The 144179-nt window shown below is 39.6% G+C and overlaps 3 protein-coding genes and 1 non-coding gene across 6 annotated transcripts; 3 read left to right on the top strand and 1 right to left on the bottom strand.

Annotated features, from left to right (window-relative positions):
• Window positions 1–3008: 3008 nt before the first annotated feature.
• LOC139694463 (U1 spliceosomal RNA) lies at window positions 3009–3170 on the top strand. Its single transcript, XR_011702141.1, has one exon. It is a non-coding gene; the product is annotated as a U1 spliceosomal RNA (small nuclear RNA).
• Window positions 3171–51998: 48828 nt separating this feature from the next.
• Window positions 51999–67432, top strand: LOC139694441 (uncharacterized). The gene is made up of 9 exons (XM_071593029.1): window positions 51999–52395; window positions 55639–55785; window positions 56749–58338; window positions 58959–59650; window positions 60390–60651; window positions 61077–61161; window positions 61858–61993; window positions 63255–63384; window positions 64440–67432. Exons 1-9 carry the CDS (start codon window positions 52084–52086, stop codon window positions 67179–67181), a joined length of 6096 nt encoding a protein of 2031 aa, XP_071449130.1. The 5' UTR covers window positions 51999–52083; the 3' UTR covers window positions 67182–67432.
• On the bottom strand, window positions 61063–81384 carry LOC139694442 (probable RNA methyltransferase CG11342). 3 transcript variants are annotated; one of them, XM_071593031.1, is made up of 4 exons: window positions 81180–81384; window positions 76053–76501; window positions 71011–71208; window positions 61187–61218 (listed from the first exon to the last, which is right to left on the bottom strand). In XM_071593031.1, the coding sequence occupies exons 1-3, from the start codon at window positions 81354–81356 to the stop codon at window positions 71019–71021; spliced, it is 816 nt and encodes a 271-aa protein (XP_071449132.1). In that variant the 5' UTR covers window positions 81357–81384; the 3' UTR covers window positions 61187–61218; window positions 71011–71018. The 3 variants fall into 3 exon arrangements, with proteins under 3 accessions (XP_071449133.1, XP_071449132.1, XP_071449131.1); XM_071593032.1 differs by lacking the exon at window positions 71011–71208 and having other exon boundaries at window positions 61063–61218; XM_071593030.1 differs by lacking the exon at window positions 61187–61218 and having other exon boundaries at window positions 70798–71208.
• An 18447-nt stretch (window positions 81385–99831) lies between these two features.
• Window positions 99832–125196, top strand: LOC139694079 (uncharacterized). Its single transcript, XM_071592504.1, has 6 exons — window positions 99832–100479; window positions 104764–104863; window positions 107803–108362; window positions 115311–115554; window positions 116454–117344; window positions 123069–125196. Exons 1-6 carry the CDS (start codon window positions 99937–99939, stop codon window positions 123185–123187), a joined length of 2457 nt encoding a protein of 818 aa, XP_071448605.1. The 5' UTR covers window positions 99832–99936; the 3' UTR covers window positions 123188–125196.
• The last annotated feature ends 18983 nt before the right edge of the window (window positions 125197–144179 follow it).

The raw sequence follows: 144179 nt of genomic DNA, 5'->3' as shown, positions 1-144179 counted from the left end.
TTGAGAACTAATCTAAAACGACATCAAATAATTATTCCCTAGACGCTGAGGGTGGCAAGTGGAATTTTTGCCATCTATAACCCTGAAGTTGCTATCCTGTATTGTCCGTGGGAAAAAAGTTTTGGCTTGGGATTTTTAACCATAATTGTCATATCGCAACAATTTCGACAATGAAAATATTCTCTAACAAGCAATTATTTTACATCTACATAATACCCCGCAAGCCGCCGCAAGGGCGTGTGGCGGGGGGTGTTAGGTCACCAACCGTAAAAAGGAGCAATACCACATGCAAAACAACAACGTGGAAAATTATACCCAAAGCAGCGCAAACCCTCATGCAACAATCCCTTCATCCAACACTCATGGAAACATACCGCAAGCCAACAAAAAACTGCACTCCAGGATGCAGCACGAAAGCCATCCTACTACGTGCAAGCCAGGACACAACAAGCAAGAATGTGAAACACCACTACCGCATGAACATGCACCACAAAACACTCTACCCCCCGAGGAGACACTAAAAGGCAGGAAAAGTGTATGTTTTAAACATAAATCGGCTCTGCAGTCAGTTTACTGGAATTATAGCGGTGGTTCTGCCCACCAATGTAATATAACGTTATTAAAGGCTAAATGCCTTCTTGTTTACGTTAATCAGGAGCTAGTTATTAATGCATTATCTTTAAGAAGGAATAATAAAGAAAAGGGCGAGAAGTGCTTCGTAAATTGAGAAATAAGGTCGAGATATTGTCATTCAACACGTTGCAATTTTTCTGCGTAAACCAAGCAAAATGTGACCAGACGTTTTTATAATGAATACTGTATTCATAAATGTGCATGATTTATGTAACAGTTACACGTTATCTATGTAGAAAATAATAATTTGGAAGTAATAAATGTATTTATTTCAATCATTATTTTGTAAATTAGGAACGTATTTTAGCAACCGCTGTCAGTTCGTTCGCTTTGTTGGCCTTGGATCGGATTCCCCCTACAATTATCATACTTACCTGGCGCAGGGGTTCAACCGCCGCGCTGAATCCTGCCGAGCTGAAGTCAGAGACCACGGATCCCATCGCCATCCACTGCGGAGTGAGGCAGGGTGATCCGCTGTCCCCACTACTCTTTAACCTGGCTATCGAGCCACTAATCAGAGCAATACTCAACACGCGGGGCACCACGGCGTACCGCTTTGGGCCGACGTCCCTGTGTGTTTTGGCCTACGCCGACGACCTGGTCGTCGTGGGCAGGAGCGCGGGTATGCTTCGGAGCATCCTGCACGTGGCTAGCACAGCAGCCGACTGGTGCGGGCTCCAATTCAAGCCGAGGAAGTGCGCGAGCCTACACCTCGACTTCCGGAAGGGTCAGCGAAAGGTGCAGTCCACCACCTTCTGCATCCAGGGTGGTGATATAAGAGCGCTGAAGGAAGGGGACCACTACATGTACCTGGGTTCCCCCGTGGGATTTAAAACATGTACATCCCCAACCACCACCCTGGAAAACCTTATGGCGGACCTTGCATGCCTCAAGGCCAGTGACCTCCTCCCATGGCAGAAACTCGACGCTCTAAGGACTTTCCTCCTGACCAGGATGTCCTTCCCACTGAGAGTGGCACCGGTTACCCGCAAAAACCTGGACCAAGCCGACAGGGCTATCCGGAAGGGGGTCAGGTCCTGGCTCTTCCTCCCGGTACGGGCCAGTACGGAGATCCTCCACCTTCCAAGCCATGCTGGGGGCGGAGGCTACATGCCACTACCGCAGGAAGCCAGCATCCTGGCTATTGTGCAGGTGTACCGGATGCTCACCTGCAAAGACGCTACCATCCGAGAGGCAGCGTGGTATGGCCTCCGAGACTCCGTGCACAAACGCATGGGGAGGAGCGGCCCTACTCCGGACAGGCGGGTAATGTGCCTCTATCTCTCAGGGTCGATGGAAGGCGACCTGGGAAACGACGCAGGAGAGATAGCGTCCACATGGTCGAGGGCCAGAAAGGCCACAAGATGCCTGGCCCCCTTCTGCGCTCCAGAGTGGGAGTGGAGTGAGATGCGACGGGAGATCTCCCTTCGGGTGAGAAACCCCTCGCCATCAACCGACCTGTGCATCATCCCACCATCTGCCCGGCACCGACTAACCGCCGTCCTCAGGGGGGCTGTGTCGGAGTGCTTCCGCCGCCGCCTGGTGGCAAAACCCGACCAGGGCAGAATGATGGAGGTGGTCACAGCGAGCGCGGAGGGGAGCCACTTCATACTGTCTGGGGAGCACACTCGCCTGGTGGACTGGGCCTTCGTCCACCGAGGAAGACTCAATGTGCTCCCCTTACTAGGCGCACTGAGGGGGAGCGCGAGACCAGAGTCCACCCTTTGCAGGCTCTGCAAGGAGACGGATGAGACTCTGGTCCACGTCCTAAACCAGTGCCTCGCCCACAGGCAGCTCCGCATCGCCCGGCACAACGGGATCCAGGAGCTCCTACTGGAGTGCCTCCCGCCCTCATGGGAAGTCGCTGTGGACAAGAGAGTCCCCGGTCAGGACTCAAGGCTTCGTCCTGACCTGGTGATCCGCGAAGGGGACAATATCCATATCGTGGATGTTACGGTCCCCTTCGAAAACCGGATGGCGGCTTTCCGAGTGGCACGGGCGGTAAAACTGGAAAAATACCGTGGGCTGGCCGAGAGCATTCGCGTCGCCCACGAGTACAAAGTTACTGTCCGCCTGGGTGCCATCATCGTTGGGGCCCTCGGGTCCTGGGATAGAAAAAATGATGCGGTTTTATCCCGACTCGGCATCCAGAAGGGCAGGGCTCGTGGGCTGAGCAGGAAAATGTGTTCGGCAGCCATCGCGGTATCAACAGATATATACCGGAAGCACATGAAGTTGCAGGACCGGTAGCGTGTAGTGCTATAGTGTAGTGTTTAAGGGACATGTAGGTTTTCTTTTATGTATTCATGGACTTGTAGGGACACATCCATTGCCCTTGGGACGTGGATAACTCCACCTGGAGGATAAATTTTGTTTTATGTACATGTCACTAATTATGTGAATAAAAAGAAGGTGGTTCCCTCAGGGTGAGGCTTGTCCATTGCACCCCGGGCGAGCTGACCCCTGCGATTGCCCCAAATGTGGGTAACTCGGGCGTAAAATTTTTGGTAGTAGGGACTGCGTTCGCGCCGTCCCTTAATCTGTGGTCATTATTTTGTATGTTGGATTCTACAGTCCTTAGGTGGGTTGCGAAAGCTGTGGCATCTCATCACGATAGCCATTAGATCAATCTACGAAATACGGGCAATTAGAACGCCGTTAATGCGGCTTGAAAGTATAGGGAACTGAAACGGCGTGGAGGGTTAAGTATAAGCTGTATGGGTGTTTTACTTTCCTTATGTGAATGTAAACTCGGCCGTCTCACGCATTCATGAGCTGTCCCATTCTTGTTCGCATTTAAATCAATGATATTAATTGTGAAGTGATGAGCAGCGTCATGTTATGTGACGAGGAGGAGACTGTGAGGCTCTCAGCAATATTAGGTCTTGGTTTCAAGAATGGGATTTCCAATTAAATTATTAATTTTCAGTAGTGCATATAATAGAATCAATTCACAGTAATATCGGTAATACACGTTAAAACATGTATGTGGCTCCATGCGAAAAATTAGTGAAGAGTCCTCATCTCACGTTGGCGAGACCTCAATTTACGATTCCGTCCAGGATACCAAGAGGTACCATAAACTTTTAATTATTACTAAATATTAATCGAGATAGAAGCTTATTTTTTATTCTTAAGACTTCTCTCTTCTCAGAGATTCATTGTAGGACTCAGCAGATTGCGTTCAAAACTACTGTTCCACCGCTTGAATGACGTCATTTGTTTCTCCAAATCTCCTACCCTGCAATGGTTTTTTGAGTTCTGGGGGTAAGAAAAAGTCTCTTGGGGTGAGATCGGGAGTATAGGGCGGATATGGTAGATTTTTAAAGCTTTGATTGTCGGTCGCGATTGCAAGTCGCACCGTGTTTGCTTCTGAAAAGGAGTCAGTAGTCGTGGAACCCAGCGTGCTGACACCTTTGACATGTATGTACAGTGACGTGTATGACATGTATGTTCGTGAATAATTTTCCACACATTGCCGTCACTAAGATCAGTCTCATTCATGATCATTTGGATGGTTCCTCTTCGGTCTAATAGGATTAAGCCCTTCACTTCCTTCACTGTTCTTCCACTTCTTGGATCATCTTATGAGGGACATGCGGTCAGTTTGAAAATTCCTTATCCACCTCACAACTGTGTTAGATGACGGGCTATCATTTCCATAAACAGTCATCATTTCTTCGTAGATTTGCGGGGCACTGCAAAATTACATGTATGCACATAAAGATCAATTAATATTCAGATTAACGTTAAGATAGATATCTCATTTCATAGTATTAACTACTTAAAAACGATACCCCCCTTACCCATTCATTTCCTCCCCCTACCTTTCATACCTAACATTCTTCCCTCCACTACAGTCTTCAACAACGTATCGCTAAGTAAAATACTCTACATTAATTTCCTGACTCTTTTTGATTTCTCCCAGTAACCCTCTCCTCCATTGCTCTGTAAAGCATTTCTTACTTTACTTTACTTTGTGTCAATTTTACTTCTTCCATCCTTCTCCATAATTAATTAAATACCTCCAGTCTGTCTTGTCGCAATGACCCAGTTTCCGCGCCGTACAAAACTACGATCCATACCAAAGATTGCATTAACCTTTTATTAACACCCTTACTCAACTCTCACCAATTCCCTCCTTGTGAAATTTACTTTGCTTTACGGAATTCTTCTTCTAACGCCCCTACCACTCAGAACATCTGATCCAAAGCACTTCCACTAGAGGTAAACTGTAGTAGTAGTAGTATTTAGGGGAGGCGACCGACAGCTAAGGTAATTTGCGCCATTAGGGATGGACAGGAAAGGATGAAGGGTGGATAGAAACCCGGTGTCTGCATTAGCCTACTCTTAACGAAAGGCGCCAAGGGGTCCGCAGCTTATCATCCAATCCGACAGACGTTGTACTCACTCAAAGTGCCCTCCACAAAGCACCTCAAGTAGCGATCGAGATACCACTGAAATATATTCAACACCGCCGGGATTTGAACCCGGGTCCTCTGGTTGAGAAGCCAGTACGATAGGTAAACTGTCCCTTGTGTTCTAGTTCATGATCTCTTTATTGAAAATTTAACTTAGCCTACATTCAACTGGAAAACTTTCATTTTGTTTCCATTTATTCTCATCTCAATCGAACCACGGCGATATTTCAACTCGCACAGAAACGATTTTACTCCTTTGGCTGGTTGGCTGACTTACGCATTTGAAAGCATTATCATACAATAAGCATAATTAAAGTCTCTTTGCCCTTGTATCTCTCCCTATCACTCACTATTGCAGCAAATGATTTAACCGTAGAGCTGCTTGTTTTTTGGCCCGCTGGGAAGAAGTCTGCGGCCGGCGTTGACGTGTGGCAACGGTCCCACCGCAGGGAGACCTTAACCGTATGTGTCGTCGCGTGGCGTCCATGCCGAGCGCAACCTCGGGGTCGCAGTCTCGGGGAAGCTACCCGCGGAAGATTGTTTGGTCAGCGAGCGCCATGAAATATAGTATAGGCCGGGTGTGCGCGCATTCACGTGTGCCACCACCTGGACATACACGGTGGGCGTACGGTTTGGGAGGAGAGAGAAAAAAAAAGACGGCGTGGGGACCTAGCGGAAGACAGCCGTCTTCGCTCATGCTTCACAAAAGGAAGGCGCGCGAAAGCCCTCGGACGTCGGGGAGAGCAATCATTGCACATAGAGGAAAATCCCTTTCCTGTAAAATACCGAGGTTTGTCTCTACATTGCATTCGCCAAAGCATACTACATCTCACAGGTTGAGATGTCGTCAAATCTCCAATTATAGTTATATTTCGGACAGCCCCTAAAAACAACCACATATTGTCTTGGGCTTCTCTCTCCAGCCTCCTCTTCTGTTTGCCCCAATAGCGGATATAGAAATACTCTATTGAGGTGTAGTGATATTTTCATATACGAAGTAAAATAATTTTAAAATTTTTTTCCTGGATAGAAAGCTGATAATCATGTTTAAAATTGAAACTTTTGGCATTAATGCAGAGATTTCAACATACCCTACTGTAGATAATATTTCCTCTGGGTATTGCAGACATTCAAAATTAATTTATGGCATATAAGTATGTAATTTTGAATGTTATTAAAGATAAAGGGATAGTATATTTAAATTGAGGCAATAATTATTGATATTCTATAGTAATTAATTCCTCACTTATAATTATTCTCCCTAAATATTTCTTTATCTCCCCCTAACGTTTTCCTTCACGGCCTTCAACATCCCTTCTACCACTCAATCTCCCCTTCGCATACTTTTTCTACCTTCGTCTAATTTTTCTCAACGGTATAGTATCTTCCCGCATCACATGTTAAATTTTCGTCGTGCGTGTTATTCTCTATATATACAGGTACATGTAACTTATTATCCGTTATTCTCAAAGCCCACATCCGAAATGCGTGATGCGCTCGCTCATTTACGTCCCTCAGAGACCAGGTCTTGTAGTCGGGCGTAGTCTGGATCAGAATGGTTCAATTTATAAACATGGTGCCGATATAGTTTCTTTCTGGATGTGATTCCTCTCCGTCAGTTAATCATCAAAATTATACATATGTTAAACATTATAAATTATGCATATGTTGCTAAAGCCCTCGTCACAAAGAAGATTTGTTATCGAAATTACGAATATGATAAAAAATATTTTTGGAAACAAGCTGTATCAAGTTTCAAGTTTTCTGTACGTTTGCCTGACGAGATGTCGGTATGTGTTAAAAAAACGAGAGTTAAGTAAAATAATGGTGATAGACTAGGTGCAAAAGATAGTTTCCTGAGCGCCTTATCGTTCGTGGGAAGGATGATATTTTAAAACCGTCGCTACTACTATCATCTTAACCATTCCATTACTAAATGCATTGAAAATCAATTGCTGGTAAAACTGGCTCTTCATTTTATGGATGGATGTACATGTATTTTCCTATAGAGGGATTTCTTTAATTTCAGAATCTCTGCAAAATATTATGCATATTTGCCTTTAATCACATTATATCATACCCACTTTTATTATATTGTATATATTCAAGTGAGCACAAAATAGTGTCGGCTTCTGAACGTATGCTTGCTGTGGAAGGTCACTTTAAAATTTCTCCGCTTTCCTTTTATTAAATCAAGCAACGACTACTTTAATGTCAGCAAGTTTACGTGACCAGCGAGAATAAATTGCATTGCATTAATTCAGTAACTTGCAAATACAGTTACTTAAGAAAGTTGAAGTTAGAAAACATATTTGTCAAAGATGTAGTAAACAAATTTAAAACAATTATATTAAACAAATATCGTTATTTTTTTGGAAATCAGCCATTCTCTACTGTGTGAAAAACTTACGATAATCTCACACGCTTTGAAATCTAATGCTAACTATACTCGTGCTTGCCATTCGGTTCCGCATCCATGACCCCCTAAATTTCTAGTTGATTTTTGTGATTATTTCTAAATATAATCCACGCGCATCATTCATAGGACAACCAAGTAGCGGTTTTGTTTACATTTCCTATGTTGAATAATTTTGCTGATCAGTCCCGAGTCACTTCTCCTTCAATCCAATCCATCATTCATTCCAAGTGTGGAAGATTTGCATGCATTTGTGCGGAGTGGACGGTGATCACAACTTAATCCGATTGAGTCGTTCGATCGCCTGCTTGATTTGAATTTACAGGCGTTCGATATCGCTGTTCAGGGTGAGAGCACGGAGACCCATTCAGTCGTTCGTTCTCTTTATCCTTCGTCCTTCCTCGTGTCCTTCGAAAGGAGAGGATTCACCTCTGGCGAGGAAACCGTTCGATTTTTTTTTTTGGGCGCCACGAGATGAATATCTGGGCTCTCAACCAACGCGTCGGATCCTTTAAAATAGAATTCTCTCAGTGATGATTCGCATCTCGCAGATGCCCACATTGTTTTCTCCTAGTTCTTGTTGCACATGGTGCATTAAACTATTCATATGACATTAACGTGAGACCTATGAAAGGTCGTTCCTTTTTGGGTTGGAAATGGATTGGATTTCTGTTATCAAACGCGGAGGATAAATTGAAGAGTAGGTGAGGCTGAGCTTAGAAATGTTCCTTTTATCTAGGAAGCTTAACTTCAGAAAACACACACCTAAATCGTCTGTTTGTAATCAGTGGTACGGGTGAAACTGCGATGTAGGAGACCCGCTGGGAATATCTGTCTGCGCATCACCCTCACCATCACCCCACACACTTACTTTCAGCCTCACTCCCCCAAGCTCTCCTTTGCCTTCGATATTCAGTTGCTCATGGAGCTTCCCTGCTTTGACATAACCTCTCTTTTGTTTCTATCTTTTTCACTTGAGTAATACGATCAATTTTGGAAAAATTTAACTATAAAGGGTGCGTTCCAAAAGCAATGCAATTATTTTTTTGTGAGTAATTTATTGAATAGATTTGCACAAACTCTTACAATTCTTCAAAGTACTCTCCTTGGGCCTCACAATGTTTTCCAGCGACTCTGCCATGACCGGTAAGCGCCCTGGATGGCGTCTTCGGCGATCTCTCGCGAGGTCTTCGTCACGGCTGATTGGATGTCTTTTCTCGTCTAAATCTACTGTAACAATGGGAAACAAAAAAGTAGACGACAAGTTCAGTTCATTGGCAACCATCTTGACGTTCAATCGACGGTCAAAGTCCAACAATTGTCGAACACGAGCAACATTGTTGTCGGTTTTGCCGGTTGACGGCCGCCCAGAGCGTTTTTCGTCGTGAACATCTTCCCGGCCCTCCTTAAAGGCCTCCTTAAAGGCAAAATACCTTGAAATTTGTGAGTAGGACAGAGCAGAGCCCCTGTAAGCCTAACAAATCATAGTGTTTTTCTCCTCAAGAGATTTTTTTTCAGTTTGGCACAAACCTTAATCACGTAACGTTGCCTTATCATCGATTCCACTTTTTTCGTGGCACGGTCGGCGCGCAGAGGTTTAAAATAACTGACGTCCTGCCGCTTCGACAGCTTGGAGAGCACTGAGACTAGCTTTAGCACTGAGACCTGTAGCTACAACTCTCCGCAAGATAGTCATCGGAGGGCAGAGGAGATGGCGAAGCGGGGATAGTTTGCTTGCCTCCTCAGCTTTTACGGGAATGTCTTCTTCTTTGTGGTTTGAGTATGGGCTACCCTGAAAGGTGGCTTCGTTATGGCATTTTAACGGTGTACACGCAAAGAAAATATTTTTACAGGTCGCTTCTGGTATTTCAGATAATTAAAACCGCTTCTTTGACTAAGATCTAATATACCAGAAGATATTCAAGTGCAGGGTCGGAGTAGTGAAATTACTGCCTTCGCATGTCTATTATTATTGGGTTTATTTTACCAAATAAAGAAAGAAGGTTGAAGATGTAAGGGAAAATTATGCGTAGCAATTGTTATCTTCGATCGATTTCTGTTGATTCCAGTCTCCTCCTTCCTGTCGCAGTTATTTTTTTTGTTTTACACTCATAGAATAATCATTTTCTTGCGTTCTATACGTGATTTAATCTGATAGTAGACTTTAACTTTGGTGGAATTCCTTTTTTTCTGGACATTTGTGTTCAGTAATTATCTTTCTCCCTTCCGAGGTGACAAAATTCTTGTTTTCGTTCCAATTTTTCCTCTCTAATGAATAATTCTTTTTTTTTCGAGTAAAGAATGTGTTTTTTTTAATCACTCGAGCATACAGTATTTTTTTTTAAACATTAATGATTAAAATGTTGCCCGCCGTAAAAAGAATATTATTTCCCTCGATAAGTCATGCTTTTGGCATTGAAAACTTTGGCCTAGGAGAAGATCTGATAGCGGGAATCTCTGCGCTACCACAACTCATTAACTCTATGAGCGTTCGTCAGAAAGCCGTTCATTCTTTTATTTTGAATTGGTGTCGTTTAACAATTTTGATAGCTCTACGCGAATGGTGACTCTGGTACGTTTTTGTCTTGAGAATGGAGTAAGACTCGATCTCCCCTTTTAGTCGGGCAGCGCATTCTAGCGGTAGAAGGTGACCAAAAACTAAGCAATTACATCCTGGCAAAATTCCATCGAGCCAGCCACCCTGACTTGGCGGCTGGGATCAAGGAGAGCACGTCGAAGAGGGGGACAGTCGTGAGCGACGGAGCCCAAATTTCTCGGAGTCGACCGCCACGGGGAGAGACGTTGATCTAGTCTCCTCGGGCGTGTCACTCGTCCATTCGTCGTTCCGGTGACCGAATCCCACAGAAGGCGGAGCACGCATCTTCGTCCGGCAGCTTTTGCGCCGATAAAACATTAAAACATTGTTATAAATCGATCAATACATCATAAGATTTATCTACTCGGTAATTGAAAAAGAGAGGGAGAGATTTAGGTATAACTATTGAGAACATTATCTACCTCCATTTCTAAAAGGCATTCAGTAGTTGAGATTTTTCACCGGTTAAAATGGAATTGACCTTTCTTTAGAGAGGGTGTGCAGTCGTCAACGTGTCCGAAGTAGGTCCGTGAACTCGGCACTTAGTCAAAACCTTGAGTTTTCCGTATTAAACCAGGGGAAAATTGAACCAAAAGATTTTATTTAAAAATATGGCGGTGCTTGGAATAATATTATTTCGGTAATGTCCGATTGTTGGGAGAAATTAAAAGGAGGCAGATGAATAAATAGCATTTTGATTGGCGACGGGAGGTTGGAGACAGGAGAAGAGGGGAGAATGTTTGTCAGGCAAGGAAAGAGAATAAATTTGGTTAGAAAGGATTGGAGGAATGGAATGTACAAGGAATTTCCGACTTGTATCAAAGGGACTTCTGTATGGAATATAAGAGGGTTTTTCGTAGTGTGGGCTCAGGTCGTGTCCTGTTAAGCTAGGAAATGCAGGTGTGTTGGGTATGTGCCCATCCAAAACCTACCTACCTGAACGGTAGACTACCCAACAATAATAATAATAAAGTCCGTTGTTGTTTCGTCTTCCATTGGGTTGTGAGAAAATTGATTCATTCCCCCTTCAAAAATTTTAATAACACAGATTGAGTTGCTAGATTGAGCAGTGTGGTATTCTTCCGATATGGATTGCATGCGCGTGTAGTATCTTTACTATCAAGTCACGATAGATTGTTTGACAGACAGACATTATAAATGGCTAAAATTCCATCTTTGCGGACAGGCAAAGGAGAGACAGTCAGAGTCAGTGCATCCAGATTTTGCTTCAAACTTGTTAATTAGTGGATGTTTTCAACGTGGGCGAATAAGCGAATCGGGAAAAGTGAACGGAATCCTTGATTAATTTTTCAGCCAGAGCGAAGTTAATTTCAGCGGTTCCAGGGTCAACTTTCAACAACCACGGCAGGCTGTAATAGCGACTCCTTGTAATTTATGGCTTCATACTTTAAATTCTCCGCCCTAGTGCTGTAAAATAAGTGTAAAACTTTACTGGGGACTTTTTATAGGTTTAGCCTTGACGTAACATGGATTTTATCTGATATATTTATTTTAGTAATAACTGACATAGAAGAGCCTACTATCGAAACATATATATATATATATATATATATATATATATATATATATATACACACACACACACGAGGGTCATCCGGAAAGTAGTACCCGTTCGTGAAATAAAGACACAAAAGTAAATATTAACAAACATAAAAAATTTTATTTGAAAGAGGATACTTTAAACTACTTCTCAACATAATCTCCAAGCAAATTAAGGCATTTGTCATAACGTGTGACAAGTTTCTGTATTCCTGCTGCATAGTCCTTCGCCGCCAGCTCATTGAGATACGCGAGGGACCCATCTTGCACAAATTTTTGCATAATGCAGATGGTGTTTAACAATTTCATGAACAATTGTTCGAGAAACATTGGGAAAATGCTCACAGATGTCATCAATTGTGACGCGCCGATCGTTCCTCACGAATTCGTCAACTGAGCTCACCAGTTGGTCTGTAATGACAGACGGTCTCTCCGAACGCTCATCGTCGTGTGTGTTCCCCCTCCCCATGTTGAAGTTGCGACACCACCGCCGAACAGACGACTCGTCCATTACATTGTCTCCATACACCTCCTTTAATTGGCGATGAATATCACATGGGCGAACGTTTCTTGCATTGAGGAATTTAATCACTGCCCTCACTTCACAACTGGCGGCGTTCTCAATTTTTTTAAACATTGTAAACAATCACAGAAACAACACAGGCAATGCTAGCGTCACGCAACTTGGCTCAGAGAAGGCAGACAAGCCACTGAAGCTATCTGACCTCGTCCAGCGGCTACTCGCGTCGTCAGCACTTCATGCGGCACGAACGGGTACTACTTTCCGGATGACCCTCGTGTGTGTGTGTGTGTGTATATATATATATACACTTTATAAAAGTGTATATATTTTATAAAAGTGTATATATATATTTTATACATACACTTTTATAGTACACTTTATAAAGTGTATATATATATACACTATAAAAATCACTTTAGCTTGGGTGGAGCTGCAGGTACCCAGAGTGCCTTGCCCGGGAATCGACCCGGGACCCTCCGGTCAGCAGTCCAACGCTCTACCACTGGACTACCGCGACCCACATATATATATATATATATATATATATATATATATATATACATACATACATACATACACACATGGAAATAGATAACTATCCGTGTTTAAGGCCCGGACCAGGAAAGTTTTTAACGCTTGTCACCTGCTCGATTCCACCTTCCTCACCATTCCTGTATTTGTCCTTTTGTGTTTCTGTCCCTTCCTTATATCTATATCCATGTGAATGAATATGTGCTTGCCATTCGACGGGTTTCCGTGTATGTAACTAATTTATTTACTTATATATATATACATTTCTATGTTTGTATATTTATTTATCAACATATATATGTAATTTACGTTTCCTCAATAGCTCAGTGGTTAGAGAATCGGCCTGGCAAGTTGAAAGATACGTGTCAAGTCCTGGTCAAGGATATATTTTTCGCTTATGATTAGCTCGAATTTCTTGTATGTGTGTTCCTATCCCTTTCCCTTATGCAGGTGCTTCATCAATGAAATAAAGTTACTGTCGTTATGTGAAAGCTATTTCTTGAATATTTTTTAAAGTCCGTCTGGATTAAGGTAACTATGAGCCTTGTAGGTTAATCATGACACTTGGCCTTTTAATGAAAGAGCCAACTTTGTCTATCTCAAATTTCGACTTTCATTCAAACTCCATGTTGAAGTGTTCAATTTACATTCAACAATCGTCTGTTTCACATTTACATACATAGTTTACGGTTGCATTCGGGCATTACCGGAGGAGCTCGAATGGCGTCTCACAATCAAGTGATGTCGATGAACACCCCAACTATAGGCTAGCGGTGAGATTTTTCGTGTACCTAATTTCCCTCAGGCAGAGTAGAAAAGGGAACTTACCTCCGTTATGTGTGTGATTTTGCTTGTACTTTGTTTGCTTATGCTTTGATTCGCTGTTGTTCTCAACACGAGATTTTATCCTTAGTTGTCGAACCACGCGTCGTCCTGATTAATGTGGCTATGCTCAATTCATTTCTACTCTAGTACTTAAATACGTATTCTTTTGAAAGCTAATGTATTAAAGCTATATTAAATGTGGTGTTTGATGGCTGCGTATATATTCATAGAGTCCTTCCTCCCATTTTTCCTTAACCCTTTAGTCATTCCCTCGGAAAATTATCTATTCTTACTGCATACTCGACTTCATCTCCCGTAGCGCTTTTCCTATCTCGGGATCTAGTATTCCTGGAGCCAAGCTAACCTCCTCTACGTCGAATTCCCATTCCATTTATAAACTGGTGGGCCGGATATCTTTTACATCCCTGAATCTCGTCTGGCGGTATTATACGTAAAATCCATTTCTTATACCTTATGGTAGGCATAGTTTTTCCTTTGCTACATCCTGACATATCTCTTACCTTCTCATATAGCTTCTCAATTTTCTTCTACTTTTCCTTGTGTTGGAGAATCTCCGCTATCATCTCACGGATATTTCCATCGCATTTCCTAGGTGGTATTAGCTTACTGCTCAAGTTTTATTTTCTGGCCTCAAAAATTTTAGAAAAAAAGTCTTGTATCTTTGCTAGGTCAGAAACCTTTCAGACCCCCCTCTTACTCGTATTTATGGTAAAAATTGTGTTTTTCATACCTAATGATGTCGGCTGTTCGGCGAAATCAGTCATCTTAAATGAAATCAATGGAGCTCACAAAGTTTTTATTTTTCCACTTTTTCAGTTTCACGCTTTCACAAATATATTCCGAGAGGTAGGGAGCAGGAAGGTTCTAAACACGAATTTATATGCTTTGTTCCTAAAAAATTACAGAATCGACCCATCAGGCGGTCCTACCAGTATCATATGTATATTTGCTTCTCCAATCGAGTCATTTGTGAACTTACCTGCGCTAACGGACGGTTTTCTAAAATTTCTAATGGTATTGCAGGGACAGATTGTAGATGTGCCCGTCTCCACGGAGATGCTATTCAAGTAATGCGAGGATATGGCGCATGGATAAAGAGACGCCAGAATGTTTTCTAATTGAAAATATGTTAATTTTTAAAATACTCTAAACTACATGTAGTGTAAGTTTCAATGATATCTTCAGTTTAGCCACCAGTGATAAATATTAATTTTTATTCTATCTTAAATGACACTGATATTGAAGAAAATAATTTAATTTCTTTGTACGACTCTTAATAATTATACCCGGGTTCCAATGAACCTAACTCTGGCACAAATTGAATGATAATACCCATTCGACTGGTTCAAGTAGAGAAATATTTCTCTTCAATAAAAGTGGCGCTCGAGAATCGGATTTATTGATTTTTTTGCCAACTAGATTCTTTTAGAAATGCTGACACCATTGTCTCACCTCTTTTCGTGCACGAAGACCGCCTTAATTAATACTCCCCCTCATCACACTGCGAGCTCTTTCATCTCTCTCATTGATTTCTGTCGTAAAATGATTTGCATAAATGTATTTCCCATCAGAATCTCACAGAGCTTTATCGTATCTTTTCTCAAAGAAGTTCTATCAAGTTCGGTCTCGTTAATTTCGTGTATGATTCAAATTTTGACAAAAGTTGATCAGTAATTTTACACTCTCCGTCGTCTTAAACAGGATTAAAGAATAAAAGGGTAACTTCTCTTTTACGTGCGTGATCATCCATTATGTATAGCAAATAAGCAAGTCAAATTGGGACCACAAGTTAAGTTTTGTGTTTACGCAGAAGAGACGGATCCATTAGGACTGGCGGGAGGCCTATGTGAGAACTAAAATTTCCGAACAACAATCAAGATAAACCCTAGGGTCCGGATAATTTTTTTAGAAAAGTTAACCAAACTCAATTCGGAAAACAAAATAATTTATGATTCCTCAATCGGTGGGACACTTTCCGCTTCAGGGACTTGAATGTATAGTACTGGGTTTTAGGTCTCATGCGAGGCCCGAACAGACTCAACTCGATATAACTTATAATACCAGCCACCCTAAATGATTTATCTTTTGACCGAAAGAAAAGAAATCAAACTTATAAGCAGAAAATTCTGAATACTGCGTCAAAAGTCCCGTCTAAGCTGTACCCGAATCACTAAAGAACAACAATTCGCACCTTAACCCATTTGGCGTGTGCCTACTGTAATAAGAAAATGTCTCCGGCATATTTCAGTCTTATTGATTCATGATAAAAGGAACAAATTGTTCTTTGTAGTTCCAATTTAGCTTGGTTTATTTAAACGACCAGGTTTCATCGCTTTTCAGCGTGTTTGAGACAACCCCAAGTGATGGCTATCGTTAAAGTGGTGAACGTTGAGATACAAGAGGATAATAATTAAGAACCATTTAAAAAAATAAGATATTGTTGAAGGCTTAAATTCCAAGAAATATAAATTATCATTTCAGGGACAGTCCATAAAAAATAGGATGACACAATCTCGACGTTGAATGGGTACTGGTATTGAAATGCAGAGTTGGATAAGCCGACAACGTTCTCCTAATGAGGGGGTTAGGAGCTGAAAAAGGAAATCATCTGAGAGTATTAACCATCGTACCAGTGTGCTTTGTTCATAGTGATTGTAATAGTTTTCAAGAGAGGTGTACAAACGTCTCTTTGTAAACGGTTAATTACCATTTATTGGTAGTTCTACTATTACTGTGATATAACTGAAGTTCGTGAACTAACCGTTAGGATATCAATTAGCCATTAGGGTATTATGTTCTTCTACAAAGAAGGAAATACATCAAGTCATCAAATCACGATACCTATCCATCTATTTAGCACACTGGTTTCTGATGATACCATACAATAAGAGTTTTTCGTATTCAGTCCATTAACGTGGATTTTTTTATTTGATTCCAGTTAATATATTAGCCACATCACCATGGAAACGTTGGAGAATATCAAAGGAGTTAGTGAAACAACTGTTTAGAATTCTTTTTACGAATTCCCCCTCCCATGGTTAAAGCACTTTTTGAAAAGTCTTCAGACCTCTGACTTGCCCCTTAATCTCCGTAGTTTAATTAGTGTTGGTTAAGACTTTTGGATCCTCCCCGCGTTGAATGAATACGTAATATTTTAATGACCTTTCAGTTGCTGGAGAATCTCATTATGTCGTGAAAGTTCAAAATACTCGGAATTGGTCTGCTTACGCCACGAAGGTTGCCGAGCGAAATAATTAAACTGTAGTTTTAAATTCTCTTAGAAAGGATTTGTGTACGCTACTAGCCCATCCCAGTCCATCACTCTTCCGCCAGGTTTCCCTTTCTTTAACCGCTTAGATCCTCCACTCTGCGACACTCCCCTAACAGTCTTTCTCCAACCGCCGCTCCCGAAAAAATAAAACTGCGGGATATATACCGTCATCACCCCCTCCCCCTGTTCCCATGTGAGAATGTTTATGAGTCGTAAAACTAGCAGCTGAGTACTTCATTGAAAATCGTGTAAATGTATCGGAAGTTGCAGTGAAAAAATCATCTCCTAGAAAACTGCAATCTTATCTCTTGCCGTAATCTAAAAGTTCCATTACATCACCTCGGGCATCGTAAAACTCGTATGCGTTTACCGCCGAGTTCTAGCCAAGGATTAAATGACGTCGCCCAAATTTTTTGTATTGATGGGGAAGTCGTCTTCGTTAGTCCGTATTCCCTGAGTAGCAGCTGGTTATAAGTAATTGTGATGCCGACTTTAGTTTGTGGAAATATGTCATAGAGATAAAAATTATTTGTAATTGTCAGCAAAATTTATTGCGCAATGCGCGTTTCAATGCACATGCGCCATCTTCTTGTTTAAACAATGAAAACACGGAATTGTTCTAAAAAAAAGTTGTAGTTGACACCTGAAGATAACTCATATGCATTGAAACGCGTAGTACTCAATAAATTTTGCAGAAAATAGCGACTAACTTTCATCATTAGGAACTGGTTATATTCTCTATGACCCTTATTCGAAGAAAAAATAGCGAATTTTCCAGCTCTATGCATGAGATAATTTCGTGTTTCTGTTAAGTATTCCATCCATGTCTTTAACTTGGCTGTGCGGTAATTTTTTATATCTCATTGCGATGTTCGTTGCGATATTTCATTTCATCGTTGTTCTTATTTCAGTTGCATCGTATTTCGATATAATTTCGAAACGGTTGAATATCGTCAACGACCGTAGTATGCATTCAAGTGTTACTTTGGTCCGAAACAACCATTACCAGGTGGAAGTTTAAAGGCTCAATCAATTATATCCATATTTACGTAAATGCTTTCAGTTGATTCCGGATTCCAAATCTCAGCATTTGTCACCAATAGACCCACTTAGTTTTGTCGATAAAAAGAGAGGAAATGTTTCCAAAGTCAAGGGATTCAAGAACACTTTCCTTCCGTTAACGACGAGCGATAACAACAATTACAACAGAACAAAATTTGCGACATTCCGTTATGAATATCGATCCTTGCTTATACCGAAATATCTCGCGTAATGAGGAGCTAGATCGACCAGTATTGGTAATCGATGACGGATGTAAATTGACACTCCGCAGAATCTCGTCGCATATTATGTACTGACGTGTATGCCGTTTGAATGAGGCGTTGTAAAATGAAATACGATTCAAATGCCTAAACTTTTAAAATGTCAAATCCATTACAGTAATCAGCGTCTCGATTTGTCTAACACAAAAATTTCAAGACTTTGGCTAGAACAGGATACCATGTTCTTCCCCGAGAATGTCAAATTTTCAACATGCCTACTTCGTTCGTGTTAATGCGGAAATCGCTCTCGCATTGGACATCGTTAAAAACCCAGCGATTTGGCTGAGTTGGAGCTTAGCAGCTCTTCTTTTACCAATAGTAGTCACAAGTGCACGTTTATATTTGATTGGGTTGGATTATTCCTCTCTCCCTTTACCTCCCACCCCCACGATTCTCCTTTCGCCGAAGATGCTTCGTCGCCTTTTTTCCCTTTTCGTGATTCCTTTCGCTTGCTTCCGTCCACAGTTCAACGACGACCTCTTATCAGGAAGCAATCAAGCGAACCAATTGGGTTAAAAACATTAACGGCTTGTGGATTGCGGAATCTTCCCTTTCGGGCTGATCCAATTGTGTGCGAAATTTCAATCGGCGGTGGCGAATCAAGATTTTAACGAGGGGATGAGGAACAGGGAATGCGGACGAAGAAAATAATTTTTATGGAAAAGTTTTTCAACGTTTGTTAAATGAAAGGGCTGCGTGTTTCTTTGGTTCTTAAATCTACTCCTAACTTCCTAGGCATCTAGAGGTTTTTAATGGAGGATGACGTAGAATCTAGTCGATACTTTTTCAGACGGTGATCGGAAAGGTTTTCGGAATCCATATCTCGTATAAAACTTTAAAAAATAACAAGTGCATGCCACTATCGTAGCTTGAATCGGCATTTGCGTGAGTTACAGCGAAAGACTGTGGAATGAAATCAAAGAACTGCGGGAGATACCTCGACCATAACTTTTTAACGGAGTCATCCGCTAATATGCATTAAAATGCAACAATTTCAAAGCGTAAAAATTGTGAGTCTTCGACTAGTGCAGACAGATATAAATTGCCATTTAATTAATAGATTCAAGATTTAAGACAGTAAGTTTTCATTCTCAAATGTTCACGTTCAAATAGTACACTTCAGCATCATCATCGAAGCAGATAATCGGAGTTACAAATGCATATGGGGCCAATGAAATACTTCTAATGAGCATTTTAAACCAGAAGTATTGTCAGAGAATAATCGTTGTCGTTTCTGGTAACATTGGTACTTGGGTATCGATATATGTCTACTACTGCGAATCTATTGAATAATTATCGGTGAGGCGCGGAAAAGTACCAATTGAACGTTACTCAATTGTATTTGTTGCGAATTACGAGTTCGTATAGTAGTATTTGGAGGATTAGCAAAAAAGAAGCTTCAGATTCCTCAAATGGCACACGACGCCGGAAAGTGCTTGGTCGTCGTGCTGAATGTCTGCTTTCCCGCTAGGCTCCTAACTGTGCTTCCTATCCTTTCCTTTATCCCTCCGTTCTTCCATTTGTTCGATCTCCCCGTTCCCGTCACATAAGTGCTATCTCTGTTTGAATTGAGCTCGGAAGCCTTTGGTGGGCAAATACGCCCTGAAACATGCTCTTCATACAAGGCTGCCAGATGTTTTTGTGCTACGCCACCGAAAGTACTCAAGTTGACCAAATTTTCGGGATATATATTTCACCGAAAATCTATCTAGTATGGTCTCCCCGACGTAATCGACTATTGCAGAGGTACTTAACTGTCCCCACTCACGTGCCGCACAGAAATACCCTGTCAACTTCAGTAGCGTATCTAAAACCGCGTAAGGGAGATTAAAAAGATAAATTTTAATTTATTATTGGATAGGTTTTGGATGGACACCTCCTCCATCCCGCATGCTTCCATCCTCCCTTAATTTCGTTGCTCATTAAAGAAAAATATTTTTTTAATTAATTGAAATTTCAACTGTTGGCAGTAATTTAGCGACCGTAACGGATTTCTTTCATTACTCCAAAACGAATTCCTATACTTTGTGTCTTTTAACTCTCTGATAAGGATACTATCAATGGAAGTGGCAAAGTATTTTTCTAGTATGTTTACCTGAGTCCTGTATTTCAGATACAGATCCTCTTATTTTAAATATTATTGCCCTACACATATCTGTATTGATTTCAATACGTTTCTCATATCTCTGATTTTGTTCTTAAACTATTAGTACGAATTTCCCAAATGTTTCTCCATCAATTTACGAGTAACATTCACACGGAAATCAACGGCAATGAATTAAAGTCCGCAATGCACCCTACAGCAGATGCTCAGGTATAAATTATAGCTACAGTAGATACAGTCATGTTAAGGGGACAGCTGCCATTGAACCATTTTCGAGCACATACGTAACTTTTAACTTTAATAAAGCCAAAAACATTCCCCGGGAGGTGATTGGATATATCCCCAGGAGGATGGGATCCACACCCCTCGTCAAGCTTGCCATTATTAAGCCACAGTTAAACAGACAAATAAATCACTTTAATTGGAGTTTGGTCAGGTCTCATATCACTATTATTATTGTAGGTATTCTGCCGGTTAATATAGGTCTTGGATGGGCACCGCCTACACTATTCCACATACTTACTCCCTCCCTTCATCCCATCCAATATGTCTATTCAATTCCATCCTCTTCCTCGTTTGCCCAACAATCTCCCCTCTCTGCCAGTCTCCAGCATCCTATTGCCAATAACAACGCTCTGCATCCATCTTTCATGCCTTTTATAGAGGAAAAATAAATCTATTTACCAATATTTGAATGCAAAAATTTTTCAATGCTAGCAAAATATTGCTGCTGATAGTTCTTTTGGTGTCCTTCAGTACTCGTAACAGAAGGGTCGCAGACGGAAGTAAAACCCAAGTGTCTCTCAAAAATTAAAAAGCCCGTTATTTGTAAAGATAATGTATTTTTATGAGTTTAACGTCTAGTTACCATCTAAGCATTACTATTTCACATCATATTGACCTTTCGGGCATGCAATATATTTGAATTCGTAAGCAAAGAAATTGAATGAATTGATTCTATACAAATCTGAGACGAAATTTCCTTTGCAATATTGTTACTCTTTTGGCGAAGCGTTATTCATGTCGTATTTTGTTCCAAGATTGCTCCAAATAACTTATAATTACTTAACTAATGATATTAATTATTATTTAAACTTAAAAAAACTATTTTTTCAGCTGAAAATCCAATTTTAAAGTTATTTTTAACTCATACGCGCGTAGGGAGCTCTGGAGAGGATACTTATGTTTTCATGTTTTGTGACAAAATTACGGCCGCTTCAGATTGGTTATTTATATTGAATGCAGTGAAGGAAGTAGCAAAAAATTTAAGGCACCGGAAAAATATAGCTTCGATGCACCTATATTTGAAAAAATGTACTCTTTCTACGATAAAAATTGAACATATGTTATGCTTCCGAGTTATCCTTTCCTTACATCGGATGGAGGTTTAACCTTTCAAATAAAATTTTTTGACGAGAAAAGTTAGTGTTTCAGGTTGTCTATATAAAACTGCGGAAAATAATGAAATTAAGGTTATGAGTACCAGATCAAAAAATTACGAAATTGAACTTAGTGAAATTGAATCTTGCTATTATCTATAATCGTCTGACAGCTGCCTGCCATCGCTAAGTCCGCGGGCCTAACGTTTTAGAAAAATAAGTTAGACCGTTGCAATTTTTTTCACGAGGTTCTTCCCTCACCATCGCAGGAATGGCTGAAGTGATTCGGTCTGCTCCATAAGCCTGGGCTATGTCCATTTTCATGAACTCTCACGGAAGGGTCTCCCCTCCTGAGCCAGCGCTTTCCTGGCTGTTACGTCCATAGACCAAAGAAATGCCCACCCCATGAAAGCATCTTTCCATTAAACACCGTAGTTGGATTTTTCTTCTTGATTTGTATCTCGTGTTTCTGCAAATGAATGCTAACGTCTTTACTTATTTTGGCATTACGAATATTATATCTCATCTATCGAAAATTTCCATGCAATTTTGTTGGCAATTTTAGTACTTTCTATGGTGTGGTGAATATGTACATATTTTAGCTACCGCGCACTCAAGACACCAAGAACACGTCAATAATTTAGGTACCATGAATATTGATTGAGTTGGAATTCATACTCAAGTAAATAAATCGATCAATGACATTATAATCTCTTCGTCATTGCAATAATTTGCATGTCGCGGTTATTATATATTAATGCTTTATGTTGTTTATCATTGAGTACCTTCCTTTTATTCCATGGTAGGATTACTTTCCTGACTATGTCTTTCAGTCTTAAGTCCTCTTAAGCATGTTATATTATTGTATTTATCCTCTTTCTATCCAATTGGTGTTGTACGTACTCCAGCTACTATTTTTTCTTTGGATTCGTTAGACCTTAACCTCGGGATATTGTCATTTGCTGGTCAGGGAATTTTGGAATTTTTAGTGTGTAAATAACTGGTATGTCGAAAATTGTGTCATATGTAAGCTGTTATATTTCGTGAAAGAAACCAGATAGAAGTGGGTGGATAATTTCTTCCGAGCCAGACTATTGATGATACCCTCTCAATGGTAGTTTCCGACTGATTTGAGATTTTTAGTCATTACGTTTTTCATGGACTAGGAATAATTTTTCTCATAGCCCACTAAAGAAAGAGCAGTGCGTTTGCTCGTATCTTTGCCATCCAACTAATTTCACCGAAATAAACCACCTCTATTTGACAAACGCATCTGTAGTTCTATATTTGTGTGTTAAAATCTCAAAAGAACAACCAGAAGTGGGCAAGTTCTTTTGTGACGGGCAAGTAATTTAAGGGAATATGTAGTTGAGTGTATCTTTTTTTAATACCTCGCTACCCCGAAGAACCTTGTAGTGCCCAGTTCTTGTGTGCCCCTTCTTGCTTTTGAAGCTTTTCGTTAATTTTTACGCTTTGCTTTGGATTATTTATGTAGGTTTCAAACATTCATGTGCAGTTTCTTATTTTCCAAAATAATCAATTCATAAACTGAATCATGACTTGAATTAGCAATGAGTTCAGTGCAATTGATATATGCAATTCATTTTTCTTCCTTTTTTCATGACTCGTTTCTTAAATTTGAACATTCTATAACAATATTTTTGCTTCGTACCGTAATATCATAACATTTCTTATTCTTTGAGTATTCTCGTTTCAAACATTAAGAAAATCAATTCATCTCGTGGTTTCCCCCGTTACCTTTTTTTTGGTAAAATTGACAACATCGGGTGAGGATGATGCGAAAGGACCACTTAAGATTCTTTTGTGGGCTTGGGCTAAAGCTAAAGCCGCGTTTCAATCGGGATGCTGCAAGGATCGAGGGAGTAAAGGGTCGAGGATTAGGAACAACTTAAGCTGGGATTTTGTTTCTATGAGGTGCGGTAATAACGCACGCTAAGTGGTCCGAGCGATTCCTTTCCTAAATTTCAAACCTTAGCGTTGTCGATTTGCCTCGTTTATCCATACCCACGCTTTTCAATGATTTTAGGTAGGAAAGATATATTGACATGTTGTTGCGTATTAATATACATAGTTAGGTAAAAAAAATGCCGGCTAAAAGTTTTGGCGTGGGAAACGGCACCATAGCGCCTCTCATTGTTAAGAAATATAATCATAGACCTGGGGTGAATCTCCGAATTGAAAAATTTAAGACGGACGAAGTGTAAGACGGATGGCTCGGCAAAATTAAATATCAGTAACGTCGTTACTTTCGAGGAATTCTATGACTTTATTCACGTTTGAAGAAAATTTACCCCGAATATTCAAGGCTGCCGCTGACAGGATTGACGACGGGATGACAGACGTCACCTTAAAGGGCATGGTAGAGGGGGTTGGGGACAGTTGTCTAAATCTTGTGAAGGGACAAAAAGAATGCGGAAATAAGGAAGTAAATCGAGTAAAATAAGAAAACCAACCTCCACAAATCAATGTATTCGGCTCTCGAGGTCCCTACACGTCCGTCACCCCGACCTATGACCTAAGGATTCTTTCGCCACTTGAAATTAATATTTCTCCATTCTACACGTGAATAAAATGACAATTCCACAATACTCCTATTCTCAGCGGTCGAGCAAAACACTGTCGAACTCTTTCAAACATTATTCCCCCTTGCCCCAGATTCTGTCATATCTGTGTTGAGTGATTAGTCCGAAACGGATACGAGAGAAAACTGCGATCGTGATGGTCTCATACGGTGCAGTTTCAAAAATTTTCTCCAATGATTTAGTCGCGTTAACTGATGGAATATTTAAATACTAATGGGTGAATTCATTCCGACAGCTGCATTCCGTAGATTCATTCCGCAATCATTTCTGTGTTTTTCCCCCTCCCTCATTCGGTCCAGGCGCAAAGGGCAGCTCGTGTCGATGAACATGTCGGAGTGATTTTGCGAGCAAGGGGGGACCACTCACACAAAATTTTGTTTTAGAAAACTAAGTAGTAATGATGAAGCGTGTGTTCGTCCAGCGCAAGGTCAACTTCTACAAGTCAGCGTAATGCAAGTCCGAAGTCAAACAGCTCTTTGATTAAAATCGTGTCATTGTATAAATAGTCACGTATAAAATAAAATATGAGATTCATTATCTCGTTATAGAATAAAGTTGGTTCACTTTGACTATACCACTCAAGTGATTTTGACTCCCTGCATGCTTATTTTAGGAGAAAGTATGTTATTCTTGAAGCGGTACCGGATTGGGGATTTCAACGGAAATATACCTACGTTTATAGATTCCTTGAAACCAAGATTAGAACATTTCCCCGATAACGTCTGTGTGTTTGCGTAATTAGAGGGTAAATTAATTTAAAGAGCTAATATTAGGTACAAGAACAGGATATTATGTACTTTTATTATGAGTAAACCTGAATATTGGTATAATGTAACGGTCTCTGGAGATTGATGCTCGTATTACTATCTCATTAGTTTTCTCGTTTAAACATTAAGATTTCTGATGAGCGGTGATTTCATAAGTTTCAGATGGGACTTTTTCTCCCACATTTGTAGGGCAAATTTCCGTAAAACTAACCATTTCAGATATTATTGTCATTCGTTTTGCTTTGTTTTTATCAATCAATATTATCTTCCTTCTGAAATAAAGTTTGTAAAAATGCCTCAGAGAGAACCTAGTTCAAACAATTGATAGTTGCATTTAGAAATCGAGGTTAGATGGTGAAAAATTGAGTGAAAGGGAAGAATAGATTCTATAATAATTAAAGAAAAGCCCTCATGGATTTCGTTTCTTTTCCCGGACATCATTAGGAAAGAGAAAACTTAGTGAAGGGAATTAACCAAGGCAATTAGACAACGAGATGAGGTGACATTATTTCTCTTTGGCTAATACGTTTTGCAGAGAGAATTTTGTTAACAATGTTGATTTATTTCACTCTTCTCGATTAAGTGCATATAGTACGTTCGTAGTGGGTCGCGGTAGTCCAGGGGTAGACGTTGGGCTACTGATCGGATGGCCTGGGTTCAATTCCCGGGCAAGCCTATATGGACACCTGCAGCTCCACCCAAAATATGTGATTTTACTGGTACCTGATCTTCCTAGGAAACCATGACCGGCACAGGGAAAGGAACTGCCCCCCCCCCATACCCTTATATGAATTTCACAAGCTGTGGGGTTTAGTACTGGGTGTACTCTACCATCACCTACCAAACCGACCTTCGGGTTGATTACTGTGTTTATGGTTTTTTTTAATACGTCCCTAATAATTGGTAATTTTTCATCAGTTTTTACTATATATCTTATTTTTTAAAAAAGGGATATCACCAGAGTGAAAAAAGTATTATGTTGATAACGTCGCTAATATAACATACGGAACACATTCAAACATTTTCCCAGACCCCAATGTTTCTAATGCGAAACCATAACTGTAATTGGTCTTCCTTCTGGAGTCAGTTGCCTTTTCAGCTGGCTCACTACTCTGTCTGTCTTTCATCTGGTTTCCAACTTTCGACGTAATTGGCAAGGGTAAACCTACCACCGGGAGTAATTGTTCTTGTGACGATAAGGCTGCAGATTGTGAGGTCAGGGGAACACGCAAGGCCTGTCGCCACGAAAAGTTTTAGGTCACCGTGTCCATGGGGAATACGTATTGAATTATTTTCAGAAATTGGGAACTATAGGTACCATGCGACGCATACCCCTCGGTTTTGGTTTTTTCTCTTCTTTCCCTTCTTTTTCTGAATAGACGGACGTATCCTTATGAATATTTATTAAAAGTTATATGTGCTATGAATTGATGAATACGAAAATGCCTAAGAACTATTCTTAGATCCTGATACATTTTATTCACTTGAAGATATTAAAAGCAAAATTTTTGAAATATTGATGGCTAGATAAAAGCAATACCTTTTCAAGAATAACTATTTAATTCCTAGCTATAACCAATTATGCGAGATACGATCCATCCTTTTCAGAAAGCATGCAGCTGTCTTCAGTTTCTACCGAGTAGTATGCTCGTATGTGATGAGTTGTCAATATGATTAAGCGTTAAATGTGGAAGAAGTGGCAGAATCTCTCGAATCTTTCCCGCCGACACAATTTCGGAAGAAAACTGTTTTCTCGCGAATCCTAACTTTCTCGGAGAGAAATTATTAGAGCATTTAAGGTAATCACGCTTTCTTGTACACTCCTGAGGTGAATCATGTCCTCCTAGATTCAGGGCGAATATTTTGGGGAGTTTATTGCAACGGAGTGAACACCATGGCCTTGGTAACCCTCCAAATTTATCCTGCCGGTGATTATAACGCATTCTCTGCGTGATCTACGGCCAGTAAGTACCAAAACCATTAGACAGTTTATGAAATCAAACGCAAAGCACGACGTCTATATTTTTAAGAATCTCGGTAATTGAAATTAACTAGATTTTTTCTTCTTAACTATGACAGAAAATAATCAATGGATCTTCACCGTCATCTATTGAAACAGAAGCGCTAGAGCGGAATTAATTTACTCGAACACGAAAATGACAAAATTAATGAATTGAAATGCACTGGTTATGAAAAATGACACCAGCAATTGAAAAATAAAAATTATCGATGAGAGATAAACGCCAGGGAAGCGTTCATGATTTCTCACGAAATTTTTGCTCGTCCCTTAAGACATTTAGGCTAATATACTGCGGAAAGCTTACTATACAACATCAATGTTCCTTTATGACAGCTAATTTTGTTGTCAATAATCCTCCGTGTTGTACAATATCTATGCTTTATCTTTTTGTTCTCATACAAGTACGTGGGTAGAGCGTTGGACTGCTGACCGGAGGGTCCCGGGTTCGATTCCCGAGCAAGGCACTCTGAGCACCTGCAGCTCCACCCAAGTTAAAGTGATTTTTCGGGTACCAGGTCTTCCTGGGGAACCATAACCGGCACAGGGAAAGGAACTGGGATTCACCCTGATGTGTGAATTTTCACACGCCGTATAGGGCTTAGTACTGGGTGATCTCTACCATCACCTACTAAACCGACCTTCGGGTTGATTACTGTGTTTATGGTACAAGTACGAATGAACGGTGATTTGGAGAGAAATGGTCGCAGTATTATGCTCATTAGGAAAATAATAGCTTTAGAAAAAGAATTAATAAAGAGGAGGGTATTAATGGGAACGATTCCGAATAAAAGCATAAAGAAACTTTAGCAAAGTATTAAATATGAAGCGCGATGAGAAACATACATATGGCTCTGAAACCAGGTCTCTGTGAAAAAAATAAGCGTAGAAAAGACGTATATAATTTATGATTAAGAAAATAAGATGGACTAGAAGGAAGCCGTTTGAGGAATTCAGCTAGGATTGGAGAGCGTTTGCTGAGGAAATTCCGAAGAAAAAAGAAATAAATTAATGTAGTATTTAGTGGGAGATCATGGGATGCTGAAATCTTTGATACTTGGTATGCATGTCAGAATGTTTTAAGAGTGGTGAATATATACAAAACATGAAACGCTTAGGATGGCCTAAAGAGGGATTGAGGGCTGGGGAGGAGTGTGGAGAGCTGAATAAGGCAATGATTGGAAAACCCTTAAATAATATAGAACTTTTCCACTTTAGAACTAAAAACTTCAGTACTTCTACTCAAGTTTGCTTGAACATGTACGAGTATAATCAAAGAAATTATGTAGGATAAAATGTTTCGGTTATGAGGTAGTGCTATAGTTATACCACGATTGGTAATAACTTTCAAGAATCGTCACCATCTTGCCTACCTTTAATAATTAGACTATATCTAATTTCAAGCTGTCGCTCATGTTTTTGAAGGCGACCGTACTTCTCTCTTGATTAAACGACGAATTAATCGGGAAAAACTGCGCTCTTTATTTGTCATTCATTCATTCCCCTCCCTCCTAACGGCCGAAGCCTATTGGTTCGCCCTTGCAACACAAGACTCTCCCTCCAACTCACCTCCTAGTGCTCTATCCTCCTTACACCATCACCTTTCCAGCATCTCATTCACGCGGTTGCATAGAAATGCCGTGCCTGAGCCCTTTCAAGACACACTCTTCGTGAAAGGATTCTTTCGATCGTTTTGAAGACATTCTGCGATCGGATGCCTCATTAATACCATGCGACAACGCGATTGGTCGAGTGGACGGATGTTGACGGGGGAGCGGGCTGGGGAAGGGGGGCGCAGGGGTCGGAGGAGAGTAGGTACTCCGAAGGATACGAGTCGACGCGTTTCCGGATCGCATCTCTCCCGCTCGAATGGACTAAAATATCCCCGGGTTGCCCTCGATTCAGGAGCGCTGTGGAGGAATCAAATGCACGACGGCGTGCTTCTCAACGAGTGGGGGTCAGGAAGGTGCGTGGCAGTGGCTGCCAGACCTACTAGCAGAGAATTCTTGCTTATTCTCACGCAGTAAAAACTTAAGCCGAGCCTACCAAAATTGTGAAAGAAAGTGATCTCTGAGGCAATTTGATGCAGTTAAAATTAAAATTAAATTCAAAAGCGTTAATTTTTTGTCGGCAAATGTTTACAAATGGGTAACCAACAAACAAATAATAAAAGGAAACGAAAATGATTGCTCTGCTGATGGAAGCCCGCTGCAGGACTTCTTGTCCTCTTCAGGCATATGCTTAATAAATGGATAATTTTCTTATATATCGTATACAATCGCACACAACATTCTCGGGAAAATTGGAACTGGCATTCGCCTTAGGACGGGGGAATCCAGAGAAAGAAACTCCGTCAGGTCCAAAATGGATACATAGAGTGCATTTAGTGTACGTGGGTCGCGGTAGTCAAGTGGTTAGAGCGTTGGACTGCTGACCGGAGGGGCCTGGGATCAATTCTCAGACAAGGCACTCTGGGCACCTGCAGCTCCACCCAAGCTATGTGATTTTTTGGGTACCAGGTCTTCCTGGGAAACCATAACCGCCACTGGGAAAGGAACTGGCCCCCCTACCCTGATGTGTGAATTTCACACGCCGTCGGGCTTAATACTGGGTGAACTCTACCATCACCTACTAAACCGACCTTCGGATTGATTACTGTGTTTATGGTTTTTTTATATAGTGTACACATATCAAAGTAATCTGCTTCGTTAATGCAATCATTTTATGTAATGATCATTGCGTTGAGTGCATTGTTCTGCCAAATAATGTGATCAATTAAAGGGAAAGGCTTCCACAGTTTCTTATATCTAGTTCATAAATTGGACATTTTCTATGTTTAGCTCATCTTACCAGAAGTGTCATTAGCAGAGCCTTATGACTTTTAAGTTTTATTTTCATCATATGGCATAAAGACATCATTGCTATGTTGTTGTTCATTTTACACCATTTTGTTCATGTGACATATCGACGCTCGTCGAATTTTATTTTCTTGGTTCCTTCTGAATAGCCTCTCGTGCGCTCTAGAGATGACTCGTACCTGATCGATTTTAACCTCCTCGAATACCAAATCCACCCTACTCGGAAGATCTATCGTTTCTACGCGTTAAAAATTACCTTCAGCATAGTTAAGGCGGTTGTAATACCCTGAAACCAACCAGAACAAGTTTCGAGCATAAAATTAATTTTTATCAACTAAGCCACTTGAAAGTTTATTAGATGTTCGAAACAAAAAATGAGTACTGAGGGTGCACTGTTTACGCCCTTGTACGGTAAATGCGATCCGAGCAAAACTTGGTCGAAACGATTGAACTCGCTCGGGCCACCATAGGTCCATTTCTGTGTAATGTAATCCGCATACTGTGTAATGCATGCAGGTAAAAAGTATTGCTCAATGTGTCAACATCAGGAGACTCCTCACGTGGAGATGCGCAAGCACTGGTAAACTGACTAGCAGCATTGAGAGACGGGACCAGGGAGGTTGCTCCGTCCCGGCATCGAAGTCAGCCGCGGTCGATACTCGGATCGAGGATTGGGGAATGATGCACTCGTACATAAAAGTCGACCTCCGATTGGTCTCCTGTACGAATCAACTCCCGCGTGTGATCCCCGCCCAATTCTCCTCGTCGACAAGAACCGCAGGTATCGACGAGATCGAATCGATTCTTCGTTCACATCGCAGACCCCTGCATCCGACACCGCCCATCCGGATATTCCTTCCAATCTTCTTGCCCGTCCTCGCGCGTACACGACGCGTAGCGGGAGAGGCGATGGCGTCGCCCGCCGGCTTCCACCACCACCACCACCATGGCGGGACGGAGTGAGGCGGAGGGGTTGGGGGGATTTAAGAGGAGGGGGATGGGTCGGAGCGGGGGTGACTCACAGCCGCGAGAGAGAGATCTCCTCCCTCTCCTCCCTTAACCCTCCCCCACCCCTCCACTCCTCCCGACCCCTAAAGGGGACCGAACCATTTCTCAGGATTCGCGTCGCGGGGGTGTGGGACCCCTACCCGGCGTCCTCCAGGGTCTGAGCGAGCGAGATGTGGGGGAGGGACGGACTGATGCGGCGATTACGAACTCGAACCTCCCTCGCGCTCTGTCCTCGCCCTGCAATCGTGCTTTGCGTGAGGCGGGAGTGTGGGGGATGCCCGGTGCGTCAATTCGCGCGCATTATTCCCACCTCTCCCCCGCGGTCGCGGATCGGATCGCGGCGTTCTCATACGCGGACCACTCATAAACTCGCCCGTTTATCGTTGTTTTTTAAATGAGGCGGTCCCGTTCGGAAGATGGGGTGTGGTCAAGGAGAGGGTTGTGTCGCCATGGCACCCGGGAGCACACTCGACGGAGATGCCCCGAGGTGGTTAATTTGGTCGTGCTGGATTTGTTTCCGGTCGGGTCCCCCAAGTCATACACGTGATTTGAGGGGCTTCACAATACGGCACGGATTGGGTTTTGTGCATCGGGAAGGGTAGCCCGCCGGAATAATTCATATTTTCGCTCATCCGAACTTATTTCATTTTTCTGTACCAAGTCTCTCACAATTATCTGGTAACTGAACGTGTTCTCCCAAGCCGTCGTGCCGTACGTTAAAGTGACGTATTAACCGAAGAATTGAACAAATTAAAGCGTGTCGAAATTTAAATATGACCTTTGGGAAGGAAAAATATTTAATTCCGAATTGAAGTGATGCACTTGCAAATTGGATGTAAGATTCGTTCCAGTCACGGTAAAATCTGTAGTTTCAAATATAGTCACTTCTTAATCGCAAGCATTTATGCTGGTCAGTTGAAAGTTTGTCTGTTCAATAGTCTGTACCATTTTCAATTAAAACAATTGGCAGCCGTAGCGTCTAGAGGGAGGAGGGTGGGATTGCTAGCCGTTTCTTCCTTGGGAAAAGGTTTTCAGCAAAAGGAGCTGCAATTTATTTTGAATTTCAATAAACATTGTTGTGGCGAAATAAACAAATCCATCTCTTATGGGCGTGCCCAGGCTGCAAGGCTGGACCATGTGGAAAAAGAGCCGGAGATCCGTGTGGATAGCATTGGTCGGGTGACGCCCTGCGCCCTAGGGTGCCTTGCATGAGCGTCTGGCAGGGGATGTCAACCTATGCTGATTGCCGATTCTCATTTACTATTCATCATGTTCTCACTGCTTAGTGATTAAACGCCAAAAAATGCATCTGGCAAGTGCAATTTTAGGCAAAAGTTTTGCCATATTGTTTGTTCAGTCCATTTTTCACTTGAGATCGTAAGGTGTCGCGAATGTATTATTGGAGAGTTAAAATCCCTAAGGTTAACTGAAGGCTTCGCTAGGTATCTAGTCAATTGGAGACCGTTGATATGCTGGATACACGCTCAGTGTTGCCAAACTTTCTGGACCTCTTTCTTTTGCTCTCTTTCTCTCTGCCTCTCCCGCACACCCTTGGCGTTCCAAATCCCAGCAAAGCGCGCAAAGGGAATTTTGGCATCAAGGTTCTCCTCGACCTCTCCTTCTCTTTCTCATTGGAGGGAAGCCATGATGTCGTCATGGAAATTGTTGACGTCACCCTCAACCAGCGCCGCACGGATTCTAATGAGGGGCGAAAGTAGAAATTGCTTGGTGGACCAAATCCCATGGAATGCGTTGGAGATGAGAACCCATATGCCTGCATCGGCCGATTTCCCAGACAGGCGGGAGATCATTCCTTCCCAGCGGACGGGGCGGTAGATTATAATCGGCAGGAAGGAAATATGTTGACGAAGGGGTGGGCAATCAGTGGCTCCTCCCGCTTTCGATCCGCCGCGATCCATCAGGCATCAAAATGGCGGTCACGCCCTCCTCTCTCCCACCTCGCAGGAAGCCCTCTGGTCGAAAGGACTTCCGAAAGTTTGTCCCCAGATCTCCCACTGGGAACTCTCTCTCTCTCTCTCTCTCTCTCTCCCTCTTCAATTCTTCGTTCTTTCATCCTTTTGTCTCACGCTGTGATCAAGATACACATCCCCGCTTAACTCCCACGTAATCGTGCTCAAATTGTGATGAATGTTTTTGCAAAAGGAAATCTCGGCCTTCGGTGCCGGGTACCCGTTAAAAAAAAATAAATAATGATAATAATGAACCCGGTCTCAAATGTCTCGGTTTATGATGACGTCGATATCCTCTTGATGAGACTCCGTCAAGGACTCGAGTTCGGTTGTTTCTAACTCGGAGACCTTTTTTTTTTTGCTCGTCCCCACAAGTGCAGAAAATGAGGGAAGTGACACGTGATATCACTGACCTACCATTTAAACTGATTTGTTCGGGCTCGAAAGCGTGATATTGCGCAATGTGATTGCGTGCTGTGAAATACAATTAGGTTTTTTCACTCGATCCTGTACCCATTAGCTCCATTTTCATTCGACGACGGTGACAACCTGCGCTCCTTGGTGTGCTCGTTGTCATTTTAAACCCTGACGGACTCGCTCCACCCAACGGCTGTACATGGTGGGAAGAAAGGCGCGCAAATGGTTAAAATTGTTCAAAAGCTGGCATCCGGCCAGGGTATAACTCCGAAAGGGTCCGAACTCCCCTCTCTTCACTTGTTTTCCCCTTTTTGGTCGCAAAATACTCATAGTTCATTATCGGTGGACCTCTTGACAGTCACGAAGAAATGGAATCACGACTAACGGCAGTCTATCGTAAAAGACTGCCCGATGGATGATAGGCAATCCTTAACAGCACGACCAAAAAATCCGCCTGAGAAAGTATACATTTAAATAACAATGAATTGTAAATAGTGTAATGAAGATTGAGATGTGTGAATTCCTCAGTTCCGTATCCTTACAATTAGTAGAGGATCCTCTCTGAACCCATTGACAAAGCTGTACCAAAAGAAATGATTATTTGGAAGATTATGAATAATCCCTCCTTAAATATAATAATCCAGAGTGTACCATTAAAGTTGTTAAATTAAAGTGTACCATTAGTTTTTTTGCATGTGGTATTGTTCCTTTTTACGGTTGGTGACCTAACACCCCCCGCCACACGCCCTTGCGGCGGCTTGCGGGATATTATTTAGATGTAGATTAAAGATCCTTTTAATCCGTATTCCATTACCAAGACTTCTTATGGGTGCCCACGATAAATGATCTGGACTTTTTAATAGTGGCTTAAGTTATAGAAGTGCTATTGAAGCCTAAAAATAAATGGTCCTGTTAGTTAATTAATTGCATCATTTTATGACGACGACCCGTGCTCGATTTTGGATGGCTTATAGTGTGTTTGTCGTGATGTTTTAAAGGAGCGTGAAGACATTCGCTTTTATGGAAACGTGAATATTTTGCCTGCATTTCCTCGGCCTTTTACTCATTATATTTTCATAGCAGCCTATGGAAAAACAGGGGGATCGAGAGGTTGCGGTGGCTACCGTCCTGGCTACCCACCCCGTAGGCCTGGGTTCAAATCCCGGCGGTGTTGAATATTTTTCATTGGTAACTCGATCCCTACTGAAGGTGCTTTGAGTGAGTACGCTGTCCGTCGGATGGGACGTAAACTGCGGACCCCTTGGCGCCTTTCGTTAAGAGTAGGCTGATGCCGACGCCGGGTTTCTCTCCACCCTTTATCCTTTCCTGTCTATCCCCAATGGCGCAAATTACCTCAGCTGTTGGTCGCCTCCCCTAAATACTACTACTACTAGGAAAAACGTATATTTCCACAGAGCTTTTCCACATCCTTGGGCGCCTACCTTAAGAAATGAATTTCTGAAAACTCATTATCGGGTATATTCAAGGCATTTTTTTCCTTTCATATTCTTGTTTCGTCTGGATGGAAATATTTAAATTTTTTTCTCAGGAAATAACGGTCGAAGAAAATATAAGAATATCCAAAGTTCATTTTCCAAGCTGAGTTAATTATTTTAAAGCCTCAATTTAAAAAATAACTAGTTGGAAAATACGTAGTTCCTTCTGTGATTAATGTATATATAAAATTTCAATGAAATGAAGCCGGTACCCATGAAGTTTATTTACATTTTACTTTCGACTGTGAACCCAAAGGGGAGGAATACGTCAGGTTGATTCTGAGGGACGAAGTGTTGGGCATGTACTTGTAAGTCGGATAATTCTTTTTAGAGAGACTCTTCAATATGAACGAGAACGATATAAGTAAAACAGTTACGTATTTGATAAATTTAGGTGTGTTTTATTGTTTAACATCATAGTGAGCACAGTCAGTTTTGACTTGACGAGTTTCCTACTCACCTTTGAATAATTATGAATCCTAATGGAAAACCTTTTTTTTAAATATATTTCTCTGAAATACCCATAATTTTGTTAGGTTTGAAAACAATAATAGGAGGTTTGAAAATAATCATCACACATTAGCGGATAACATTGAACATTTTTTAAAATTTTCGTTGGCCTTTATTGCCCGAGGAAAAAACGTTACTCAATTTCAACCCCCGAAGAAAGCAGAATGAGAAGTTAAAAAAAATGCATCCGATAATGGATTTTGGGCAACGTAACCCACCCCGTAGGTGCCCAAGGGCATGGAATTATGACTAAAAATATTTTCACGATTATTAATAATTGCTTACCTAATATCCCTCTTGCTACAGCTTCCACATTTCTCCAATTGAATCCCCCAGTCACATTCACCGACTTTCACCGCTGACATCAACTTGACTTCACAGAAGGAAGTCTCCGCCTCTCCAGAGCGAAAAAATCCTTGCTCCTTGAAAGCATTGGTTTTCTTTCTGATCGCCATCTATGAGGAAGGTAAAAATGCCACAAGGAGTCTCTAAATGTGAGGTCACAAGGGATCACTGAATGATTAAAGTGATCCCTGATAGTGAAACCGAAAATACTGGAGCCGAGGATTTTTCGGATTGACCATAGGTCACAAGCATTCGGGAAACGGGAATTCCTCATCTAATTATATCGCGATCTCGCTGTTGACCAATATGTGCACTTGAGTTTGTGACGATGGTATAGATAGTTTATGACTAGGTTTTCTTCCGTGGATCGCATCACTCGACTGAATGACGTCGGCGTCTTAAAAGGGATCCGAACCCTAGGCATTGTAATCTTCCGAAAACCACGCCAATTGCCTAGTCCGGCCATCCATGGTTGCTTCAACTCCTACGTCGCTCGTCCATGAGTCCTTATTTGTGGAGTCCGTCGCATGAAAAATATTAACATGTCCCTTAGTTCAAAATTAAATTTCTTTCACCGTAAAAAATATTCGGATAGGTACAGTTTCTGGAGGCAGAAATAAATTTTTTTCACACCTCAAATATTTTCGTAGGCCCTTCGAAAATCCCCTAGCGAGACACTGTGTTCCTGTGTGGTGAGTGCCTAATGGCTAAAACGGTCCTGCAACCCATCCATGCGGAAACTACCTGGCCGTGCCGCGCGTGGCGTAAAATTTTGAAACCGGTATCAAGACAAACCATGTCGGTGGACCCTTTTGGACATCGTGGCCGGGCGGGCTCATCGGAGTGCCTCGATCCCCCCATTCATCCATCCTTCTCGCCTCCCGTGGTCTCTTCGGCGAGCGTGGCGGTGGTCTCGGTGCGGCAGAAAGCGGAGGGGGGGCGGAGAGGAAGGAAGGGAGCGAGGGGTTTGGCCCATCCGCTGACCCGATCCCTGGGAGGAAGCAAGCCAAGCTCTTTCCAGCGGCAGAGCTCGTGGCGGGGCGGCGAAGAGGGGAGGGAGGAAAAGAGGGAGGGAGGGAGAGGGGGAGTTGGGAGTAGTGGAACCCCACGAGGTGTGTGTGTGTGTGTGTGTGACGAAGCTACCGGGGCCCGGAGGCGGGACCGAGCTGGCGGGCATGAGGAGAGCCTGGGTGTCCGCCCGGGCACGATTCGAGCTCTGCAGACCCACGGGGGAAGTCGCTTCGAGCGTAGTAACACCGCCGCAGTCGGAAGGAAGCTTTGAAATTTTGATCGTGCAGGCCCCGACCGGACGGAAGATTGGTCTTGTGCTCAGTCGCACCGAAGACCCGGGTTCGGACCCCTGCGTCACGTAAGTTTTTCGAGTGCTCACATCAGTGATGTTGCCACACCCTCCCGTGTGACGCGTATATGTCATCAGTGAGTCATTGACGCCTTCTGGATTTCAGTCCCTCTTCACACAGTTCTTCAGCGAAATAGCACAAGTTCAGCAACTGAGTGATCCCTATAGGTCATCATTCTCCCTTGCATGGAGTGCTGGGGAAATGCACTCTGGTTACTTTTTGGTGGTGCGATAGGCGCGATGGCTCTTGTGCTGGATTCCTAGGTCACCGGCCGGGTGCTGAACTCCGTTAGTATAGTGAATTTCCTTAGCGTTTATCCGATTCCTCCGTAAGTCACCATATGGACAGTGCTTCAGGGACCGTACGCCGTCCGTTGGATTTGACTTGAAACTAAATCCTTATGCTCCTTCCTGCTAAGGATTGGGCTAAAGCCAACTTCAGTTTTCTCTCTGTATATTTCCGCTGAATAAAATCCCACCTACCGCCAAATTATCCACCCTCTTATTCCAAAGCAAGAACATAAACCTGTCTGTCGCTGTCAGTAGCATTACATGATTATTTTCGTCCGTGAAAACATGTCAAGGAAAGTACCGAAGACATTTTTTCATGTGGTAAAGAGCAGTACTGCTTAGCTGGTCGTTGACCGTCTTCCTGTATAAATGTTAAATGCCATGAATAAGGGCGTGGCCACGAGGTGATGATATTCATTGCGATCGGGCAAAGTAAATGACCCTGGTGTCTTCTCTTCATTTGTTTGTAAACCACAGCCGGATCGTGTCATCCTCTTCTGGTCTCCCCATCTAACGCCCCCTCCCCTCCTAGATTGTCGCCTTTTTAGATTTATGTAAATGCATTTCCTGGAACTGAACCGTGATAAAAGAATTCGCTCACTGTGAAAATGAAGTGCTGTTTCAGGTAATGATTTCCCCCATCTAGCCGGTGCCAGTGGTGGGGATGTGAATTTGAATGTGTCGATGCCCGAGTGAAACATGGTGCTGCAGTCAACGCAATCGATCGTGTGAGCGCGATCCGATTTTTCGTTTATGACCGCGCTTCTAAGAAGCCGGTATCGGTGAGAGGCAAATCAAAGGAGAACTTCTCTCTCCCGTATGCGAACAAAGAGAGTAATGGCACTTTACTGTGGCTATTAATGAGATTACTCATGGTGAACTAGATGACGCTGTTCTTATGTTTCGCGGCATAGTACTCGTGTAATGTCCTGCGTTGCGAACGAGTATCGTTCTCGACGTTTAAATAGTTGTTCAGTGAATATACATATATTCGTATACATTGGCCCTTTGAGAGGGTCAGTGGTGAAGCATTTTCTTAAAAAATGTAACCACATTGTTAAGCTCGGCTCGTCTACGATTATTTCCCAAAAGTCTTCCTTATTTTTATCTCATAATAAAATGCGTGGGGCTATTTGGATTTTTTTGGCGTACCGCAAATTCCGTGATTTTTCCGTGAGTAGTTTGCGTTTAGAATAAGCAATGTACAAGAAATATTCTACCTCACCTTGGAGAGTGGAATATGACCCAAGAGTAGTTTAGGAAGGAAGTATATATTTCGATGACTACCGATCATTTTCGCTTACTCAGTCGCTTAGATAAGTGGTTTTTCATCCGTCATAGCTATAAGTTCTGGAGAACACAATCGTGAATGAGGAATTAAAAAAAAACTATTTTACGCTAAGTCGTCGGAGGGTGTGACTTTAAATACGAATTTTGTTTAGTATTTGTAGTACCCATGAAAGCCACCGCTAGGGTGTGTGGCAGGTGGTGAGTACATAACACGCCAATTTTGACTCGAATTTTTTACCCCAGGCGGGGTCGGACAAAAGTTAACGTTATTTTGTTCTGATACCGTATCGTTCGTGGGACAAAGGGCATCTTACACCTATCTGTTCTGTAATTAATCTATCTAATTTTATTTACATGATCTCTCCTACCGTAGCACGATGGGGTTAATAATACATTATTGCTGAAGAGACATCCTTCTAATTTATGCAAGAGATTTAATCCGTAATTTAAACTTCGCTCCGAGAGTGATTCCTAACTTTGCTCCCCTAGTAAATTTTCTTAGTTTTTCATAATAACGTGTCCAAAAATTCATCACTACACTTTTTTAAGTTTAATTCTAATCGCCAAGTATCGCACCAGCGTCATATAGCATTTAGGTCCTTTGCTAAAGCTGCTTTATCCTCAGGACTACGGGCACACCTGTAAACCACTGCATCGTTGGCAAATAAACATATCTTACCAGTTACTACGGAGTTTAGGTCGTTTACGTTAACTAGGAATGAAAGAGGTCCGATAACACTTCCCTGGGGAACACTTGAAGTGACCTCGACTGCATTAGAGCACACTCCATCTATGATTGCTTTTTTACCCGACCATTTTAAAAGCCTACCGTCAAGTCCAGGATATTTTTGTCCCCGCCTGGGACTTTTAGGCTTGTAAGTAGTTTACAATTAGGTACTTTGTCGAAAGCTTTTTAAAATCTAGAAAAACCGTGTCCGCTGGAACATTGCTTTCTCCCGAAATAAGGACATCATGATCCTTGCTTTTATTTAAACTATCATTGTTTTTAATGCAGTGAATTTATGTTTCCCCAAATTCATGATATAAATTTTCAATGCTTATGAATGACGCAGATGCTCGAGGCCAATCGACGTCTTTGATGCCGTAGATGTAGTCTCGAGACTACCGAGGTCATCACTATTTAGGCTTCATTATCCATTAGCCCAACCGGATGGCTGTGGTTGGAGTAGTCCCTATGGTCTGGAAGCTCTTGTTCCAGGAAGTTTCTTGACTAAGGGAAGGAGGCAAGAGTTTAACGTCCTATCCAAAAATGATATGTGCTGCACTGAATTGGATATGCTGCTATGAGCCACGACAAGGAATTGAACCCGAGCCTTGGGCAGGGAAACTGATGCGGATTCTAAACACTTTATGATCCCGATCGTAGTTGCTCGATTAGGTCGTATCATTCGATTAACTTTGATCAGCATTAAAATGAAGGCCCCCTCGTTAGTGCAAGGGCCACAAAGTTTTATTACCTGTGATTTCTCCGCGAATTTTCTATTGAAAATGAGGAAAACCGATGAGCGTATTATGTTTAGCGCGTGTTAATTGTGCACCGTGTAAAACTACATGAGTTTATTGAAAGATTACTTATGTGCTTCCGTATTCGGTTTCGTTAGTGAGAGAACTTCTTCTTGTAAGTAGGTCCTCGGATAACGAAAAAAGTGCCTTGGAAATCTTGTTCTCATTGCCAAACGTCATCCCCAACGCATTCAATCTCGCAATTGCCAATGAAAATGAAAATTTGAACACCGGCTGATTTGAGAGGAAGTTTGAACACGATCATATACATTTTCCGAACGGCTTCGTCCAGCATATTCGCACTTCTTACCCTTCAAACCACCACGTGGACGTGTGGCGAGGGTTGTAATCCAATAGCCATGATAGTACTTGGAAGTTATTATTGTTGGGTATTATTGTTTTATTTTCGGAAAATTCGCATTTTCGAAAATGTTTCCTACTGTTGTCGTCACAGGTAGTAAAAGAGTTGTTTATGTCATTGTTTCTCGACAATCATGTTCTCTTAAATTCCTGTTTTTGCTTAACATACTAATCTAAAACGGCAAATCAGTGTTTCTATATCTCTGCTTGGTACGCCGTAAGTCACCGCTAGGGTATATGGCAGGGAATGAATCTGCACCAGGCATGCGACAAATATATATATATATATGTGTGTGTGTGTGTGTATGTATGTATATATATATATATATATATATATATATATATATATATATATATATTTATATTTATATTTATAAAGGGTGCTATCCAAATGTAATGCAATTGAATTTCCTGCGACGTTCCTATTGGTCACAGTGGGATCGAATCTTTAATCTTTTGGAGTAGACGGGGGGACGCTAAGCTTTGCCGCGAAACCGGTCTCAGTGCTCTCCAAGCTATGGAAGCGGCAGGACATTAGTTATTATAAACCTCTGCACGGCGACCGTATCACGAAAGACCAACCGAGCGGAAATTTCAAGTGAACTTTTGCAACTTATTGAAAATAAACCTGATTATTTGGACAACGTAATCACTGGTCATGAAATCTGGGTTTTTGAATACGACCTAGAAACAAAACGCATAAGGCCTAAGTGGCACACCGGCCAGTCCCCCAAGCCCAAAAAGGCAAGAATGAGCAAATCAAAAGGGAAAACAATGTTCATAGTATTTTCCGACTGTAAAGGAATGGTCCATAACGAGTTTGTTCCTCAAGAACTGAGAGTTAATGCTGCCTACTACGTGGATGTGCTGGAAACTCTCCAGAAAAGAGCCATCAAGACGAGAAAAGACCTCCGCTACCTGGCGACTCCATATCGACAACGCGCCTTGGCACAACGCGCTACGAGTCCACGAGTTCCTGGGAAACACCAAGTGCCAACGCTGCCTCGCCCTATAGTCCTGACGTCGCCCTAGCAGACTTGTTTTTGTTCCTTCGGATTAAGGCAGCCCTGAAACGAACCCGTTTTTCACCCATAGAAGAGATCCACTCAGCCCTGACGAAGACCTTGCGAGAGGTACCCAAAGACGCCTTCCCGGGTGCGTACCGCTCCTGGCAGATTAGCTGGAAAAAATGTGTAGAGACCCAAGAAGAGTACTTTGAAGAATTTTAAGTGTTTGTGCGAATCTGTTCAAGAAATTAAGTTTGAAAAAATAATGCATTACTTTTGGAACTTTTACAGCTCCACCCAAGCTATGTGATTTTCGGGTACCAGATCTTCCTGGGAAACCATAACCGGCACAGGAAAAGGAACTGGCCCCCCTACCCTGATGTGTGAATTTCACACGCCGCATAGGGCTTCGTACTGGGTGAACTCTACCATCACCTACCAAACCGACCTTCGGGTTGGTTACTCTGTTTATGGTTTATATATATATATATATATATATATATATATATATATATATATATATATATATATATATCGTCCGGAAAATAAGTGTACTGACTCCTGGGCTGGGCGCGCCGCTCCAGGCGCGCCCAGCACCGCTCTGACGGGCTGCGATTGGAGGGGGGTATGTTGGCAAGCGACGCTGAAAAAGGCAGTCGGCTCTGAGCTGTGGTGTAGTGAGGAGCTCTGTTAACGCGAACCTCCACGCTCGACCCACGTCACGGAACGGAAGCCGAAGTTTTTGGAGCAGCGTTATTCCATCAAATTTGCGGTAAAGCTTGGGAAATCGTCTACTGAAACTGTCGGTATGATTAACCAGGCTTACGGGGAGTCAGCCATGTCCAGAAACATGATCTTTCGGTGGCACAAGATGTTCGTGGAGGGCAGAGAAGAGGTCGATGACGAGTCTTCGAGAGGTTCCCGATGATGCCTTCGCGGGAGCGTTCCAGGAATGGGAACGCCGCTGGAACAAGTGTATCGACTCACAAGGGTCCTATTTTGAGGAATATTAGCTTAAGATATGTAAAAGTGTAATAAATTATTTTTCCTGAGCTCAGTACACTTATTTTCTGGACGAACCCTGTATATATATATATATATATATATATATATATATATATATATATATATATATATATATATATATATATATATATATATACAGGGTTCTGAAGACGACAGCCGTGCTGTCGAAACGTAAAATAACAAATTGTGAGTGTCCTTTCTTTGTGTCTCTATATTCTAAAAATCTACATCTGTGTTTTTATATATTTGTGTGTCGCCGATGAGCGTTCCATTTCGAAGATATTTTATATATATATATATATATATATATATATATATATATATAATGGGCTGACACAACATAACACAAATAGAAAAGAATAGACACACATAAAAGAACACTTACACGGTAAATTGTTCGAGCTTTCGGCCCTCTCAGGGGCCTTCTTCAAGAGAGACTGCTATATATATATATATATATATATATATATATATATATATATATATATGTATGTACGTGTATATATATATCTGTATAGATATATATAAAATATATATATATAATATTTATTATTATTAGGCAATATACCGGTTAAGGTAGGTTTTTGGATGGACACAACTTCCAAACAAATATTTTATTACTCCTAACAAAACAAAAAATCCATCATCCTACTCTATATCAGGTCCCTCTTCATCTCTGAGTACTTTCTTCCTCCCTTCATCCCGTCCAACATTCCTATCCTGTTCCTTCCCTTTCCTCTTTTGCCCAACATTCTACCCTCTATTACAGTCTTCAACATCCCGCTGCCGGTCAATACCCCCTTCAGCCACTTTTCTTGCCTCCATAGGATTGCTCCCAACAAACCCCTCTCTTCGCCCACCATACCAAGTACTACCTCCTTTGTTTTCTTCTCTGTCCATTTCACCTCCTCCATTCTTCTCCACACCCACATTTCAAAAGCCTCCAGTCTACGTCTATCCTCCTGCGTCAATGACCACGTTTCCGCGCCGTACATAGCTACGCTCCATATCAAAGTTTTTACGAGTCTTTTCTTAACATCCTTGCTCAACGTCCCCGTCATCAACTCCGTCCTCCTTGTGAAAGCCTCTTTGCCTAGCGCAATTCTTCTATTTATGTCCTTACTACTTTGACCGTGTTGGTCCAAAACACTTCCGAGATACGTAAACTGTTCTACCTGCTCTAGTTTTTGCCCTCCTATTTTAATGTTAAGCTTAGTCTTTTTCTTTCTAGAAAATCATATATATATATATATATATATATATATATATATATATATATATATATATGTATATATGTATATATATGTGTGTATATATATATATATATATATATATATATATATATATGTATATATATATATGTATATATATATATATATATATATATATATATATATATATATATATATATATATATATATATGGTACGCATGATGCCATTGGAATAATGAGATCATTAATCGACAGGAATATACAATACAACCAGGAGGTATTTGCCTGTTTCATAAATTTCGGAAAGGCGTTTGAAACAGTGAATTGGGAAAAACTAATGAGTGTATTGCAGAAAAAAGGAATAGATCGGAGGGACGGGAGGCTAATCCGCAACTTGTACCTGTACATGTAGAACAGTTTACGTATCTCGGTAGTGTTTTGGAACAGCATGGTCAAAGTATTTGGGACATTAGGAGAAGAATTGCGCTAGGCAAAGAGGCTTTCACGAGGAGGAGGGAGTTGATGACAGGGACGTTTAGCAAGGATATTTAGAAAAGACGCGTAAAAAATGCGTACGGCACGGACACGTGGTCATTGAAGGAGGAGGAGAGACGTAGATTGGAGGCTTTTGAAATGTGGGTGTGGAAATGGGCAGAAAGGAAAACAAATGAGGAAGTACTAGGTATGGTGGACGAGGATAGGGGTTTGTTGGGAGAAATGCTTAGGAGGCAGGAAAAATTGATGAAGGGGGTATCGATCGGCAGTGGGACATTGAAGATTGTAATAGAGGTGAGACTGTTAGGCAAACGAGGGAAGGACAGAAATAGGGAGGGATGTGTTGCGTGATGAAGGGAGGAAGGAAGTACACATAGATGAAGAAGGACTTAATGTAGAGTAGGTTGCTGGGTTGTTTTTGTTAGGAGTAATAAAATATTTATTTGGTAGTTGTGTCCATACAAAACCTACCTCAACTGGTCGATTACGTAATAATAAAAATGCATGCATATATACGTAAGGTGGGCAACGTTATTATCAACTCTTGTGACAATCATAAAGAAGGGAGTTAAAAAAAAGGCTTGCAAAAAATGCGGCGCCATTTATGAACAAACAAATGCTGAAATAATGTGTTTTTGGATAACGTCGATTCTAACGTGGTCGAACAACTACATCACCTTTTTAAATATTGCTGATACAAAGAGTTAGTGTAATCCATTCCCTCAGACAACTAGAAAAATTCACGTGAATTTAGAAAAAGCTGCTTAAAAAAAAGGTTAAATAATTTTCCTTAAACTCACTTGGATGCTCTTGGTCCACTTTGCTACTGGGTCCACTACCACTTACAGTTCCACATTGGACGGATATCCGTGAGGTTCAGTTGGCGACGCCACGTTTAGCAAGTCGGCAGAAGTTAAGTGGTCCCACCGAATTTGGGAAAGGCTATCTTATCCTTAAGCAAACTCTTATCGTCGCAAGTCCCAAGTTTCGCAAGTTTAACCTCTCTCTTAGGATTTTGGCTAAGATTATTATGACGCGCAGGTTTTCCTTAAACCGGAAGTTTTGTAAAAAAAATAGTGGCAATTATTTCATAGACAGACTAATATCTTTCTAAATACTCTTTGTGAATGTGTAGTGAACGTTATTGGGGATTCTGTTTATCTGATTTTAGTGCCATTTTATATAGTAATTCGTCAAACCCAAAAGTCCCGTCGACTCCACTTGCCTCGTTTACTACTATCAATTGAACTCTTTTGTGTTTCTTCCTGGATAATGATTTCTTTCTTTTGGTCCTTTGCGTGTTATTAATACAATTGTACTAATTAATAGTTTTACCAGGTGGTTTTACGCTATGACCTAGTCATAGCTAGTGGGGAAACGTGTGGTTCTAAGCGAATCCCACAGAAAGAGCACCAGAAGTCAAGAGCTAAACGCAGATAATAATTGAAAACTGCGGAGCTGTTTCCAGTGGGCTATTAAAACGCTAATCATCATCACTCTTCCAATTATTCTGTTTTTTTTTTAATTTTAAGCGACGCGGAATGCGTGCACTTTCGGTAGATCTTAATTGAAACTCGAACGCAATTAGGACGCCGCGGAGCCGCAATGTGGCCATTCGTTTCTATATTTCGGTGGTTTCAACTCTGCTTAATCACTCTTACGATCCCCATCCGACACCAGAAAATATTCTGTTGCGTCCCCAGTCGCGAAAACAGCGCACTGACCCTACGTTTCTTCGGAAATTCTTCCCTAATGGATGGGGTGGTCGCGGGCCCTGGTATTGGATGCTAAACACCCGTTCTTCGTATATTTTTTGGTGAGGTTGGATCAATTGGCAATACCGATTAATGGAATTCCTCCCATCCCATCAGAATGAAGATGACTCCATCGAATTTGTAGTGAAGGAAGTAATTCGTGCCCTGCAAGCCACCGTCAGGATGTGTGGCAAGGGTGATTACGAGTACGTACACACGGGGTATACTTTGGTCTGATGGGGCGTTGGCATACCTAGCCTAGTCTGAACTGTTATTTGAGGAAAATGGCTGTGGTAATAAAATATTGTTACAAAAGCTGATTTCCTCACGTGGGAAACAATACAAGACCTTTCATGGAAATGCTTATACCATGAATGAATACATGAAAGAACAACATTGATACTCCGATATCGAAATATCCAAGGAAGACGATGTTGTTCTTTTATTCATTCAAGACTTATTTATGGTATGGCTTACATTCATATTTAGACCCCTCGGTTATGCGTAGACTACATGATATCAAGTGCAATGACGCAGAAAATATTTCCGCATTGAAACTATAAAATGCGGAGAATTAAAGAAGTTAATGGCGAAAATTAACGATTGAATCTGATATCGGGCGCGTATACATATGCATTATGTTGCTTTACGGATTTATAACTGCGATGCCTACTTTTTGGAAACTAATTTTCATGAGATCTTTAGTGACTAACCTACTATTCAGAACTATCTAACCCGCTCTGCATTCTCCAGAAACATTTTTGAGCGGAATTTTTCCATCGGTGTCGTTCTCTTCGGTAAGCTGGGCAGCCGGCTGAAGACAAGGTAGCATTTTAATCGATGCACCATCGTTTTTCCATCTCCAATTGATTTGGCTCGCCATCCTAATCAAAAGGGTAATCACCCCATTGTCTCATGAGGAATCTCTTAACACGAATGACAGTTTTTGCGAAGTTTTTGTGTGTGTGTATCGACTGTGTATTGTATGCGACAACGCAATCGGCGATATCCTGTAAACAGGTACATGCTATTGTTTTCGTAACCGTTTCTGGCACTCCTGCCGAGTCGATAGCCATCAAGGAGGTTGTCCTCCACAAGCCGTTGGCGGCGCCACTGCAACGGGCGTCCGGGATGGAGGAGCTCGTCTGTCGGCTGCATGTTGCCCGCAGAGGTATTACAATGCGCGTACTGTCTGGGCGTGAGCAGCTTAGAACGCCATCCGACGCTACGAGAGCGTTCCTCGCCATTTTAAAGCACCTTACGCGCACGTATTCCACGGCCCAAAAAGATCCATCCCCTGGCCGACTCCATCATGACGCGTATGAATGAAGAGAAACGATCGAAAGTAATGCGACAACTTATTACCGTCATACATTTCCCATGTACGTCTCTTGAATATTGCTTGGAATCAAGAATAATTATTATTTTTTTCGTAAGCGAAACTGAAATGGTGCACCCCATTGTCTCGGTATGGTTTGCAACGACGCGTCATTTGTTTCTGAATAATATGTCTTTAAATCAGGCTGACCATCAATTATGTTTTCTCTGGATTCAAATTCGGGTGTACAAGACTTACAGGCGAAAGGTGATTCTGACCAAATTCAGAGCCCGAGTCTCATTGTAGGGTGAGTGGTATAAAATATGACAGCACAATTGATCGATGGTTAATATGGACACCTTTTAAATTTTAAGCAAATGACATGTTTCTTACTGGGTTGCCTAGTTCCTCAGCTACACCCACCGTTATATTCGGGTCAAAATTAGTATGGTGTGTATTCATCCCCTGCCACACACCCTAGCGGTGGCATGCAGGGTATTTGCAATTACTCGTAACTACAAAAGGGATCCATGAGTAAAAGCCCATTTGCTTACCTTCATTCGTGTTCTTTACTGATTCACCATCTGGTTAACTTCAATGGTTAAATTTTACTGCATAACAATTCCATCTTCTATTTTGTATTTGTATTTTAATGCCGAGATTTGAATGTTTGTAAACTGTTTCATGGAGGCAAGGCCGGTTGAGGGAGGAACTTGGGAGTTAAAAAACCGGCTGCGATTAGGTACATCCTCGTCATGCAAACATGAATTCAAGTTAAGAATTTCCAGATCCTGATTGTAGCGGATAATTTACGGAAAACGATTTGGTAGAAATCGGCGAATGCTTTGATGTAAGCGGCCGCCCCTTGCCAAGAACCACCCATGTCCTTTGCCAACGCCGTCTGCTGGCCTTATGCAACATCTCACGCGTGGAATAATACTATTAGTTAGCGCAGGGTAGGAAACTTAACACGAAGGCCGCAGGACTGCGTATATCTATCCCGTGACCGGATGCTATGCGGGATCAAATGAAATTTGAAGATACAAAGGTATTTTTTTTTCATGATACCTCCACGGGACGGAATGAAGTCCTCCACTCCTCGGTTCCTTTACTTTTCCCAACTCTGGGTTGACGCTCCCTTTCAGTCTGGCTCTTTCTCGTCCTCAATACGTTTACAAACCGAATTAAGCCATCCGGATATTTCCCGTGCATGACTGGACTAGGTTTCGTTAATGGCGCGACGGTGAGGAGGAAGATACTCGGGAGCGAATGTTAAGAAGGTCGGTTCGGTGAAATCGATCTCCGGAGGTCGACGGGGCCTTCGTGGGCTCTCAAAAATCCAGAGGACTTGATCCAACCGACAAATGAAAATTGGAATTCGAGAAGAGCTCACGGAGATAAACTTTGATAAAAACATAGAGATAAATGGCAAAGTCGAGGATCGCCGAGTGCATTCGATCGCGACCGCCTTCGACCCTGCCCCTCCCCTCCGCCTTATCCTCCGCTCCCGAAGGCCGCGGCACCTCTTAGGTGATCGAGACAATGCCCGGAGGACGGCAGGGGAGAGAGGAGGCTTTTTCCTGCCATTCGGCAAGCAGTCGACTTCACAATTAGGCCCCTCGCGTCAACCAAAGGAGACGTGCTGCCTCTCTCTCTCGCTCTCCCGCTCCGGATGGGCAAGGGGGGTATCAAGCCGGTCCCTCGTTCGTGCTATTGATAGATCCCCCGCTACCCTCCTCCCCCCACCGCACATAGCCGTCCGGACTTGTCCGTCGAAAACGACCGCGCTCCGTGAAGGCGTCGCCGTCGACGACGACGCCGCCGGCCTACGGCTCTGCACTTTCCGCGCAAAATCTCGGAAAGGTCCTGGGTAATTCGGTATCCACACCTCGGTCCGAGCCGCGGGGCGACCTCCTCTCTCAACAGAGTGGGGGCGTGGGTTCGGAGGGGGGCAAGGGGGTAGGAAAGGCGGGGGCTGGAACGGGCGGGGCAGGGGCCCTCCGCACACACTCTTGCACTCCGCCGCGCTCCTCCTCCCCTCTCCGCCCGCCTCCACCACTAGAGGGCGCTGCGGACGGATTCGGAACGACCGCGACTCCTGCGTCCCTCGCCAGGTGGCGGCCGTCGCGCTATCGATTGCGCCTCCTCTCCCTCCTCCTCCCCCCTTCCCTTTCTCCCTCACCCGGCCGACGCCTCCGACGCCAGGAGGAACGGAGGAGGAGGCTCTTCCCCGGTCGCGCTCTCGCAATAGTTCACCGGAAGGGCCACGCGGCGAGGCCAAGCCGGCGGTCACCCGAGCGCAGGCGAAGGGAGCGCGGCAGCGGGAGTTGCAGGCAGTCGATTGGTGCGGCGAGTCGGAGATCTAACGGTGGGCAACCCCTCCCCCTCCTGTTCGGTATAATTATCAATTTTCTTTATTGTTGTCGCCTGCAACCTCGGTGGCTGCCGCCGCGCGTCCTCACTTTCCCTCTTCTGGTGAAGGAGAAAGGGAAGGGGAGAGAGAAAAAAATATATTCGAAAGGTCGTATTTCGTGCGGCGGGCGCGATTCCTCCGCGGCGACCCGGTCCCCACGCAGGTCACGTGAGCGAGAGAGACTCCCTCCCACTCTACGGGGGCCCCCCTCGCCTCGCTTGAGGGAGGGCGGCAGCGGTGGCGGCGGCCATCCGGTGTGTTGAAGCGCTTGCGTGCCGCGGGGAGATAGCGCGCGCCCCAGAGCAGAGAGAAAAGACGTTGCGCAGTCGAGGAGAGAGATTGCCGCGGGAACGACGACGGGACCTCACGTGGAGCGAGGAGGTTTGGATAAGGAGGTGAGTCGAGGCGGGCGGAGGCGTATGCCGCTACTACCGCGACGTCGTCCGCATGTCTTTCGGCGACTTAGTCATTAGTTTGTTAAAAGGCGCGAAACCTTCCGGATGCCCTCGTGGAGACAACCTTTGGCTTCTGGCTCCCTACATCTGTCTTCTTTCCTCCCTCCCTTTTGAGCATTCTCGTTTTTCGGTCGCGTTTCGTGAGCTCACGAGTCCTGAACGGAAAGAGGGAGATGAAGTAGAGAGAGAGAGAGAGTCCTTGCAACCAGAAGAGGAAGGGTCTCTCGTTCCTACCTTTTCTTCGTCCTCCTTCCAACATCCCCACCTGCCCTCCATCCTCTCTCACACCCCACGGCGCATGGGGAGCACTAGGGACCCAGCTTGGAAGGGGGGGGGGCAGAGGGGAGAGGGAAAGTAGGGGAAGGATAAAGCCCGCGTGAATGCGAACATGAGAGGAGGTTCTCTCTCTTCGTCCCTCATCACCCTTTCCGTGGGAGTGCCCCTGCTTTCTTCCTTCCTGCCCACGAGGTGTAAAGGTGACGGCGGAGGAGGCAGCAGCATCTGAGGACCTTCAAAATTTCCGACACTGTTCCTCTCCTCCCACAAGGTCTGCATCGCGATCCCTCCCTCCAAAACTGTTGTTTTCACGTTGCCCAGATGGGAGCTATGCTTTTCGCTTTCCTTCTTACTCGCCAAGAGCAAAGGAGCAGCGTGTGTCGCCCTCGTCTATCTCTTGGAGGAATCCGTCCCCTTCTTCATCTGCTGCTGTCCCCCTGCCCGCCCCCGGCTTGTCGTCCGCCCTGCCTGCCTCCGCTCTCCCTCCGGTCCCCTTATGCTGGCCACACGGTCCCCCGCCCCCGAGAGTTACCCTCCCCTCACTTGCTCCCCGGGGTCCCCTCCTCTTACTCCTCCAGCAGTTCCAACCGCCCCTCATGAGTCCACCACCCCTCTTCGCGTCGTCCCTCGGAGCCCCTCCCCTCCATCTCACTCCTGCTCGCTCCGGCCCCTCGCGCCCCCTCCCCTACACTACCTCCTCCTCCACCCGTTTACACCGACCGCTCCACTCTTCTTTCGCCCTCTCTCAGCACAGTGGATTCGCCGAGTGGTGACGGCGACTCTAGGGAGAAACGGTCTTTGATTCGCAGAAGCGGTGGCCGCAGCGGCGTCGTGGTGGTGGTGCTGAGCGGCGGCCGCAGCTGGAAGGTGGCTGCGGCGTCATCATGTCCGCTTCTGACGAGGACGACGAGGCGATGGCCGGCGTAGGAGTGGACGAGGGCGTCTTCCCAGCCACGGACGACGAGGAGGAGGAAGAGGAGAGTGGAGGCGAGGAAGAGGAGGAGGAAGACGATGCGCTGGTGGTGGACGAGGACGCGGCGGTGCAGTCGGACGGGGAGGTGGGGGTCGGCGGTGGCGTCGGCGTCGCCAGGGTGGGTGGTGCCACTGCGCCGGCGGCGCCGGCCATGGCGAAGGCGGCCATTATGGTGGGCGGTGGGGTGATGACCGGCGGGGGGAGCAGCAGCGGAGACGAGGAGGCGGGCGGAGCGGGTGAGGGGAACTGGCTGCCGCAGTGCAAGATAAAGCGCAATTACATCTGCCACTGCAACTACTTCACGCAAAACCCGAGACTGTACCTTTATCACTTGAGGGACGTCCACGGGGAGAGGATTAGGGTCTACGAGTGCCCCAACTGCCTTTACGCTTCGAAGCACAGCCAGAAACTGCAGAGGCACATCCACATGGTGCACGTCGTCGGAAGTACCAAAGGCAACAACAGCACCAGCGCCAACAGCCACGCCAAGGCGTCGGCCTCCGCGAGGAAGGGAGGTGGTTCGGCCGAGAAGAGGCGGTCGGGAGTTGGGGTGGGGGGAGCGGTGGGAGCGGCGGCGGTTGGAATGGTGTCGGCAGCGGCTGTGGTCGACGCAGAGGAGGAGGGGGCGGAGATGGTCGGCGAGGGGCCGGCGGGGGCCGGGTTCGGGACTCAGTCGCCTTCCGCCACCTTTCGCTGCTCCGCGTGCTCGTTTTCGAGCCGCAGCCGGTCCCTGGTGATGCGGCATGAACACATAGCACACGTTCTGAAAAAGCGATTCTTTCGCTGCGGTAAATGCTCCTACGCCACCCATGTGAAAGCTAGGTATACTAAACACGTGAAATACCACTCCATGCCCATGATTAAGTGCGAAAGATGTGACTTCCGGACGCCTTATAAGTGGAACTTGGACCGTCATTGTAAGAACCATTCAAGCGATCCATCAGCGAACGTGCCCGGAGCTTTCAGATGCCCCATTTGTGACTTCTCGGCCGATATCAAGCAGTCTCTGACGGTCCATGTGCAAAACCACCATCTTTCTCCCGAGCAGGTGAGTTATTACCACTCTTCTTACTTGGATATTTTTTGTGCATGCAATCACATTAATGCGTTGCAAGGGTATTTAAAAATGAGGTACGAGTGTAGTAGGCGTTATTTTTGTGGTGGTTCTATTATTGTACTCCCCCAAGTGTTGGAGATTCTGTCTTAACTGTTGTAGACCCGAACACTCACAGTCGATGTATACTGTTTAACTATTCATACATGAATGTGTTAAAATTCATGAAAACGCCGTGACGAATGCTAACATGCTTTGCGGAGTGCTTTGGTGAGTCATCGCAGACAGTTTTGGGAGATTTTCTAACGTATGTACAATGCCCTCGAAGTCAATTTAAGTACTCGGTTTGGTCGATTTTATTGGTATTCACTCATACCTGTAACAACTGTTAAATTCCTTACTTGCGAGTATCCGCGGACGTCGTATGTTCTGTATATTAAATTAAATGCGGTTGGAGAGCTGTGCGGGGTAGTCCGCACTGTGCAAACAATAGGGCGAGAATGCTCTCTTAAAAAATTGCCTATGGTTTACCACTATTATTTGCTAAGAATATAAAAGTAGGCGTTCCCTTAGTGTTGCTTATCAAATGGTCAGCACGAATTTCCGATACGCGGACGGTGATCAAGCACTAGTGATATGCTCTCCTGGTGTGTGGTGTTGTGTGGTTTTCATGGTTTACATTCAGATAGCCTGTAGGGTTTAATATGTGACATTCTTATTCATGAGGCTATCTTTGAATCGAATTTGGAGATCGGTGTGCTTTCATAGTTTTCGCCCGCACATCGCATTGTATTAGACTTCAAATAAAACGCTCACATGATTGAGCAGTTGTTTTATTAACTTAAATAACCCGTGTACTGATGGCGAGTTATTATCGAAATTCAATTACCGTTTTCCGTCATTTTTATGGGATCATTAGCTACTATTACATCAGCGTGTCCTACACAACGCTCCAAGATCGGAGAAGACTCTTGAATCCTATTTTCGTCCGACTCCAGCCTATTTTGTCGAACATGCTAAAGAATGCGACAGCCGTCTTTCAGTGATCCCTTCCCTTTATTTTTCACAACCTCAGCTGCTCATACGTTACGTGCAAAATGTTACTGTTGAATTAATATCTAAAACCGCTCTTGCGATGAAAGAAGATTGGAGAAACTCGCTATTTGGGGATTATATTTTCGCATTTCGTAATGTATTAGGTAACTACTGTAGCATTACTTTCTGTGAGTTAACATCCACTCTGAAATTCCATACTGCAGGTCATGTGTTGATGTCAAACGTTGTTTACATGGTTACTTCTTAAAGGTCGAAGATGCTCAACTCGCCACAGCGATATTATAGGTTAGCATTGCGTCAGACGATTTTGAAGTTAATTCTCGTATTATTAAATGCAATACACGTTGGTTTCTCGCAGATTATAATTAAGTTCCTACTTCAATGATGCCGGCTTGCCTAGATGTCGATACTTAGTACCAGTCTACAATGAACGGGGGTTCTTCCTCAGGGACGTGTGAAACCTAAACAAAGCTTACGTGAGATGTTCGATAAAAGATTACTTTTAAGTCAATTGATTCATTAGAGAGTGATATTGACCGACAGATTATCAATCAATAAAAAAATGGAGACAACCAGATACCGAATTAATATTTGTAATTAATGGGCAATTAGCGACACCTTCTGTAAATACAACTCTTGTTTGACATTGAACAAACTCCTGCTTTAATATCTCCGAACAATGAAGTCAATTCCGGTCGTTTTTGTATATAGGATGGATGAAGGCATGTAATTGAACCATATGATCCTAGCCCGAATTAACCGCTTCATCTCTACTACTACACAATAGTTTGAATTGCAAATAGTATGCATTCATATCAAAGAGAAATGTAATGTAGCAGTTGTCCTAGACAAAAGAATTGCTGCACAAAAATCAAGTAATATCCCTCTCGTTAACATGTAAATAAGTTATTGCTAGTTGTCCACTGGGAGTAAAATCTTGGAAGAGATTTTGTTGCACCTCTATGGAGACATTGCCTTCTAGATAGTACCCGATTCATGTAAGATACCAACCCATGGGGATCAGATGAGGAATTCTCAAAATTCGTGCTACTTTTATTCAGATTGAATTGAACTAAGAGTGAAACTACTCTTATTGCCTAATTAACATTTTATTCACCAACCATTGATTTGGTTTATTATCACCATTTACAGTATCAAATTAGCCATTCTATTGATAACTTTTTTAATGTGATCCTAGTACAAAGATGTATAGAGCAGAGCTATTGACCATTAATAGAACTAGTTCCAAGGTAGCATATCAAATGTATATTTATTTTCCACTAAATAATTTACAAAAGAAATAATTGTTAAATTGTGAAAGGGGTTTTCCCCCTACCTGTTCTTATCCAACAGCAAAGGGTGTAGGAAGCTTAAAGTTGACCTCTGCTGAGGGGATATCTATTTTCCAGAGAGTATGATGATCATTTTAAAGGCTGAGTGATATCTGGAAAAAATCTCATTCTGAAGGTTCCTTTGTTTTGTCTTATTGCTTAATCTGTAGATGATTTTTAAAAATGTAATCAATACATCTCGCCTCATATTTGTTGTATGTCATGTTCAATGTGTGAATTTCACATGCTGTTAGGCTTTGAAGGCTTACAAGATGAGTCCTACCATCACCTATCAAATCAACCTCTTTAGATTGATGACAGTGGTTACATTAAAGTGTTAATATTCAAATGGCATAGAGGCAATCTGAAAGCTTCTCTTCAGATTTCTGTCAATATCAGAATGGATTGCTTCTTTGGCTAATTCATTGTGAGCAGCATCCCAAACACTGTTCTATTTTTATAAGGTGGAGAGACCCTAACTTATATGTAGAATACTCTGAGGATTATTTAAGATATGATAATAATTAATATTTGGTAAAATTTTGTAGGGTAGATTACATTGATAACATCACTAGGCTGGTTGTGAACTATCACCTATTTTACGAGTATATCTCAACTGAAACATTTAACCATTTTTAACCACTTAACCGTAACCACTACCACGTAAAAATTCTGCCCTGTCGTAGTTTGTGGTAAAATCGTGAGGTGGTGAAATCAGAGGTGATGACCATGGCTATCAGGTCTGATAATCAATTATGTGTAAAGAAATAGTTCACCGTTATGTATGGATCACTGAAAATATGGTAAATTAAAATTTTTGGAAAACTTGACATAATGGGTATGATTGTAGGTGCAAGCTCGTGCTGCTCGTCGAAGGAACAAAGTTGGAGCCAGTGACTCAGCAGAAGCTGAGGCAGCAGCAATATCTGCAGGAGGAACCATAGACAGCGAGGAAATGGAGCTGTTGCGAATGGAAAGGGAAGAGAATTATTACCAGGTAATTTGCAACTTTTTCTTTTCTATTAAAAAGATTACCTAGGTTGTATTTGCATATGTAAGCATCATCAAAGGCAGCATTGCAATGGACAATGTAGTGTGTCCATGATGGTAGATATTTCATTGAAGCTAATTCAAAACAGTGGCATGAATATTTTCATGAAAACTAAGAAGTATGGATAAAATTAAATTTACTTTTCATCTACGAACATATTATCAAAAAAAAGAAGGATCAAGTCATTCCGCACGTCAGAAGTTATGAACTAAAAGTTCTGTTTTAATGACAGATAACTGAAAGCCTGATCAAAATACCTGCTGGTATTTGTTTAAAATATTCACTCTTCATTTTACATATTGAAATGCATCTTATTCAAGGATGAAATTAAAAGTACAATACTCACTGTTTGACTTGTCAAATTCAGGCTTTTATTGTAATTTAACTGAAAAAATAGGTTATTTTGAGATTCCAATATTTATAGCTTTGACTTGTGTTCTATTTATGTTCAGGTTATGTCCTGGACAGGTTTCACAACATCCGTCTTTTATATCCAGGAAAGCCATTTCAATTAACAATAGGGGATTCAGTGATATATTTTGCATAATAACTCTAAAATAATATATGTACAAAAAATGTATAATATATGTATTCAACGAAAAGAAAAATAATTTTTTTTACCACGATAAATAGTGTGTTCAATATTGTTTTATCTACTTGCATAATTGTGGTGCTTATTTATTGCTGATTTTCCTCAAATTGTTTTATCCTGAAATATTACTTATTTCCATTCATAATTTTCACTGTTGGGACCTTGTATTATGAGGAGTCAATTAGATAATGCCAAACATGTTCAGTTCATGTATTCAGCACCTGTAACATATGATCCATAGTAAATCATCAAAAGCTTTAGATTTAAACATGTGGGTTTATTTTTTTGAGCTGAACCATTTATGATTTTATTTTCAGGGTGGCACCTTTGGCCGACTATCTTTGGATAGCAGTCACCCTTCTCGTCTACAAACATCTGAAGAACCTGCAAGGGTCTCAACACCTTCCTCTGGAGGAGCAAATAAACTAAAAGTGACCATAAAGAAGATGCGTGGGCCCAGTGCAACTCAGGAACAGAATGAGAGGCATAATTTTCGCACAGATTTCATCCACCCAGATGACATCATTCAGAAGAATGGTAATGTTTACATCAAGAACCTGAAGTGCAGTTACTGCAGTTTCAAGGCTGTTTGGGAGGGTGATATTTTACGCCATGAGAGCAAAGCACACGGCATAGATCATCCAAAACCAGTACCAAAGTCTGCTTCCACAGCGGGGGGTAAAAAATGTCCACGTCCAGTGCCAAACCTGATTCCGATCCAGGGTAAAGGAGCAACACCCGTCTCTCCTACCGCATCTTCATCCCTTCCTATCTTGCGTATCCCAAACCTCAAGTGTAGGCCTGCGAATGAGGAGTCCTCTGCAACAGTAGATGTTGAAGTGACCATGAGTGACAAGGATATGAATGCCCTCATCAATGCGGAATCATCACGTAACAGTGCCCTGAAGGACTTTGCCTCTCTTATTGGAGATCTACCTGATGACGTGGACAAAACGTCAAGGCCCAGCACACCTCCCAAGAGCTCTGCTGCGGTAGAGAGCCGAGTGGAGGGAGGAGAGGTGGAAGGTACGCCCGAGGCAGTGGCCTCGGAACCCTCCTCCACGAGCATATCCCCACCCACCCCAAGCAAGAAGACCTGTGCTTCGTTTTTCGACCGCCTGAAGGAGAGGTTGCTGGTCGGTGGGGGGGATGGGTTAACGTGTGAGATTTGTGGCCATGAGTCCAAGTGCCTGTCAGAGAAGGCTCGTCACCAGAAGCTGCATGACTCGACACCTGAGGGGTCGCACGTTGAGGAGAGCACGACTCCCAATGCCACTCCGGGGAAGAAGGGTCGAATGATGACCGGAGGAAATGCCCTGATGGCTCTATCATCCACTAGGTGCCAGCACTGTCGACAGAGGTGCAAGACCAGTGCAGATCTGATGGTCCATTTGCAGTCATGTCTGAGTTCTTTGAAGGATGAGAAGGGAGAGGAAGAGGAGGAGGAGGATGAGGAGGGAGGCGAGAGAAAGAAAGCAGTGCAGACCACAGAGGGGGAGGAGAGAGAGAATTTGGCAAAATTAAAGAGTGAGGCTGCCGCCAAAGAGGCCATGAAGCAGGCCATGAAAGATGCCATGGAGGAGGGGGATGATGGAGAGGAGGGAGAGGACCCGGAAGAAGGTGAGGATGGGGAGCCACACCCAATGGAGAACAAAGTCTTTGTTTGGAACAACTGTGCGCAAACTGGAGGAGACAGCTCCACAAGTGGGGCGCAGGGCACACAGGCTTCATCAGCTTCAGATGGAGAGGGAGGTGGTCTCCAGAGTGGAGAAGATGGTGGTGGCAACTATGCGGAGGATGGTGAAGGATTGGTTGGGGTGGAGACAGCTCCTGGTATTGGAGCTATCACTGGTCGTGGTGGATATGAAGGTGAAATCAGCCCAGGAGGAAGAGTTACTTTGAAAAAGGTTTGTTTTGCTAAATTTTTATGCTCATTATCCTTAAGAATTTTCATTATGTTAAAAGCCTTTTGGTGAATTTACAAAATCGTTATTAAAAAGTTATCTAATCTCAGAGGCAAGGAAGACTAATAAAAATATTGGGTAGATGAAAATAGGAAAATGACAATGAAAATGCATTGATTGGGCTACAATCATGCATAAATATTTCCATTATAGTTGAAGATATTAACAAATATTTCTGTAATTATTATTTTAAATAAGCTGTGGTTATGCCAAGTGATCTTAGTTTAGCATTTTCATGATAATGGTGATGCTGTGAATGATTTTAGTGGTAACTGTGGCAACAGTAAATGATGAACACAGACTGCTCTCAAAACTAGAAGTGTTCAAATCATTGCACTATGCATAGAACACTGGCCAATAAGTAATCCAGAGGGGTTTTCATTTTATTGAAAAAATGTTAAATGTTTGAGAATATAATAGAAAAGTTATACGTGCACAGTAATTTTATCGCTATGAAATACATATTTATTTAGATGTTTTGAAGCATTAGGGATTATCTCTCCCGATTAATATTTTAAGTGCACAGTAAACAATGACTTAGTAATGTCTCTCTTTTCCACCAGGTGTTCAAATGCCCTCAATGTCCTTTCTGGGCAACCACGGCTTCCCGCTTCCATGTGCATGCAGTTGGTCACCTAAACCGCAAGCCCTTCGAATGCTCTGCTTGTGGTTATCGGTCCAATTGGCGTTGGGACATTACAAAGCACATAAGATTGCGTGCCTCATGGGATGAAGCCCATCGCAACCCACCAGATGGCAGTGATGGATCTGGTCCCAGAGTGCTCATGACAGATGAAACTGGGCGTCGGAACTATTCAAAATACAACCGACACCTGACCCTGGTTAGGGTACATGAAATGATATCCTCTGATCAGGGTGAAAATTTACCATTGTCATCCTCTGTGTCCCCGGGGATTATGGAGAATGGCAAAGTGACCAAATCCATGGTGATGCTTCTGCCGGCACCACCACGGCTCACACCAGCCCCAGTGCAGCCAACGAATGTGGTTGAAGATGGTGATTTAACTCCACCTCTTCTACGACCGCCACCACCTCTTAGGGCAGCAATCTCAACAGCCTCATCGGCTGTGAGGAGGGTGACCTCAAATTTAAATGGTGAATACCAGCAAGTACAGGCAGAAGGAGTCGTGACTCAAGGTGTGAAGAGACCAGCTCCCTCGTCTGAGGGTGGGGCGACTAAGGAGGGTGGAAGCACCAAACGTACTCTTTGGAAATGCAAGAAATGCAATTACAGGTAAGCTGATGAACTTTTGCTCCAAATACCCATGCTATACACTAAGGCCAGGCTTACCCAGGGCTAGACCAAGTCCTGGTTTTTTTAACTCAGGCCTGCTGGTGACCTAACCACCCTTCCATACGCCCCCATGGCTTGTGTGGAAATTAGACTTGTAGAGCAGACTCATAATAATATAAGTTTTGAGAATGTATCACCTTATTTATTTGGTCAATAATTCAACATCTCTGTTGGATCCAGGAATTTTGTAGGCATTATTATTCTATGATTCATTGGTAAGGAATTATTAGTGCCCATTGCAGGGGAAACTGTTCCTTTTCACTCTTTGGTCAACATTTCCTTTTGGTATTTAATTTCCAATTTTGGAATTATGGAAAGAAATGGAATTTCCAATTTTGGAAAGTGTCTTCCTAAATGTGCTCCTATTTCTATTGAGATGTGCAAAGGGGCCTCATTTAGTTTCTCTAAATATGAATTGTGCCTTTTGATCTGAGGTTTCCTTATATGCTGATTGTAAACTAAGTGCAATTTAGTCCTCACTTATAATTTTTTCATTGCTGCTAAATGTTGTTCCCCATCTGTCACTATATGTTTACACCAGTGCTTTTTCAAAAATTCATTGTAGGGTATGATTTTTACATTGCTATGGATCGTTTCCTCAAATTTAAATGAGAAATATGTCTTTTCCTTATTGTTTATCACGCTACAAACTCAAAACTTATTATTTCTTGTGCTTCAGGGATGCTAGTCGAGAATTAATTTTGGCCCATGTGAGGCAGCATTATGCTGCAGCCCAGCAACCTCAACCTTCTCGACCGCTTTCACTGCAACATCAGCCCAAAGCATCAGATAAATCTGAACAAAAGATGGAAACTGAGGAAGGGACTGATCCCATGGACACCAGTGGTGATGAGCCCAGCTTTGTTGGTAGGGGATACGATTCAAGACCCTTTCAATGTGGTCATTGTGGTCGGATATCGAATTGGAAGCATGTCATCCAGGTGAGATTATATAGCTGATTGACTCAAAAACTATTCAGAATTATTTGTGGATATATTGCACATATGGTTGATTGAATGGATAGAGAAATTGTTGTCGTCAAGAGACACCGTGACATGGATGGATGCCTGAAAACCTTTACTGATTATGTATCAATATTTGAACTAATCGGATCGTTCCCCTATTTTTTTCATCCATTGTTAGTAAAATTGACAATAAATTCTTCATGGAAAACAGGCCAGTCTTAAAAAATCACCAATACTTCTTATTAATACTTGGGAAATTTACAACTAAAATATTTAGTTAAGTCTGCCATCTGCAATATAAATGCACTCCTTGAGCTTTGCATGTAGCTGAAATGAGAGCTATTTATAAGATATTACAACATATATAACATAATCGAGAATATTATTCTATTTTTTTTCAGCGACATTGTCGTCTTAAGCATGGAGGTGTCATTTCGGTGATTGAGCAGGCAAATTATACAGAAGAGGAGCATCTTGATCCATCATGTAAGTTTTTAAGTGAATCTCTCGGCTCAGAATAGTGGTATTTGGTAGTCTACTAGCCTGAAAACATAAGGGAAAATGGGTTTAGAAAACTAAGAACACAAGAAAAATACTACAGAAATACCCTAAATATTCTATTTGCAACTTTTATGTGGTGAAATATAAATGCATTATTGATGCAATTATTCCAAAATGTTACTCAACTAGTCTCATAGATAGTAAGGGTCAATGCACACTGAAAAATAGATGTAAATGAGGTCTAAATGTAGGCTTGCACTTATTTTTCACCAAACTATGGGAAATAAACTTGACAGTCTAATTCCTTGAATGTATACAACCTTTGTAGTGACATTAAAAATGTATTTAATAAATGAAATGTCATTAAAGTTTAGGTATTGTTCAGGCTGCAATAAATATATGTTTCCTTGAACTTTTTCTTAAACTTGCAAATCATAAGACCTTATCTATCCAAAACACTTTTTTCCCCCTAGGAGTAGGTGCATTTAGGTTATCCAGTGATTTTACATGCATAGTTGTGAAAATAATTTTAAATTGCTCCTAATTGTTGAGTATTCATTGAAATCATGACAATTAAGTCAATTATTTTCTAAAAAAATTAGTTTTAAATTACTATTATCTTAAAGCTAGTAATCATTTACTCTTGTCAATTATTTATGCTGTTTTTTCTTTCATTTATAGCTTCTTGGAAGTGTGAAAAGTGTCCTTACCGAACTACTGATCTTGTGCAGTTGCAAACACATGCCACCTATCATATTCAGAGGCCTGGTGCAAACTTCAAGTGCAACTTCTGCTCTTATTATGTATTCGAGAAGATGTATGTGTTTCCTTTCATAATTTTTATCTGGCCTATAATATGATAAATTAATTTTCTGAGAATGCATGCCTTTAAAATGAGACATCTGATCTGTTGGTTCCTCAGCTTAACTATCAGTATAAGAACTAATTTTATGAATTTCCCACCCACTTTCCTCTCTCCATTTCTTCCTGTGCCTTTTTTTACAATTTCCTTCTAATACGCATTGGAAATCACTATATATCTAATATACCCCTCTTCTATTCAATTCCCATCCCAACTCTCCATCCACCACATGCACCCGAGTAATAGATAGATCTCCTATCCCTCCAATATACTCCTATTTACTGCATTGCATTGATTAATTCTACCCAGTTTACTGTATTGAATGCCTTCTAAAAAGCAAAATAAAAAAATGTCATGATTGAATCCTATTCTCCTCTCAATTAGTGACCTCATTACTGCTATGGCATCATGAGTGCCTCTCCCTTTTCTGAATCCAAACTGATATTCCCTTAAGTATTCCTTTGCTTTTCTTTGTGATTTGTAAAATTTGTGATAATGCACTCATGAAATCGTTGTAGTGTTTAATTAATTATGTATTATTATTACTGATGGGGTGACTTTATTAAAAGTACCTGAATTAATTGTAACAATTACTTTGTTGGTATATTATGCTTAGAATTATTATCTTTAAAAAAATGTAATTGTCACTGGTAACCTTCTTATGGCTTTCAGAAAGTAATTTCTGCATTTAAATAATTGCTACTTATTTATTTCAATCTTGGTAATACATTTTAAATTTAGTTTTGGTGCATTTTTTCCTCATTTTGGAGATGAAGCTCAATTGATGTTAGAAGCTGGAAGTTTAAAAACCAGCATTCTCCCAGCCCACAAAGTACTATAACCAGTAAAATGCTACTAAATTATACTTAATTTTTTAATCTGTACATACATGTGACTTTATTCATAAGAATCAACATTTAAATTTATTAACTTATATTAATATAATAATGTAGAAACAGTACAAATAGCAATGCCTCTTCACATTGCAGTCATCACCTAGGCCAATTTTCCAAATTTTACCTAAAGTAATCCTAATGCAACTATTTACTTTCAAAAATGTAATTGATACTTGGCTTACAGTATTCTAGGTTGCATGTCAATTAATTATAAATTTTTGCATGTAAGTTCTGGGAAAGTTGGTTAGTCGTCATTACTAGATTCTTAAAATTATAAATTTTGACAGAATGAAGTAAAATGAGTGATTTATGTTCCACAGACATCTAATAGGGCACACGAGACTTCATACTGCCAATATACCAGTAAAGCCATCAATTCCAGTGGATAATACAGAACAAATCCAGGAATCACCAAAGGGAGAAATGAAGAAACCTGAGGGAAATGAGGGCGTATGTATTCTTAATACTATGAGCACATAGTTAGACATACATACCACTTTTTGCCTATTTTAAATTAGTTCATGGCTGTTGCAAGAGCTTATAGCTTTTAGCATTTCAAAGAATTAAGAACTTCATTTACAGTTCATACATTTTTATCAGTAATTTAATTGTGTGAATAACTGATATTTTGAAGTAATATGCTTGTAGGCTACATGTTCACTCTTTGGAATTTTGATCCACTATTGTGATTCAAATGTTATTTTTGACTTTTCTATTGAAATACTTGACTGCTGTGCTCTAATTAGCTTGAGAAAAAAATTAGCAAGGCTAACTGAACCATACAGATGTGAAATGTAAGCGATGAGCTCCTAAAAATAAACTTCATCTCTAACAGCACAACTTAGGGATGATCCTTTAATTGGGGCATGTGAAATCCCAAAATCGAGTTCCTAAATGACAGCTGAGTGGTTCATTATGATGACCCTAGAGCAATAAAAATTGTATGTATTTGAGAATATTCATGTTTCAATTGGGAAAAGCCTGGCAGTTTTGTAGTGAAAAAGCATAATGAGGTTTTGTTAACTACAAAACCCACAGTTTTCTCAATTGTGAAAGCCTGGCAAAAAAGTGTTTCTCGGGAAAAAAGCGTTAGGAAATGATTAATAATGAACTCAATTATAGGAAAAGAAAAAAGTATTTGTTTGAAAAATTAATTGAATACTTTTATTATCATAAGTTATGTCTTCAATTTTTATGTCAGTCACATTTGCAATTTTGATGGCAGACTGGGTTGTTTAATGTCATTTTAAAGTTCATTTTAATCCATCAACAATTGATTGCAAGCATTGATATTAGAATTCCGCAGTAGTATATACTCAGTACAATCAGCCAGCAAACAAAGGTCTGTAGTTCAGTTCCTTGTATAGGTGAACATTATTAATCTTCAGTAATCAACTAGGTATTTATTATTAAATTTCTTTCTTTGTAGTGAAAATTATGTTCTCACTGGATCATTTTTGCAGCTTATACAGTTTTTCATGTACTTTTCCTTTGCATATTTTCAGAGTAAAAGATACAGCTGCGTTGGCTGCCCGTATGTCAGTGACAGCAAAAGCCAGTTCCTGTATCATAAGCAGTTTCACAGGCCACGAGGAGTGGCACCCTTCAAATGTTCCTTCTGTTCATATAGTGTCTCACGTCGTCACCTCTTGCACCAACATCTCCGTGTCCATGGCGTGTCGGTCCCTGCAAATATGAGGGAAGATGACCTTAGGAGCAATGCTGAAACATTGAAACGACCCACCGTTTCCCGAATCTCACAACCAGTGCTTGACACTAGTCGTCTAAGTGATGTTCCTCTTGTGTGGGTGTCGCGAGCCGGGAAGTTCCAGAAGATGTTCAAATGTCGTTTTTGTCCACATGTGAATGTGCGTAAGATAAATATTCAGGAACATGAGAAGATGCATAAGCAGCGCAAGGCATCTCCTCTGAATCCTCGACAGGGCCAGTCGATTCAAGGCATGGACAGCTCGCAGAACAACAGCCCTAGGGTTGGTGCCAGTCCACACAAGTGCCCCCAGTGTAATTACAGTTGCAACAATGCTGGAGTCCTGTCCGCTCATGCCAAAGTTCATCTAGACTCCTACGGAAAAGTGTATTGCCTCGTGGATGTAAATCGTGCTGATGAAGATCAGATAGCAGAACTGGAAGCTAATTCAATGCTGAGTAGTGTGGACCAATCTGAGTCAGATGCTGGTGGTATTGCCATTGGTGGTGCCAGTGGCATCGTCAGTGGCAATACCAGCAGCAATGTTGGTGGTATACCCCCTGGCATTGGCAATGGAAGTGGTGGAGGACGTGTTAGTCCTGAAGAAGACCTTGCCGAGTGTGCACCTGAAGTTCCTGATGTGCCTGACAGTGCAGTGGAATCATCCGATGGGCGCATTTTACACTTCTGCCCCTCTTGCCCTGCTAGGTTTGTTTTTGAACGAGAACTCGTGATCCACAGGCGTTTCCATGGTATACGACTACCATTTAAGTGTGAAGCATGTTCCTATGCTGCCAGACAGCGTCCTCACCTCTTGGCACACCTCAAAGTCCACACCCGTGAATATCAAGAGAAGAGTGCTGCCCTCATCGCGACCCACACTGTGTCTATCCTCCACCCACGGCCCCACATAGCCACCACACTTCCAAATGACCCCTTGAATGCAGATTCGATGTGGATTGTTGAACCCAAACCGCCATCTCCCCCTATGAACCTGGAAAATTCAATGGATGTGTCCCAAGGTACTGGGGGGGTTACTACTCCCGCGACCCAACCGAATAAACACTACGCCTGTGATCGCTGTCCTGCTCGTTTTTTCAAGAGTGTTGCCCTGCAGTATCACCTCACCCTCCATGGTGGTCCTGGTCCATACCGCTGTAGGACTTGCGATTATGCTGTGAAGACTTACGGTAATCTCGTGAGGCATGAAATGATCCATGGTTCAACGGATACACCAGCAAATCGTAATGCCTCAGTTTCTCACAACCCTCCGGCAGTAGTCCCCCTCTCAGGTACAGATCTGTTCCGCCAGAGGGAAGCAGCTGGGCAGGTAGATAATGTCCCATCCTCTCCCACAACACCCACTCCCTCCCCAATGACTCCATCCACCGTTCCACCAACAGTCGACCCACAGTTTGGCACCCTGATGCATGGGAATCCGGACTTCATATATCCAACGTATTTTAAAAATGGGAAATTAAAAGAAAAACGTTACAAGTGCCATAAGTGCCCATCTGCTTTTGAAAAGCGTGAGCAGTACAAAGTTCACCTTTCCCTGCATGGTTCAAAGCAAAGGTATCGCTGTGATAAGTGTGATTATGCAGTCAAATACTGTGCAAACTATATCCAGCATGTGAGGAAGCACACAAGGTGCGAGGAAGCCCGCATGGCGAGACAACAGCAACACGAGTCAACCAATGGTGTCGTGCAGAGCCAGAGCTTTGAGGCACCCCCAATGCCGACACCCGCCACATCTGCACCCCCTTCGTCTTCCTCCCACTCATCACCATCCCGCCCTGTCAAAAGCATTGCACCGGCAATCCCACCTGCATTGTCAACAGCCGAAAAGCAGCAGGCACTCCTGAGGCGGCTCCGTTTGGAGGCCGTAGGGGCCCAGGAGCGAGAGGAGGAGGAGAGAAGGAAGAGGAATGTGTTCCTCTGCTTGCGTTGTCCGTACAACACGCACCGCAAGGACTCACTGGAGGCACACATGCGACGCCATCCGGGAGCATCAGAATTGAGTGTTGCACCCAGCCCATTTCCTTGTCCCTTCTGTGACTACGCTGCACCACAGTCACACTTCCTCAGGGAGCACATCAAACTCCACTTCAGAGCCACCAAAACTCTACCCAGGCCAGAGGCATATCTCAGTATTGAAAAGGTTGAACTTTGGGAGGGTGAGAACAAGGAGGATGGAAATGTGATTTTCAAGGATACGGGGAAGGAAGGGTTTGAGAGATTCCTACCACCAGATGATGGCTCTGAAATGGAGGAGAGTGGGGATGACTCAGGAAGGACATATGTTGATCCAGAATCGGGTGAGATCATACAAGCGTCAGAAGTATCTTCTGAAAGTAGTGTTTTGGGACAAACAGGTGAGGAAGCTGTGGAGATGAAAGAGGATGATGCAACAGAAACCAAAGGAAAGGATTTAGGGGGTGACTGGACCATAGGGGATATCTTGGATGAGGACGATTCAAGTCGAGATGGCGATGATATGGAAGAAAATAAGGCTATGGAATGCACGTCTGTTATTTAATTGTGATATGTACTTTTCCTACCAGTAAAAGTATAAACTTTTTGGCTTTAAAGCCTGCCAAGTACAATCTGCTGTTTATATATATATTGACTGTCAAACGATTTTTGTTACATTTACATATCTCTATGTGAGCATATTAATTATATAGGGGAAGATTTCTCAGTTATGTGTCCTAAATAATATTTGTAGCTTTGTTTAAAAACCATCACAAGCCTTCATCTTAATAAAAGTTGTGGATGTTGTTTTAAGATCCTATTTAATTTTTTTCCCTTGATATAATGGTTTTGATTCAATTTACCTAGAGGAGCCAAAATGTCTTATTTGGTTTTAATGTTTACATAACATTTTTACTTCTACCTCAGCTCACATCCAAGGTTACCTGCTAATTTTCTTTCCTTACTCTCAGAAAGTTGACTATTGAGTACATGATGTTATTAACTCTGAAATTAATTATACTTTATTTAACGTCATTGTTAAAGTAATAGTTACCTCACAACTATTTGTTTGCTATGCATACTGTTATCTATATGTTTAGTTTTTGAATTGGAACTGAAAACCTTTTCTCAAAAGTTTGTTTAATGCAGTTAAGTATGTCATTTTTTTCCTTATAATTTAGGGATTTAACATTGCCTTTTTAATTAAAAGTTTTTAAAAAAGTAGTTCATAAGGCCTCCTATGAGCTTATTATCAATTCTACCTGCCTCATTTTTTAAAACAATTTCTTAGTTTTATTAGTTTGCTGTAAGAGGACTATTTTCAGAGTTAGGGATGTTGGGACTATGCACTGTAGTACCACCAGAGATTCATACGGTAAAGGCACAGTCAACTCATAAAACTCGATGGGGAATACCTTGAGTGCTTGTAACCTGTCTGGTAGCAGGCACCAATGTTATTGGTACAATTAAAAAATCATGGGTATTTGGCATGTTAATGGGCATCTAAATTCAGTCAACAGTTTTCCAAAAAAATTATTCTTCTTTAGCAGTCATGAGTTAGTATTTTGTATTAATACTTCTACCTAATCACTTATGAATTCCACATTAAGTAGGCATTATACATCCATGATCCTAAGCTTCAATCCAATGAAATTTATTCATTCTATACTTAATTCTATTCCTTGAATAAACGGGTAGTGACACATAGATACAGGTTTTCACAAATAAGTTAGTCAAGTGATTTTTTGTAGGACTAAAATAAAGAATTTTTTTAATGCAGTGTATCTTTTACATTCAGAGGAAACTGATGTGTACATCTTGTTGAGGATATGATCTGATACTGGAGGAGGAAAGTAATTCAATTTACTGACACAGAAAATTTTAATGTTGATATTCTTCTTCCCATTTGTTGGAATGATTTTGGACCACTCAACATTAATATAAAATTGCATGATTATGATTTACAGAGAAAATTAAGGTTAGTAGCTCAAACATCTTCATAATTTATCTAATTTATATTTAATTAATTTAAAAACTAAAAAAGCCACGTGAGAGATGTGTCAATTCACATCACATTATTGTATTTACAGCATAGTTTGGCATTTGTATTTCTTACTCCGTCGAGTTGTGAGTCTGTTCAGGTTTTGGGGTGTCTAAAATTTTCTCTCATACTATAGAAGGCCACTTGTGGAAACAAAACTAATATGATGCCATTAACACCAGGAGGAAAGGTAACAAAATAAAGAACAGAGAAATAATCCTGATGATGTAAAATAGATGTTATAAATCATGGGAAGGAAGGCTTTGCTATGAACAGAATGAAATTATATGAGAAATATTATGATACTTCAAGAGTGAACTACCTGACAGCTTAATTTTACTACCATAGGTAATTGTATCTGTTAACCTTATAAGGTTACTGTAATCACTTAATTACCCTAATTTGGCCAAAACTTCATGAACATGAGCAGAATTTAACTTGACCAAATACAAATATTTGTATAGTTAAAGACTTTTGATTTGTTAAATGTCTAATGTTATTAATATACTATTTTTATTCGCATTATTTTGGATACCAGTGTTACTCATAACAGCTCAGTTTAATTGTTTCAATCCTATGGGAGTAACACTTGGAATGATTATGTGTTCTATGATTAAACATGTTCAACATTATGCTTCCAATAGTGCATTAACCATAATACTATATAAACAAGAATTCAGGAACTGGAAGAAGTAAAGAAAAAGAAGAGGCCATTTTTGTGAGATATGATTTCCTGTAGTAAGGGATGCATCACCAACTAAGAGATTCTTTAGAAAGGAGAAATTGTTGGAAGGTGGGTATGCTATTGGCAGATAATACAGGTTGTACAAGGGAGTGCATGGATTAGCCTCCCATCAAATTGCTTATAGGAATCAACATGGAGTCCATTTACAAAGTTATTTTTTATTTCTTATCCCTCCCAAATATTTTACCATATTTTAGAGAGGATGTAGGGATGTTGAACCCTGTGATAGAGGGGAGAATGTTAGGTAAACAAGGAAGGAGTAGAAATACAGTATGTATGATATGGGATGTTGGATGGAAAGATAGGAGGAATGAGGTAAACTGAGATGAAGGGGGGCCTGTTGTACAGTGGAATGCTAGAGACAAAATATTTAATAGGTAGTTTGTGTCTATGCAAAAACCTACCTTAACTTATAGATTACCTATAATAATAATTTTAGAGAGAGGAGCCAATTGAACGCTAAAACCCTTGACAACAAGCAGGGGAAATTAATCCAACCCCTGATATTTGTGCTCTAAATTAGATGTTAAGATTTATTTTTTGCACTCAAACCAGTTCTTAAACCTGCCAAAACATCTGCTGGAGAAGATTAAAAGATATGAATTACAAGAAAAGGGGACAAAGGGAAAAAGAATGGTTAATTGGAAAGGTTTGTTTGTATTTCTCCCACCTTGATTGCAGCATGTGGGCGCATGTGTTTGAAAATCATTTTTTATTTAAGGATGAGGGTGGATGCAATTCAGTTGCAAATGTATCTTTAGATGAATTATTAAAATGTTCTTTTAATTACTTCATTATTTTTTTGCCTAATTGATATTTGTCTATGGAAACATAGAATTGTTTCCATTTAAGCTTGAACTTTGGCATAAACTTATTTCTCCTTTGCCATTTTATGTGATCCCAATCATTTAGACTAGCGGTATCTGACTGTATGTCATTAGGGGTGGATTCAGGATTTTTGGGGAAGTCCTGATCACAGTGTTGAGTTGAGGGAGGGGGAGAGAATGGAGCCATTAAGAATTTAAATGTAACTTTTGCTTGTTGTAATAAAATTTATTTGGTTTTGGGATACTTGCCACCTGAATTTAAACAATTAAAAGGTATAATACAAATATGAATATAATCCTGGGAGAAGGAGGGAGTGGCTTTACCCTCTGGATCTACTGCTGGGTGCTATGAACTTGTAACTACTTGGTCTTCATTATATTATGGCATACAACACTATATTATTAGGTAATCTACCAGTTAAGGTAGGTTTTTGGATGGACACAACTACCAAATAAATATTTAATGACACCTAACAAAACACAATCCAGCAACCTAGTCTACATCAAGTCCCTCTTCATCTCTGAGTACTTCCTTCCTCCCTTCATCCCGTCCAACATGCCTATCAGGTTCCTTCCATTTCCTCGTTTGCCTAACATTCTCGCCTCTATCACAGTCTCCAACATCCCACTGCCGCTCAATATGCCCTTCATCCATTTTTCCTGCCTCCATAGGATTTCTCCCAACAAACCCATCATGTGTCCCTTGGAGGTCTAAGTGTGTATGTATGGAATACTGGTTCAGGTAAATAGCCAATGGACCCTGTTTATTTATCACACCCACATCTATCATCACATTCTCACAGAACTGTGCTGAAAGAAGAGCATCTTCCTCTTCCACTTAGGTTCTTCAAATTCCGCTATTTTTTTGAAGCCAGCTTCAGATAATATTTTGCTAATTTCTTTCTCGATTGCTTCATTGCCTCTCAGTTTTATATTCGAAAGAAGAGGGAAACCATCTCCTCCAGCACGAGTGCACCTCCTGAAAAAAAAATCAATTGTCTTTGCTCTAGTTTTTTTCTCTTGAAGTACAGTGATTAAAAATTGCAAGTTATGTATTTATTAGGCAGTAGGTCATCCATTACCAACCATAGAGGTAATTTCTTTGAAACTTAGGCAGTTACTATAATTTTTAAGATTATTCGCAAATAAGATAACTGTGGGAATCCAAATAGTAGTTTGTAACTGCCATTTCTGTCAATACTGACAGGCATTGAAATTAATAGTAAAGTTAGAACTGAACTAGACATCTTGTAAAATATTATAAATCTTGGCAAAGGATTTTCAAATTGCTTTATCAATTCAGCACTAACAAATCTCATGTTTACACGTTATTAGTGTGCTGTTAAGTGGGCAGAACTGTAATATACTAAATATAAATATTAAATAATAATATTAATAATAATAATATATTAAATAATAAAAGCAATAGTAACTTCTCAAACCTCAGTTTTATTTGGCTATTAACAAATGAAATTCAAGATACACACTTATGAACTTTTGAAAAATGATATGACAGAGAGAATTCTCTAATACTGATAAATCAAGAAAGAAAGTGAAAGGCATGTAACTAATACTTGATGTATGCAATTTAACCTGATTTAACTTCAAAAAAATCCCTTACATGTGCTAAACAATCGAAGATGTTTTGAACTGACAGTATCAATGTACTTAACAATATGTACATACATAATATTAAATGGTTGTATTAAATGATAAGAATATGCATGAGAGCAACAATCCATAAGATTATTATTGATTAAGATATGAGAGATACAGTCGGTGTAAGATTGACAGACGAAGAGGTGCCGCCCCAGAATATCTATATTGATTGTGTCACATTACTCAGATGATTTACAAAACCAATCCTACTGATTTTGGCAGTTCCTCTCTATATTAATGAGAAACATGTATTATTTGTTCATTCATCACAGTATTTTCCATGCCCTTGGATATATGACTTCCAAATTTTGCACACACTTAGAGCCTAGATAAGACGTCTGTTTGAAAAACTCAATCCCCAATGTGGGGATACTGGTTTAAATTATTGCATAAAAGCAGATTCCTTTCACTCATTAGGATTAAAGTACATCTTAATATTATCCTATGATAACAAGAAATACTTTCAACACTACATTGTGTTTTCCTTGGTTCGTTTGCATTATTTTGTCTTCCTCATTTATCTTCTATTTGTTTCCTACTTTTGACTGAAGGGGCATAATTCCCCATCACTTTGCTTTTTGACAACACCATTAGGCCATCAAGTGTTTTGTCCACTTCATATTCCCGAGTGCTCATTTTGCTTTTCTGTGATACCTGAGTGATTGAAAATGTGTGTGTGTATGTGCATTATTCCTCCAAAATAGGTCCTCAGCATCTGGATTAATTTCCTTGTAACACTATTTTGTCTCTTTCTAGTCAAAACATAAGGTGTTAAGGTGGCTCAGAGCCCATCCCTGGCATTGGGAATATTTCCCAATAAACCACTTCGGACTAACCAATGTGACTGAGTGTGTATTTGTAAGTTCCCAAATACGTTCCCCGGTAATAGGATTAATTTTCTTGTAAACCAATTCTGGAACCCCCTCTGTAAATGTGAGCATCTTACAATTTAGAAAGTGTCGGATCAGAGGCAAGGGATTAACTTACCCCATAAATCACCACACCAATCTCAATACTCCCCTCCTTTTTCTTTTTATAGTGGTGTAAAAAACCCTTGACAGCTTAAGGAAAAATTGTGTAATTTAGTAAGTCTTGAATAGACCGCAAGAAGCTCAATTGCTCCTTTCCAAATTCACCATTACGAGAAATTGGGGTTGGGGTTATAAAATTCAACTACGGTTGGTGCCAGAAGGGTAGTTAACTGTTACCTGCCTTTCTTTTCAATGCACTGTTTCTACAATTACCACTAGGATATTAAGAAAACTGAAGTGAGCTGGTTTAAACAAATACTCATTTCAGCACTATTTTATGCACATTTGTTTGCATTCTACCACGAATGGTTGCAATGAGGGCCACAGCTCTCCTCTTTGGCCAACTCCAATTATACTCTTTGTGGATTGCAGCTACACTTGGATCGATTATGTGTAGGCTACGCCTATTAAAGTTATGAATGACTGAAGTTAAAAAATATGCATAGCTTCATAAAAAATCAACGGTGAATAATTTTTATGGTGTGAAATTCTTACATTTCATGTCATTAATTATAAGAGGATTTTGAATAAAAGTATTTCCTAATCTTCCTGGCAAAACCATAGAAAACTTAACTATACAGGAGAATCATGCACATTATGGCTACTAATTTCAAAGATTTAAATGGAAAGTGATAAGGACTTCTATTAGAAGTAATGGAGTCAAAATGGAATATTGGAGTAACACTAGAATTTCTCTTTCCAGATATGTATTTAAAAGGTACAAAGATCCTAATATACCATCCGGTTGGAACATCATTTGTTCTTGTAAGTAGGTACTCAGATGATGAAAAAGTGCCATGGAAATCTTGTTCTCATTGCCCAACGTCAACCCCAATGCATTCAATCTTGCAATTACCAATGAAAATGAGCATTTGAACACCGACTTGAGTTCTCCCTTAGATCAGTCAAAGGAGTATCCTTACCAACCCTGCCTTTTAGTTTCAAAAGATTCCCAATGGATCCTCTTTCACAAGGTAATAAATGCCCTTCATTCTTATTTCTTTCTCTTGTGAATGACACAAAGGCATACGATCTTTAAAATATTTTCAAGCCATAACTACAGAAGAATATTTTTGTCACACCAACTAATACTATAATTGCTAAATAAAGTTTATTGAATACTGTTTTTTAGAAATAATCATCATAAGGTTTTTAATGGCTTATGAATTGACAGAAGTGTTACATGGATTTTAACAGCAGTTTATCAGCCATCATTAAACTTTGATTTCCTTAATCAGTTGGTTCCATTCTCTTGACTCAAGCGAAGGAAAGTTTCTTTTAAAATTTCATGCACTAAGCTGTTTGGCCAACAATACTCTAAATCCAAAATCACCCTAAATTCTGGTTTTCTAAATTTAGTAATTTACCTTTTTTTCTTCATATAAATGATACATACATTCACTATACTTAGCTAACTGACAGCCATTTATTCAATAAATATCCATGTGCACATAGGAAATGGTTAAGAGAGGCAGACAAAAAAATTGCCGAAGGGCTTCAGAAGAAATCAGTAGGTTGAGTTAAGGATGAGGGTATGTGCAGGGTGCAGCGCTTAAATCCATATTTCAAAATATAATGCCCAGTGCGAACACTTTCGATAATAGTGGCTCTTAGATTGCACTCCGCACTGGTATGTAACATCTCGGCCATTTTGAGATTATAACTGTTTACTAGATGCCTAGAGCTTTCAAGAACGCCAATTGCAACCTCCAGTGGATGGCAGGAAATTCAAATTGAAATTTGTCCTGATTTAAGTGCCGCACCCTGTAGTAAAAATGTTGTCTAGGAAGGCAGGTTACTGCAATGTCATTTAATGCTGGTATGTAAGGAAAAATGAGCAACCTCCAATAGATCTAAGAGGCAAAGGAACTGCAAGTAATAAGCTAGGACTGTTTGTCCATTTTGGAGAAAAATGAGAAGCACTCAAAGATGGCAGAATTGAGAGGGGTCCATATCTGTATGGATCAGAAGGGGAATCAAAGAAAACATTTGAAAACGTATTTCTTGAACAGCTAAAATTTTTGTTTTGTAATAAAAAATACAATGCATAATTGAGTACATCCTTATAAAAGTATTCTCTATACATGTACAGGTATTCATATTAACACATAATTACATTTAACACTCCCTCCAGTGACTTTCTCTGCTGTGGTTTCTTTTGGACCTATGTATTTTTTCTGTCAACCTCGATTCATCCTTAATCAATCTCCCTGCTCCAACTACCACGAATTATCAAAAGGATGTTGAATGCACACATGTGGCTGTCACACTTATGATATATATCGGTTCCATGATGAAACTAGCGACTTTGCCTGCACATTTTTATTTATTTTTCAAATCGAAATCTAAAACTCTTGGCGTTCCAATAAGGAATAATATTGTGAATATAACATGCATCTGTTTCTCTAAATACTCTGACTAGGGTAACAGCTCAGAAATATATGTATGCTCATCTACCTGGATCCAAGAGAGAGAGGAGGGGGTACAACCAACTTGGTATGCACTGTCCCTCTATCGCTTGAGGCTAAAAGGCCTCAGTCCCAGTAGACAAAATATTATATATACTAGATAGTTCAACAACTCATCTGATAAATATACTTTATTCACCAAACCCACAGTGGGTGTTTGATTAACAAGTAAAAATGCTCTGGCATTACAGGATAATAAATGTGGCCCCATGAGATGGAAGGAGGTAAATCAGATAAAGTATATCTCTATCTCCCATTTTAAGTTTATAATTAATTATCATTGCATGCAAATATGGCCTTTCACTTTTCCTTATCAAAACTTTCAAAAAACAAAAAGGCTAAACCTTCTTAATACTTAAGGACTACAATGACAGCAATCCCTGGTTGCAGAGATTTAAATTCTGAAAAGCTTTGCCTTAAATTTACACAATTTTTGCCATATGAATATGCAGATTAAGTTTCCACATCTTGCTAATGGGTGAGAAGTCAATCAATAAATAATTAGGAGAAGTGAGGCAATTAATTAAGGAAGTGTAAAAACAAGAAAAATAACACTTTTAGGGCTATTTATGAAAAAGGCAAAAGGTTTTTCATTCACAAAATCACCAACCCCATAAAACTGTTGGTTTTTGTTCTGGATACTGAATATTCATATCCTTACCTACCTTTTTGCAGCTGAGTAGCATTTCCACAATTGAGGTTCAATCACAATCAAATTTCTTGACAGTTTTGTAGCAGTGCACAGCAGTTTGCTGAGTCCTGGGTCTCCATAATTAAGATGAATCCACATTGTCACAGAGAACAAAAATACTACGTCAAACTTATGATCACAGTCGAGCTTCTGATTATGCACACCAAAAAAATTTCCAACAACCTGCTCCACTTCCACATCATTCATAATATCACAGTGCTTGAAATGGATGAGATCTTTTCTTGTATTTGCTTCTGATGCCCGCAGAATCAGAGTTTGATCCAAATCCAACCCTAACATCATGCATTTAACTTCATCAACAGATGATTGTTTAGGGCAGTCAGCTATTTGTCCACATTCTGCAGCATCTGATTTCAACCTTAGGTTGGCAGATATGAATTCCCAAAGGTTTTGAGTCAGCTCCTGGAGAAAATATATGCTTAAAAACCCATTCTTTTATCAAAGAGGCGAAACATTTAATAGAGAATTTTGCAGCAAAAAACTATTCACATACATCATTCTAGATGGATGACTTTTTTTCAATATGAAATTCTCATTTTTGTACCTACACCAGCAGTTGACTTGGCTTAAGCCACCGATGTAGCCTTCCCAATAGTTTTTTTTAGTCTAACATTCATTGGTATCAATTGGAATTAACCAGAATTTTGGAGCAATTGGGTAGTTCATCATGCATTACTGAAAGGACTTATTACATTGATATAATTAATGCAAAACTCCCTTTGATCTTACTGCAAGAGGAAGAATATTTTATCTGTAAGTTCAATTAGAAGAAAAAATTGGAAGAAAGCTGGGTAGGAAACACCTAATAGTGACAGGGTGTTAGAGTTGGAGTGTAGTGGTAGGCAAAGAGGTAGATTAGAGAGAGTTAGTAGAGCATGGTTAAATGATGAAGAATGGCTAGGAGAGAAAGTAATTGAGTTATGCAGGAAAAAGGTTTTGTCAATAACTTACTCCTTGTTCAACCACCACCTCAGGTAAAACAGATACATATCTTTAATAGATAAAATACCATGACAAAGGAGAGGATGATTTCTGATGAAGTTTAAAATATAATGTAGAATGAAATGAGGTAACTGAATTTAATTATAAAGATAGAAAAGGTGGATGGAGGAGATATTGAGATGGAGTGAGATGTTGAAGGCTGTGATTAAGGGGAAAATCCATGCAAAAAGAGAAAAGGAAGGATTTGAAATCTGGATGACATGAAGGTTTCTTGAGGGAATGAAGAACTTAATGAGAAAATGAAGCAAGGGAAACGAGACCATAGGCTGGGGAAATCCAAGCAGTGATTAAAGATTGTTAGAAACTCTCCCAGAATTTGAATGGGTAGACTACCTATAACGATAAGAATGACTATGACTACTTTATTCAGTTAATTTAATAAAAATATTTCTGCTTAGCTCTTTTTTTCAGGGTAATTCTAAAATGAATCAAAAATCAGATAGAAATATTGGTATTCTAAATACATTGTTAGGCTTGAGAGCCAAAGGGCACATACTAAATAAATTTTACTAAAAAGGTCTAAAATGTAAATGCCCACCTATTTCAAGTGGAAATAGTAAAATCCTTATTAGGTACGAGACACAGCTATTTATTAGGTAAAACACTCTTACTTTCAAAGTTAAAAGAATGACCATGTAAATATAAAACACTGTTGCATGTTAAACGTGGAAATTGCTGATGCAGCAATCAGTATGCCTGTAAATGAGGATTTCATAACAATTTAAAAGCCCCCAAACAATTATAATTAATAGAAAACACTTTGAAATTTTCGATTGATTAATTCTTTTAAAGTGAAAGGCAATATTAGTATAGTCCCAACAAAAAATGCAGACTCTGACGGCTCATATTTAAAGGATTCAACTGTATCTTATTTCCTAGCATTCCTCTAATATCAGGGAGTACCAGTCAGCATTCATTCAAGTGTGTATCACACAAGATATTTTGGACTAATTCACTTACTCCTTCAACCCATTGTAAGCACAAAAAATTTAATCAATGCTTGCAGGTATTACTTCATCAATATTATGAATTGAAACAGAATTAAAATAAACTTCCTTAGGATCCACAGACTATTTAATAGAAAAAGAAGAGCACATATAGTTTCACCATTTAAGGAATCATAATGCATATTCATAAAGTGATTAAAAATGGTCTAACATAAAATCATCTTAAATAATATGGTTCCAGGTCCCCCTCTCTCAAATGTGTAGCAATATAAGGCAGATCCTACCTCCCTAGCCCCTCATACTTAATTGACTCCAAAACAATATAAGCAATATTGAAATTAAACTACTTTGCTTTTCCACATAGAAAAAAAATTTATTTACTTCCTAGGTTTTGTTATGGTATAACATCATCAGGTCAAGGAGCAACTGGTATAACATATCAGACCTGATGATTTCGTTATGGTATAAAATCATCAGATCTGATGATGTTATACCATAAAAAAACCTAGGTAGTAAATAATTTTTTTTTCTATGTGAAAAAACCAAGTGGTTTAGTTTCAATTTTAATTTGAAGATTTTCCACCAAGTGATGCCAGAAACTGTTTTATTTTTAATATAAGCAATAGTTTGCTAATTACTTTATTCAAATTATGATGACATCCAAGAATCAGGGCTCCTGTATAGTTCGTTATGAGTTATGAATGTGAGACTTCAAGACCAGCGACATTGGGTCCAAACCAAAATGATCCAGGAATCTATTAGGTTGAGAAAAGCCACAGGAAACCATCTCAGTTATTTCACCCATACAATTTTGATGGACACAGACATGATAATGAATCCTTAAGACAATAAAATTCATCCCATGGGGATGATTGTGGTGTCTAGCCTGAAGTCAATGCCTCTGCAATGACCATCACATGAAATCTTAGTGCAGCCAAATTGTTGAGGTAAGAGGATAAGAGCAGTTTGGGTGCACAGGAGGATGGAATAAGTGAAATGGACAGAGAAGAAAAAAATTGCAGAAGTTCTGGACATGGCAGGAAAGAGACGAGGTTGTCAGCTGAATTTCAAATAAGTCAAAAACAGGGGATATTGAAAGTAATTGGAATGTTGAAGGGTGTATGACAAGAGGACAATTTTGGGTACATGAGGAAGACTGTTCATGTTAGACAGAATGAAGGGAGGTAGAAAGTAAAGGAAGTTAAACAGTGGTTTAATGTAACATAGAGTGTAAGGGATTTCAAGTTCTGTGTTAGGCAGGGCTTAGAGGTGTATCATGCTTTTTTCTGGGTCCATGAATAACCTTCCTTGACTGGCAGACTGCTCTCAATAATAATAATAATAATCCATTTGGCATAAAACAGGTGTCTTTATCCATCCATGCTCTAAACTAATCATATCTATGGAACTCATTATATTATTATAGCCAACTACCTGTCATTTCATATTTAAACACTCCGAGACAAGCTGCAAATGGAATTTAGTCTGAATGTTCTTTCACAAATGCTTGCTTGGCAAATGATCCTAAAATGTACAATTCTCAATTTTATTTGATTGCATTTATCCCAGTTGCAGCTCCACAAAAAAGCATTCAATTCAGTACAAAGTTCAGTTTTTCTCATGGAAAAAGCGATCTGAGTTCATCTCTAAATAGTGAGATTCTAAACCCAAGGAGTCCGATATAGGTAGGTATATGAAGGGAGAGATCTCAGAGAAAGAACTAAATATCAATGCATACAGGAGAACGAATTTGAATTGCAGAATGAAATATATCATTGACCCCTAAATGGTGGATAGTTATCAGAAAAAATAAGTAATTTAAGATACATGAAGGACTTGGGATGTTAAATTAAGGGGATCCCATCTAACTACATTAAGTAGTTCATTTCCTGCATGTGACAGTAATTTTCAGAAAGCCACAAATGAAAAATGCCTCAACTATGTTACACCATTGGACAAGATAGTTAGCACTATATCCCTTGGGCAAAATACATACTGAATATGCAGGCCCACTGTTCGTAAATATCTGGTTAAGGAATTTTACTTATTGAGTAGGATTTGTGAAATGATTTTGTACCCCATTAATAATGCTTCCCACAGGCAGGTTCTTAGCGTTCTTTCCAAGTTGATTAAATTAACCAAATTATTAAATAATGTCCACAGAACCCTACTGTATGATTATTATGTTTTTAAATAGTAATTTAATGCCATTAAGACACATTCCCTAAATCAACTCTTTGTCCAACCATTTATAAATTATTACAAATATACTCTCCTCGACTCGAAGGTCATATTGAGTTATACTGTCTATCCCACAGATTGGATTATTCATGGTGCCAACATTACCTAATGAAGATGATATCACTTACATCAATAGCCTTTTGATAGCCCAACACACAGCGAAAAAACCATTTAGTTGGAAAAATTACTCAGAAAACTATAACAACATTATTTGAACTTCCACGAATGGCAAAACTCATATTTCATGTGATTTTTAAGCTATTAATTAAGTATTGTTCTCCATTAAGAAAGTAAATGTACCAAGGGGTTGAATTATGCATTATCTCTGGATATATACCCAAAGTTAAACACTGTCCACATACTTGAGAACGCCAGTCCCGTAATTTATCTTTATATTTCTCATGAGGAGAGTATAACCTATAGAGACAATAACATCAATTCCACCGTTTCATTAAAAAAAATTTCAGGTATGGTAGCACATAAGGCTATATCAAGAAACTCAAATTATAACCTCTCTAGTTACCACCTTTCACTCTTTGAAGCGATGCGAAACATATGCATACTCTTTTAACGCCAAGAATCAATCGGGATTTCATAAGAACATTAGGAATTCTGCTAGATAAGCTTTGAAATGAAAAAAAATGCGAAGTTTAAGATCAAGAACTGGGTAATTTAAGGTTAAAGTTAAAATATCAACTAGTCGTTTCAAGTCATCCCAAGTTGAAATGCCGCTGGCACACGTGCGGAATACTTAGCGATGTTGTTACTAGTTTTTACGCAACGCTTCCATTAATATAAGACGACTGAACTCTGAATTAGTCTTCTAATCTGAAATTAATTTTTATTAACGATGAAAAATAGACGAAGAGTTAGGATGATACGCTACCCACCCCTGAATTGCAGCCTACATCCAAGCATGCATATCTTGTGTCACGCTTGTCGACACACCAGATGTTGGTAGGAAAACCATCCAAACGCTCTTTGGCAGGATGAAAATCGTAGTAATTAATAAAATTCCCGTATTTCGAAGCTCCAGGATCAGTCCCGAGATACGTTAGCGATGACATCTTAAAAAATACGCGACTGGAAGGACGACTTAATTCTACAGCGCTTTTGTATTTTCGTTTGTTACACGTCTTGGGTTATAGCGGTAATTTTGAGTTCCCTACATGTGTGTCGAAAATCGTTACTTACTGGTAAGTAAATCAGTCCTCCCTGCGTAAAATAACCCATTAATATCTTATCCCTGATAAGACTCTTAGATTTGGAACGAAAGTGATAAGTTGAAATTTTGTAATTGTCATTATAAGGTTAAATCCTGTAATCCTTCCATTTTCAAGAGTATGTTATAATTATATTAGTTATAATTTCTAATTAAATGAAGTGCCCCCAACCATGCTAGAAGCGTGTCCGAAAGTATTCCTGAGAGAGTGCGATGCGCTGTGAACACGTTGTAAAAGTAAATCGTTGGTTCCTTTTACTGAAAATATAATCGTGACCTTACTGGCAAGCTCATTTTATGTCGCCATGGCGCTCAATTTCTACCACCATGTATTCTCATTTTAGATCATCTCATTGACATGTCCATTGAATTTCAGCAATATTATTGCACCCAACTTCTTGAATAAAAAATGTTATTTCTTTATTGTGGGTGACCTAGTATCTTTTCCACCCCAAATAATATCCAGGTCCATCGGAGGGCCCGGATTCGATTCCCGGGCAAGCCTCTCTGGGCACCTAAATCCCCACCCAAGCTATGTGATTTTTCGGGTACCAGATCTTTCTGGTGAACCATAACCGGCACAGGAAAAGGCGCTGCCCCCCTACCCTGATGTGTGAATTTCAAACGCCGTCGGGCTTAGTATTGGGTGAACTCTACCATCACCTACTAAACCGACCTTCGGGTTAATTACTGTGTTTATCGATGTTTATAATCGTAATGGGGAAGGCTATCAGATAACTGTGAACATGATAACAAATATGGATCTTAAAACAGTAAGTAGTCGTTCCTGTGAAAACTACATTCAAGATAGTAAGGAAACGCACATTTGGGTAAGGACCACACGACGTTCTAGAGTATTTAGTTGCCATCTTCTTCAAAAAAATGCATCAGACTAAATTTCATGACAATTTTGGATTTAGATTCATTTTAAACTATCGTTGAAAATACTACAAAAAGGCTTCTTAATACGAAAATTGTTTCTCAGTAGGGAGAATCAGGAACAGTGGTTTATCACCATAGAGTTTGTGTTACCCGGGACAGTCCCTGGGTGTACTGCCCCTCACCTCTCGCCCCCTCATTTTTTTCATTTCATTTTTATCTTACCCGGAGTATCCGATCACCGCAGGAGACCTAAAGGGCCGCCCCTATAAAAGTGCTTCCCAGGGTGGTTCCATAAATCTATAAACCCATGATCATCTCGTTCATATTCTTATAATCAGGCAACCTTATGAATGTCCTAACATAATTTTGACTGTATATCCGATACATATATTACGATAAATGGCTTAGTGCATGAAATTATCAATAATACTTCATAAGAAATAGAAGGCAATGAGGTTCTTAAGGAGAAGGAATGATGTTATAAAAATAAAGTTGGGAGACATAAGCTATAACGGGGGGAACAGATTTCCTATTCGGGAAATGTTTTGGAGAACGACGGATGTAGTAGTCGCGTCATTATAATAAGATTTCGTTAGGAAAAGGAGCTTTTACAAAGACGTGTAAACAAAACATAGATGTAAACATATGGCCAGGGAAAAATTTAATATTTAGAGTAGTTTTGCGTGGCTCGGGAACTTGGTAGTTGAGGCAAGTGAATAAGTATAGGCATTTAAGATATGAATAAGAAGAATGGAAAAATTAAAGCGGACTTGAAGTAAAATAGTAGATAAAAGTCTAGGTATAATAGAAGAAGATTGCTCACAACCATTCTTTCTCGCCCCCCGATATGCCTATTAACTTCGTTTGTTTTTCTTGACGTCCATTTTACCTTTTCCATCCTTTTCCGCCCCTACATCTCAAAAGCCTCCCATCCACGTCCATCGTATTGGTTCAGTGAACAAGTTTCACAATATATCACACTCCAGGCCAAATTTTTAATAACTCTTTTGTCCACAATCATACTCTAGCATATCCCCAATCAAAATACTCTGCATCAATTTCTCCTGCCTCCTTTGGACCTGTCCCAACAACCATCTCTCCTCTCTCAACATGCATGACACTTCTTCGTTGGTCTTTTTTCCAATCATTTTACCTTTTTAATTATTCTTCTCACCCACAATTCAAAAGCTTCCTATCTGCGCCTGTCATCTATTTTCAACGACCATTTTTTCGCACCGTACAAAAATATACTCCACAAAGTTTTCGCTAATCTTTTGTTAACATCCTCACTTCACGTCTCGTCATCAAATCTCTCCTCTTTGAGAGAGCTTATTTTTGTCAAACGCATTTCTTCTTCTGAAGTCCCTACTACTTTGACCATCTATGTCCAAAACACCTCCAAGATAGGTAATCTGTTCCACCCGCTCTGATTTTTGCCCTCCTATTTGAATGTATAATGTAGTTTCCCTCTTTCTCGAGCACCTAAAAGCCTTTGTTTGTTTACATTAATCTTCATCCCGTACCTTTCCCTCTGATGTACTCGCTCAGCAATTTTTTTAACCCCTTGGATGACTGGCTAAATAAAACTCGATCATCCGCAAACAAAATTGATTTTGTGCATTCCTCATTGACCATCATCATTCGTATGTCCGGTTCTTCCCAATCCACTAATACTATTTCCTTCATGTACACCCCTCTCTTACACCTGCAAGTGGTATTGAGAGACAGTGAGATGCTCTGGATGATACTTGAGGGGGAGAATATTGGGCGGTCGTGACTGAAGCAGGAAAAGAATAAGCCTTCTGGATGGAATTTACGGAAGTAGAAAGTAGTATGCAGAGATAAAGAACGAGTCATTACACTATGTAAGATGAGGTTTAAGGATATTTTGTGTCGTAATAGTCAGCGCTTAGGAGTACAGTATTTTTTAGTGCTCAGGTCTATGCATTTGAAACCTAATCTAACCCGATAGGCAATTGCTAATTATAATCTACACCAGGGATCGAACGCTTGATATAAAGTGGACCACTTGAATATCGCTAATATTTGGCCTAATGAGCCACTTCAAAATCGTGTACCGTATTGGATACATATGACGAAACAGGAAAGAACGAAAGATCACTGCGGAGCAGCTAATCGGTTCTATTCGTTTGTACCTAACTCACCATTACAAGTATACATATGTGTGCGCGGTGGCAGATAAAGTGAGAGAGAGAGAGGGATAGAGAGTGGGAGATATCGAGCTTGACGCAACTTGTTTACTTCTCATTTGTGTGTTTACTTCAAAGTTGCTGATCTAACTCATGATAATAATTTAAAATGACTTATTTTTTTTGATAATCCTCTTTCTTTCGCTCTGAATACGTATGTATTTGAATTTTTATTGTATAACCAGTTAATGACTTCACTGTGAGTTTAACCGATTTCATATCTTTTCCTTTTTATCCACGAATGAAACTAAGACTGTTCACATCAGTCAATGTGATATATAGTCTCTTGAAGTAGAATTTAAAACGATAATCAAGTTCGGTGAAATTAATATCACCATGTGGTATTCCGATGCTTTAATCCCCCATGTTCAACTCGCGGAGAGTACTTGTTAGGGTATTACGATATGTGGTAGAAACAACGCTGAAGAAGTCGCTCGATCGGAAGTGTTCGAATTCAGTTCAATGTTCAATCCGTGGTGCGTTCGAATTCGCTAATTCATTACCGTTACCTATAAAAAACTCTTTATCCATTATAACCCACCGAAAGTCCCCCATTTATTTATTTATGTACCCTGCAAGCCACCGCTAGGGTGCGTGGCAGGGGGGGGGGTGATTACACACCAGACTAATTTTAGCTAGGTTATTGCTCTGAAAACTTGATCCATCCTTCCATTGCGAAGTTAAAGTTTTTTTATACATGAAATTTGAGGTTTTTAATTTATTTTTACTATTTTTTCGAGAAAATATAAGGCAAGAGATGGAGAGAGGAAACATAGAGGTTTTAAGGTTGTGCGAGGTGGGATGAAAGTGTAGCGGGGATTAAAGACTTTTTTAATGGTCGGGCACAAAGAGTAGACATAGATGATGTTACCTCAGATGCAGTAGAAGTTAATTTAGGCGTTCCCCAGGGAAGTGTTATCGGACCTCTTTTGTTCCTACTTATCGTTAGCGACATTCAACTCCGTAGTCACTGGTAAGATACGTTTATTTGCCGACAATGAAGTGGTTTACCGTGATATCCGTAATCTGGAGGATACAACAGCTTTATCAGATGACCTTATTGCTATACAACGCTGGTGCGACACTTGACAATTAGAATTAAAATTTTTAAAAGTGCAGGAATGAATTTTTGGACACGTTGTTAAAATAAACTGAGAAAAATTACTAGAGGATCTAGGCTGGGAACCACTCACGGAGCGAAGCTTAAATTACAGATTAAATCCCTTGAATAAATTGGAAGGATGCCTCTTTAGCAATGGGATCTCAGGTTTGGTTGCATCATACAATAGCGATAGTAAAACTTTGAAGGAAATGTCATCTTCGAAACCTCTGTTGTTTTTAAAGCCTTAGAAAAATGTTGTGTTACAAATGTGCAGTTAAAATAAAAAATTCCGAACAATCCTGAAGGAAACGCTGCAACTTAATTGTGTCAATCCCATTAAACAATTCTAGGAAATCCCTTTTTTGTTTTTGTCATGTTGGAATGAAAGAACTGTTTGTACTGTTTACAGAGTCACTAAACTGATCACATATTTTACTATTTTCTGAAGAAACATGATAACTTTTCGTTTATCAGAAAGTGAAGGCAGGCATTTTTGATATTCATAATTCCACTGTAAGAGTTTTTAAGTATTTATCAGCTAAATATATATATATATATATATATATATATATATATATATATATATATATATATATATATATATATATATATAGTACAATACACAGTAACACACAATATAGAAACACAAAACAAGAAGAACACTCACACGTTATTTCTTGATATTTCGACGGAAACAATCCGTCTTCATCTGAAGATATTTAAGTGATGACTGCCAATGACTTCTATATCTTCAGATGAAGACGGATTGTTTCCGTCGAAATATCAAGAAATAACGTGTGTGTTCTTCTTTTTTTGTGTTTCTATATTGTGTGTTACTGTGTATTGTACTATTCGGCACTTCCGTGTTACGTCTACGAAAGCATATATATATATATATATATATATATATATATATATATATATATATATATATATATATATATATATTGGGAAAAACTAATGAGTATATTGCAGAAAATAGGAATAGATTGGAGGGAAAGGAGGCTAATCCGCAACCTGTACATGTCTCAGACTGCTCAGGTGCGGGTGGGAAACGGGGAGTCAGGATGGGCAGTGTTAGGAAGGGGTGTGAGGCAGGGTTGCCCATTATCACCGTTGCTGTTCAACCTGTATGCAGAGGAAATGATTAAAGAGGCATGGGAAGAACTCGAGGTAGGAATGAAAGTGGGCGGGGAATTCGTAAAATCAGTTAGGTTTGCTGATGACCAAGCTTTAGTTTGTCAGTCAGCCAAGGGGCTGCAAGCATTGCTGAGTGAATTGGAAATTCAGTGCGACAGGTATGGAATGAGAATCAATATTAAGAAAACAAAGGTTATGCGATTTTCTAGAAAGAAAAAGGCCAAGCTTAACATTAAAATAGGAGGGCAAAAACTAGAGCAGGTAGAGCAGTTTACGTATCTCGGTAGTGTTTTGGACCAACACGGTCAAAGTAGTAGGGACGTAAGGAGAAGAATTGCGTTAGGCAAAGAGGCTTTCACAAGGAGGAGGGAGTTGATGACGGGGATGTTGAGTAAGGATGTTAAGAAAAGACTCGTAAAAACTTTGATATGGAGCGTAGCTATGTACGGTGCGGAAACGTGGTCATTGAAGCAGGAGGATAGACGTAGATTGGAGGCTTTTGAAATGTGGGTGTGGAGAAGAATGGAGAAGGTGAAATGGACAGAGAAGAAAACAAATGAGGAAGTACTTGGCATGGTGGGAGAAGAGAGGGGTTTATTGGGAGAAATCCTGTGGAGGCAGGAAAAGTGGATGAAGGGGATATTGACCGGCAGTGGGATGTTGAAGACTGTGATAGAGGGTAGAATGTTGGGCAAAAGAGGAAAGGGAAGGAACAGGATAGGGATGTTGGACGGGATGAAGGGAGGAAGAAAGTACTCAGAGATGAAGAGGGACCTGATATAGAGTAGGATGATGGATTTTGTGTTTTGTTAGGAGTAAGAAAATATTTGTTTGGTAGTTGTGTCCATCCAAAAACCTACCTTAACCGGTAGATTACCTTTAAAAAAAAAAAAAATATATATATATATATATATATATATATATATATATATACTACCTTGATCAAAAAGTTCCCGGAATAACCACCGTGTGGCGCTCCCATCGTTCCGATTTGAGTTCTGTTTTTTTTGTTAAATTGGTACATCTGTTGTTGATATTCCCTTTAAATCTTAGTGTCATAACTTGACATTTGCAAAAGTTACGTAGCCAAGAGTACATCTATCTCTGTGTGTGTTGGCGATTTTTTACAATTGCAGAAATGGATTTAAATTTGCAACAACGAACTTGTATTAAATTTTGCGTAAAAAACGGATTTAGTGGCGCCACCCTTCATCCTTTCCTGTCCATCCCCTATGGCGCAAATGACCTCAGCTGTCGGTCGCCTCCCCTCAAAACTACTACTACTACGGACGTTGGAAATGTTGGAAAAGTGTTTCGGCAACGATTCTCTAAAAAAAACGGTCGTTTACCAGTGGCACGAGCGGTTCAGAAGTGGTCGTGAGTCAATCGAAGATGATGAACGCAGTGGCAGACCATCGACATCGAAAGTCGGTGAAAAAATTGATAAAGTAAAAGAAATGTTGGTCAATAACCGCAAATTAACCATCAGAGAAATAGCGGAGGACTTGAACATTGCCTATGGATCCGCCCAAGACATTGTGGTTAATGATTTGGGTTTCCGTCGTGTAGCAGCAAAGTTGGTGCCAAAAGACCTCAATTTCATGCAAAAAAGAGACCGTGTTGACGTCGCAAAAGACATGATTTGCGAGGCTGAATCCGATCCCACATTCATCAAAAGGATCATTACTGGAGACGAGACGTGGGTTTATGAGTACGACACGCAATCCAGACATCAGGCAAGTGAATGGCGTTCACCAAATGAGCCGAGACCAAAAAAACCACGTCGTTCTCAGTCAAAAAAGAAGGCAATGCTGACGGTTTTCATGGATTACAACGGTGTAGTGCATCATGAATTTTTGCCAGAAGGCCAGACAGTAAACAAAGAGTATTATTTGGGCGTTATGAGACGTTTGCGTGAAGCAATTCGCCGAAAGAGACCAGAAATGTGGGCAGAAAACTCGTGGATTTTGCACCATGATAACGCACCGTCGCACAGTGCTATCATTATTCGTAATTTTTTGACGAAAAATGCAACAAATACCATCCAACAGCCACCGAATTCACCTGATTTGGCTCCCTGTGACTTCTTTCTGTTCAATCGAGTTAAAAAACCATTACGGGGAACGCGTTTTAGCAGCCGAGAGGAAGTAATGGAAAAATCGCAGGAAGCACTGATGGACATACCGAAAACCGAATATAAAAAATGTTTCGAGGATTGGATCAAGCGCTGGCATAAGTGTGTTGCAGTCGATGGGGATTACTTTGAAGGGGACAATATAGATTTAGATGAATAAACTTGTATTTTTAATTTTCTGAATAAATTCCGGGAAATTTTTGATCAAGGTAGTATATATATATATATATATAAAGTACACGTGTGAGGAACGGTGTGGCTGCAGTCAAACAACCTGGATGGGTTTATTCCCCCAACGGTTGTGCGCAGGCTGGGTTGACCGTGCGAAACCACTTTAAGACTACAAAGAAACGGAAGGCGTGTATAGGTCTTCCTTTTACTAAGAAAAATTCTTTTAGTCACCGTCCCCTCCCTCGCTTCCACGCCTTTCACCAGCTTCCCTGCAGTTACTTTCACGGGCGGGAGCGATTGCACGGACGAGAGATCCCTTACATTCTAACACCGATTCCAGTGCTTGTTTTTAAAGCGGAATACCTACCTCTACTTCTATACAGGTACTACAGCTACTCCTGTATGTTACCCTGCGAGCCACCGCTGATGTGTGTGGTACGGGGTGATTACACACAAGGCATACAACATCAAACATTAAGTTTTACTTAATTTTTAGTTCTCTATATATCTGTCTACATCGCACCATGCGAGCCAACACCGGGGTGTGTGGCAGGGGGCGACTACACACCATGAGACCTGTACAGGTATCAAACGCCCGAGGCTTTATAGTTCGAAAAGGTCATGGATAACAAAAACAGGAGGTTTGGCTGCTATAAATTAATACGGAATGTGCGAACACATTTTTTTTCCATCTTCATCCATTAGTTCCTAATTGGTTCTGGATTGAATAGGCGATATGTCAAGCGGTGAGTTTCCGTGCCTCTATCGCAGTCGATTTATAAATCGTGGAGGAGGGAATATAGAAAGAATCGTGGCGAAAGGAATGCGACGTGGCGGAATGAATGCTTGCACAGCCTTTGAGAATTTTGCGATAGAGTTTAGTCAAAATAACATTACAATAACATCACATAATAATATAACATAAAAAACTTAACATAATAACGTAGCATGGAAACATAATGTAATGACATAACATGGTGACATAACGTAATGACATAACATAATGGCATGACATAATGTCATGCACGTAACAAAATAACATACACGTTACCAAATGACATAAAAAACACAATAATTTGACATTATAACACGACAATTTAACATAATATAAGCGATCCCCGATGGACTATTTATGCATGAAAAATTACAATTTCCTTTCCCTTGGTTGACAGGTTTTACCAGTATTTCGACAAATATATTAACCATTCAAGGTTGAAATTGTCACCATGCATTTCGGTAGGGCGTGGAATTTTTTTATTAAAAAATTGGAATTCGGGGTGATCGATTAACCTCCAAGAGGCAAACTTCTCACCCTCAGAGTTTGGAAATTTGGAAAAAAAAATTAAAATCGATCCGCCCTACCAGCGACATGGGAGGTTTGTGGGATAACTGGCCACCTGCAGAGAGAGAGAGAGACCATCAAGGATTGTCTCTCTACAGTAAAATCCCCATAGTTTTTTTTTTTAATTTCCGATATTAGAAGATGGTCTATAATGTTAGAAGACGGTCTCTGATGTTAGAAGATGCAGGGAACGGTCGTAATGAATTACTCGATGTCGTTAATCCGAAGATCAAGAGCAAACGTAAGGGCCTTGAAGTTCCACGAGTGTAGATGCGAGTCAAGAATATTTTGATGGGCTAAATGAATAACGGCGAGCGAAGGAGCATGTGGGATATGAATAAGGTCATGGATGCCGCCGTCACACTCGAGAGGAAGGCTTAATTACCTACGTCTCCTTCCGGGAAGGCAAAGGTCCGCCTCCTCGGATTGGTACGTTGGGCACCTGGCCAATGCACTTACTTTTCATATCGAGGGTTCAATTCCCTGGGGGGGGGGAATCATTACGTCAGCATCAAAAGTACTTAGCTGGGAAAGGATTTCTTAAGATGTAAGAACACTAAATTGTAATTTTTTTTTGTTGGTCAAATTGGAATAAAATTTAGTACAACTCAGCGCAATCGGTATCACAATCGCATTCACTCTTCTGATTTTAATTGAGCGGGTTTAAAAAAGAGGTGCTCAATTGGATTTGCTGGAAAATTTCGAATTTTCAATTTTCTTTAAATTTTGTGGTTCGAAAACTTAAAATGAGGTGTCAATGACTCGGTTGGTTCTCTTTTCGTTATCGGCCCCAACCACTTATTCAAGACCCTGGCCTTGGTTTAATCTGAAATTGGGGCTATCTAAGGTTCCCCTCTCCGTCTTGAATTGCGTAATTCTTCCCCTCTTGTCTTATTCACCTAGCCACCCTTCCTGCTTCCTGCCAATATATTAATAAGACGCACGTCACTCCTGTGGATTTGTAAATATCTTGATACTGACGCGGAAGCATGGAAATCGGTTGGCATTAAAAATAAAAGGGTGATAAATTTAAATATTTTTATTGTATTTTTACTAATTATTAATAAGGGGTGTTTTTTGTAGCTAATCGGCACTGACCAAGGAAATGGTAGTGTTACCTACGCAGTTCAAGTTTCAATCGAGTCATTCGTTTCGAAGTTCATAAATGTTTACAGTTTTCATAACTTGTGAACAATATTTGGTAAACAGATGCCGCTTTCTGCAAGTACATCCTTGCTTTCTTACTTTGAAATCGCAGGTTAATACAATGCCACATGCCAGAATTGCAACCCCATCATAAGAGAGGTAATAATTTTTTCCTGTACTCCATATCCATTTCTCGTAGAGCCTCCTTCATGAACGCTAAATTGGATTATTGGATTTCAAACAATAAAAACAGGCTCGTTTTCCAAACAGCAGTAGGTAAAGGCACATCAGATTTGACAAACATATTTTAAACACAAAAAGAAACTTAGGATTTTAATGCATTAACTTCGGCTGATTCGCTAATTATTTGACCGTGAAAAATGTATTGAAATCGGAAGTGATTCCAGGTTAGATACGAACCATATTTTGTCTTAAACGATTTGTTATTTGAGACTTAAAACAAAAGAAGATAATGGATATTTTTTATGTGGTGCAGCATCGAATACAGACAGATACCAAAAAAGTTCGTTTACATTCGATGAGGGTGCAATCATATGTTTTCTGACAGTGCCAAAACGTCTTCCTCAGTTTCTCGGCATTTATCGCCAACTGAATTGTATTGCATCAAAATGGGTTGACAAATTAGATGCAGCCGAAACTCAGGTTTCTCGACCCTTATTACAGTCGGTAGTTTTCTTGCTCGAGGTACCAACGCATGTGAAATACCCGAATAGTACTTACGCATGTATCTGTAACGTCTATGCCATTTATTAAGTGCATGCTCCGTATGTCTACAAGAGCACGTATTCGAGGGAAATTATGCATATGCGTCCTGGCGTTTGTTGGCCAAGGGCGTCCGTTGACACGTGTGTACTCGTGTGTGCGGACATCGTGCTCACAAAGCCAGACACGTGTATCGTATTAATGAAAGCTCTGGTCTCTGCTTTACCAAACCCAATACCTCGCCCATTTATTAGCAAATGTAACATGTATCCATTTTAATTGCCTGAAATTAAATCGAAATAATTTTTTATTTTAAAAGGTGGGGGGGGGGGGGTTAACGGAATGTACGAACCGTAACTATTTACTCTCCATTAGATGAAAATTTATAGAGACTCATCCTTGAAACTCTAGGGTGAAATATTCATTACAAGGCCGTCTTAATTTTCCATAGGATTCCTTTTGGCTGCTCTTTATCCTAATCCTGCAAGACCATTGCGAGTCTGTTGCGGTTGTTAGACTTACTTGTAGTGATTGTTGTTTCATAAAAATCGGTATTGATTGCCAAAAGTTTTAATAACATCCTACGACAGCACGGTACACTATGGTACTTAGGTCGGAATTTCCGGCTCTCTTCGGTATGTGATAATTGTGATATTAAATGCAGTAAGAGTAATGTAAAAGAAAGCACATTTTCTTTATTATACAATGCATGAATATTTACACGAACATGCCCGTGTATTTTCCACGCATGCATACAGGCGCAAAGATTTAGTCTGGCAGGTCAATGGGAGGTTATTCTTCAACGAAGAAATGTTCCAGCAGAACTGGGCAACCCAGCGTTCATGGCGAAGATGGCGACACAACTACGTACCAGTATATCGATAAATCACAATTCACAAGCATACAAAATGCTTACCATTGACCCTATATGTGCTCATATTACTTTATGTTTCTTAAATTATATTTCTGTTTCGAGGAGTGTATCCACTCTTCGAAACAGCTTGCTCCATTTTTTAAACATTGTACAAGAACTGGAATTCCGTTGCTGATCCAAGCTCATTTCTCTTTCGACCTCTTTTATTCGTTCCATGGCTGAGTTATTTGTTTATGTATTTCGCATTAATTATCTCGACCATCATCTGTTTTATCTTTGTATAAAAATGCCATTACCTTTTATCTATTTTCTCGTGACTGTTTTTTTTTACTTGATAACAGCATTTATCTTCGTATCGTCGTGAGTTTATTCTTGACTGAAGGCACTAAATGCGTCCAGAGTTCAGGGTCACATTAGTCGGTGGATGCATTGCACTTCGGTAGTTTCAATTCAGAGACATCAACTTCACACCCGGCAACAACTGAGAAAAAAAACAGGAATTGGAGATGAAGTGGACAAAACTTTCACCGAAATTTCCGTTGCGCTTCGTCCAGAAAAGTTTTTTGTACCCGAATTTTTGCCCCGTCTCGTCATGATATTTTTTTCCTGAAAATTTCGTCTCGTACCCTCATATTTTGGTATGTGACGGCAAATTCCTCGGTTTTTGGAGAAGTTGTCGCTTAGGTCATCCCATAGCTTACAAAATAATGATTAATCCCACCAGAAAAAGTTCTAATTTTTTTTCCCTCTTGAAAGTTAAGTCTCTCTGTATCTTGCTCAAGATCTCAGTCCCGTTATTTTCTCCTCCGTCTCATCCAAACAATAATGTCGCCTAAAAATGTTTGTCCTGTCCCTGTGGCGATTTTCACGTCCCGTACCAAATCGTCCTGACGTCCGGATGTTCGAATTGGGAAGTCAAGAGTTCGATTTGCCCTTATCGTTCCTACCTCCCCTCCACAGGAACTTGTTTAACCCGGCGGATAAAGAACCTTCTTTCTCTTCCCTCCCCGGAGTAAGTCAAATATTGGAGGACCGGTTCTAATTCCGCCTGATGACTGTTCCGGAAAAGACTGTTATTCAATTCAGGAAGTTCTCTCGGGTTTCCCACCGGGTCAGCGTGGTGTGCACCGACGTTTCGACGGCTAACTCTGCCATCGTCTTCAGGGTGAAGTGCAGAGCAATTCTCTGGAAATGAAACAATTCCATTGGCCAATTTTTTTAAAAATGTGCGGTCGTCGGGAAAAGTTAAAAAAAAATGCCAAGTCAGGAAACTGATTTGGAGTGGAGGCAAGTGAGGAAAGCAGCCACAAACGCTTATTTATTATCTAAAGTAATGACGTGAACACCACAACAACAGATTACAGGAAGCCACGCGCACAGGTCTCCGGAAATTTGTCTTATTAAGATACTGTTGCAACTGATAAAAACGGCGGCCAGTAATTGGTTGATAAGGGCACCTATTATGAAAACTGTCCATCTTAATGTTTTTGGGAGAATGGGATATTTTTTACCTTAATGAGAATAGGATGTTTCGTTGTCGAATTCGTAACCCTAACTTGGAGAGTATAGAAATATAATAACAATGGGTGCCATTTCACTCGATGGAGTAACGTGGGCTGAAAAGCCCTATGATAGACGCGTCGGTGTTCAAATCCCGATTGAGTCAAATAATTTTTCCAAGGCGAATCTCCTCTATGAGAAAGCGAGTATTTTCTGTTTTTGTGTTTTGGAAATCTGCATAGCTCTCGTATTCCGTTTGGGCATCGGTAGGTCGGGACGATTTGGTAAGCTAACAGAGGCATTCGGTGAGACATTAGTGATGACGCTTTGAAAGGAGGAGTTTAATAAGTTAGCATTTGCCAAACTGCTGGTTACTCTTACGCCTTTGTGGGCTTTGAGTGAATTAAATAATGACTTATTTCCCTGAACCTCTCTGACATACGACCAAAATGCTTTTGGATTCTCTATCAAATCTTCTGCTACTCTTTTCCTTTTGAATCCGCTTAGCGATTTCCGAAATGCCTTCTTGGAATTCGCCTCAGGTATCTTATAATCATAAGTGATCTCATTATTTTTGTCGCTAGAGATATCATTCCTTATATTTTTCATCTTGGCGCGACATAGCATTTGACGTCGTAATGATTTCCCATGATCCGCGTTGTACCCTTAAGGTTCAACGCTATGTTTTATAAATTTACTTGGAATGAATCTGCTGATTGCCGAGCGCATGATGATTAGGAACTGATTCCATGTATACTCATTATTTCGGTGATATTTAGGACTCTTTCGGCCCTCTCCGTTGCTAAAAACTCAACAATATTGTCGCCCCTAGTTGGTGAAGTTATAAGCAGATGTATATAGTTCAACGTAAAGATAAATAAAAGCGACTCGCAGGTATCTTTGTCTTTCCTCCCTGTTTTAGCTCTGTACGACTCATATGATCTCGTATATGCGCCAATCGATAGATGGGACATTGCAATTTCCACCGATTATAATGTCACGATCCTTTTTTTGGGATGAGAAACGTTTTATTAGCTGGTCTAGTTCTAGTGTTGAGTTATCTTAGTCGTCTGGCGGCCTGTAAAATGCGATTGCGTAGATTATTTTGGTTTCAGGAGTTTTAATTGAACACCAAACGCCTTCCAAACCGTTACCCGGAATTACCTCAACCCTGTTAATGATAGATTTATGAACGAAGACAATTCTTTTTACAAACAGACAATTTTTTGCCCGTTTATGTTCTGTGAAATGAAGTACATAGTTGATAATAGAGGAGTCAACATTGCAGTTTGATCGTAATACGTATCGCATTTCACGACTCCCGTCCGTGCGTAACAATCCTCGGACTGCCATTGCATACGTCGTTTACAGGTATCGTTTGTCACTCGTAGAGTTCGCATTGTTTAAGTGCAAGTGGGCGGAGGCAGGACTTTGGTTCCGATAAATGCCTCCATGCTTCATGTACTTGCCTTTGTTCTGATTATTCTAAAGGTCTATGTACTTCGTCTCGCATATCTATCAGCCTTTCGACGTTCGGCGGACTGCGGAGGCCAGAGGATTTTTTTAGTAGATCAGACGATCAATGGAAAGAATATGGGGAGAGTCATTTGATTAAATTCCATCCTATCACATACTTACGTTACGTATGATTTGGCGGAATATAGTGGCTCCTGCGAATACCACGCTTGTAATCAAATTGGAGATGTTAAGTATGGACTTTCAAATGTTTTGAGCGATGGTCCGACGCCAGGCCTTTTTGGGTCGTGTGTGAAGGGAAGTGGCAAATGGTGGCCACCATGGGCTGTAGTCTCTCCTACGTAGGAAGGGGCACCAGGGGTGGGGGGACTGATAAAAATTAGGGTCGGCTGCTAACAATTCATGACCAGCTGCCACAATTTAGGGTAAATTGCCGAAAATCAGTGGCCCGTTGATTATTGAATCGAAAACTTTTCGTTACTTTTCAACAATGCGATGCGAACGAAGATAATTAGATGGGATTGATTGTTGAAAAAGTTCGAAGGATTCATAAATTCAACAATTACTCCGAGCCTTGGGACTCGTGACTATTTGGACTGGTGCCACGATTCAGGACCGTTTGCTATAAATCAGGACGGTTGCCAACTGTCAAGGTCGGTTTATACGCACAATTCAGGACCGATTGCCAAATATTAAGTGACACCGCCAAACACGAGGGATTAGTTATTGCGTCTAAAGGAGAAGGCTAAGTATTCCTAGAAAATAATTTGCTTAGTAATCTTAAAACATAGGAAGTAGATGACTTAGTTCATATTTTTCTACGACGAACGATTTTTAGACGAAAAAAAAGGAGCCACTTGTGACTTTTTTCATTGTCTCTAAAATACCCTGCAAAATCTACGACGGTGACTCACAGATAAACATTTTTAATAATGATAACTTGAAAATATATTCCGACGATAATCCTCGAAATCATTTTCTTGCGGGGAGACAGTATCTACTTCCCGTCGAGTCTCAGCTAGCGTGTGCTTTTTTATTCCTTGTGAAATGAATGTCTAGAGTTATGAATATCAGCTGAGTGCTATGAAGGGGAGTGATATCCGAGTCAACCGAGTTAGCCGAATAGCCATTGTGAGAAAAATGTGGGCAGTGAATATGAGGGCGGGTCATGAGGACGTGATCTCCATCCTAAGCCTTCTCAAATAGAAATATTGTTTAAGATTCCAGAAGACCCAGAGTCCGTTTTTGAATGCTTTGCATTTTGCATCATGTCCATCAAACGACGTTTCAAGCTTTCGTTATTGAACGTCACAATCGTATATGTATTCCCAGTTGGTTAGTTTGGATGTCTTAGTCACCCCTGCCAACCCGCCGAAAGTATTTTCCCAGCGTTCCCGCGCTGTTGCCTGCTATGAATCAACGCCCATCGCTCCACAATTACGAAAAATGAGGGTTTAGTTTAGGTGAAGGAAATTGAAAATAGTTTTATTTATTCCATAGCTACCTACTGTTGACGATACCTAATCTGAGGTTTTTTTGAAACTCTGTCGTTCATATGAAGTCTGTTCAGGTACCGCACGTATCGGGGGGGGGGGTGTAGAAGTTTACGGTCTGTTCAGTAAAGAGTGTATTAAACTTTTATATGCATAATTTATTGTATAAAGTTAGATTTTATTTTATATTTTTAGCTCAATATATGATGTAGACAAATGATACTATTATTATATACATCATTAATCTGACTTCATCATTGCTCCACCGGTAGCCATCGCCAGTTGAAACATGTTCAGTTCTATTACACTTGCTTCTGTTGATGATAAACGCTTCCCCAGAGTACATTTATTCGCATTGATTTTCCAGTAGCATTACACACGAGACCTAAGAATTATTCCCTTGAAGGGGCGTAAAAGGCCTTTATTTCAAAATTGGAATACACGGGCTGTATGTATCGGTCAATAAAACTTTGGGGATGCTAACCTTCACCTTTGCTCAACCGTAACCCCGAACCTATAGTTACGAGACAGCTCCGGTTTATTAAAATTATTTATATAACATTATGCTATATTTTCAAAAAAAGGGCTGGGAAAAAGAGCTGTAATCATGACATATGCGTTTAGTATTTCTCGTTATTTGTATTTTACGCTTCGGAAATAATTATTAATTTGCAACTTTCATTTTCTTTATCAAGGCAGTTACATTTTATTCCCATTTTCAAAAGTTTCTATGATAGAAATGGGCTAATATTCTCTACTCTCACTCGTACGTAACCTAAATTACTAATGAACTAGTGATTGATGTTATATGAAAACGCTGGCATCCAGTAAATATATTTTCCAACCACAGGCGCCATAGTCATTGTTGCAATGCCGTGAAAAGTATTGGTCGAAATCCATATGTTATTATTTCTGAAATTTTGCTCCACGAATGTGACCATTTTACTACTTTTGAACTAGAGTTGGATGTCTTCAATCCATTGATTTCTAAAAGAATATATGTCAATGCTGTCGAAATTAAAGATCGATTTTAGCCACTATTACAACACTGGTTACGAAAATGGTTTTGGGCCGCAGAAAAACTATTTTATAGAAAAGCTACCATAGTGTAAAATCAAAACCCCTTTAAAAAAGGAATTCATGTTGCCGCACCCTGTATTATAACCTTGATAGTATAGCTACCACTGTTGTATGCAAAAGAAAGAATTACTAACCTCTACTCTGAAATCGGAATAACCAGATAGAAAGCTAGCAGAACGATCGAGGTGTAATAAAATTGTGCAATTTATGTGCCTGGAAAATCTTCAGATTCAACCAGGAGGTAAATATTTAACTTGAATTATTTTTCTAAAATGTTTTACTAGTATAATATAAAAAAACCATAAACACAGTAATCAACCCGAAGGTCGGTTTAGTAGGTGATGGTAGAGTTCACCCAGTACCAAGCCCTATACGGCGTGTGAATATTCACACATCAGGGTAGGGGGGCAGTTCCTTTCCCTGTGCCGGTTATGGTTTCCCAGGAAGACCTGGTACCCGAAAAATCACTTTAGCTTGGGTAGAGCTGAAGGTGCCCAGAGTGCCTTGCCCGGGAATCGAATCTGGGACCCTCTGGTCAGCAGTCCAACGCTCTACCCACTGGACTACCGCGACCCTTAGTATATATATTTTCATAAAATAATATGTGGAATATAACTTATCCTTTAATGTATATATTTACCGAGTAACACTGATGATAAACTTATTTTCAATTTCTATTCAAATAAAGCTTACTCTTATGGAATTCCCTCCTAATTACTCAGCACACTTTTCTTGGGGAATTTAGGTACATTGGGGAAGGGAAATGCGGAAGATTTCCATGGCGGAATGTGAAGAATAAAGAAGGGGATTATTTACGAAAAATATTTGGCATAACGGAAAAGGTAGCCATGTAGTCTTAAGCGACTAATTACACGGCAAGTCAATTTCAGGTTTTGAACTTCCCAAACGTATTTGTAGACGGCTATCGATCTGACCAGCAAGAAAGCAGTCGATAGTATATATCGAATTAATCGACTCTTCAATAATTGCAAACTTCCGCCACATCTATCGATAATATGTTATCTCGGTTATCACCAAGCGGGATGCTAAATGGGGATGTTGGACGATATCTTGTTTCAATTCTGTTTATGCTGCATTCTTCTCCCAATTTTTTTAGATGTAATGAATAACTAGTATCGATGTTTACTGGAAATGGTGTGTAAAGAAGACGTTGTGACGTGGTTTAAGGAGTCATCTAGTTACAAACGTATTGATTTAATGTGTAGTTTATTGAATATGTGCCTTCCTTTTGAGTTAAGGTTTCTAGGCACATGTGTGGAGGAACTCGGTAAACGAGACTTTCATGACCTTAGGGAGGCCGAGAATCGTGCGAATAATATAACTGAATTATCTGAGCTCCGAAGTGTTTCTGATAAACGGACACGACGCAGTGTAGCAATATTTTTGTCTTTACTACATTCTTCTAACCATGGGTGTTCTAATGAATTGTATAGGATACTTTCAAACTTTGACTATAGTGAAATTAACACCATGAGTGGTTCGATACCCGAATCTGATTTAGATGATCCTCCTCTGGATGAATTACTGTTGCTTTACACAATGGCTTTAAATCATCCTGCTTTTACCTACGAACAAAAAACAATTTTTGAAAATATACTTCTAAAGCTTCAAGAGGAAGAAAATAAACTGTGCTTGGCGAATAATGTTGTTATTTACGTGAAGTCTCCTATACAGGTAAGTTACTTTATAAACTAATGTTGTGCGAATAAACAATTTAATAGTATTGAATTTTTAAAGTTGTCCTCCATTAATTATAGTGTAAATTTGTTTTAAGCAAAAAGAGCAGTATTTAGGCTACGTAGGTCGGATACTTTAACGTGCTCAGAAGCACCCGAGAATTCGGCTGTTGTACATAGTCCGTATCAAGATTTTATATTGAAATAATTATGGTACTATCACGGATGCATAGTTTGTGAAGCAAATATTGCCATTCATAGCCCGAAATACTTGATTTTATGTGCAAAATTGGAATATTGCATTCTTTCAAAATCGTCAAATTCGATAAGTTTTACGTTGTAGCTTAAGTAAACACCCGTGATTTATTTCGTGAGATAAAAGTATTTCACGTAAATTTTATAAGCAGTAAAATTTTTCCAGTCATTGCATAGATTTTCTGACTAAATTTACTTTTAATTGTTGCTGCTGTAAATTTCACTTGCTGTGTCCGAATCTTCTTTCTTCTCTGATGAATTAATGACGCCTTAACGTAAAAAGTATTCAATGATGATGGCTTTTTGTTCCAATATCATAAATGTATGCGATATTATATCACGGTAGGTGCACCATTTTCACACGTAAGTTTTAGAGAAAACATTAATTTTGGTGAGTAGATAATTTTTATGTTATTAGATGAGGACAACTAAAAGATAAAGCGGTCAAAATGTTGATTACATGACCTTGGTTACGACGATAGCCAATATTATAATATCATAAAATCAAAGAATATTTGATAAATCAGAGTGTACAAATAATGGAAATTTCTCTGACACTATGTGAATTAGATCATTACTTGATTTTAATTGGGCGCGTGAAACTAGTTTACTTAACCACAAACATTAAAAAGTAAGTGACATTTTTCTATGTGAAGCTGTGTTAATATCCCCAAATTTTCATTATTATATGCCATACACCCTGCAGTATGTAGATTAGTTCACACTTGGCAAGTTGCTCTTTAACTGAAATGTGTTCACTTCCTTTCCCCCCTCTCATTCATGAAAAGAGAGAAATCTTTTAATAGCTTGAGAAGAAAAATATAAAATTCATGTTTTGAATAGAACTCCTTACTCATTGCCAAAATAATTCTCTTGTAATTGCATGAAAATACTTTGAAGAAATGCATACAGTTTTGAGCCATTTGACAAATGGAATTGAAAATTCTTCATTAATCGTGATTTAGTATTAGTATTGTACATTCCCATTTGGAGATCATTTCTAAGACTGAAGCATCGGTAATTATTTCCAGGCCAAACCTATGTATCATGTTGAAGTACTTTTCTGACATAGAAGTAGTTCTATGTCAGAAAAATAGTGTGTCATTTAAGAATGAATAAGAACAGTTTTGGGTTGTAGCAGGAAATTCGTCTGTTAGTTTTTTCGTTGATACATAATATTTACTCCTTTTTTACTAAGTATCATGAAAGAGACCTCAGTTGCTTCATTCTTAAGCCATTTAAAGCAAATTTACCAGTAACACTCGAAAAGACATAATCCATCTGATACCATGAGGTTATATACGATTTGGATTTATATTTTACCATCTGTTGTGTCTATTTGTGAAGTAGGATTGTAGTTTTTAATTCAATATGAAGCTAAAAATATTTATAAAGGGTGAAGTAATATTGTAAAATATAAATGTATTTAATTGATACATGCTTTGGCACGAGAGTATCCTAATCAAGTCACTTTTTAATGATTTATAATACTAAAATGAATATAATATGGATGGATATACACGTGTGTGTGTATATATATTTATATAGTTTGTGGGTCGCGGTAGTCCAGGGGTAGACCGTTGGACTACTGACTGGGTTCAGTTCCCAAGCAAGCCTCTCAGACACCTGCAGCTCCACCCAAGCTATGTGATTTTTCGGGTACCAGATCTTCCTGGGAAACCATAACCGGCACAGGGAAAGGAACTGGCCCCCCAATCCTGATGTGTGAATTTCACACGCCGTATAGGGCTTAGTACTGGGTGAACTCTACCATCAAGTACCAAACTGACCTTCAGGTTGATTACTGTGTTAATGGTTTATATATATTTATATATTGATTTTTTAAATGGAATTCCATGAAGTAAAGATTTCAATGGATCTCTATTTTCACTAATTTTTTTCATAAATTTTGAATTTTTACATTGATGACTTGTAAATATTTCTGGCAAACCAATGTGTCCTTAAATCTATTGTTTGGAGGTGCCTTGGATAAATCATATTCTTCTGACCGTTAATCGGTAATATTTTGACAAACAAAATTGCAAGCTATCATTATAAATTAATTTTATGTTGGAGATGGATTTCCCTTTTTTGACAGTTGAAAATGGAATCTGTTTTTGCTGCCATGTTGAGTATTTTGCCGTTGCCTATTTTCATGCATTTTAAAATTTTGATTTCATTGTGAAATGTCAATTGACATGACACAGTGACATGTCAATTATGTGGTGGAATTATGTGAATTATATAATATGTAGGATGGAAATCATATTAATATAGTTGAAAACAGAAAAAGTAGTCACCTTCATCCCCATTTTCTACTGCTTCCAAATGCTCCTTAGCTCCTTCCCACACCCTGCCATGTGAAAACAATTTACCTTTCTCACTCGCCAGCTTTTCTTTTCTCAATACTTCTCCATACCTACACTACACCTCAAAATCTTCAAATATATATAATTAATGGTTTCTGGCGTAACTTTATGTAACCGATTTATTATAAATAAATGAAAGGACTAACTTTGTTATCCGCCCGCCCTGGCTGTATATATAAGAAGGGCTGCAAATGTAGAGAGCTCTCCTGATGATGAAGTTTTACTTCGAAACCCGGGTCGTGTGAATAAATCGTTTTCGTGTGGAACTACAAAGTTAGTCCTTTCATTTATTTATATTCAAATATATACTCAAATTTCTGTCCATAAAAGCAAAGTTTTTTTACCCGAGCAAATGAGTGCTCAATTTCAAAATTTTTCCTAATTAATTTTTTCAGTTATGGCTAGAGGGCACTTGTCATTTGTTCCTTAGTTTTTAATAATATTTTTGTCAGTGCATTGCCTTCTAATGTTTTTACTGGCATTTTCCAAAATATTGCTTTTGTAATTCTGTACAATGTTCTTCTACACCATACTAGAGTTTATAGGCTTGACATTATTCTAATATATACCCTCATCACTGGAGTTATATTAGTTCTGGGGCGTGCATCAGGCACACCCATTATATTAACCTTGTTATTCATTATCCTCTGTGTGGTTTTTAAGATTTCTTTTTAATGAACAGGATAATTATGTGTATAACCTTGTCAGTTTATTAGTTTTCCAACCCAAAATATCTTGAGATACCCAGATAAGGTCAAGTACATATGGCATGTTGCAGAGAAAGGGAATCTTGTGGGAAGCGGTGGTTGTGACACTCCTTCCCTAAACTTATATCTTATGTGTACTCCAACATTAATGCAAGGTGGTTTGACAATCCCTGGATATCTACTAATGTAATCAACAAAAAAGCATCCATTTTTGAGACATATGCCATGGGGTCTATGTGGGAGGCATCCTAATTAGGTAAATGTGAATACCGTGGTACCTGCATGATGAGGCCATTAATCATAGTGCCTAATTAGGGATAGTAAAATTTGCTGTGGAGAGTACGTGCATTACCATTTCTCTGTATTTACATTTATTCCAGGTTTAATTCTTAGTCTTTGTGAATTTTTTTGTTTTCAAGCAAATTTAAGTTATGGAATTGATCCATGCCTCATTTAAGATTCCACATTGTATCCAAATCCTATCTCTTTTATAAGCCATCATTCACCATGTTATATCTCTATCAAGGAAATTATGTATTTATGAGGAAAGCAGTATTTGAACAGATCCCTTATTCTTTTTTATGGTTACTAAATAAATAATGAATTTAGAATATTTTTGGAACGCAATCGGTTTCTAATCTCTTCTTCTATTTAATTCTTCTCCATACCATTTCTTGCATAATGAATATGATTTATTTATATGGTCACCTCCATTTTTTTTAAATGTGATGTACACCTATCTTTAAGACTTGTGTTTGATGTGAATTTAGAGAATAGTGAAACGGTCGTGTGTTTTTACATAACATATTTGTATGAGGGTGGATTATTTGGTTTTGTTTTTTAGATTTCAATGCACATAATTTGGGAGAAATCAGCATAATTTTTTGGTTATATTTCATTAAACTCTCATCAAGGTTATTGATTGCTTTTTAATCATTTCCCCAATTTAAGGTGGGAGAAATGGATCCTGCCCTCTTAACATGTGGTGCCAACCAGAATGCATACGTCCGGCCTTATGTTACCCCTATTGCTGCTATTCCTGTTGCATGTGGTGAGTGGCCTTGAATATATGCAGCATGTATGTGACATATTGATTGAACTTCATCAGAGATTCTTTGCAGAAGTAACGAATTATTAAGCACTGGATTGGTTTTGTTCTAGACGTTTCGGTGAAATTTATGTAAGTTGAGTAAATTCATGAAATGGTAAATTTTTGAAAAAAAATATAGCTTGTAATAAAATGTGTATGCTTACCCATATCTTACAATTACAAAAAGTACCATGTCACGAAAAGTCTCTAGTTACTGACAGAATAAAGAACTAAATAGTTTTAACTAAGTACATTAGGATATAGTATTTAACTGCATACTTGAAATCCTGGAACTTCTATTTAACTGCAAACATTTTGGAGTTCTTGCTTCAGGAAACATCATACAATGGCAAAAGTAGTTAATTTGAACTTGTATATGTGAAAATGGTTTTTTATGAATAAACTAATAATTCTGACTTATCTTTAAATACACCCTTTAATCTGCTGTAAAGATTTATGGCAGCTTACCCAGGAAAATGATAGAAAGAATTGAAATAATGAAATGCAGTGCTTACCATATTAGTTATCACAATGGTGGGAAACATAAAACATATTACTCTGTTTATTATAGCCGGTAAACACCGGAAAGGGGTGTGCGGCAGGGTAATTTATGACACCAGTCTTAATTTATGCCAATTTTTTAAGCTTCAATTTACAGTCATAAAGCAACTCCAGAGAAGACATGCAAACATTTAATTTCCTCCCTGAAGATAAATTTTTAGGTTCATTGAAATGAGGAATTTCTTAATCATAAAATGGAATGAATTTAATATCATTGAATGTACTATGGTATCGAATGAATAGTTGGTGCACAGGTCAAATTTCCTGATGAATGTCAGCAGTTATGAAGTTTATCATCTGTAAAAACCTTATCACAAAATGGATTTTACATTTGATAGAATTTCCAATTGTATTTTTCATTTTGACTCACTACTGTAAACAAATGGCAAATGTCGCAGCCTTCCAAACACTGCAGCTCGATGTGCACTGTCCCGGTATAAATACAGCAAACATTCGGCTCCCCCCCACTGCTACCTTCGTTCCACCAAGTGTGAGTTACTTTCTGGACAACTCTCATAATAAACTGATGTGGGCTGTTAGCAGGGTAAAAGGAGAGCATTGTAGGACTGAAGTGCAAGGCTTTGGAAAAGTTACCAAATGAAGGAGGAGGTGTGCTGTTCAGAAAGGTGGAAGATCCTTCCCTAAGTAAGAAGTTGAAGCAAGGTTATAAGTATAGATTGGAAGCTTTTGAAAAATTAGAAGGGTGAAATGGATAGAAAGAAAAACAAATGTAGAAATGGTAGATGTTGTAGGGGAGGAGAGGGGTTTGTTGGCAGAAATCCAAAGGAGACAGGAAAGGTTGATGCAGAGCATTTTCATTGTCAATGGAAATTTGCAGACTGATAGAGGGGAGGATGTTTTTCACACAACATAGGGATAGGAAAAGGATAGGCATGTTGGATAGAATGAAATAAACAAAGGAGTATGTGGAATTGAAGGATGTATGCATTTTGCTAGGAAAGGCAAAGTAATGTACCATTGTTCAGTCCAAAATCTACCTTAAACAGTAGAATAACTAATAATAATATCACATTGCCCTGGTTTAAATATTGCAAGGTAAATTTAATAGCATTTGCTCACCATTAGTTCGTAAACTGTGGTTTTGAGTATCTAGACTATTTTTCTGCAGTGTGGTGATTGTAGACTATTCTATTAGTTGGTCTTCTATTTTCTGATACCGCATGGACATCCTATGACATTCTGCAGTCATGGCTGTCTCTAATATTCTTCCCTAATCCATTGTAAATTTTAATCATGTGATCATAGTGAAGAGGGAAAATATTTTTTATAATATTTGTTCTATTACAGTACTCTATAATTTTAAATGCCATCTCCTATTCAAAAGCATTGCTTTGTCACTGGTTAGGGACTGCCATGTTGAAGTTTCTGTAATGTATAATTAGTACTATTGTTCATGATGGCTTGAAAAACATGAAGGAAATTGAATCTATGATTTGGAAATGAGTGGGAATACCAACAAAAGAAATATGCAAATGTAGTTACAATTTTCAAATGATTCTTGGAATAATTACAATGAAGATTTCAGTTTCATATGGTCTTGAAGTAGTTAAATTTGATAAAGTTCCCTGTCGTTGAATTTTATAAAGTTTAGTGTTAATTAGTTTTTTGAGTTAAATATGCTGATTTCCTGATCATACATGCTATTCAAGCAGGCATCAGTAATAAATGTGAAAACCATGCTGTCAGCGCACTATTTATTTGAAATCAAAGAAATGTGAGAGAATTTGGTTGAGTAATGACAAGGTTTGCATAGAAAGTTGTGCCGTATATTGTCTCCCATCTAAAAATTGTTTAGTGGAAGCTGTTATGTTGAATTTAATTGCTGTCATTTTCCAAAATACTATGTATCAAATTATATTATGAAATTGTTGCAGTGGTAATAATCTAAAGAATGACAGCTCTGGCATGCATGGGCTAATTGACTAATTGACATGGTGTAAATGTAGCTGGCTATTTTTCGCTCATTATTTACTAACTGTGAAATGGTAACTCAGAAGTGTAGTGATATTGACTTATGATATATATGCTGTAATTTTATGAATAGGAAAGTACCTGGATTGATGATTGTTCTACAGGTATTGATGTTTATGTTAGTTTATGCATTTTAAAATTTTTTCATAATTTCTAATAAGTAGGCATTATATAAGCAAGTGTAATACTCTTTTAAGTGGACTCTTGAAGTGATTCTTAAGGATCATATGTTTTGAGTTGGTAAAATGCTTATTCCTATAAATATATTTGTACTTTCCATAAACCTTCGTGTATTATTATGAGGCAGACAAATTAAATTTGTTTTTCTCGTGTTCATTCCGATTTAGCACCAGATCGCAAGATTTGCAACCAAAGCAATTCATCTCATGAGTCAGCCAATGGCTCTCATGCGAGCATGACTCGTAATGGACCCACCCCATCACCACAGCCAATATTTGTCACTTGCATGAGGCCAAGTGCGTACCCACTGCAGCACACGAGGCAGCTCCACTTGGAAGATGCACCGCTCCCAGTCAGTGTCAACTGCAGATCTGTCCCTTCACCTGCCCTGTCACCCACCCACTCCTCTCACCCGCTGGAGGACTCTGCCACGCAGATTGTGAGCAACAACCCCTCTACTCCACCCCCTCCTCCGACCTCAAGCCCCACTGTCGTGTCTGCACGGGTGCACCGGAGGAGACCTCAGTCGTCATCCCCTGGGGTAGGGGAGTCAGTCGAAGGGGAGATGGCCCCAAGGGTGTCCAGGGGCCACAGGGGTGGAGGAAATGGCCAAAGGCGGCCAGCGACATCGCCAAGGAGGCACCAAGTGCGGGGACGGGGTGGGCTGGAGCAGCGAGAGATGAAGGACATCCCTCGCTATGGGCCACAACTGGGTGACACGGATGAGGTGAGGTCCTTCTCTTCATCCTCATCTCCCTCCTTTACCCTCCCGCATCTAATCTCCCACTTCGCTCGTCATCTGTCCCTAGGTAGTTGCCATGTTGATAAATGAAATTGATGTGCAGCTTGGTTGTGCTGTTTTTGACTGATTGCGTTTTCAGTAGCAAGTCGTTTTCAAGATTGAAAAATCTACCATGAAACTGTTGATGCGCCGAAACTTAGTTGGTATAAATATTCTGGGGAAATATAGCAACTTTCAATTTTTTTCAGGGCTGCATTAATTAGCAATGAGTGACTATTACATTGATGTTGGTGTAGCAAATATAAATTATTTTATTTTGTTTGGTTTTTATCAAAATTTGTTCAACAAATTTGATCATTATCCTTCTGGTTGCCACATGATATGCTGGAAAAGTTTATGATGAATCAATACTGGTTAATCAGTAATGGTGAAGAATTTAAAGTACGTCGCACTTTTCCACTAAATTAATTTATTATGACCTATGCTTTGGCTTAATGAGCCGTTATGAAGTTTAAAACCTTCCATGGTTAACCTAATAGTGGTGCAATTATTTGGAACACACATCATAAGTAAAGTCTTCAATATAGGCTCCTTTAACCTCTTGATGTCGGAAATTGTAAACCCGAATACAGTAATAATGGTGTTTAGTTCATGGTGCTTTTCTGTCGCATATTGAGGAAAGGTATGGAGAACATGATTTTTAGTCAGCAAAATCTGGGAAAGTCAGAGAATATTGTGTTCGGAAATAATTGCCTATCCTTCTATTTGGTTGAGTTTTAAATACCACTATATGCGCTTTTTTCAGGCTGTGAATTACTCTCCTGTTAATATAAGATATTCCAGAATGAGAGACCTTCAGTTCCAGTCTTAAGTTTTCTAAGACTTTCTATAAATCCTCATGCACTGAATATACCCTGATCTTTTTCCATTCTCTTTCCCATTCATAGCCTAATTGCTGAACTATATTCTCCTGTGCTCCTGCTTTTCTTACATTCGAATTGTTCATCAGTTAGGAACTGTTTTCTGTTCCATTCTACTGTAGGGGATTTTTGGCAAGGTATGTGTTGCAAATTATTCTCACCCGTGGAGAAGTTTTTGCATTTATCTGCCCTGTCTGCAATCTCTGAAGTATTATATTCTAGTTTGTGTCGTGTATCCTTTGCTGCTTTTATATTGTTGGAATCATTTTCATCTTTGACTATCTTTATACCAAGTTCCTTTCCTTTGTCAAGTGACGTAATGGTTCATAAAAACACTAGATCAAATAAATTTAACATGCTCAAAAAATACATGGAAAAGTTAAGTTTTCAAGTTTCCAGGAGTATTTTTTTGTAATGTGTTTTTTCTCTAATGTATGTGTAAACCATATTGAATTATGGAGATTTTTCATATAGCATAGACATATAGATAAATTGATATCTGCTATTAGCATGCTAGTCTACCTTCCATGAAAAAATTGACCAGGAATAGGGTATGTTTGAGAATTTTGAAGGCATAAACGAGGACAACAGGATTAGAAATCTTTGGTGTTAATCAAATGAAATAGGCTGAAGAAGGAGACTTTAAGAACCATTGCCATAGGATAATTCACCCAGGCTCAGTTGGTTTTATTCAGTTCACCCGGATCAAAAATATCAACTGGAAATTTCCAAAAATAAGCAATCATTAAGTTTCAGACATAGTTTTGTCTAAATATAATGAGTGTTCACAATCCTTCAGCTCAATAAATTATCGAGCTCTTGATATAACAAGACTAATGATATAATTTCACTTAACATATTTCCCTATTACTTCCAGATGCATAATATTGCTGTAAGGAAATTTACTGAGAAGTTATTAATAATAATTTATCATGCATTTTTAATGACATAATTTTTCTATTATGTCTTGTCAAATTTCAATGATATTAATGACTTTGATGCAAATGAAATTGGTTGTTGATGTACCTGAATAATATAATTCTATGAAACGAAATAAATTATTTTAAATGATAGGTCTTGCTGATTGCTCTGTAAAAAGGAAGATTTGGCAACCATATCCTCCTCTGAAATGTTTGAGGGAGGGATGGGTTTTGGGTTGCTAGTGTCACTGAAACACACATTTAAGAGGTGCAGGTTGTGGAGCCTTCCTCTAACCTCCTGTGGCTGTAATAGCCAACCATGTGGGTTACTGGCTAAGCCTCAACTCCCGTCCCAGTGAGTGTTCAATGCCAATCATCTTCATCAGTTCGGACAGATAAGGAAATTCTCACTCAAAAGAGGTTTCTCATTCTTGAGCCTTTTAATAATATTAATTCATTAAAAAAGCTCAGTCTTATTCACATATTCACAATCTGACTCTTCTTATCCCTTCCAACTGTTTTCTGTTAACAACAGGCTTCAGAAATTGTCACTTGTAGAACCTGCAATACAATGAAAAAATCTTATGGTGAAGGTAACAATAGAACCCTAATGATGCTGCTGGCAGTGAAACCATGATCTTGTAAATAAATTTAAAATAGGGACCTATCTATTTGTTTTTTGTCCTCTGTTCATTATACAACATTAGGGCTGGTGAATATTGATTTCTGTCTAAATGGACAACCGCTGATGGCTTTTAATACCAGTCTTGATATATTAATTGGTTCAATGAAACTCGTATTTGGAGTTCACCTTTTTATGGTTATCGTACTTGGGCAATACATTGGAGCAGCTGGGAAAAGAAGTTTAGAAGTGATGGAAATGTTGGGCTTAAGAAAAATTATGAAGGGAAAATGGATAGACTGAGTTAATTATGAAGAAGTGCTTTGAAGAGTGGATGAAGACCAGTACTTCTAATGCTAAAAACACTTATGAAAGGATTCTTTTGGAATGGTGTTCAACTCCACCATTGCCTTTTGCATTATCTCTTCCCTACTCTCAAATGGGATACTTTCAATTGTGTCTTCAATTTCAGAAACAACCTGAAGTTGCGAGGGGCCATGTCTGGAGAGTAGGTAGGTTGCTGTGTGACTGGAATGCCATGCTTTACCAAAAAATTCTAGATCAGGTGCGATGAATGAGCTGGAGCTTTGTCATGAAGCAACTACCAGTTTTTTGAAATCCAAAGGTTTAGACTGAAGGCTGCAATGTATCATGGTGGAGAGCTTGTTGATAGTACTCTTTTGCCAATGTTTGGCCATCTGGTGCATATTCATGATGCACAATTCTTTGGATATAAAGAAAACTTAGTATCACCTTGGTTTTTCTTCGCATCTGTCATGCCTTTTTCGGCCTTGGGGGCTCAGGATGCTTCCAATGGGTCTATTGTGCTTTTGTTTCCAGTTCATATCGGTACACTCGTGACTCATCTCCAATTATCATGGTGTTCAAAAACTCAGGATCAGTGTTGGTAGTGTCCAGCCAATCCTGTGCAACTTCAAGGAGGAGTTTTTTCCGTTCCACCAACGGCAAATTGGGCAAAAATTTTACAGCCACTCTACACATTTTCAAATTCGCACGCAAAATTGCACGTGTGGAATCTTTACTTATCTCAACCTCTTTGGAAATCTCATATGGTAAAGCAAAGATCTCCCATTACCAGGCCTTCCACCCTCTCAACCACAGCTGAGTGGTTTGTGGTTTACCAGAATGCTGTCCACTCTCCACTTATGTGCAGCCGTTTTTGAATTGGTTGAATCATTCCTTAATTTGTGATACCCCAATAACATAATGCCCATACACCTTTTGAGTCTTGTGAATTGCTTTGTTTTGAGAATCATCAACAAGTGTTTGGCCAAATTTGATGCAGTATCTTCGCTCAAGTCACAGTATTATCTTGAGAGAAATTGAAAAGCAACAAACACATGTAATGGTGTTTTACTCGGCGGTCAGCAGGCAACAACTGGCTTACTCAAAGGCAGAGAAAAAATTAAAAGCATGTACTTTCCCTAGCATCACCACTGTGACAAAATTCAAGATCAGATACTTTTTCAATGGGCCTCTTATATTATTCATAACAGTATGAAGTTCTTTTAGTAACTTTAATTGTCTTTATTTTGCAAAAATTGGTTATGTTTAGCTTGATTTTTGGTGTAGAAAGCAGTTTTATAGTCGTTGAAGGCCAGATTTAAACCTTTGATTGGGACTAAATTTTCTTTCTCTTTAAGCTGGTTGGAGGAAAACCTATTAATAGGATATAGAAACTGTTTTGTATGAATATAAAATATCCAGGTTTACGACAAATTATAAAAACTTTCAAATGGATGGTTAGAGACATGAAAGGAGTTTTAGGAACAGTAAGTGCAACTTAGCCCTTTTAAGAAAGGGAAAAATCTTTAGAGCTTGGCTGTAGATACTCTCACCACGTGACAAATGATAGTAGTGTATGGCTTAAGCCTTTGACTCCTCTTATAATATCAAACTATAATTTTCTAAATATAATACAGGTAAGTATCCATTACAGACCCATGTTTTTATAAGCAAAGTGGGGAAATGTTCTTATCTTCGTACATTATGTGCACCAAATTTTCAGCCTTTTCAACTAGCAAAGCCTCAGTCTTCCTACTTTCCTAATGTGATGTTTTTATTTATTTATTTGGTGATTTTAATGTTCATCCAACATAATCATATAATTTCAGGGTTCTAGGAAGTGGAACCTGCAGGTATTCATACACATGAATGTTTCTGTTAATTTTTTGTGTGCTGGAAAATGGATCTTCGCACTGCAGTTAGAAAGACATTTTTTATTTCATCTTTCCATACTGTTCACCTACTTAGCCTAAGAAATATTTCTAAGCCAGGTTTCTAGGATCTCCATTTCTAATTAATTAAATAGACACAAAGGAACCAATTTACATGTCTTATGGATCAAATACATCACATTTGGATGTACCTTTGAATCTAAACGTCTCACCAAAATGAAAAACTATGTGCTTTTAATGTTGTACATAAATAAGTAGCTGTTGAAAACTGTTGATTAAAGTAAAAGATTGGGCATTTTAATTCTACAAATGTGTCAAATATTAACATGTTAGTCTTCTACTCTTGCTTTATCTCCTCAAGAATGAGATCTTGCTGGGAACTGCTTGGACTGATTTGGAGACAGTTTTTTTGTAAATTTAGTGTAAACGTTAACTATAGACTTCACAAATTTTTATCCTCTTTCCTTCATTTTCTAATGGATTATGACTGCTGAAGAAAAATAAATTGACGGTCATGTTGTGTTTTACATGCCTGATATTTTTCATACATTATGTTCATACGAGGGTCATCCGGAAAGTAGTACCCGTTCGTGCCGCATGAAGTGCTGACGACGCGAGTAGCCGCTGGACGAGGTCAGATAGCTTCAGTGGCTTGTCTGCCTTCTCTGAGCCAAGTTGCGTGACGCTAGCATTGCCTGTGTTGTTTCTGTGATTGTTTACAATGTTTAAAAAAATTGAGAACGCCGCCAGTTGTGAAGTGAGGGCAGTGATTAAATTCCTCAATGCAAGAAACGTTCGCCCATGTGATATTCATCGCCAATTAAAGGAGGTGTATGGAGACAATGTAATGGACGAGTCGTCTGTTCGGCGGTGGTGTCGCAACTTCAACATGGGGAGGGGGAACACACACGACGATGAGCGTTCGGAGAGACCGTCTGTCATTACAGACCAACTGGTGAGCTCAGTTGACGAATTCGTGAGGAACGATCGGCGCGTCACAATTGATGACATCTGTGAGCATTTTCCCAATGTTTCTCGAACAATTGTTCATGAAATTGTTAAACACCATCTGCATTATGCAAAAATTTGTGCAAGATGGGTCCCTCGCGTATCTCAATGAGCTGGCGGCGAAGGACTATGCAGCAGGAATACAGAAACTTGTCACACGTTATGACAAATGCCTTAATTTGCTTGGAGATTATGTTGAGAAGTAGTTTAAAGTATCCTCTTTCAAATAAAATTTTTTATGTTTGTTAATATTTACTTTTGTCTTTTTATTTCACGAACGGGTACTACTTTCCGGATGACCCTCTTATATGGATCTAATTTCATCTGGTCTGATAAATGTAGTTCTCTCTTGTGAAGGAATAAAAACTTCACCATGTTCAGAGTAAAAATATATACTGGAGTACTGTGAAGTAATAATAATAAATGTGGAGTAATTCTATAAGAATTCCCCATGTAAATATTATTAGTCTTGTTTATTCTAGTAAAAAGTATTCATTTGTGTACAAATATAGTTTTTATACTTATTGTCTTATGTACATTTTTTAGATTAAAACTCTATGAAAATCTGTCAAGAAAAGTAAGCAATTGGATAAATATTCGAACAACATTTTTGCATGTAATGATCCACATATTATAAATGAAATGTTATAACCTGAATCTAAATCTTTGATGTGCAAGGGGTACTTTTCTTTTCATAAGAAGTCTTCCTCTTTCACTGCCATTTTGTGGGTTATGGTAGTTGAGGGGTAGAGTGTTGGACTAATGACTGGAGGGTCTGGGTTCGATTCCCGGGCAAGCCTCTATGGGCACCTGCAGCTCCACTCTAGCTATGTGATTTTTTGGGTACCAGATCTTCCTGGGAAACCATAACCAGCACAGGGAGAGGCCTTGGGCCCCCTACCCTAATGTGTGAATTTCACACGCCGTCGGGCTTAGTAGTGGGTGAACTCTACAATTACCTACCAAACCGACATTCATGGTTCTGTCATTTTAGCATTGGGTGTTTACAACTTTTGAATGTTGCATAAAATAAGGTAAACTTAATTTATGAAGTTATCATGCTTAAAATTTGAGATAAGGCAGATAACAAATGAAGCAATGGCTACAATAACTCCTTGCAGATTTAGGTAGTTTAATTTGTTTCTCAATTTTAATCCGTTGTCTTTGTAGATTATATAAATCTTTAGATTCATTTACATGAATGAAGGTCTGTTGGGTGGTGTTTTGAATCAGTTTGTTTAAAACTTATTTATTTTCCATTTTAGGGTCCAGAAGAATCTTCTACAGTAGATTCTGATGCAACTGAAGGCCAGCAAAATGCTGATCAGTCAGATGTGCAGCATATCACTAATTGCCTTGGGCCATCTGTCCTGGCTCCAACTTTGCCTTTGAGTGATGCTGCTTCGAAAGGAAATGATGCAGTGCACTTGAATAACTCCTCCCCAACCACACCCCAGTTGGAAGAAGCTCCTATGACCAAAGGCCGTCTGTGTCCTTTAGAGGAAGGAGGTAAGCATTGTCTTTTATCACCCTCTTTGGGTAACCTGGCAACCGTGCAACAATGAAATGCATGCTATTTTATCTCTTTTAGCAATTATTATATTTTAAGTTTTATGAGATAATGTCTGCTCCTGCACTTAAAGGTCACCTCACACATGCTCTGCTGTAAGGCATATATGTCTTTGATTATTCACTTCTCTTGTAGAAGGAATAGAAGATTTTTGTTGTCTCAGAATATTACTGTCTTAAAAGTTAAAAATGACCAGCAGTTAATTAGCATATTTTCTTTTCTGATGTCTCCACATTTTGCCTCATAATTAAATGGGTACATTTTGGGTTAGAGGAAATCTAAATGCTTAAATGGTTCTCTTAAAAATTTTAGGGTAATGTTGTGTTTCATAGGTGGGTGTAATCAGTGTTTATAAATACGCCTGAAAACCAGCTTCATTCTTTGTTAATTAATTACATTTATGACTATGTGCTGACTTGAGCATTAAGATGTGAGCTTCTGATATTAATGATTATATGACTGGAGTCAGGGGTATCAGTTTGAATCTTTGTAATTCTTGGCAAATTATCATTTCATTGTTAATTTCCTAAGTTCGCGTACAAGGCAGTGAGTGAGTGATTCACTTTTGTGAATTATTACTTGGTTTCTCTGTATCCCTTTAATGCAACAAAGTGCAAAAATTATTTGCCTTGACCAGGATTCAAATGACCGGATTCCTTGATGTCTGGCGGGGTGCTTTATCAAGTTAAGCTACCGAGGCATCCTCGGGAATGATTTTTATGCTTAGAAATTGCTACATTGTAATGTGAATTAATGGATGACTCTGTTAAAAGTTATTGTTTGAAGTATTTCCCACAGTTCCTTTGAATTTGTATTCCTTGACATTGTTTCCATACAGGGAGTGGTAATCTCATGGATGGCCGACCCTTGGCACAGCAACCCCATGTTGGGGAGGGGAGGCCGGAAGTGTCCCCTGATGATGAAGTTACCGTGCAATCCATGCAGTGGGTCAGGGCGACGCCCACCACTGGCATGCCCCCCCGCCAGCCGTGCCTGCCCCACGCCCGGCCCTCCATGCAGAGAGCAGCGTTTGGCGGGGGCGTGACCAACTGCAGCTCAGCCGGGGGGAGGGGCGAGCATAGCATGGCCCCCGTCCCATCCTCGCCCTCGTCCGCTTTCTCGTCCTCCTCCTCCCTCTCCTCCTCGTCGTCTTCATCTTCCTCGGGGGTGAGTCCCCAGCCTCCGCCACCCGTGCCTCCAACCAGCAGCGTGCCTTACTCTCCACCATCGGTGCCTCCGCCGTACCTGCCCCCACCCCACCTTATGGCCCCACCCCCTCCCCCCCACACCCTCCGATTCTCCACCACGACCTTCACGACTGGGTACCTTCCCACATCTGGTGGTACTGGGGTGGGCAATGGGGGTGGTGGTGGGCCCGCCCCCCCTGCTCCCATGGGAAGTGCTGGGAGTTACCTGACCCCCCCACAGGTTCGGCAATCATTTGCTTTTGCCCCCAATGGACTGGCACCAACCGAGATTATGTATGCCGCAACGGCACCTCCTCCACCCCAGTACCACACGGGCCACCACCCAAGGGTCGGGGGTGGTCCCGGGCCAGTCATGGACCACTCAGGTCAGGCAATCATCACACAACCAGGGTACCCCCCTTACATTCCCACTGTTCTGCTGACTTCCCGAGGCAAGAGCAGCACTTGCTACAATTGTGGTGGGCGCACACATCGTGGTGGAGAGTGCCGTGAACTCACCATGGAAGAGATTACTAGACCAGGCAAGTGAAGGATTTGATTTATTTTGGAAATATGATTTCTCTACCCCCATCATTGCTAGTGTAAGTTGACCTATCTTCACAGTGTGGCATAATGTAACCATACTAGTTGGCTAATGCTCCATGCTGAAAATCTTTAGGTAGTTGGAATATTTAATATTTTTAGGTCTGGCATTTGTGAACAAGTTCTTCGTATAAAATATTGGTCAGGCTTCTTAACATGAAATTTTGGAAAATACTCATGAAAGGTATGATACCAAAGCATAGAAAAAGCAAGTTGAGTATGAGAAGAAAAACACAAGTTCAGTATAAGAGCAAGTAAAGACCTAAATGGAAGTATGCCTATCTATATATATTTTACATAAAATCAAATAGATTGAATAATACGTATGCATAATTTTTTTGTGTAAACAGTAAGACCTGCTAAAGATGGTCTTGAGGGGATCGACTAATAACTGGAAAACACTTCATTTCTTTAACTTGCAAATAATATTTGCAATTATTCTTGCTTCTTTTAATTTATAAGTAAATAGTCTGCAGAAATTGTAGACTTTTAAGGGTATATGGAAAGATAGGGATTCAGATTTATACTGAGAAGCATCAATTTTTAAAAATTAGTCAAAGGTATTCCGGTAAACTATGAAAATAGTATACGCTATATTTAGAAAAATATTTTTATTAATAACAAAATATAAAGTTTTCTGTTTTTTGTGCTGAATGATGAATATAATCTCATATTTTATACAGTGCTTCCAAATCTTGGTATAAAGTTTTGATTTCACTACTGATGGCTATGCTATGGACTGGGATGGCTGAGTTTGTAGCGCAAGCTTCTCTTATGACCATAATGATGGTTGATGCAGAGATTTAGGCCATGGAATTAAACACTCATGTTAAATCCAGTTTGTGCTGCTACATAACATTAAGTAAGGACTTATTCGAGCTATGCAGAGTTCTGATGAAGTTCACTTGATAAATATGATCTCCGATAGGAGGTCTTGAATTAATGAATTAAATTCAGACAAATCTTTGAAATGTCATTAAGTTTTACAGTTTGAGTCAGATTTTGAGGTGCATACGTAAGTATAGATGGCATATATAACGAAAAAAAACAGAAAATTGGTAAAACATTGAGATGTAATTGTATTTTATTGCAAAGGGAAATAGACAGCTTGCATTATAACTTTAATTTTTTGGCCAATTTATCATAAATAAGAGGCCAGTTGACTGGTCGTCTATAAAGATCATGGAGAGCAGGTTCTCAGATTCTATTGAGTTGTGTAGATATGAAGTGACGAGTTGCCTAGAAGTTAGATATGAATCCAGAGAGGGTATACCATGAATGTTGCTCCATAAAAGAGATGCTGTTGAAGCAAGAAATAGGAATTGTATTTTTAAATAACTGACAGCTTCAGTATTACATCAGCAGTAGCCATTGCAAGCTGAATCATGTTCAGTTTGCCTGTGGCAATGATGGAGGTGAAATGCAGTGTTTAATACACTGCATTGAAATTTTGTTTATGCAGTGTTTAATACACTGCATTGAAATTTTGTTTATGCAGTGTTTAATACACTGCATTGAAATTTTGTTTTTTCCTGATCAAATCATCAGCCTGTGTAATGCTACAGGAGGCTATGAAGTGTATTCTTCCCTAAAGCACAATTATAAGTTGTTTTATAGTGTGTATTGAGGGTAGACAATTTCAAAGGAAGGCCAACTCAAAGAGCCTCAGTCACTGCTCTTCTGGAAGTTAAGTTTTGTGTGGACATCTCTGGCATGACTAATACCAAATAAAGTCAAGTATTGGTTTCTGCTGGGAAAGTTATGGTGATATATTTCGATTGATATTCAGGGATTAGTGTATCAGTACACACAACTTTAAAACGGAATCAATTGTAAACTATAAAATCAGTCAGGAAAAGATCACATTTCAAAACAGCAGGATGAATGCTGCACTACGATAATGAATAGCTGGATGTAACACATTTTGTCATTGAATATCTTTCGAAAATCAATGTAACATATTGTCCTCATTTTCCATATATACCTAGCCCCATGCGAATTTTTCCTGTTGCCTAATGTGAGGAAACATCTTTGTGGAAAGCATTTTTCATCAGTAGGAAAAATGGTGAAGGAATTTTTCAGTCATTTTGAAGAACCTATCAACAATCATATCCAGCATGTTTTTGAAGGCTGGATAAAGGTGGAACCTAGTATAATACATCTGATTGGGACTACTTTGAGAAGGATCAAAATTTGCAGATGATTAAAGGTATGTGGTTAAAAAAAAGAAAAAAATGATCATTATTTATTTATCAGTTCTTGTGCCTCGCATGGATTTTATTTAAGTGGATTATCCAAAACATGATTCCTTCAGCAAAGTCACTCAAATTTTCTCCTGGAAATTTTGATAGAAATACATGTGAATTAATTTCATTTTGTTTAGTTAAGGAATGAGCGAACAGTTTTTTAATCAATGAATGAGTTCTTCTGGGGAAAGTGGCATCATGTGTGAAAATTAAACATCCACCCTATGGACATGTAAATGAGCTGGTGCTAATTGTTCTAACTCTCCAATACAACTGCACCTGCATATACTTTTCTTCAGTTCTCAAATGAATCAAAACTTGGCACTTGAGCATCAAGGAATCAGTGCTGGAAAAATTGGGTAATATGAACTCCTTTACTATTATTTAAAAGAAGAAACTATTTAGCTCCATTAGTAAGCTATTATTTTATTTTTCAATGAAGTGAATGGTGAATTCGGTATGCAGGAAAGGAGACATGAGTGACTCTATGAATATATGGTTTGTATAAAAAGTATCAGGAACTTTTTTGGAAAAAATTGATTTATTTCAAATGTTGCTACAATGCCTGAAAATTTTTCAAAGTGCTTCCCTTGCATGTCGACACACTTCTGACAGCGGTATTTCCGTGTCTTAAAGGCGGGTGGGTGGATTCCCGAAGGTCCTTAAGGGTATGGATGAAAGCTTCTTGGACGGCACTTAAGGTCCCATGATGATGTCCTTTGAGGGACGATTTCACTAATGGGAATATGAAATACTCTCCTGGTGCCAAGTTGGGACTGTAAGGGGGTGGTTCGGGAATCATTTCAATGCTGTTGCAGAAGGTCTTCGCAAGCAGACACTTTACTCTGCTCTTGGTTGCCCAACAAGACCTTTGGGATGAGTTTAGCGCAGATCTTTCACATTGCCAAATTTTCAGTGATAATGTTGTGCACTGTCATCTTATCAATACAAATGCAATCTGCAATCATGGGTGCACTTAACCGATGGTCAGAGTTCACTACTCCATGCACATGTCAGGAAAAAATTGTTACTTATGCTTTCCATGCAAACCTTGTAGGACAAAATAAGGGAAGTATGCAGAGTAGTTATTTAAGGCAAAAGAGAAATAGATGCAGAGAAATGTCATGGTGACCCCCTTATCGACTAATTCAGCCCATGGGGAGGTTTCTAAGTTGCAGTTAATTAATTTAAAAAGTGACTTTGAATGATAGTGTTAATGTGCAGTATTATTGAAAGTATGAGGACAATCAGTTCAAATTTTGTGCAATTGAGCAATAATGCATCCATAACATGTGAACATATTTTGTTATCTTCATGTCGTGGCTTGTTATTTCTCTCTCAAGTTTTCTTATAGATTATGCTCCTACCTTCTATAGTTAACCTGAAGTTTGCCAACAACTTCTAAATTTTTTATATAATGGTACTTATTAAAAATGTATATTTCGTTAAATTATTCAGTACTTAGAAATTACAGATGAGTTGCATTAGTACAGTCTGAAAGACTAGCATGGAGGACCTATGTGAGGAAAATTGAAAACCTCAGAAGGTGAAAAAGCAAGCACTGTTCCGAAGACATGTTAGATTTCAAGAGATTGATTTTGATGAATCCAGCATTTTTATTTTTGTTGACAATTTGTTTTTAATTATTATTGAATTTTCTTTAATGTGATATTTTCCTCAACAAAAGTGGGTGTAGTATGTCAAGCCACTTGAAGGATCCAGACCCTTGGGTGGTAGACCATTCATAGTTTCACATTTTTGGATATAATACGAGGTTCATTCGGTAAGTCCTTAAGGACAAAATAGAAAAGCAAATTATTTTGGATAGATGTTTTTATTTTTCAACATAATCTCCCTTTAGCTCAATGCACTTTTCCCAGCGTTTCTCCAACTTTTTTAAGCCACCCAAAAAATAGGATTTAGAAAGCTCCTCAAAATAGGCATCTATTGAGGATGACCACCTCCTCAGTCAGTGTGAATCGTTTGCCGCAGAATCATTTTTTCCATTTTGGAAATACAAATATCCAGTAGGGGAACAGATATAATGAATAGGGTGGATTTTGTAATATTTTTAACTTTAATTCCATAATATTTGCAATGGAAACTACACTGTTGTGGATCCATGCATTGTCTTGATGGAAGAGATTTGAAAAGGATGGTTTTTCTTGGTTTCTTCATTTTACAGGACTTAGGTTTGACCTGGGATGCCTCTGGGCACCCGCAAGCTGTGTTTTTCATTAGTATCAGATCTTCCTGGGAAGCCACAGGCTGCACAGGTAGAGGATGCCACCCATACCCTGATGTGTTCTCATGTTGTTGGGCTTAGTAATAGGCGAGCTCCAACCTCTTCCATCAAATGATCTTTTGGTGGGAAACTGTGGTATTTAAGAGAATAAGTCATATTCAAGGAAGAAGGAAAATTTACTCAAGCAGAAAGAATTACAGGCAGACGTTCTATATCTTCTTCGTTTATGTGGGTGCAAGGGATGGATTATATACAGGCACTCCATAAGTTACAGTGCAACAATTTGAGTGTAAAAATCATTTGCCTTGACCAGGATTTGAACCCAGATCCCTCAATATCTGGCTGAGTCCTTCTCAACAGGCTTGCATTGAACCTATTTAATGAATCATTCTCAATCTTATTGAGTTCTTGGAAAGAATTACACAATATGAAATTTTTTACTGGAAATATTGTATGAAATGAATTGCTACTAAATTCATGCTGTTCGCCTAGCATATTTTCAGCTAATAACCCCCTTGCACCCATGCAGTAGTAAGACCAGAGTCTTTCTTCCATTATTTAGAAGTCTATGTTCAGACCATCTGTTTTGAAGGATTGTTTTCAGGCAACTTGTGGTAAATGTGTTTTTGTAAACTTCTGCATTTATTAAAGACTAGAGGAGACCATTAATGCTGAATGCAGGTAAATAAAAAATCTGGAGTCAGTAGTCTTAGTTTGAACCTTGAGAATCAAAGGACATAACATAAGATTTCCCAAAAGTTCATAGTTTTACTGTGTAGTAGGCAGGCCATCATAGAAGCAATTTATTTTGTTATTATTTTATGAATAAATTGAGCTCTTGTATTCCGTTAAATTCACCTTGGGTCATAGATTTTGGTATCATATGATGAAGACATGAATAGTTTTTTGAAACTGAAAAGTCTTTTGAAATAACTTTTTTCAGATTTAAATGTGGGAATAGTTTTCATCCATTCATTGCCTAAGGTACATTTGTCCTCATTAATGTTTTCATCTGGCTTTCAAGTGACAAGAGATGCCCTTCTCTTTCTCTAATACATGAGAATACGCAATACATATACGATTTCTCGTACATGCGATAAATATATTCCCATCTGTGATATAGTAATGTGTCACTTGGTGTGATGATGACCCTATTTTTTTTCCTTCTGCAGGAGGCTATAGGTTGGAATATTCCCGTCAGAAGGCTGCCTTAGTTGCTGGTGTCAGTGGAGGTGGGGCAGGAGGAACATCTGGAGGTGGTGGCGACAATGCTGGAGTGGTCGATGAGTGACCTCGAATAACCGTTGTTCCACGACACCGTCACCCGGATTGTCGGGAGAGGGCTAGTGGACGGCGGCATGGGTCCAAGAACCACATAGGAAACAATTTTTCGTCCGGAAACGTGAACATGAGCATGGGATGTGCCTCCTCACGTGTTGTCCGGGCTTCTGCAAGCCCGTATGTGGCAATTTGGCATGGGCCACCCCTTGCGTGTGCCTGCCCCTCACTCGCTCATTTGACCCAGTGGTTACCAAATGGTCATTGCACTGGACCTGCATGACAGTGCATGCAACTCTGTCGACATGCAGGAATTTTTCCTGACTTTCCAATCAGGGGATAGGGGTTAAAACTGGACAATGGTTTTTAAGTCACAGTTGCTCAACAAGGGCCTTTCTGCATCGATTTGTGTCAGGCTTCTGAGTAGCATTTTGGTGCCTGGCTAGCATATGTTGTGTGCTATGAATTACCAAAAATTAAAATATTGAAAATGCAAATTGAGTCATTGAGGCTTTCCCAAGTATGTTTTGTGAACTTTGAGCTGTGTGGGACTATTGGACACATCCCATACCATTATCCTTTCATAGTGAAGTCCAGTGAAGAAAAGGCCAAAAAAACAGCACTTGATTTGACAAGTGCAACCTCTTTTTTTTTTTTAGTCTGACGTGTTTGTGTTATTGTTGAAGCTGTTTGTTTTATTTATGGGTGATGACTGGGCATGCCCATTCAGTGGTCCAGTTGCAAAAATAATATGGCACAACAATTTTCAAGCATTCATAAGTGAGCCCTTTCCCATATATGCTATAACTGTGATTTATTATTTCATTTTAGTTGTCATTTATCACGTTTCTGTCACTACAATTTAGTGCCAGCTAGACATGTTTTGAGTGTGTGTAGCTGAGTATATTTTATCAGCTTATTTTCATTCAACTCTCTTATTGTTTGGCTAGGTGATTTATTCTTTGTGTGCCATTTTTCACAAATCCCACCCAACACTGCCAAGCCTGTGATGAGAATCTGATTGTCTTGTTTTATTCTAAATATTCTATAACTCTTGCGCTGCATGTTTGGTTTTGTAATCTAATGATCTGTACTCTTAAGCAAATAGTTTGAATATGCCTGAGGTACTTAAAAGTCATGAAGGTGATGTGTTAAATATTTTGTTGAAGCTTGCTGTGCACATGCAGCAATGTATGAAATTAAGTTATTACTGAAGTATTCTCAAGTGCATTTTTTTGAAGTGTTACGTAAGGAAGTCAGGTTTGGGAATGATATGAGGATGTTTTTTAAATGCAGTGGTATATGCAGCCAAATGGACAAATTTTAAGTAGTCAAATTCCACAGTCATGTCTATCAACTCTGTGATTGTTAGAATTTGGGCGTTTACTTTTAAAAATGTATAATATGAAATGAAATTTGGGTTTGGTCTCATGAGAGCCATTTTGCTGTTTGTCATAAAGTAAATCGTTAGTGGAGCCTGTAGTTAATCAGGGGAAATACAAATGGTTGGACTGTCATTGTAATAAGCGGTATCAATGAAATCGTGGCGGCAAATATTTTGGCTTGCCTGTCTGGACCACGTTGAGCTTGAATTTCAATTGCCTTTGCCTTAAATGTGGGCTGTTTGTTTTAATACAGTGGCAGACACAGCTTATCCCCAATTGGAAGATCATGATTTTACTTTGGAAATGATATTTAAATATTGCAATAAATTGAATAAATTCTGTTTTTGGATTGATTTTGAGTCCTCATGATCAATTGGGCAACTAATACAACCAATACATTATTTTTGAGTTTGTGTGTGTTTTGAAATAAGACTTGGCATCTTAATTTTTATTCTTTTTAAACCTTTTATGGTCGTGAAAACATTTTTGTGATTGACTCAATTTTACACCATAAAATGGACTTTTATTATAGCTCTGTAATAAATGTACATAAATTAAAACAAAATTTTCTTGTATCAATAAAATGTATATACAGTTGATCTTTGAGAGAGTTAGTTATATTTATAAATTGGGCTGTCATGAGTGCTTTTAAAAATTTTAAGTCTATGTATTAAAAAAAATAGGCAAAATAAACTTTTAAGAGAAAATCATCTTGAGCAACCACTCATAAAAACACAATTTTTGATTCCTTCATTTAAGCAATGAAATTTTTGAAAATTTAAAAAGTTTGCATTGCAGGCTTTCATTTGGTTTTTTCCTGTAAAAGCTATTGATATCTAACACCATTCATTTTCAGTGTAATTGCTTAAGAATATCATGTAGTTATACAGGTAAGCTACTGGCAAAATGCTGATGAATATGATTAGATACTTGTCTTTTTTCATGTAGATCTAATCAAAAGCCATCCCCTTGGACTTAAACCTTGACGTGGCATAGGTACACATGGAATATGCTGGGAGGTTCTTGAAGTTATCAGTTAAATATAATATGGTAAGGCATTGATTTAGGAACAGCGTGACCAACTCACAGTTTCCCAGAAGCGTAGGCGGACTCTGATCACAATTAATTTGTTGTAATGAAGTGTAGCATCCAATTCAAACAGATAAAACAGGGAAGATAGGTAAGGAAATGGAATGGAGAATCAATTATTCAATTAAAAAGGAAGGATTATCCATAGGAAAATTAAGAGCCAGGTACTTCAGAGATAAAATGGAAAAATATTTAAAAAGGTATATTGAAAGCTACAAAAGAAACTAAAAGAACAGTAAATGGGAAAAGGCCAAGGACACCATGGATTATCTACATGTACGTCACTAGCCTGCGAGCCACCAAAAAGGTGGGTGGCAGGGATGGGATGATTAGAAATCTTATGGATGAGATGATTAGAAAGATGTATGAGAAAAGTAAATGGAAGAGTGTAAAACACTGTAAGGCAGAAGGAAATACAAAGGGTTAAATAATAAATTGAGATGGGTAGCATATAAAGCAAACGAAGCATGGTGGAAGATACGATGCAAAGATATGGAAATTTTACAGAGAATGGGTGCAACTCATTGGTGAGATAGAAAGGGCATTAAGGGATTTGAAATCAAATAATGCTGTGGAGGTAAGTGGCAACATTCCTGCGGAACTACTGAAAGGTTAAGGAAAATGTGGGAGAAAGAGTTTTTATGAATTTATGAGGGCCTGTAGTCGGGTGTGTAATTTCACCCTAGTGTTGGCTTGCAGGGTTCTAAATAAAACTAGAAAAAGATCCAAGAGAGATGGAAGGAATATATAGAAAAACTGTATGGTGAAGAACTTAAACCAGCAAGGTTAGGCATAAAAAGAGAATATGATGTGGATGAAGATAGCTTAGGTCCATTCATACTCGACAAAAAGATTGAAAGGGCATTGAGGGAATTCATATCAAATAAGGCCATGAAGTTAGACAACATTCCCGTGGAATTACTAAAAGGTTTAGGAAAATGTGGGAGGAAGAGGCTATATGGGCTGATCTGTAGTATTTATGAGGAGGGAATCTGGCCGGAAGACTTTGTGAGATCAGTTTTAGTTCCTATTCTGAAAAAGGTAAAGGCTACATCATGTGAGGACTACAGGACAATCAGTTTGATATCCCATGCAGCCAAAATTGTTCTCAGGATCATCAACAAAAGGATAAAGTAGTGCAAATGAATACTTAAGGGATGATCAGTTTGGGTTTAGGAAGAGGAGAAGTACATGTGATTCCATTGCAGTAATGAGATCATTAATTGATAGGAAGATGGAATACAATCAGGACATATTGGCCTGTTTTGTAGATTTCGAAAAAGCGTTTGATAGAGTGAATTGGAAAAACTAATGAGTATATTGAAGAAAATAGGAAAAGTTTGGAGAGACAGGAGGCTAACCCGCAATCTGTACATCTCTCAGTAGTACGAGGGTCATCCGGAAAGTAGTACCCGTTCGTGCCGCATGAAGTGCTGACGACGCGAGTAGCCGCTGGACGAGGTCAGATAGCTTCAGTGGCTTGTCTGCCTTCTCTGAGCCAAGTTGCGTGACGCTAGCATTGCCTGTGTTGTTTCTGTGATTGTTTACAATGTTTAAAAAAATTGAGAATGCCGCCAGTTGTGAAGTGAGGGCAGTGATTAAATTCCTCAATGCAAGAAACGTTCGCCCATGTGATATTCATCGCCAATTAAAGGAGGTGTATGGAGACAATGTAATGGACGAGTCGTCTGTTCGGCGGTGGTGTCGCAACTTCAACATGGGGAGGGGGAACACACACGACGATGAGCGTTCGGGGAGACCGTCTGTCATTACAGACCAACTGGTGAGCTCAGTTGACGAATTCGTGAGGAACGATCGGCGCGTCACAATTGATGACATCTGTGAGCATTTTCCCAATGTTTCTCGAACAATTGTTCATGAAATTGTTAAACACCATCTGCATTATGCAAAAATTTGTGCAAGATGGGTCCCTCGCGTATCTCAATGAGCTGGCGGCGAAGGACTATGCAGCAGGAATACAGAAACTTGTCACACGTTATGACAAATGCCTTAATTTGCTTGGAGATTATGTTGAGAAGTAGTTTAAAGTATCCTCTTTCAAATAAAATTTTTTATGTTTGTTAATATTTACTTTTGTGTCTTTATTTCACGAACGGGTACTACTTTCCGGATGACCCTCGTAGTAGTAGTAGTAGTAGTAGTAGTATATAGGGGAGGCGACCGACAGCTGAGGTCATTTGCGTCATAGGGGATGTAGAGGAAAGGATGAAGGGTGGAGAGAAACCCGGCGTCGGCATTAGCCTACTCTTTACGAAAGGCGCCAAGGGGTCCGCTGCTTAACGTCCCATCCGACGGATGGCGTACTCACTCAAAGTGCCCTCCACAAAGCACCTTAAATAGGGATCGAGATACCACTGAAAAATATTCAACACCGCCGGGATTTGAACCCAGGCCTTCTGGGTGGCAAGCCAGTACGATAGCCCCTGCACCATCTCGATCCCCCCATCTCTCAGACTGCTCAGTTGCGAGTGGGGGACGGAGAGTCCGGATGGGCAGTGTTAGTAAGAGGTGTAAGGCAGGGTTGTCCATTGCCACTGGTGCTGTTCAATTTATACGTGGAGGAAATGATTAAAGAGGCATGGGAAAAACTGGATGTAGGAATGAAAGTCAGCGAGATTTTTTAAAATCATTTAGATTTGCTGATGATCAAGCTGTAGTTGGTCTGTCAGCCAAAGTGTTGCAAGTATTGCTGAGTGAATTTGAAATGCAATGCGATATATGTATATGGGATGAGAATCAATATTAATAAAACAAAGGTTATGCAATTTAATAGAAAGAAAAAGGCTAAGCTAAACATTAAAATTGGAGGGCAAAAAATAGAGCAGGCAGAAGGGAACTCCTAAGGAGTAAGGAACTGATGATGAGGACTATTGATGGTGAGCTAACAAATAAAGAATAGTGTCCCCCCAGTTTGGTTTGCTTGTGACCAGTGAAGGGGTTCAAGCAATGTTGAATGGATTGGAAAGTCAATGCGATAGGTATACAGGTAGGATGGGAATTAATGTAAACAAAAAGAATGTTATGTGGTTTTCCAGAAAGAGAAAGTCTTAAGTTAAATATCAGTATAAGAGTTCATAAACTTGAGCAGGTGAAATAGTTTGTGTATCTTGAAAGTGTTTTGGACCAACATGGTCAAAGTAGTAGTGATGTAAGGAGAAGAATTGCACCAGACGAAGAGGCTTTCACAAGGAGGAGAGAGTTGATGACAGGGATGTTGAGTTGATTAAGGATGTTAAGAAAAGGCTCTTTACAACATTGATATGGGAGTGTTGTTATGTACAGCATGGAAACATGGTCATTTAAGAAGGACAAGAGGCTTAGATTGGAGGCTTTTGAAATGTGGGAATGGAATTGTAAAATGGTCAGAAAGGAAATCAAACAATTAAGTGCAAGGCATGGTAAGAGGGGATTGCTGGGAGAAATCCAAAGGAGACAGGAAAGAGCATTTTGATTGGCAATGGGGTGTTAGAAAGAGGAGTATTATGCAAGCAAGGAAAGGGCAGGAATAGGATATGCATGTTGGGCAGAATGAAAGGAGGAAGTATGCAGAAGTGAAGAGGCAAGTACCTTTTTCCAGGAAGAGAAGGAGCTACTCAGTTCATGATAGGGCTATATCACCATTAGCCCAATGCATACTAAGTTTTGTAGCTGCTCCACATGTGATATGTGACTAAACAATATATTTATGATTTATGGGGTTTAGGAAGGGGAGAGGCACACATGATGCCATTGCAGTAATGAGATCTATAATCGAGAGGAATATGGAATACAACCAGGATGTATTTGTCTGTTTCGTAGATGTTCTCGTAGATTCTGAGAAGGTATTTGATAGAGTGAATTGGGTGGAAGTACCTAATGCATGAATTGCAGTAAGTAGGAGTAAATTGGAGGGATAGGAGACTTATCCACAACCTGTACATGTCTCAGATTGTCCAGGTGAGTGGTGGATGGACTGTGTTAAGAAGAGGGTTGAGACAAGGGTATCCATTACCAACATCTTCTTTTAAATAGGTGTGGAGATATTGGTTTAATACGTGAGGGGAAAAACTGGAGATGGGAATGAAAGTAGGTGGACAATGCGTAAGTCAGGTTTGCAAATAATGAAGCTTGTTTTTCAGTCAGCCAAGAGGTTGCAAGCATTGCTAGGAGCATTGTAAAGTCATTGTGATAAGTATGGATTGAGAATAAGTGTAAACAAAACAAAGATTATTTAGTTTTCCAGAAAGGCTAATTTAAATATTAAAATAGAGGAGTTCATAATCTAGAGCAGGTGGAACAGCTTGACTATGTTGGATGTGGTTTAGACCGAATTGATCCAAGTAACATCCGGGACATAAGAAGATGAATTGCTTTAGAAAAGGAGGCTTTCATAAGGGTCAGGCAAGGATTTTAAGAAAAAACTCATTAAAACTTATGGAGCATGGTTTTCTATGGCACTGAAACATGGTTGTTGAAGCAAGTCTTTAGGCATAGATTGGAGACTTTAGGAGTGTGGGTATGGAGAAAGATAGAAAAGGTGAAATGGATAGAAAGGAAAAGAAACAACAAAGAGACAGTCATGGTAGGGAAGGAGAGGGGACTCTTTGGAGAAATACAAAGGAAGAAAGAAAGTTGGGTGTTGAGTGTTTTGTTGGCTGTATGTTAAAGACTGATAGAAGAGAGCATGCTAGACAAGTGTGGAAGGGAAAAGCAAATAGTGAGCATGTTGGACATTATGAAAGAAGAAAGAAAGTATGTGGAATTGAAGAAGGGTTTATTGCAGTGTCAGATGTCAGGTTGTGTTTTTTAGAAGAGGTAAGGAAATGTACCATTGTATAGGCTGTGTCCATACAAAACTATCTTAACTGGTAGAATACCAAAATAATTATCAAAAGGAAAAATGTCTTTAGAGAGATTTGAAGTAACATAAATCCAAAAGTGTGGGGATCTTGGCTCACAAATATTCTTCTAATAATTTTCATATGAGTTTTATGAATGTCTGTTTGGATTAGGTATGCATGTCTTCCAGATGTCATACTTGCTAATCCTTGGGTGAAGGGTAGGGTTTTGCAGTTTTTTTCTGGATTGCAAAGGTGAAAAATTTATGTATATGAAATTTATGAAAAGGGGTCCGCAGTTTAACGTCCCATCCGACGGACGGCGTACTCACTCAAAGTGCCCTCCACAAAGCACATCTAGTAGGGATCGAGATACCTTTGAAAAATATTCAACACCGCCGGAATTTGAACCCGCGCCCTCAGGGTGGGAAGCCAGTACGTTAGCCCCTTCACCATCTCGATCCCCATGTATGTATATACATATATGTATGTATATACATATGTATATATATAATATATATACATATACATATGTGTGTATAAATATATATATATATATATATATATATATATATATATATATATATGCATATGCATATAGGCATATTATTATACACAAATAACCATAAACAAAATAATCAACCCGAAGGTCGGTTAAGTAGGTGATGGTAGAGATCACCCAGTGCTAAGCCCTATACGGGCTGTGAAAAATCACACATCAGGGGCCAATTCGTTTCCCTGTGCCGGTTATGGTTTCCCAGGAAGACCTGGTACCCAAAAAATTGCTTTAGCTTAGGTGGAGTCCCAGGTACCCAGAGTGCCTTGCCTGGGAATCGAACCCAGGACCCTCTGGTCAGAAGTCCAACGCTCTACCCACTGGACTACTACTGGACATATATATATATATATATATATATATATATGTGTGTGTGTGTTTGTGTGTATATATATATATATAGAGAAATACTATATATTTATTATTATTAGGTAATCTCTATCTAAAATCTAATTTAAGGTAGGTTTTTGGATGGACAAAAATACTAATTCAACAATTTGTGACCCCCAGCAAAACACAACGTCCCACTCCACATCAGGTCCCTTTTCATCTCTGAGTACTTTCTTCCTCCCTTCATCCCATCCAACATCCCTATCCTGTTCCTTCCCTTTCCTCGTTTGCCTAACATTCTCCCCTCAATCACAGTCTTCAACATCCCACTGCCGGTCAATACACCCTTTATCCACTTTTCCTGCCTGCTGGAAAATGTGAGAGGAAGAGGCTATATGGGCTGATTCGTAGTATTTATGAGGAAGGAATCTGGCCGGAAGACTTTGTGAGATCAGTTTTAGTTCTTATTCCAAAAAAGCTGAAGGCTACATCATGTGAGGACTACAGGACGATAAGTTGGATATCCCAAGCAGCTAAAGTTGTTCTCAGGATCATACACAAAAGGATAGAGAGTAGGGCAAATGATTACTTAGAGGGATGACCAGTTCGGGTTAAGGAATGGGAGAGGTACACGGGAAGCCATTGCAGTAATGAGATTATTAATCGAGAGGAATATAGAATAGAACCAGGAGGTATTTGCCTCTTTCGTAGATTTCAAAGAAGCATTTGATAGAGTGAATTGGGAAAAACTAATGAGTATATTGCAGAAAATAGGAATAGATTGGAGGGAAAGGAGGCTAATGCGCAACCTTTACATGTCTCAGACTGCTCAGGTGTGGGTGGGGAACGGGGAGTCTGGATGGGCAGTGCTAGGAAGAGGTGTAAGGCAGGGTTGCCCATTATCACCGTTGCTATTCAACCTGTATGCAGAGGAAATGATTAAAGAGGCATGGGAAAAACCGGATGTAGGAATGAATGTGGGTGGGGAATTTGTAAAATAAGTTAGATTCGCTGATTCAGTTAGATTAGCTTTAATTTGTCAGTCAGCCAAGGGGTTGCAAGTATTGCTGAGTAAATTGGAAATTCAGTGCGAAAGGTATGGGTTCAAAATCAATAATAATGATATGGGATTTTTCAGAAAGAAAAAGGCTAAGCTAAACATTAAAATAGGAGGGCAAAAACTAGAGCAGGTAGAACAGTTTACGTATCTCGGTAGTGTTTTGGACCAACACGGTCAAAGTAGTAGGGACGTAAGGAGAAGAATTGCGCTAGGCAAAGAGGCTTTCACAAGGAGGAGGGAGTTGATGACAGGGATGTTGAGTAAGTATGTTAAGAAAAGACTCGTAAAAAGTTTGATATGGAGCATAGCTACGAATGGTGCTGAACCGTGGTCATTGAACCAGGAGGATAGATGTAGAGTGGAGGCTTTTGAAATTCTTTGGTTTGGAGAAGAATGGAGTTTCTATGAATCATTCTAATTGTTTCATTTTCAACTTTCTTAATAATTTCTTCTTGAGATATTCCCACCTTTTTTCTTCTTTACCTGTCCCTTTAGTCTCACTCAGAATTCCACCCACTGCCTCCTGACACTTTGCTTTATCTCAGTTAAGTCTTCTACATTCTATTTCCTTACACTATTTCCCTTTCTCATTCTCTTTACCTCAGGATAACTCTTTATGAGTGGCAAATTTTGATCTAAATCCACGTATGCTTCTGGGAAACTATGTGAGCTGATCATGCTCTCCTTTGATATATTATTCCCAACCATTTTATAGTTTAACTGATATCTCCCTGTATCTCCTGGCATTTTCTATTGGTACAAACATATTTTCGGTGTTCTGTTTAAAAAAAATCTACTGAAGATTTTTTATCAAATGAAATATTTTGAGTTTGAAAATTTCTCATTGAAATAGAAGCTCATGAGATCAGTGATACGATACCAGAAAAATGTAGGGTGATAGAAAAGATTTTCAGCGAAAAATGTCAAACGTCAACCCTAGACCAATGTATTTCCCTTTAGCTCACCTAAAGACCCTTTAGCTCACATAAAAAAATTACTTCAGTAGGTATACTTAAGAAGATGTAGATGTAGATGAATAATTAGTTCTACTCAATTGCATGCACTTTCACTAACCTCTTTCGTTTTGTTGCCAAAACCCTTTTTTTCCATATGACCTCATTAGAATGAATTTAAATGATGTAGTGATCTTTACAGCATTGTTTGCTCTACCTTTAATCTTTTTAAGGTCCCCTTCCATCCCTTGTTTCTTTCCGTGGGGGGACCCTCCTGCTACCTGAAGCGTTGGGTGAAATTCCCTACCTGTGTCCTTTGGGAGGAGAACGTTTTATGTTGCATGTCCATGTGGAAGTGGAATTTTGCCTTCCTACTTTTTATATTGCAGGATATTGGATAGTGGGGATCGAGATAGGTGCAGTGGCTATCGTACTGCCTTCCCACAAGAGGACCCGGGTACTAATCCCGGCGGTGTTGAATATTTTTCAGTGGTATTTCGATCCCTACTTGAGGTGCTTTGTGGAGGGCACTTTGAGTGAGTACGCCATCGGTCGGATGGAACATTAAGCTGCGGACCCCTTGGCGCCTTTCGTAAAGAGTAGGCTAATGCCGACGCCGGGTTTCTCTCCACCCGTCATCCTTTCCCGTTGATCCCTAATGGCGCAAACGACCTCAGCGGTCGGTCGCCTCCCATAAATAATACTACTACTGTTATTGGATAGTTTTTTTAAAGGTGCCATTATTTGTTGCATGCGTGTCGAATGAATGGGTTTTTGCATGAAGGTATGTGCCAATGTGGGTATAGTTTTGCATGTATGTGTTGATTTTGTATGTGGTTGTGTTCCTTTTTACGGGTGGTTACCTAACACTCCCCGCCACATGCCCTTGCGGTGGCTTGTGGGGTATTATGTAGATGTATAAGAAATATTTGATTTTCCAAAATTACTTAAAGCACTAAAATTCAGGAAATACTGGTAACAGATATTTATCAAATTTATAATGATTAATTGCAAATAATTGCTAGGCCAGGGTGTAAATTTGAAAAATAATTTATTAAATTGAATTCCAAATGTTTTAACTGCTCACAATAATAGCAAAAATAGCAATATCTGTAGGAAATTTAATATTTATCTTTGCATACAGATATAAAGATTAATCTTATTTGTGTCTGGGTTTTCAACCTAATTCTCGGTGTTCTTGTAGGGATATATTTGATAGCAGTAAGAAAGGAGTACGAGCAGGCTGCAGAAAAAAATTATGAGTGAGGATGGGGAGCTGGTTACCATAGAAAAAAATGGGAACATGTAGAAAGGGATGTCGAAAGCCACAAATGAAACAATGGGAAGAGTAAATAGGAAAATGATAAGGAAACCATGGATAATGGAAAAGATGATTGGAAAGATAGGTGAGAGAAGGAAATGGTAGAATGTGAGTACAGAGCTTGTTAGGAGGAAGTATGAAGGATTAGTTATATAATAAAATGAGGTGGGCAACAGTCAAAGCAAAAGAATCTTGGTGGAAGATGCACTGCAAAGACATAAAAAGTGTGCAGAGGAAGGGTGAAATTAGTGTGCTATACAAGAAGGTGGAAGCACTTCCAGGAAGGAAAATCCAAGCAAACAATGAAAGATACTTCAGGAAAATTAATAACTTAACCAGAGATGATTGAAGAGAGCTGGAAGGAATACATATATGGAGGAACTATATGGTGAAGATATTTGGCCGGTAGTCTTAAACTTAAAAGGAGGAAATATGTAGTTTAGGTCCAGGACAATGGCCAGATGGAAAGGGCATTGAGGGGTAGAAAACATTCCCACGGAGCTACTTAAAGATTTAGGTGAATGTCAAAAAAATTAGTTTTTATGGAGAGAGGAATTTAACCAAAACACTTTGTTAGATCAGTGTTAGTTCCAAATCCCAAAAAAAGGGCAGACAGCCAAATGAGAGGACTATTTTGCATGCGGCTAAAGTGATTCTCAGGATCATCAACAAGAGGATATAGAGCAGAGCAAATGATTATGCAGGGGATGATCAATTTGGGTTCAGGAAGATGAGAGGCACTCATGATGCCATTGCAATTATCAGGTTACTAATAGAGAGAAACATAGAATAAAATCAAGATATATTTATCGGTTTCGTAGATTTAGAAAATGTGTTTGATAGAGTTAATTAGGTGGAATTAATAAGAAGATACTATTGCCGGAAATTGTAGTAGAGTCGAGACATATGTGACTTATCTGCAACCGGTACATTGACAGTAGGGCTGGACAGTATTAGGAAGAGGCAATCCTTTTTTTGTACGCACGCTCAATAATTTCTCACAATTAAATTCACTTGGAAATCACGGAAATGCGCTATATAATACCTTTCCCTTCCTCCTTTTTATCTGTTCTAAAACCGACCCAACCTAATACCATTAATCTACCACACGGGTCATAATCATTCGAGACCTCCTAATTTTTCGAATTCATGCCTTTTGCTCTCAGCCTCGCCTCCCACCAGAGCATAACGAGCTACCATGAAAACTCCTAATAATCCACCTTCATACAAAACTGGAAAAATGCGGAGGAAAGTAACTCGTCTTTCCAATTGCTTTTTAGCCATTTAATCCAGACTTGAGCATCAGGATTAGTCCTGTGTTACTTCACTGTTGGCAAGTTTCTTTCTCAATATTTTTCAGACTTTAAGTACCAAACTCGGTTATGAAATAGTTTTGTACAGTAGACACGCGCACGGTCACCAGACGTCGCTGTTATCACCTAATTTCACCAAAAGGGAATTTCCCACAATAATTGAGAGAAATGCTCTTGACATTTATCTAGCTCGTCCGAAACTCATGCACTGTTATGCTGTAGGTAAATAATTTTACATTGATCCAGCTAAGAGTAAAAGAAAATTATGGAAAATGAATCTAGATAAAAAATAGTGGTATCAACAATTTCATCTAGATAACGTAAAAAAAATAATTATTTTCACCAAAATAATTTTTCACTGCACGGATTTTAAATCTATATCTTTGGGATAAAAAATATATTTTAGCGGAAATTTTGGAATTAAATTTTAATTTAGTTGATTTCCTTAAATTAGATGAAAAACTCTCGATCAATTGTTTTGTTGCCGAGATTGAATAGATTTTAATTCTGACAGGAAGTGCGTCAAGTTAGTAGTAAACGGTGCTCCTAAATAGTGACGTGCCTAAGTTAGTAGGGGTCGATTCTCCCGGCCCATGCTAAAGCGAAAAAAATCTTGCCTAGAGAAATACGAATCCATTTAGTTTTTTATTATACGAACACAGTGATAAAGGTGACGGCCATAATAATTATCTGTAATAGATGTAATCTTTTGGATATATTTCGCAGATGATTTTATCAGGGCGCAGACTTGCTGGTAGATGCCTCGAACGGGGGAAAGATAAGAAAATATATTTTGATATAAAAGGAACCGGACAAGATCAGAGAAATGTCGACGTCGGCAGTAGCTTTAGTAAACCCAACAGCTGAACAGTCCATCCGACGGAAGGAGCACTGTACCTCAAGTGCTTCCTGTGCGACACTAATTATTACGCAAGAGCCCAGTTTAGGGCTTGGAATATCACTGCAAAAAATCATCAAAATTAGTTTATCATTGCAAAATCCACCTGTGCCGATATTCAAATTTGGATCTTCGACGTAGAAAGGTAGATCACCACAGTGCACTTATGAATGCAGTAATCCGATGTCCCAGCAAAGCCTGGCAGTTTACATGCATCAAGTCACACAGCGTTTTGTTTTGTAAGCCATAGCAACCGTTGTCTTTCAGTTATCTCAACCAGTGTGTGAGGGTAATGTACCTGCAATTGGGGGATATCGATTGAGTTTAATTGGTAGAAGCCTATTAGAGCTCATCAAATTACATCACATACCTGTAAGCGACGTATTAGGGCGCGAATTTCCTTATAAAATGAAGTAGCATTAAAATTATATGAAATCACCATTAAACATTGCACTATCCAAGCGGCATGCATATCCTGCGTCTTTTTTTGCGATTCATCCATAGCCATTGCTCTGACTTCCAAAAAGAGAGGTTTACCTGGCTGATGACATAAAAATCCAAGAACGGACGTTAAATCAAATCTAGATCCATTTAAATAGCCTTCCAAGATACCGAAAGGTTCTTTCTGAGCAAACAATAAAGTCTAATTTGCTTATTTGTTCGCATTTACGTTTTTTAGAGTCGAAATTACCGTAGTAGAGAAACGATTTTGCTTGTGGTCATTACACGCAGATGATGGGAAACGTTCTCAAATAGTGATATTTATGGTCAGATGTTCATGTACACATAATGTTTTGAATCACATCCTTATCAATCGCGACATTTGAAAAGTTTCGGGAAAACGCTATCTTGCGCCAGGTGCTTTGGTAACTTAGTTCATTTTTTCAGTGCTGTGTCCCAACATTTGGGGGAAATTCAATTAACATATATTAATAATTATTTAAGTCTCAATCGCCTCATTCTTTCCCATCTGGATCTATTAATGATAAATTCATTTCTGCTCAATGAATTTACGAAATTAAACAATGAAACAGCCAGTAAACTGATCAGTAAACAAGAGAAAAAACAGTGAACAATTAAACTAGAAAACTAAATGGAATAAAAATGAAGAATTTTAAAAGTTTAATAATCATTCGCCTTGAGCGGGATGATTTTTACACTTTGAAAATTCTGCATTTCAGTGTATATTAGCGGATAACTCCGTCAAAAGTTACTGTCGCGGAATCTCCCGCAGTTCTTTGAATCGAGGAGAATTAAATTAACTCACGTGAAACTTTCATGCGGCCACAATCGATGGAAATAAACCAGCACCTTTACCTTATTTTAAATACATTACAAATTCCAGTAAATTTTACGAATAAATTTATTCCAAAAATTACTTACATCTAGAAAGCTAATGACCAAAAGATAAGCTGCCGTTAATCTAGTAATGACACTACACTGTTTATATTTGTGCGTGGAAATTTTTTAAGTATTGTGAGCAGGAGCGTATCGGCTGCGGATATTTCAGGTGAACTACTCAACTGTGCAAAGAAGATAACATGGTAACATTGACTCATTCTGAAGAGCATAAAGGAGAAAGCAAGTTGCATGTTTACCGTGGAGTCTGAATAATATGGCGAGAAAATTCACGACATTTGCAGGGACAGTAACAGACAGATTTATCAGTGCATTAAACAAGAATATTTCTCGGACGCCCAATCCATTATTTCAGTTTTTTATAATGATGGCAGATAATAAATTAGCAATAAATTACCAGTAGAAAATTTTCAAATATTGTACTGGTTAAATAAAATAAATACGTATGCATTTCCACATTCATGGAAAGTATACACAATTTTAGAAAACTATGTGTTTTAAATCGTGGCACCAATAAAGTTTTAATTAAAAAAAAGAGTTCTCGATTAAATGGTGGAAATTTTTTGCAGATTTTATTAGCCCTAATTTGAGTGGATATGCGGAGGACTTTGAGAACGCGGCTGGCAAAAATGGTTGAAGCCAGATTCCATCATTAATTTGTCTTACTATTAATATCTTCAACGCCACAGCGTAATTTCTGGCGGGCCAAGTAGTACGAACTGCTATAACCGTTGCTTTAAAAGTGAATCTTGTCTTCCCCAACATTCAGAAATTATTTCGTGCATTTAAATCTCTTGTTTTGACATTTTGAAGAGTTATTGCCCTTTTAGTGTCTAATACGCGAGTCCTCGCAGCCATATAATATTATCAATGGATCTCAAATGTTCTCTTACTAACGAAGAAGTCAAATTTATGTGGATAAGGTGCTGAAAACAGAAACAGTATAACTCTTTAGTCTTCAGTTACGAATATTATGTAATAAACGTGGCAATTTTCTTAAAAACCCTTCCGGATATAAAGAAGTTAAAGCAAATGTCGAGTCGAGAGTTCATGAATCACTTGGCTGTTAAACCTTTTTATGATTCTAGAAATGTTATCTAGATAATGAATAGGTTGGTCTGAATAAACGAGTGACGCGTAATATCAGATTTTAATAATCTCATTTAAAGTATCAGAAGTGTATTTACCGTTTACAGAAGTGAAAATTGCCATTGGCCAAAGAAAGGGATCCCAGAAAATTAAACGTTTGTAGGCTTAAGTGGTAGGAAAAAAACTATGAGTACCATTAAGTCTTGGACGACTCCGTCGATGCTAACTTTTGCCCTTCATCGATCGGGGCTGTATTTTCCATCTCTTCTATCAGCGAGGAGAATCAGGATGGTATCACTTATCGAAATTCAATTTCAAGCGAAAAGAGTACGTATGTTGGCTATCATAGTCCTTGCCAGGGTTTTCTCAACTTTTCCTGCGACGGTAAACTTCGTAAATCCTGGTATTTTAACGGAACATCTTGTTTATATTGTAGTTCAGGTCAATGCACATAACACAAGCATAATCAATAAAATTAAACAAAATGAGAAAACAACATTGGTTATATATGTGGTATTTCGTTATTATTTACATTTTAAAACCTAACGCATATATCAGAGTAAGGTTCATAATGACTTCCATTGCGTTAGGTCCTTCAATTCTAAGTCTTCATGATGTCAGGCGCAATCTTAGAAAGTTGAATTTTTATATCTAGTGTGACGTCTGGCCTATTCCTGGACTTTGGCTTCGTTGCAGGGTGATTAGAAAATCCTACTTCGCATTAATGTATAGGAGTAAACGGGAGGGAAACATCAATAGCTTGTTTTGATAAATTGCAATACGTTCCTGATAAATTCCGCATGAAATTATTTAATGGCAAATCTTCGTTCTTTGGTTATTTGAACCTGTTTTTTTTTATTTTAAAAATCAGATTTGTAAATAATATGTATCAGTACGGCCAACCGGTTTCACAATTTTGACCACTCTCAACATTTGGCCGTCGTTTCAGTCGGGATCGGATAGCCGAACCTAAGAAATAAATATACGTCATATTTTCCATGCGTTCCGGGAATAAATAGTCATTTATTACTAAGTTTGATTTTTTTGCCATTTATCTGAAATATATACACTTACATTACTATAGAGTCTATATTGATTTAAGTGAATATATTATAGAGCCTATATTTATGTACGAATAAATGTACAATTCGAGGTAACAGACTTTTTTAAACAATTGTGTTGTATTCACTGAATACTTAATATTTTAGAAATTTTAGAGTACATATCCGTCATGTATGTTTGAATTGCTTGTAGCTATAGCAGGATATAAAACAATTCCAGGTTTACGCTAAACAACTTCCGTGGAATACCGTGGTGTACCGCGGAACATAGCTTGAGAAGCCCTGGTCTGCATATTCTGTCGGCGTGTGTGTGACATCACTGATGCAACTACATTTCTTTTCGTTTGAAGAATAGATATTGCGATCAGTAATGTTATTATTAGTTATTTATTAATATTAATATGTTATTATTTTTAGTTTATTATTATTAGCCATCAGAACCAGTGGTTCTGATGGCAATGGTATGCTTTGACCATTATTTGAACTTCGTCACCCACTCTCCTTTGAGTACGAAAGTCCTAAAGTTAGTGTAAGTCCTCGTTAATGCATCCATTTTGGAAGATGTCCTCCCAAAGCAAAGCCCAACCGATGGCTCATCATAAGGAAAATTGAAAAAAAATCAAACGAAAAGAGCAATTTTAAATCATTGCATCGGACTTTGCTCGGCAAATTAAACCTATGCCTCAGTATATCTGCTCAGAGGGAATTTTCATCCAAAGTTGACAAATTGCCGAGACACCTAATACGCAACTCACTGTTTTTCTCGCTCTTTAGCAGTTGGAAATTTTGGAGAAGGACGTTAATGAAACGTTGGCATCGAGGCTTTTAATGAATCCCTCCGATTGGAGTAAAACCATGATACGCTCATGAAAATCCTGACTGTAAATTTATGGGGCCCTTAAAATTAAAACACCCTCGGTTTCAAAAGGAGTCAAGAATACGAAATGTATACGTGCTTCTTCCGGCCGAAAATTTAATCGTCTTTTGCGGCAAAGATTCCTATTAAAAGGCCATCATGGGTCTTCAGGGTCCTTCTGTGTGCCACTTCGAGTGGACACGGATTAATTCGTGAAAGGCTTATACTTACCTTACTCTGTTTGCCACGGTTTGCTGATGAATCAGCGAGATTGGTATGCCTCGACTTTCTTTGACTAAATATCGGACGAATGTCGGACCTGAGGGTGGCACAATGCCGATTAGAGGACCGCGGTTATCAGAGTTTGATAGGGAATCCGTGACTCAATGATAAAGGAATAAAATGAAAATATTTGTGGAAAAGGACACATCTTTTCAAGATAAAGAGCTGTGAATATTCATCGACCCCATAAGCAGGCATTATATTTTCATTTTTATTTAATGGCCAATGCATACCTGTACAGATTAAGGGAATAAGTGACGCCCAAGCAACAGGGCAGATTAGGAAAAGGCAATGGGACTCTCAAATTTCATTTCAACCTTTTTCGAATATATTAATGTTTACAAGCATCAAACTCCACGTCGTCATTCGCATTAATTCCATTTACTTGAAGTAATTAGTTCATATCTAAGAGAAGTAAATTGAAGGTTCATGATGGATTCGATTCAAAATAAGAAAATAATGACAGTTGTAAATAATAAGTGAAAAATCAGAGATCCATTAGATTAGATACTCGATAATATTCGAATGGATTCCGGCATTTATACCATCGAAAAAAATGTTTTATGAGTACAGTTATCCCTCGCTTAATTCAAGTATGTTTTGATTTTGAAAATCATTGAGGGTTGGCAAGGTCTATTGTTCAGATGAATCGATAAAGAGCTGAGTTAAATTAGAAATTTCATGGCTAGAAGCGATTTTGTAGCTCTTGCATCGGAAGGACCGAACCAAATCGTCATGAGTAAAGACGAGAAAAAGGGCGCTTATTAAAAAATGCCAATATGCAAATATTTTAACCGTGTCATTCCAGATTCGTGGTTGGCATTAAGATTCTGTAGTTTCCATCTTCAGCCTTAAGGACTTGAAGACTTCAAACAGTTAATATAGTAAATTTACTAATATAATAATATTCCATTTGTTACCCCGAGGTATGCTGACTCACTAACTTACTAATTCTTGTGAACAATAACAATGAGGAACTGTGAAAAATACCGAAACACATGCTCTAGGTAGAGAAAAACTAAGAACTCTATTATTTAATACGAATCAACTTAAAAAATATAGGTATACCTGTATACGTGTACATATACATATATACGTCTACCATTCCACCATGCAATGAAAGGATGCGGAGGTATGTGCAAAGCAGGTGTAACATTAAACATCCTTTTAAATGGTCATATTTTTCTGGAAAGGTTTTCAGTGAATATTGGGAACTTTATAAATAGTTGACCATGTAAGAACCGCTTTCTCGGGTTATTAAAGTCACAAACCAAAGTAATTAATTTTCATATCTCAAAGTTAAAGTCAGGTGAAAACCTGTCATAATTTCTGCCTAAGGCTGATCCAAAGAGAGACAATGTTTAACAGAGCACCCCGAGCAGGCACGATAACTTGCGACCGAATAGATGAAGACGCTGAACAAACGGAAGCAGAATAAAACATCAAGAAACGTACAATGAGGCATTCCCCTACGCAGTGTAACCCTCCTCTTTACGTATTCACGTAGTGTCACTCGTCGAAATGGAATGCGGCAGAATCTCAGCTCGCATTCTCTCGCCCATCGTGGGAGCATTTCATAACCACAATCTTCGGTCGCGTAGATGGGTGAAATGAGAAGAAAGACGGCGAGGTGATGCCAATAAGGGGAATGGGAAAAGGTGACGTCACATCGAGACCTTTCATAAAAGCCCTCCGTATGCATATTTTGGGAGAAATTTCACCGAAAATAAATTCACGCTTTGATGCCGTGGTAATCACGTCGGAAATGAAATTTTGAATATAGAAAATAAACATAATTGTAATAGATAGATAAGAGGTTTTTATCAGGGCGAAATTGAGGACAAATGGTCCATTTAGATGGAGAGAGAAGGGATACTTTTAGACGAAGGCGCTTTTAATTAAAACAAATTTGAATTTAAATAATATATTAATAAATTTACTATTGTGTACGTACAATATTTTTCAAATCAATCCCACCCGTACTTAGCTGTATCAAACTGAGGTTCTCCGTCTGTAGTTTTGCGTGACAATATTCGGAGAACGCTTGGACTTGTTCCCTTCATCCGACACCAAGTCCCCAAGGTAAAGTGCAGACTAGAAGAGGGATATTTCTTATAATTGCGTGGAAACGGTTAATAACTCGATAAAAAATTAAAAACTCGCAATAACAATCCGACGATATCGATGGACGGCTCCTAAAAATACTTACGTTGATAAAACGCGATGAAATACTGAGTGGCTCGAGAGAAGAAACGAGATTAAAAGCACTAGATTGTTAGTGATACAGTTAAAGTGTAATGTGTAAGAAATCCTTGCATGCGCTGAAATCCTGGTCTATAGTACGTCTCGTATTTTAAAACTCACCGCTTTTTCTAAGGATTCATCCGACATCCTGACTGACCCAGGAACGCACAGACTTCCCCAGGGGATCGGGTTATTGCCATGCTAGCTTCCTGCGGTAAACCTTTCTACGAAGTCGAAGAATCCTCTCTCCTCCCCACTCCTCCGTTATATGAACTGTTTAGATGAGGGGTTTTGAGCTGATACCTCCATCGACTTTCTTCCATTTCTTGTCCCGTAACTATCATATCCATCTTTTCGTATATTTTCCTTGA

The sequence above is a fragment of the Hetaerina americana genome, unplaced genomic scaffold, assembly GCF_022747635.1.
Source record: "Hetaerina americana unplaced genomic scaffold, ioHetAmer1.1.p SCAF_5, whole genome shotgun sequence".
NCBI lineage: Eukaryota > Metazoa > Arthropoda > Insecta > Odonata > Calopterygidae > Hetaerina > Hetaerina americana.
The sequence above is the reverse complement of the archived record's forward strand: the minus strand, read 5'-3'. Positions and strand labels throughout refer to the sequence as shown.

Excerpts from the sequence above, each read along its gene's own strand:
- LOC139694442 (XM_071593031.1), bottom strand. The coding sequence starts at position 81,356 with ATGTCATCGCTAACGTATCTCGGGACTGATCCTGGAGCTTCGAAATAC. Across the intron at positions 76,502-81,179 it reads ATGTAGGCTGCAATTCAGGG|GAGCTGACTCAAAACCTTTG; the intron begins GTGGGTAGCGTA and ends TATTTTCTCCAG. Across the intron at positions 71,209-76,052 it reads TGCTACTCAGCTGCAAAAAG|GAGGTGCACTCGTGCTGGAG; the intron begins GTAGGTAAGGAT and ends TTTTTTTTTCAG.
- LOC139694079 (XM_071592504.1), top strand. The coding sequence starts at position 99,937 with ATGGTGTGTAAAGAAGACGTTGTGACGTGGTTTAAGGAGTCATCTAGT. Across the intron at positions 104,864-107,802 it reads TGCTATTCCTGTTGCATGTG|CACCAGATCGCAAGATTTGC; the intron begins GTGAGTGGCCTT and ends ATTCCGATTTAG. Across the intron at positions 115,555-116,453 it reads GTGTCCTTTAGAGGAAGGAG|GGAGTGGTAATCTCATGGAT; the intron begins GTAAGCATTGTC and ends GTTTCCATACAG.
- LOC139694441 (XM_071593029.1), top strand. The coding sequence starts at position 52,084 with ATGCGGCATGAACACATAGCACACGTTCTGAAAAAGCGATTCTTTCGC. Across the intron at positions 58,339-58,958 it reads GAAGAGTTACTTTGAAAAAG|GTGTTCAAATGCCCTCAATG; the intron begins GTTTGTTTTGCT and ends CTTTTCCACCAG. Across the intron at positions 61,994-63,254 it reads TATTATGTATTCGAGAAGAT|ACATCTAATAGGGCACACGA; the intron begins GTATGTGTTTCC and ends TATGTTCCACAG.